The sequence below is a fragment of the Poromitra crassiceps genome (genome assembly GCF_964638095.1).
Source record: "Poromitra crassiceps genome assembly, chromosome: 17".
NCBI classification, from domain to species: domain Eukaryota; kingdom Metazoa; phylum Chordata; class Actinopteri; order Beryciformes; family Melamphaidae; genus Poromitra; species Poromitra crassiceps.
Window position 1 is genome coordinate 37,006,312 of NC_139635.1, and position 144,179 is coordinate 37,150,490.

A 144,179-nucleotide genomic window follows, 5' to 3' on the forward strand; every position below is an offset into this window, starting at 1 on the left:
AACATTTAAGTAAAAAGGAACAGGCGACAACTCTAAATCTCCTTTCAAATTTTAATTGGCATCTGGAACAGACAGCAGCGACACAATGGACGTTTCAGCACGGAGCCTTCACGCTGAAGAAGGCTTCATGCTGAAGAAGGCTTCATTAGCTTTGAGCCTGGCAAGATCGTGATGTCACAAATCCAGCTGCATCGCAAGGTCAAGACTTTCCCACCCTGCGTGTTCAAAATGTCCGCTGGGGGTCAAAGCATACCACGCGCACCTCAGGCCCAACGGCTCCACTCCTCTACAGGTCAAATGCATCTCATGTGACCCCAGGAAGAACAGTTGCTACGTAGTGGGGATCAAACTCAACAAATAAACAACAAATCACAAACTGTTGAAGTCTCACAGTCGTATGAATAGTATGAATAGTTTGACTCGTGGAACATCTGGGACAATCCATCCAGGGGCAGTGAATGAGAAACGCTCTCCCCAACAACTGTCACCCATTGAGATTGGTGCCCTAAAGCTGCTCAGTGACCATGGTGCCCTAAAGCTGCTCAGTGACCATGGTGCCCTAAAGCTGCTCAGTGGAGCAGTAGAGGACTGGTTGTCATGGGCAGCTCCCAGCCAGGTGTGAAGAATACATGTGTTAGGTTTGAGTGTATAGTTGGAAAAACAGCATGCAGGCTTGGACACAAAGAAAAACTCCATCTGTGCCAAGCAAACACAGTCAAGTTTAGCACTCTGACACAAGCTTGTTTTTTCAATTATTTTTTTGTAAAGCACCTTGAATTGCCTTTGTGTATGAAAGGTGCTATATAAATAAATTTGACTTGACTTGACTTGACAAGCTGACTTTTCTTTTCCGGCTGCTCCTACAGTGTTTTCACAGGCATTCCCAACAGTGACTTTAGGACAATGTACAGTAGGAATGGCAGATAACAAAGTTATTGTATCTTTTGTGGCAAAGCACAGAAGTCTTGGTCCACCGCATTCGTCACATTCCGGATCGACTGTAGTGCTGTTCTCTCTGGCCTCCCCACCAAACTGCTCAACAGACTCAAAATCAACCAGAACTTCCCTGCCCGGATCATTACCTGCACCTAATCATCTGACCACATCACCATCCCCATTCTCATCCAACTTCACTGGCTCCCTGTTCACTACCGGATTAACTATAAAAAAAAACTCCTGCTCACTCAAATCTCTCTGACCTCGTGACATCCCCCTCTCACTAAAAATAATAATGCACACCCAGGCTGAGGCTTTTGACACACACACACACGCACGCACGCACACGCGCACACACACACACACACACACACACACACACACACACACACACACACACACACACACACACACACACACACACACACACACACAGTTTTCAGTTACATGGCCTTCATCAGTAATGTACTTATTTATTTGTCATCCACTGTGACATTATGTGCTGAGTGTGTCAGTAAGGTTCTGTGTGTCTGCCAGCTGAACAGGTCTAAGAGCACATCCTCGCTCGCTCCCGATTTGAATTTCACAACATTCCACGAACCCTTCACCATCCAAGCGAACAAAAAGTTGAACCGGTCCAACCTCTCGGCAGCAGCATCTGAGTGCATTAAAAAGAATCAATGTTTTATAAAGTTGTTTTATGCTTTAGAACTTTTATAGCAGATGAGTGTGGAGTTTACAAGGTCACGCTGCCGGTCCAACCTCTCGGCAGCAGCATCTGAGTGCATTAAAAAGAATCAATGTTTTATAACGTTGTTTTATGCTTTAGAACTTTTACAGCAGATGAGTGTAGAGCTTGCAAGGTCACCCTGCCATAGCAACGTAAATCTAGAGCTTTCTACATGTTTTGTCTGAGTGAGGTCCTTTGTGTTGGCAGTCTCTCTCTCTCTCTGTCTCTCTCTATAGCTGGATCATTTCGTGTGGTTCCGTGACTGCGGAGAGCGGAGGTTCGTTTCTCACTGGATTTGTCATCTATGAAGGTTAAAAAACAAATTTAGCTCGGGCGCCTTTCGTGACAACTTTTTTGAGAGCTCTAAATCCAAAATGCCTGCCATATGTTGGAAATGAACTTTTCAATGGTTTGGTCTACAATGCTACAAAGTACATGATCTGTTGGACTTTTCCGGTCGAGTGATTAATAATTTATAAATGATTAAATTTTTACTTGTTTAACAAGGTAACAAGGAATTTACAGTAACATAGGATTTAAACTGAATTTGCAACTTTACATTGATTAGGGCCACTACTCTTCATCCAAATCTGTGGAATCTCCACACTCACTCCTCTCATCATCGCTACTAATCATCTGAACAGTCATGAAGTGTGAGCTGCTGGGGCAAAGGGGGAAGGGTGTGACGCACTGGTCAGCAGTTCCCAGCTATGACCAATGGGAGAGGGATGCTCTTCGTAATGGAGCTGGCAATACGCAATATCATGTCCTTTCCACATGAAGATCCAACGAGTCGTCATCAACTTGGAAGCTCTGGCCTGCCCGAAGGTAACATCTGCACTCTCACCATAGATAATGGAGAGGACAAATGTCTTCATGTCAGCTCCGACTCCTTCTTCTAACTCCAGATTCTCACACACTCGTGCCAGGAGCTCTCTTGCCTCAGGATGAGTCATCACCTTCTCCAACGCCCTCTGCTTCCCATGCCCATAGAGCCCTGAGGTGTGGTCACTGCCAGTGATGACATGGAGACATGATGGTTTCTGCTGCCTCTTCTGAGAGCATGGCACGTCAGTTAATGAAGGCATGCTTGTGTTTAATCAGCAGATCACCTTGGAGTTGTTGCAAGACATAAGCCGCTTGGACAAACATTTTAAATACATGTATTCCGTTATTCCCCAACCCTGGTTATCATTACCTGACATCTCTCATGAGGTATGTTGAAATGTTACACAGGTATTTGTCAGCTTGAATTAAACCCAGTGAGCAAACATTATACAAAATGCTTTCCTTGTATATATGTACATATTAGTCCACACAGAGTGAGGTGGATCAGGATGTTTTAGGAAGTATAGCCATAGTAGGATCTGTTTCAGCTACGGTCACTCAGTGATCAATTGTCCACTGTTTAGTAAAGTATTCAATCTAATTTGTCTTTATATTAGTTCCTCCCAAACACAAAGCTTCAGCAGTGGGACCTGCGGTGCAGCGAGAGACTAGGAATGCTGTTGTCCAAACCCCACAACACATCCTGAAACTGAAACCAGATCTGCGAGGTCAGGCAGCTAGTCAAAACCTACAGTACACTTTATCTAATTGACGACAGTCCAAATACGGTACACAAAATGGGAAATTCTGAATTGGGCATTTTCCCCCCTGTGTACAAATTAAATGGATATAACTTAAATAAGAGACGATTACAGACAACAGTTAAACTCACTGAAGAAGTAGAGGTATCTGCCTTTTATCATTACCCCATTGGTCACCATCTCCGACTGGTCTGTCCACAGGAGGCAGTCAGGACAGGTCTCCAGGAACTTCACAACATGGTCAGTGGAATGACTGGGGTCATTAACGTAGACTATTGGACATAAAGAGGTAGCTGGTTTAAATATAATATTAAGTACATAACTATACTAAACCAGTCTTATAGCTAATAATTGGGAGTTATCCTGTAAGTACAGTAGTAATCCGAGTAGTAATAATGTAGTATCTTAGCACATTTGACTTCTGTCATCTGATTGGGAGATTTCTGGCAAGGTGGAATTAACTTCTATACATTTTCCATATCTGGCAAAGAAAGGACAGAAGAACCTGAGTGAATTTCACCAACGTGCCAATGGCATGTGCGTTAGCCTATATACTGAGTAGCCTGCTGGTTTCTGCCAAGCTAGTAGGCTACTGATGATGTACTTGGCCAGAAAATAAAATTTCCAAACATCAGCATTTGTCCTACATTTAGCTAAAAACAGTGCAGGTTGACAGCGATACTAGCTGTGAGGTAAATCCAGGAGCTTTTGAAGTTTTTAAGGTCCTAAATTAATTCTTCATTGTCTGTCCTGGCCTGGAAAATCCATTTCCCATAAATCTAGACAAAGACAAGATTAAAACCAACATATCCAGGTAAATTTGTGTACAGATTTAGTGAGAACACAATAGCTCTACAGTAAGCTTTAATACTTTGAGTAATGGGATGTAATGTAACTTAAGATCTAATGAGGTCATGTTAGGATAGGTCAATTTGAAAAGAAAGACAGAACAAACCCCCTTTTATACTGAATGTAACTTTGGCTGAGGACAACATACCGGGCTTGGGTTCTGCAGTACCAGAGGTTTAATCTCTTCACAGGGTGCAGAGAGCCAGCAGAGCCAACACAAGCTTAATGCCATCATTACAGTCAGAGACCGCAAGCTGGACACCACCACAGCAAGCTCCTTAAGAACCCCATTGGCCTTCTACTCTACCCAATTGGCCTTTTTTACAGCAGCCGTTTTGTGTCTAAAAGGCAGGGTAAACACAGGTGCCGTGCAACTGAAACATTCCTGAGGGTTTCCAACTTCCAATCCATTGAGGTGTTCCAGTGCTGGGGCCCTCATTAATGTTTTGGTTGCACCTGGGTTTACCCTGCCGTTTAGACACAAAATGGCTGCTGTGAAAAGGGCCCATTGTTTAGGAGAATGCTGTACCTTTATTACCCTGGAAAACCCCAGGAATGTTTTGTCGACTAAAAAACTTCACCCAAGATGATTGATTTTTCATTTTTGGGTGAACTCATCCTTTAATCACTGAAGACTTAAGAGACACATTTTATAATTCTGTCAATTTTCTGAGGGATCAGTGTGTGTGTCCACAGCCGAAGTGAGTGACTGTCCTGACTTTTCCATCAAAACAAGACATACGAAAATCTGCCAGTGCAGATGATTTCACTAAAACATAAGCCCGATAAGCCTGAATACAAGATAAAAATGACTCTATGAGTTTGTCTCTGCCAGAAACTTTGCCAAAAAGAACTTTAAGTTGGCTGTGATATCAGAAAGAGAAAAAAATATTGTAGTCTGTTCTCTCTTTCCTATCTCTACGCTCCTAGTTCCCATGTTTACAGTGGGTGGAAGATAAATTGCTACAAAATTACATAAAGAACGTAGCATAGTGTATGTAGATAATGATGGCAGTTGACAAAGACTATTGTCCTTACTCTCCAGTTAGTGTTTTATCTGTGTTTCTGGGCTCCTGGCTGGGCGAGGAGCCTACTGGCAGATTTATTGCTTGCAGACTCTGACACGGGTACACTAGCCTCAGTGCCTGGAGATGCATACATTCCCAAGAAGTTGATATCAGTTTCTCTCACATCCCTAGAAACTTTTGGAGCAGTTTTACCCCCCTCCGGATTTCAACACCCCTTTCTTTCAGGACAAGCAATTACAGAGACAGATCCAAATATGATCACGTCAGAAGCAGAGCGCAGGCAATCTCCCTCTGTAGGTCAAACTCTGCTCTAGTCATTTATTTTTCCGGGCTCTTATCAACTTTCCTCTTTTGGCTGCGAATAAGTAAAATTTACATTTAAATGGTGTCCCCCTTATCCACCCCGCGTTGTATTTACTTGAGTGAATAAGAAGCACAGGTAAACATCTATTCTTGCCTGGCCTTTTCTCCGAGCCGGCGGTGGGAGATTGAAAAGAAACTGTGTGTTTGCAGAGGATAAAACGACCTATAGCGCAACGGCCATCTGTGGTCGAGTCAAGGTCATGTTGCAATACACAGCAAGCTGCTGTAAAAAGACAAGTTCCTCAGGTGCCATTGGCAGGTCCTTTTTCTCTAACGTCTGTCCCCATTGGACCACCTTGATCTCTGTGATGGGGAACTTGGGGATATGGGACAGATGAGTTATGAGGCCAATATGCAATATGACATCACATAATATGAAGGTAGCCCACTTTTGATAACGTATAGATTTTATGTAATTTCTATATATTGTTTTTTTTAGTACCTATTTACACTACCAGTCAAACTTTATTTTTTTTTTAAATATTTTCCACATTTTAGAATTAACAGTAAAGACATCAAACTATGAAATAACACAAATGGAATGATGCACTGACCAAAAAAAGTCAAAAATAACATATTGTATATTTGAGATGCTTTACTGTAGCCACCCTTTGCCTTGATGGCTTTCTGGGGGGTTAAATCATACATAGGATCGATTTCACTATTTATATTAAAAAACTAAATCCAAGAATTTAAGAAGAAGCCTTTACTGCTAAATGGCTTTAAGATAATGAAAAAGAGGAGGCTACTCAGTCAAGTGTGTCCAAACCAACAAATTTTAATTTTAATGTTGTAATTATGATTGTTTTATTACTTACTTTAGTTACTGTCTCTTTTGGGGACAAGTTAGCTATATATTATATTGTCTGGGTATTGATGTGGCTACACACTTTTTATGTAAAATTCTGTTTTAGTTGTAACTATTTTCTAGCTGTAATCTTTGTATGTCTTGTATTACTTTTTATTCAATTTATTTTTATTTCAAGTAGGCTATGCTACTTTCACATCACTGTCTGTTTAGGTATTTGTGTTCTACTGCATGTAAAGCATGTAACCATTGTTTTTAGAGAGGTGCTATACAAATAAAGTGATTAAAATGCCCCCATTCACATTGTAGTAACACCTCAAATGTTGATTTTTTTTTTAAACAGCTGTACAGGATAATATAAGCAATCTCTTATCTCTTCATGTAGACACTGGGCTTGGCTGGGAGAGGGAATTGGGGTTATTAGAGGTCAGGATGCCTCATCACAGATGCTTGATTGAGTCGGCCCACAACACTTCCAAAATGTTAAGATTTTTGTTTTGGTCTGAGTGAAATGTTACTTTGTCTCTCGTGATTCCAAATAAAGCTGAATCGGTTGGTTTGACCAAGCAAGCATTTTACGAAATGTAGACAGAAAAAAGAATGGCGGACGAATGGCTCTGGTGCGTATGCCTAAACCGGATGTGGGCGTATCTTTGGCTCTCCATTTGCCTGGGGTCCGCTGGTCATTTCCCTCCCTTTCCCTGGACACCTTCATGGACACATTAAAAGACGGAGACAACAAAAATGAGACATGCTGGTCAAAACACATAATGCCCTGGATTTTTATTTCATTTTGTGAGAATTCAAGAGGATTCTTTGTCTTTCCCATGTTTCATGTGAAGAGGGGGTGGGGGGGTGGTCTACAAAAACAAACAAAACTCATGAATCAACTCGGCCATTGGAATGGGCATTGGGATTGTGGTACAGACAAAGAGAAACTACAAGTAGCCTTGTTCAGTACCAATCTCTTCACAGAAGAGAGCTCATATTTTTTTTTTTATATATATATGGTTTTGTTTTTTTTCCAAAGGAAGGCACCCGATAACTTGTGGTTCATGGCCTCGCAGCCTTCTGGAGTATTCTAAAAGCAGAGAAAACCGATCCGTTTTTCACTTAATTCATTATTGTCCTTGTATTACGTAGAAACTGGAATGATAAAATGTTATGTCCAACAGTTACTGCATTTCTCTCCCTTATAGATTCGTTTCTTTTAGATCAACAAGTAACAAAAGAATGAAGTCTTTCGATGAGGAATACACACACACACAAAATAAGATACAAAAATAATTCTTTCACAAAAGTGAGGAAGAGTGGGAAATGTGTGTTGGGGAGGGGGATTATCTTTTAGAAAAAAAAAGTTAATTAGGCCCGCGGGCGCAAATCATACAAAAAGCAGCATCAATTAATGAAACAAAACAGTATAGTGCTTAGATAAGTCAGAAGCAGCAAGGTCTTCTGGGAAAGCCTTCATCCCCATTTTTTTTTGTTACTTGTCTCAGGAATAATTTATTAATGTCTGGAAGAAACCTTTGCAGAAACCGATTAACCCACTGACAAACTGATGCCTACAAACAAATTCACACCTTTCTTCTCGTCCTCCTCGTCCTGCACCTGAAGGCATGTCAGGAGGACGACGCCCCACCGCCATGTTCACAACATACAAAAAAATACAGAGAGAGAGACATTTATATCTAAGCTAAACATTGACTACGGCACGGGAACCAGTGAGGGGGGGTACAGTGTACAAAGAACCAAAAACGGAAAACGAACAGAAAACAGATGAACGGAACGAAACAAACCTTTGTAAACACGGCACAATAAATAGATCAAACAGCAGGTTCCGCACCATGCACGTGATGACAGACATTTTTCTGCGGTACAACTCGCACACCTCACGCTCGCACCAGTTGCAGTTTGTCGTTTTCTCTTTTTAAATCAGATTTTTTTTTTTATATCCCGAGTGCAAAACATCACAAATGAACAATTCTGTATTCAAGTAATGTTATATACAAGAAGGGTGGGGAGGGGGAGGAGTTTGCGGAGGGGGGGAGGGTAGTACTGTACATATAATTGCCATATTCATAATTTACAGAGTTGATCTCTTATTAACAGTAACAAATAGGGAAATCGGGGAGAAAAAATAAAAACATTGTACGAGACGAGCATTGCAATTAAGTCCCAAAACAGTTGCCATGGAAACACAGCGTTGCCGTGCGCATTCTGCCGCCGCTTGCATTAACGACTCTTACAGACGATGCATAGCACCTAAAAAGTAAAAAAAAAAAAAAAAAAAAAAAAAGGAGGTGGGCTTCCTCCATGCGGCATGCAGGAGGGCTACGTAACTTCCATGGCCACTGTGTTCTCTGATAGACTGTTCAGTGCTGGCTTGTCTTGATCATGATTCTCCCTGAGGACAAGAAGACAAGAGACAGTTAAGAGACATCAGCAGCCACAGCACTTTCACCAACCAACACGATCACTCGCCAACGCTTCCCTATGGAAGGGGATTAGGGAATGATTTATTTGAGGTCTGAGATTAATCTTGGAATTCTGAATTCCCAGAAGATTAATCTCAGAACTCAACGAATACTTTTCACGTGTGGTCCTAATCCTCCATGTATGTCTCTCTACACTACAGCATCTGCCAAGGTGTGTGTATATATATATATATATATATATATAAATACTAAATTCTTTCAGTCGAATCAGATTGTTGTTGTTCAATACGAATATTTAACTACCGTATATATATATATATACTTTTTTGTGACTTCGTTTTACGGTATTAATAGGCTGATACTTATGCCAAAATAGCCGATATATCAAGATCTATTGCGAGAAACCAAGCAATTATATATCAAATTAGCATTCAGCACCCCATATTGCCAGAATATTTTCATCCGTTATGTGTCTAAAAGTAAAACATGAGAAAAATGGCTTTAAACATTCCACAACGTTGTATTTCTATAGTGGCATTCCACCTACACCATAAAAAAAATAGTTCTACCCTTTGTTTTAAGAAAATAATTATTCACCATGATGTACTACGCAGAATACCTGCAAAACTCATTTTCAACCTTCTTTGGCTCATTACCAACAATGTGCAGCAGCGACGTGTGAAGGGTTTCTGCAGGCCACCGCACACAAAGATGTGAAACGCTAAAGAATCCCAACGTCACCACATAAATATACCTGTTGGGTACATTTGTTCAAATCTGAAAATCAGAGTCTGCAATACAGTAAGTGGATTTGGGCAGCAGTCTTCACCAGTTTTCACTGCCATTTTGTTAAGGGAATCCGGTACTGTGCGAGTAGTTTTAAAGTTTAATGTTAAACTTGCTCACTCACAGTAGATGTTTTGCTGTTGGTCTTCATTTTGTATTTTGTAGTGGCTTCGTGAGCCTGCCGTGTCACCACATGAGAATAATGTCAACTTTCTAACAACATGCGGCTAAGTTAACCATCTGGACAGTGGAGAAACTTTGGGGAGATATTCATCTACCGTAAATTCCGGACTATAAGCCGCGGCTTTTTTCCCGTTTTTTGGCCTTTTTTGGCCCCTGCGGCTTATATAACGGTGCGGCTTATCTATGGATTTTTTCAAAAAAAAAAAAAATCTCTCTTTTTTAGCACTCTTTCTAACTATAAATCCACTTCTGTTTTAATTTCCTCTCTTGCCCTCTTTTCACCACACCGCGGACACTGTGTGCACTGTAAAAAACAACACAGGTGGTGTTGTGTTATGTTGTTTTGTTGAAATGTTAATAAATGGGAGCTTCCTCAAACAGCCATCTCTTTCCCGACAATCCCCTCTGTGCATGAACCCTTACATATGGTAATTAAACATTAAAACACAAAAAAAAAAAAAAAAAAAAAAAAAAAAAAAAAACATTAAAACACCCGCGGCTTATAGTCCGGTGCGGCTTATATATGTAAAAAACAGTCAACTTTGCAGGTGCGGCTTATACACCGGTGCGCCTTATAGTCCGGAATTTACGGTATTTATTTATTCTTTGGAAACCACCAAGACCAGTGGACAAAAAGGTGAAGTTTCCTGTCGTGCACCAGAATCTGAACTGCTTTCATTCAAGCTTCGACGGGTACACAGGAAATGTTACTTGGTTAACTTAATAACGTAATTGGTTGACACATTACAAGCCAGTTTCACACTACAGGATTGATATACTGTGCACAGGATCGCACTGGGACTAATTAACCACTTCCCCCCTTCCCCCTCCACTCTCACCTGGGCACTATGTCGAGCGGTGATGCGGAGGCTGTGGTCTCACCTGGGCACTATGTCGAGCGGTGATGCGGAGGCCGCGGTGACCTTGGGTTTGTGACAGTTGGCGGTAGCGGCGGCGAGCTTTAAGGCGGACGTGGACACGGCGGTGCGGGGGGCGTGGGCTTGGCGCTTGGCGGGGGGAAGGCCCAGACGCAGGCTGCTGTTCCCCAGCAGGACCTGAGGGGGCGCTGTGTGAGGGGGGGCGCTGTGGGCGGGCCGGGCTGTGCCGTTGTTGGTACTGGTGCTGCCGGGGTGGCGGAAGGCGGGGCTAGGGGCGGGCGGGGCCGGGGACGCTGTGCTCGGGAGGTGACAGCTCTTGTAGACACCTGGAGGGAGAGGGGGGTGATGGGAAGGTTTGGTGACGGGGTTGAGATGTGGAGATGGAAGGTTATTATATATAGGTTATCAACCATTCTTTGAAGAAATATACCGCTTCAATTTGTAACTTAAAGGGATAGTTCAATTTTTTTTTAAGTCTAGCCCTATTAGCTACTTACCAATCATGATGTTGATTGGTAATAGTACAATAGCATAGTAGCTTTGGGAAGTTGGGCAAAAACGAACGCAAAGTCAATGGTGTCACGCTCTTGTATGTACAAGCTGACTGAAGCTCACTGAGTGTGTGTGTGCACTGTGTGTGTGTGTGTGTGTGTGTGTGTGTGTGTGTGCGTGTGCGTGTGCACACTGTGGATGACATTTTACTGAGCCTCAGTCTGCTTGTACATATACAGGAACGTGACCCCATTGACCTTGCATTTGTTTCTTCCCAACTTTCAAGAGCTACCAACTATGAGGAACAGCATGTATTGTGCGGAGAAAGAACTCTACATCATCATTGGTAATAGGGCTAGGGTTTAAAACATGTGGACTATCCCTTTAAGGCATACTATATGCAGCATTAATAATAATAATAATAATAATCCCTCTCAAATATCACTTATGACCCACTAGAAGTGTGTGGCGGTGTGTTTATCTGCACAGACCCTGCCCTCTGCCTGGATTCTCTTATAGTTTTGGTGGTCTAGGGACTGTCTAGGGGCAGCAGCCTTTAGGCAGTAGAAGCACATGGGGTGTGACGCCGCGTTAACAACAAAAGTCACTTCCGGGTAGACGCCTGCCCATTGATTGGAATTGTGGAGATATCACAAACTTGTTTGTTTATTTCAACCAAATCTCTTCAACGTGCCATCGCACCGCCAGTCGGGCTACCTGCTAGTTCTGGGTGAACTCAAGTTGTAATTGTTTTGATTCTGTGGCCCAACAGGTAAATTAGGTCTCTAAACTAACATTAGTGAACGTGTTGTTAATTAATGATATATGAAAGCATCAAACCTGCGTTTTAGACTGAACCATTTTCTCTTTATCTCAGTTGTTCCCTGCCCCCTTTTGCTCCGTTCCATTCAACTGTATGTACGTGAGGCAGGCGTTGTCGACCCGGATGTTACTGCAAACAACACTTATTCAGTCTATAGCGCGCTGCTGCCGGTGTGTCTGCACAGCAGACTACATTCAAAACAATGCAGGCCCCTCCTCCCCACTTGTGGAGCCGGGAAGGAGGGGCCAACTTTGACTGCAGCAACAGACAATTCCTGCATAGTATGCCTTTAAAGATAGGAGCAGTGATAGGATTATAATTAATATTCAAGTAGAAATGCAACTTTAATTTCATCTTTATTCTATCGTCAAAAGTAGTAGTAGTAGTAGTAGTAGTAGGTAACTTGCTGTTGCTTGTTTTGTACTGTGCCTGTATCTGTGCTCGCCGCTCCATCGTTGGTTTAGAACTGTAATCCTTTATGTTTGCTGTGATTGTGTGCATGGTCATATTTGTGTGTGAAATGCACTTTGAATTCAATGTGCTCTGAGTTGAAGTGATCTGCTTGCATGAAATATCTTTTTAAATAAATGATATGCACTAGTTAAGGCTGTGCTGTACAAGTAATGAATAACTTGTATATCGCAATTTTAGGTGCCACAATTGATGATTGTAGAATGGCATATTTAATTTAATTGTCAGTAACGAAAAATTTAATTTAGGATGCCGACTGTAGTTGACAATAGCTGAAACCAGATTTCAAAAGGACAGTAAAATAAAGTATGCCACTCGAAGTCGAGACTAGTAATTGTGACTAATCATGACCAAAATATTAAGCAAAATAATCTGCATTTCAGCCATAACTGTGCTGCCCAATTGCTCCTTCACAGTTGCAGACACGAAATGCAGGATGGTAGCGGAATGACACCCCTTACACCCCAGAGTATGGCTCTGCCTCTGATTGGCGTACCCCAGGGGTTAATTCATCAAGATTAAAAGAGACTCGCGACACTGATTTGCTCCCAATGTTTTGTTTAATTTTGCATTTTAAAAGACAACGTTTCGAGCCGTTGCAGGCTCTTCGTCAGGTCAGGCAGGTTTGCTGCCTGACCTAATTCGTTGATGAATTAACCACTTTGGACTCAGCACCTACAAGAAGAGATGTGCGTGTGTTTTCTCTAATTTTTCTGGTACCCCAGGGGTTCCCAACCTTTTTTGGCTTGTGACCCGACTTCGACGCCACAAAAATCTAGGGACCCCAGATATTCAAACTTCGGTACATCGGTAATATCATACATGTAACAGTAAGCTGACTTTATCCCCTCAGAATTCTGACATTAAAATCAGAATGCTGACTTCCCCCCCCTTCAGAATTCTGACTTTAATCTCAGAAGTCTATTTCAGCATTCTGACTATTCGCAGAATCCTGACAAACTCAGAATGAATGAATATATATTCATATATATATATATATATATATATGAATAAATAAAAAGGGGGAGGTGCGGGGGTGTCTGGTGTGGAGGGGTACCTGAGGAGGAGAGGAGACCGTTGATTCCTCCTCCCAGGAGCAGCTCATCCTTGGTCTTGAGGGCCAGCAGCTGGTCGCTGGTGACCAGGGCCGAGGCAGCAAACTGAGCGCTGGCCTGGTCCAACGTCTGAGACACCAGACCCTGGAGAGAGAGAGGGAGTGAGTATGAGACACCTGATCCTGATCCAAAATAAATAGGTGAATTCCTTTTGTTTTCCAAAACTTCCAAGTATTCCACTAATTCCATGACTTTTCCAGGCCTGGAAAACGAGATTTTGAAATACCATGACTTTTCCAGGTTTACCATGACTGTGGGAACCCTGCACAGTGGAGAGGGGAGTTGGAGCAAAAGAGAGACAAAAAAGCACAAGCCAGACTGGCCAGTTTTGACAGCAGGACTGACACCTGTCTGTCTGTCTGCCTGCCTATGTGTCTGTCTGTCTGACCGACCTGTGTGCTGTTGGCAGTGGCGGTGCGGTTGGCTTGCTGTTGGATCTGCTCCAGCTGCTGTTTCTGCATCAGGGCCAGCTGCTCCTGATGCTGCTGGTACTGTTCGGCCGTGAAAGCTGTGTGAGAGAGACACAGAGAGAGAGAGAGGGGGACATGACGGTTAGACATCTTTAGGTAGACAGACACTCACTCATCCATGTTTTTAATCACATGGATTGTGCATTTTACAACACTAAACACAAAGCAGGAAGAGAGTAGGCTCTCGCTGGAAATCAAGTCCAAATATACCTGAAATTAGGGATGCATGAGATTGGCTTTTTTGCCGATATCCGACGCCGGTACAGTCTCTACTGTAGTGGAATTAGCCATAGCACACTGGCACATGCAGACATCATTACAATGTAGGGCTGTCAAAGTTGGCGCAAAAATCATATTCGAATATTCCCTCTACAAAACATTAGTTCGAATATATTTGAATGCTTGTTTTCCCTTTTTTTGCGTTTGTGGCAAGGCAAACCAATACAACCAGAGAGCTTATATAACTACTTTATTCAGTCAGCATTAAAACAGTAGTAGCCTACAATTTTGTAATGTTTTTAAATAACCAAGCAAACGATGTATGTTTTTATGTTGCCCTCTTAACCAGGTCTTAAATGCAAAAAAAAAAAATACAATAAAATAATAAAATCGAACATTCATTTTCATATTAGAATATTCTTTTAGTTTTCGGCCGGTCACATGGGCAGAAATGTTAGTTTCGGGCCGATGCCGATAAAGCCATTATCGGCCAATCCCGACGTGCAGATATCATCGCACCCCTGAAACTGGGGCTAAACGATAAGTGACGCAAAAACCTCCAAAACAAACAATCCAGTGTTTTCGCTCAATATTGAGATTGCAGGGAGACGATGAGCCGAGATGCACAGAGACAGTTTTATCTAGCCAATATATTCCTGAGTTACAAAATGTAGAAAAAGTGTGTGTGTGCGTGTATGTGTGTTCTCTTGCCTAACACCTGCTCAGTTTGAAGAACACATTTCCCTGACATGCAGACTGATCATTCTTCAGTAGCAGAAGACTTTTAGGAAGCAGCCTGAAACACCGTTTTCTGTCCGTTTTGGAGCAGTTTAGTGAGTGAGAAAACATGAATTCCTCAGATTTACGCTCAAAGTCCAGGGTTTTCCATAAGCGTCGGCTGCCTTTTATTAAAACATTTCCAGCCGACTACTTTTTTGTTTAATTTAAAGTCACCGTCACTTTAAATCCTGAGAACCAAGCAGCAGCAGAGATTGTGCGACGTGCTGCTTGACGTGCTCGTGATATGTCGACTGGATATAGCCCTCATTTTTATGAATGCAACGAGGTAGGCTACAGTACTCCCAAGTTTCCAAATACATTTGATTGACAAAACAACCGTTATGTAACTGTGCAGGTTTGTGATTCAATAGTGTTAATTAGTAACGTAACCTTAAACGAGAAAATCACCTCGAGCCATTTGGAAAGAACTCGTGACTTAACGTTATCATCACCCGTCATGCTCTCAGTTATTTCCTCCTGCTTGTGATATTATAATTACTGAAAACGAGAGAGAGATCGAGGTACGCGAGTGTCGGTGGTGTAAAGCCCTCTCTAATATCAATATTGGGCTCTGTCTTTACACATCGCTGAACCACACATATCCAAAGGTTTCATTCACCATTGGGTTCACATTTTAGAGGAATATTTTCACATTAAAACGTTTGCCTATAACTATGCTAAAATCCCACTAGCCTCACCACACTTAAAAGTGAGGAGAAAGAGCTTGGTCTTGGTCTGCTCATTACTGAAGCATCCCACGGCTCTGACAAGACTTGGCCTCCCCTCCTGGCCTTCTCTCTGAGCATCCCTAATGCTCAATTTAGACTTAGAACTCAACGTTACAACTACCTGAATTTCATGACTAGTGCACCGTGTTGTCTTAAGCCCTGTGTGCGTTGCGTCTGGGTGTAACTTTGACAAGGCGTAACGCTACTCATACTGACAGCTGTCTCATCTTGATCTGCACTGGGAATGTCTTTCACTTCAGCTAGGACTGACAGCTCTGTGCCGTCAGTGCCGTTCAGTCCTGTGATGCGGGGGAATCTTCTACAAAAATATCGATCGATATGTGCTGTAAATGGACGTTTTGGGCGCAGGACCTCCGCCTGTCAGCGGGTTTTTAAAAGCTGATGCGTACGACAAGCTTTCCATTTCTTCCAGACTTCGTCAACTGCGCGCAGTCCGCCATCGCATTCATTATTGATTGCACTTGTGATCGAATTCCATGCGGTTCGTTTCCATTTGTTTGTGTTGGCGCTGTGAGAACGTTTCTATGCTTTGAATACAACTCTATAAGTTGGAGCCGTCTGTCAGCTGTCTCGAGTGTTACTTACTGCAGCGATCGCACCGACGGCAGCAAGTTCGTCTCCCCAATGCGAGACTCGCTCCTTTATAGCGTGAACTGTCGGGTGCACGGCGGGCGTGGATCTATAAATGGTAGGGAATCATTTGGATTTATGGCGGGCGGATGGTTCATACATACGTACGCGGGTTAGGATGGCAGAAAAGCTCATCCGTGCATCTCTAGTGTGTGTATCTGTGTCTGTTACTGGTTCGCGCAGTTAATGCCTCAACTGCCCAAAAATTCAATCTACTGTATAAAGCAGCCGGTAGAACAGACGCCACTAGGTGGAGAAATCTCCGGTGGCCGGTTGCTTAGGGAACTCCCTGCACACAGGGTCGCCACTCTTTTGTAATGATAGATTTCAAGCACTTTTCAAGGACAAATTATTTCAAAATTACAGGCCAATAAATCACAGAGATGTTCACATATACAACTCTCGTAAGTCCTCTAATGCAAATGTGTTTCCATTCATGTTTACACATCAGAATGAATCATTAACACTCAAGATAAACTCAAAGCAAGCTTGAAATCCTCAGCATTTCTTCAGTGCTAAGGTGACCAGCAATGACTCAGAGCAGCGCAGAGGGTGATACTGTAGATATGAAGAACGTGTATCAAGCTCGGCCCAGCAACTTTGAGATGACGTGCAGGAGGTTCAAACTCCAGAGATTCCAGTAGGCTAAATTCAAACACTTTTAAGGACCTCTCTAAATCCAAGAACTTTCAAGTTATTTTTTTCCCCTCCAAGCTCTTTCCAGAGCCGTGGAGACCCTGCACATGAACTCTAAGTCTGTCCTCCACTCTTACTTCTGCAGACTTTCCCGGCCGCTACTCTCATACAGAAGCAAGTTGTATCTCTGGGAAAAGGTGTTTATTTTGTCTCTTGTTTATTATACTGGTGGTTTTTGTGTCCTTTGGTTTCCATAAAGCAAAGGAAACTGCCTGCCGTGCTAATAAACTTGAGCAGATCAGCCGTTCCAGAGAAAATCTATTATCTGCTGTTTTGCATGCACATCAAAGTGAAAAAACATGTAAAGTGCTTAAAGGAACACTGTCGACTTTCAACCAGCTTTGTATCATCAAAATCTATTCACCTTATTCTTTGCCCATACAAGGACGCTTCTGCATGACGTCATTTTGTAATCGTCTTTCCGGTTTTAGACACGGAAGTCGATTACGCCTACCGTAGTCATTTTTAGACTTGCCAAAAAGCTGTTTTCAAGCACAAAAAAAAAAACTTTTTAAAGTTTTAATATTTGTCGGGTGAGAACGTAACATATGTGACAAGTTTATCAGAATAACGCCTATTTGGAAATATTTAACGAGCAGCGAGGACTGGGCTGTGCTGACCGGCGGTCGGACTAGCTATCTGTCAAACACTACTGTAGGCTTACTGGCAGTGAGAAAACACTGTCGACGTGCTTTTGTAACCAACATTAAATGTACAGCCATCGGCTCCTCGCAGCAGTAACGTTATGAACATGTAACTGAAGTTGGCCGCAGTGTAGCTTAATTCTGAATGTTGCTAAACTTCATTCATTATTATAATGACATTTTGTTTTGAAATTGGCCGCCAACTAGCACTGAACCGGAAGAACAAATACAATTGCGTGTAACGCGGAAGAGAGAAAAAGTGGCCGTGGTGAACAAGGTGAATAATACATCAGAAAACTCAACAGTTTTGCAGTCATTCCTTTAGTTTGTCAGTTATTGATGCAGTTTGTGCATGAGAATGACTGTTTGCAGTTTTCTGATATCCTACTGATTTTGTAATGACACAAAAGCTGGTTGAAAATCGGTGTGTTCCTTTAAGGGGACACCAAGACAACTGTTTGAGTGGAGTAGAGGTGGGACCTGTGGCATTGATTTTGCATTCAGCGCCTCATGCCTCTGTGTCCACACACCCTGACAGATCCTCTGCATCGCATGCATTTATTTATCAAAGCCTTTTTTCTTTTAATTGACTCCTTGCGGACTGGAGAGGGTGGGAGGCGACGCAGCGTGAATGCCAAACAACTGCTACACCTGACGAACAATACAGCCTTTCAAAATGCCCCCGGTGGACAGACATCGATCACGCTATTAAACCCTCCCTGCAAACAAAAGAGACAAGTCCATCTCCGCCGCAGTCCAGTGAAAACACCATCATTTCTTTATTTTTATGGAAGCGATCTGACTGGCATCCTGAATCATTTCATGGATGGGTATCTGGCAAGTACCTCAGTCTCTCAACTAGCTGCAGTCTGTTAACGCCAGCAAGTTGTGCTGCACGATTTGATGAAAAATTTATATTGCGATTATTGTGGACTAGAAATTGAGCACGCGCACGCTCCTTTCCAGCCTTCCGTGCATCGTCGTCTTCCTCTTTCCCCTCGCTCATTTCTGCCGTCCGTCATCATACGTCGTCCGAATAGTTCGGACATTTGAATATTCGTTCTTAATGCTGACATTCAAATGAAAAAACCTGCATTAAAATGCTCCGTTCAGTCCACTTTGCAGTATCCTTCTGTTAGCGTGTGGCTTGTGTATCTTTAATTGTTGCCATAGCCAGCATATTGTGAATGAAGACGCTACTTCGAGGTTTATGTAGGCTACATGACTGGTGAGAAAAAATGGTGAGAAAACCAGAGATCATCCTAGTACAAGATTTGAACTATGCATTTTTCACTGCAGTTATATTCATTAAAGACAGTTGATTTAACAAAAAGACTCATATTTATTCTGATGAATCACTTTATTCAAATTGAGTATTTTTTTTGTCATGATTATGTCACGGCAGACATTTGAATATCCGTAGGTAAAACCTCAATGAATGTGAAAAAATTATCTTCGTTACAACCCTAGCCAGTGAAAACAGTTAATTTGCAGCCTTTTGCGATTATATAATTGCACAGGCTCACATTGTGATTGCACTACCAGCAAGCCAAAAGGCAGGACAGATGTGATACTAGTGTGCTACTGTGCATGTTTAAAAAAATTCCAGTTAACTGGTGAAAGTGGTAAATGAGTTGTAAATTAGCCAACAACAATGAACTCAAAGGAACCATCAAGAACACAACCACTTCTGCCTGCTTGTATATGTTTATGTGTGTGGTCACAGTGTGTAGTGTGCGTAGTCGAATGCAGCCCGGCCACTCACCAGCGACGGGCGGGGGGGCCACCCTGCCCGGGGGGCGGGTGCCGCCGGGCGGGCCCCCAAACGTGGAGGCGGAGACTGGGCGCCTCAGGCCGCGGCTCAGCCTCCTGAACAGCGGGTGGGCGTTGTCCAGCTCGTGTAGTGGTAGTGTCCGCGGCCTAAAGTGCCTCCATCGGCACGCCTTTATATTCAACAGTATCTGACTGAGGTCCGTGGAGGCGGGAGAGGAACAGGGGGGCGAGGGGTTCACGGAGGAGCTTCTGTCCGAGGTATTGGTTTCTGAGGTACTGGCAGACTTGTCGGCGGCGGGCGAACGCAGAGCAGCTGTAGGTGTAGCAGAGGGAGGTAGAGGCAGGTCCAGCTGTTCTGGATCCAGGCGGTGGAAAACGTTGTCGTAGTCCGTGTGCGCCCTGTCCAGCAGCACCCTGGAGGAGGAGAGGACAGGGTGAGGGTTTGTCAGTCAAGAATTTGTCCTATATCCAAGGAACTTAATAAAAGCAACCACCCAGAAAACACTACAAGACAAAGACAATATTTTATTATTATTATGAGTATATCCTTGCATGCAGGGAGCAGGTTAGACAGCTTAATTTAGAAAAAGTGAAACTATCTGATGTTCGTTCGTTCGCTTGGCGTGTTAGGAATCTGTGTAAGCATAAGGGATATAACTGAGAATAGGCTATGTTCACACTGCAGACAAAAGTGGCCCAAATCAGATTTATGTGACTCAGGTCTGTTTTTTCATGACACTGAACAGTACAAATCCCATGGAATGTGACCTTTTCAATTCTGATTCGGGCCACTTTCATGGTCTCATTTCTTGGAAAGTGACCTCAGTGTGAACAGACATGTGACCCCTATCAGAATTCAAATGACTTTTACTCACTCTAGAGTTTAGATCAAACAATTCTGTGCTGGCGGGAGTCACTATGAATACAAACACATGGAGGACAGCTGCAATGGAGCTAGTCAGTGGAGGGACAGTGAGCTTTTAGACCTCATAAGCCTAGAGAGCCAAAGTCAACTTCCGGCTTCATCCGATTTCATCCGGCACTTATTTTCCCATAGGCATTTCGTAAAATGCTTACAAAAATAGTTTTACATGGTGAAACCCAGCGATTCAGCTATATATAGAAACAGGAGAGACCATAGAACATTTCACTCTCAAAAGCTCTCCATTTGGGGTGACATTTCTGCATAAGAAAAAACGTGAGGGGTCATATCGTAACCGGTCTACGTTTGAAAGCACATGGAAAGGAATGGTCAAATTGGGCCTCAAGAAGAACGTCGTTCCAGTGTCAGAGAAAAGTTGAGAGCCTTAAAGCTTAAAGCCAAGTTTAAAGAAGCTAGTAAAGGCTTAAACCAACGATGTGGTCATGGTCGGGTGAGCTTGATATGGTCGCGTGATACACCCCCGTGTGACGTCTTTGTTATTGTTCTTTTGCGCATGCGGCTCAGTTCAGGACCGTGACCAGTTGAGTTCACACTGGAATCTGATATCGACCACATAAAAAAAATAGTGCCAACAGCCAAACAAAAAAAACAGATCTGAACAATAAATCACAAATTGAGCACCAAAGTTTGCGGTGTGAACGTAGCCCAACTGAAAAACTTGGGTCATAATTAGTAACCAACAGGGGGGTAAAGAATGGAGCGACTGACCTGCCCCCTCGTCCCAGGCGTCGGCGGGCCAGGCCCAGGCAGCGTTGGGGCACGGTGAGCGTGGTCAGGCTGTAGCGGTAGCGGGCGTCGGCCAGACCTCCCTCCCATTGCCCGCACCACGGCCAGCTCCCCACACGCTCTGCATGCGTCTGCAAACACAAACAACAACTCTTAACTCACTCCATTCACTCATACTAGCTACTGGGTGGCTTGCTTCTGCCTCTTGCGCTCTTTACAATTGACAATTGCGAGGTAATTATATTTATGATAATTGCATTACTAAATGTGATGCTTACATGAACCATATTGTGATACACATGTATCGAATGTGACCCCTGTGATTATCGTGATATTGATTTCAACCGTATCGCCCAGCCCCAGTATACCCTGAACGATTCTTTTCATTATCGATTGTGTCAATTATTTTTCTCAAGTAATCGATTAGTCGTTTGGTTTATAAAATGCCCCAAATGGTGAAAAATAACAGAACATTTTCCCCAAAAGCCCAAGATGACATCCACAATGTCTTTTATCCTGACCAACAGTCCACAACCCAAAGATATAAAATATATAATAATAATATAGAAACCAGAACATATTCACCTTTAAGAAGCTAGAACGAGATCATTTCATTACCCTCTTTTTTATTAGTCTAAACAATTTAAATGATAAAAAATAGTCGGGTTAACTAATCGATTAATAAATTGATTAATTGCTGCAGCTCTAGTCTGGAGCCTTTCAGAGTGTGACACATCAGATATGGAGTTACTCACAGCGTAGTATTGGCAGCCTGCCTTCCTGCGGAAAGCGTAGGCACCGTCTGGCTCATTCTCCTCCTCTGCTTCAGACGAGCCTGAGTGCAGCTGGGGACACAGAGGTCAGACTGAGGTCAACAGCATGGCAGGATTTACTACACACAAGGCAGGAGTGCCGGTTTGAATACACATCCCACCCATCAGCCCATGTGCTTTTGCCATTTTGGGCGGGTTTATTAGGGCAAAGGGCAGAAAGCAGGACCGCTCATGGCCTACAAGCATCTAAAAAACACCTCAACAGCTGGAGCCTGGAGGTATGGAAAAGGCCTGGTGAGGCTTAAAGCATCTAAAAAAACACCTCAACAGCTGGAGCCTGGAGGTATGGAGGTATGGAGAAGACCCGGTGAAACTTAAAGCATCTAAAAAAACACCTCAACAGCTGGAGGTATGGAGAAGGCCCGGTGAGGTGAAGTGCAGCAAAGTGTTTAGAGAGACTGTTCCTGAGGAGAAGCAACAGGCAACGTGTGTGTTCTGTGTAATGTTTGATCTGCATGTCCCGAGGTGAATGGGTGAGAGTGCGTACCTGGGAGTAGGGCTCGTCGTCGGAGCTGGGGAAGTCGTACTGGTTGAGGTCCTTGGCGTTGAAGAGGGCGGGGCCCGGGTGGTGGGCGGGGCCCGACAGAGGAGGCATCTTCGGCTTCTTCTCATACTTCCTCTTCGGCCGCGGGACGTCCGTCTTCTCGGGCTGAGGAGGAGGAGGAGGAGGAGGAGGAGGAGGAGGAGGAGAGCAGTGAGTGGCATTTCATAACACTCCACAACACTTTAGTAGAAAGCCTTTAGATGATTAGATTAAACTTAAATGATCCCTGCGGGGGAATTGGGTAATGGCTTGTGATGCAAAGATAAACGTAATTATTATCGATCCCTGAAGGGAAATCAGGTCATAGCGGGAGCCAAGAATTGGATCATGATAAAAACACATTAAAATAAATTACAGATTCAAGATACCATGCCCTCATAGTACCAATCACTGTTTCCGTTGGTGCCGGTCAACGTGTCGAGAAGATTGAGCTTAAAAACAACAGATAGTAGCCTATTTGATCAGCATCATCAGAGTCGCAGACTCGCAGCATTCAACTTGTCATCTAACTTAATGACAGCCCAGTTTACAGCAGCACTAACAGGAAGCTAGCAGGCGTTAGCGTTGTCCATTAGCCTTTCTGTTGCATTAGGATCTATTACAAAATAGCGATGGTGGCCTACGTTATACACGGCTGCAGTAATGACAGCAATAAAAGCCCTGGGGGTTAGTCTGTATGTCTCGTGAAGGGAAAGTAGGATGAGAGAGATGTGTGGATAATAAGTGTTAGGAGAACCTTTCAGCCAGTTCCTCACAGCAACGTCTGTTCTCCTCACGTTACCACAGGTGAACACTGTGTTGTGTAACTTACTTGCTTCTGCAGGTTCTCCAGCTCTGACTTTTAGAAACGGTAATCCAGATAATGCTAATGTCTAACGGTGGCTAGCTTCCTAGTAGTGGCACTACCCAGGCTGTGACTGACAGCTGCAACGCTATGTCAACAATGTGACCACGCTAACCCTGGTACCAACACACGTTGACTATTGGGTACAAAGAACTTTAGCTCTGTACTATTGGAAGATTATCTACAGTTATTTGAAAGGTATAATGCATGAAATGCCCAAGTACTACAACCACAAAGTGAGAGGACACAATGCTGTTTGAACATTACACCTGGTCCCAACACTTTTTAATTCACTTTCCATACTTCCCCCTGACTTGTTGATGGGGTCTCACCTTGGACTTGTAGTCCTTGAGGTCCATGTGGTCCTGGTGTCGGTACTGGTTGGTGAGGGGGACCAGGGGGATGATCTGCGGCCTCACCAGCGCCCGCTGGGCCAGCACCTCCGCCATCACCTCCCCGCCAAAGTCTGACGAGTCTGGCATGATGTTTCTGCAGATAGGACGGGAAGAGCTTCAGACCAAACCTACCTCTGCCAAATACATGACCTCATCAGACTGGACTAAAGCACTGCTGGCAGTGATCAATCATGTGCAGGTTTCAAACCATTTAATTTGGCACAGTGGCGTGTTTCTCCCCTCAAGATAAATCAATGAAAATTAACATTGGAAATGCTGCCAACGAACATAGTACCCTACAAGGCAAAAAAGTTGCTTCAACTAGGGCTGGGCAATATATTGATATTATATCGATATTGTGATATGAGACTACATATCTTTATCATATGTTTAAAGGCTGCATTACAGTAAAGTGATGTCATTTTCTGAACTTACCAGACTGTTCTAGCTGTTCTATTATTTGCCTTTACCCACTTAGTCATTATATCCACATTACTGATGATTATTAATCAAAAGTCTCATTGTGTAATTATTTTGTGAAAGCACCGATAGTCACCCCTACAATGTCGCAATATCGATATTGAGGTATTTGGTCAAAGATATTGTGATATTTGACCATATCGCCCAGCCCTAGCTTCAACTGTTCCTTTTTCTCAGTTTCAAACTCGGAGCAGTAACTGTGTGGTTTATCAGGCAGCCTTGCTGAGACAGTTGGTTATCTTCTGTAGTACGCAGTGTGTGCAGGCAGAGGAGAGGCAAGCTCACCTCTTCTGGAAGACCTCCAGTGTGAGGTGCAGCAGCTCTCTCTCTCTTACCTCTTCTGGAAGACCTCCAGTGTGAGGTGCAGCAGCTCTCTCTCTCTTACCTCTTCTGGAAGACCTCCAGTGTGAGGTGCAGCAGCTCTCTCTCTCTTACCTCTTCTGGATGACCTCCAGCGTGAGGTGCAGCAGCTCTCTCTTACTCTTCTCCCTCCTCTTCACCATCTCCAGGATGGTGACGGCTCGGCTCAGGTCCCGCCGCAGCTTCAGCATCTTCTCATACGACGCCTCGTCATTCTTACGGTTCTGCTCGGGGAACAACGGAAGAGATATGATCAATACTCAAAAGCAACGCTGAAGAAAATATGACTATGATATACAGTACATGAGCAATAATAATTAAATGCTAACTATATTTAGCATTTCAACAATGTTAATGAGCTTTAATTACACTTACGACAATAAATAAAAGCCAGCTCCAGAAACAAATTGGCCAGGCATGAATTAAAATCAGAGTTGCACAATAAAAAGCAAATGTGAAAATAAAATACAGAATTATGTGACTTGCGCGTTCATTGAGTTATGTTAATTAAATGTCAATGTAAAATAACCGTCAGCCGACATTGTCATATTGACAAGGATTCATGACACGTTTGGGCCGCACTCAGACAGTGAACACAACCAAGGCCTAATTCCTTCTATGACCACTTGGTGGCACATGTGTCCTTTAGAATAGAGTTAAGAGAGAAGCACAAAGTCTTCCCACGGGGTCACACAGTGTTTCCACTGTATTCACTCAGCTGTGGCACACCACTACAGCAATTCAATGAGCCACCTGAGGAAACACAATTCACTTCAAATGATTTCCTCTAAAACACACAGAGGTGCAGTGATTCCTACAGCTTGACAGGTTAGTCCAGCCGCCTGGCATGTGTGTGTGTAAATTATTTCTCTCATCTGCATAATCTATTAAAATAATAACAGACTTGATATCCTCCACCCCCCCCAGCCACGATTCCATGAAATATCGTCCATGTTGTTCACTAACACATTATGTTATTTGATCCAAGGCACCCAATAATTGAGCCAAGATAGCCTGATATTGCTGTTTGACGTACTTCAGACGACACCAAATACCGTACATAAAAAGGGGTCTGTCTATAGGCATTTGTTTCTGAGTGTGGGTAAGTGGGGAAAAACTAAAATATTCACCAAAACTACTGTATCTCTGAAGCATCTTTAACCAAATCACACACATTTAGGCTATTTTGATAACTAATGTACCGGTAATAACTAATATAATATTTTTTCACCATTCACTGAGCCTCCCCTAAAACGGTTAGGAGCCTCCCTGGGAAGGCCCGCCCCCCACTTTGAAAACCTCTGGGGTAGAGGACACGGTAGGCTGTGTAGGAGCTACCGACCTTTCTGGTCTGCATCTTCTCAGTGCGTCTTCTGAAGGCCACGTAGGGGTCTGTGCTGGTGCTGGAGCCGTCCCTCCTCTCCTGCTTGACGCTGGGGATGAGCGAGGACGAGCAGCGGCTCCTCTGGAGGCTCCAGTAGTCAAACACCTCCTTGATCAGCTCGTCGTCCTCCTTCAGGAGCAGCTTGGCCTCCTGGAGGCTCACCAGCTGACAGGGAAGGACAGGGAGCACACCAAGATCAATAACATTACATGCTGAGAGTGAAGGAGAAAGCGCTTCTCAGGGCATTCACGCCTAGAGTTAAGTGCAGTCTGTGTCCGTCTATTTGATGGACTTACTTAATAGTCCATTTCCAAAATGCTGTATTTCCCCTTTGGACAAACAAGTCTACTATCTTGCCTACTATCCTTTACCAAATAACCATATTTTGTGTTACCGATCGTTCTGCAAATCTAGGCATTGCTTTTTTCAAATGGTGGATATTTTAAATCCAAGGATGTGTCGCTCCATGTAAAGATTTCTGCTTTTATCGTCATCATGAAAATAAAAAAAAAGATTAAAATGACAGGGCACACAGGGCACACACCTGCTGTCCGCTGCCTTTCTCCAGCCGGTCGATCATCTCCTCAAACTGCAGCAAGTTGATCTCCATCTTCTTCTTCAGCTTGACGACGAAGGCCTCGTCATCTGAGTCCAGGTCGTAGTCGGGCTGCTCTGTGTCCAGGCTGAAAGCTGCAGGGAGGCAGAAGAGAGAGGGACTTTAGACGTGGAGAGAGAGGAATCCATAGGCTGAGGTTCTTTTATGCTCCATTGCTCTGATAACACCTTCATTTGGTGTTCCATGCTCCGCCAACTTTTTCTCCTCCCTTTGTAATTATTCCCTTATTTTGCTAAACACTTTGGTGCAAAGTGTGTATGAAGACTCAAGTCACATGACTGACTCGAAGTCATACATTTGATGACTTTAGACTTGACAAAATCAAAAAAGACTTGCAACTTGACTTGGACTGCAATGACTCATCACTTCATTTGCACTTGAGCCTTTTGACTTGAGAAAGACTTGATACCTTCCCCCAAACCGAAAGATTGAAAAGTATAATACGTGTATTTAAAAAGTTCTGTGCCACGAATCAATTAATTTACCTTCAGTCAACATTTCCCAGATCCACTTTGTTTGAACCAATCATACAGCATTCAAACAAGTTGCAAGTTGCAGGAGAGAACCATGAAGAACTAATGTTATGTTACGGAGCACCAATTGGAACAAAATATATACCAAAGAGATAATTTTGTTTGCGCACAAAAAACTATGCAGTGGTCAACAAAAATACGACTTTCGCAGTATGCCAAAGATGCAGGTCGAAAATTATGGATGAATAGAACTTGTTTAGGACTCAAAACTCAAAGTTTAGGACTTTGTGACTTGTCAATCTCGACTTGGGACTTGCCTACCTTGACTTGGGACTTGAGTGCAAAGACTTGAGAGACTTACTTGTGACTTGCCTGAGTCACAGGTTAACTTAAATCAAAAACACACAAGAGGCTCTTGTGTGTTTCTGATTTAAGTTATGTTGTGTTTACTGTCGTTGATCTTGCTGCTGCTGTAATGGCAGAATTCCCCTCCGGGGATAAATAAAGTACTCTATCTAATTATCTATATCAGAAGCCATGAATGTACTGTATATAGCCACTTTGGCAGAAAATCAGTCCTCATTCTTTAGATTGCAAAGTTTACTAGCCACTTTCCAAACTGCTAAATTGATGGCAGACAAATAAGTGTGGTGGGTCGTGGGTGTGGCAGCTGTTGAGTTTTTTCTACACTGAAAGGCGTTAAGTCTGATAAGGACACAACTGTACTGCAGATGGATTCAGCATCAGGCCAGGAATAGACCTGCTGCTTCTAGAGACGTGGCTCTCCCCTGCACCTTGTCTGGGTTACTGGACTGACTCATCTCTGTGAAAGGGCCTTAGGCAGATTGCCATGAAGTGTAGGGACACAGGGAATGATCCTAACTTGTATGAATGGGCTGTTCTTCTAATTCAGCCTAATTTGCTTTCCTGACCACAACCCTGTGAATGGATCAATGAGTCCAAAAATGTAGACTCATACTTATATTTTCCCTTCATTTCACAATCAGTCACTTGTTCCAAGTCACTCTGGATAGGTTTGTCAGCTAAATGACATAGTCAAGTCAGTGCACTTCAGAGGTGGGACCAAGTCATTGTTTTGTCCACATGCATCTGATTGGATCAAAATTGGCGCCGACCTCAAACTATCCAATCAGAGAAAAGTTGCCATTTTCTGGGAAACCGAAGGTCAGATCACCTATAAAGATTATAGTTATTGTTTCACCCCGAATCCAACGCCGCCATCCATGAGTCTCTACGAGTTACGGTTGCGGAGATACATCCGCCCTGCATGCAGGACTACAGGAGAGAGAACAGGATACACATCCGCCCTGCATGCAGGACTACAGGAGAGAGAGAACAGGAGATACGTCCACCCTGCATGCAGGACTACAGGGGAGAGATAGAGGACAGGAGATACAGCCGCCCTGCATGCAGGACTACAGGAGAGAGAGAGAACAGGAGATACGTCCACCCTGCATGCAGGACTACAGGAGAGAGAGAGAACAGGAGATACGTCCACCCTGTATGCAGGACTACAGGAGAAAGAGAGAACAGGAGATACGTCCACCCTGCAAGCAGGACTACAGGAGAGAGATAGAGGACAGGAGATACGTCCACCCTGCAGGACTACAGGAGAGAGATAGAGGACAGGAGATACATCCACCATGCATGCAGGACTACAGGAGAGAGAACAGGAGATACATCCACCCTGCATGCAGGACTACAGGAGAGAGAGAGAACAGGAGATACGTCCACCCTGCATGCAGGACTACAGGAGAGAGAGAACAGGAGATACGTCCACCCTGCATGCAGGACTACAGGAGAGAGAGAACAGGAGATACGTCCACCCTGCATGCAGGACTACAGGAGAGAGAGAACAGGATATACATCCACCCTGCATGCAGGACTACAGGAGAGAGAGAACAGGAGATACGTCCACCCTGCATGCAGGACTACAGGAGAGAGAGAACAGGAGATACGTCCACCCTGCATGCAGGACTACAGGAGAGAGAGAACAGGATATACATCCACCCTGCATGCAGGACTACAGGAGAGAGAGAGAACAGGAGATACGTCCACCCTGCATGCAGGACTACAGGAGAGAGAGAGAACAGGAGATACGTCCACCCTGCATGCAGGACTACAGGAGAGAGAGAGAACAGGAGATACGTCCACCCTGTATGCAGGACTACAGGAGAAAGAGAGAACAGGAGATACGTCCACCCTGCAAGCAGGACTACAGGAGAGAGATAGAGGACAGGAGATACGTCCACCCTGCAGGACTACAGGAGAGATATAGAGGACAGGAGATACGTCCACCCTGCATGCAGGACTACAGGAGAGAGAACAGGATATACGTCCACCCTACATGCAGGACTACAGGAGAGAGAGAGAACAGGATATACATCCACCCTGCATGCAGGACTACAGGAGAGAGAGAACAGGAGATACGTCCACCCTGCATGCAGGACTACAGGAGAGAGAGAGAACAGGAGATACGTCCACCCTGCATGCAGGACTACAGGAGAGAGAGAGAACAGGAGATACGTCCACCCTGCATGCAGGACTACAGGAGAGAGAGAGAACAGGAGATATGTCCACCCTGCATGCAGGACTACAGGAGAGAGAACAGGATATACGTCCACCCTACATGCAGGACTACAGGAGAGAGAGACGCCCTGCATGCAGGACTACAGGAGAGATAGAGGACAGGAGATACGTCCACCCTGCATGCAGGACTACAGGAGAGAGATAGAGGACAGCGGGAGGTTGGGGGTTTCAAGTCAGTGACCAAACACTATTTCAGTGATTGCGGTCAGAATATAGAGCCATTTAACACTTATTTTAAGACAAAACCATCGCCGAATGCAGCTTTAAGGACATGGTTTGTCGCACTACTTTGTGTACTTGAAACACATAATTGGGACCAAAATGGGGACAGATGTGTGTGTGGCCATAATAAAATTATAATATTCCTGAGCAACACTGATCCTAAAATGACAACACTTACTCACACTGCTTATCCACCTTATTTTTGGTGGCCATTTTTGCCTGATCTGCTGATGGGTGCTTCTTCCGGTGTGATCCTCCCAGCCTTGTTGCTGACAGCTTGACACCCGTCTGGGCGAACGGAGCAAATCACTAATCAGGTCCAGCTTGGCAAAAATCTCGTCGATAAATATCCCTTTAAGAGCGCAGTGCATTCATGGGGAATCGCCTGGTGTGGCTAATCTTAGCCGCTAGTTAGTTATGTTACATGGCAGTAAAACGCCACTGAATGACCAAATTGATATAACTTTTAACCATTTCGAGTAACACTGTTTCCATACGGATCACCAGCGTTAGTTTGTTGTTTATAACGTGGCTATATTCATAACGTTTTCTATCTCGGATGCGTTATTTCGAATCGCACATAGGTTACGCCTGGCGCACCCTGAATCTGCTCTGTGTGAGCAGATTCCTGACACAAACTAGAACGACCGCAACACGGACTTATGCCTCCGCCATTAGTTCATTCTTGAGTCCAAATCGCCATTTCAGGCAAATTGGAAGAAATTCCGTCAAGGCGCTCCTGAGATGTTGCGTTACAGAGCTTGGAAATTGGGTGTGTGAGGTCACAGTGACCTTGAACTTTGACCACCAAAATGTAATCAGTTCATCCTTGAGTCCAAGTGGACGCTTGAGGCAAATTCGAAGAAATTCCATCAAGACATTCATGAGATTTCGCGTTAACAAGCTTGAAAATGGCATTCGAGAGGTCACAGTGACCTTGACCTTTGATAACCAAAATGGAATCAGTTCATCCTTGCATCCAAGTCGATGTTTGAGCCAAATCAGAAGAAATTCTATCAAGCCGTTCTTGAGATATTCCATTAACCAATTTGGGAATGGCGTTCGAGAGGTCACAGTAACCTTGAAGTTTGACCACCAAAATGTAATCAGTTCATCCTTGAGGCCAAGTTAATGTTTGAGGCAAATTTGATGAAATTCCGTCAAGGCATTCCTGAGATATGGCGTTAACAAGCTTGAAAATGGCGTTGGAGAGGTCACAGTGACCTTGACCTTTGATCACCAAAATGTAATCCTTTCATCCTTGCGCCCAAGTCGACGTTTGAGCCAAATTGGCAGAAATTCCATCAAGCCGTTCTTGAGATATCGCTTTAGCGAATTTGGGAATGGCATTCGTGAGGTCACAGTGACCTTGACCTTTGACCATGAAAATCTAATCAGTTCATCCTTGAGTCCAAGTCGATGTTTGAGGCAAATTTGATGAAACTCTGTCAAGGCATTCGTGAGATATCGCGTTAACAAGCTGGAAAATGGCGTTTGAGAGGTCACAGTGACCTTGACCTTTGACCACCAAAATCTAATCAGTTCATCCTTGAGTCCAAGTCGATGTTTGAGGCAAATTTGATGAAACTCTGTCAAGGCATTCGTGAGATATCGCGTTAACAAGCTGGAAAATGGCGTTTGAGAGGTCACAGTGACCTTGACCTTTGACCACCAAAATCTAATCAGTTCATCCTTGAGTCCAAGTCGGTGTTTGAGACAAGTTTGATTAAATTCCGTCAAGGCATTCCTGAGATATCGCGTTAACAAGCTGGAAAATGGCGTTTGAGAGGTCACAATGACCTTGACCTTTGACCACCAAAATCTAATCAGATCATCCTCGAGTCTAAGTCGATGTTTGAGGCAAATTTGATGAAATTCCGTCAAGGCGTTCCTCAGATATCGCGTTAACAAACATCGTACGGACGGACAACCCGGATCCATAATGCCTCCGGCCTGGCTATCGCCGGCGGAGGCATAAAAAGAAGAAGCAGCTTGAAACTAACCCACTGTTAAAGGAACACTCCGCCCATTTTCAACCAGCTTTGTATCATTAGAACATCAGTAGTATATCAGAAAACTGTAAACAGTTTTGAAGTCTGTCATTTAATTTGACAGTTATTGAGTGTTAAAGTGTGGACCAGTGACATCACTGGTCCACACTAACTCAAATTAATAACTCATTAACTCATTCAGGGCCAGTTTAGGACTGCCAATATTTAGCACAGGCCAAAGATTTTCATAATTGTTGGTCATCTTTCAAGACCCACAGTAAATTATCTATTAGCACCAGAGTGATTTGCAATACCTCAAAATGAAGATGTACGTCTCTGGGTTCACCAGGAAAAAAAAAGTTAGCTTTTAGCATGTTCTGTACTCTACTTATATCCATTTATATACACCCTGTTTTCACCCAAAATGTCTCTCTCTCAGATGACAAACAGGAGCAAATGCAATTTCTGTAAAATATACATTCTCAAGCAGAACTCGCTCTCAATTCTTTTATTTTGAACTGTATTGACATCAGACATGTAAATACTATTCGTTATGACACAAATGAAAAAAAAAATATATATATATATATATATATATACACATGAAGTGCTTTTTTTTTACATTCAACAATATAGCAGTGTGAGTGAGTGTGCAGACAGACACACAGACAGACAGACAGAGAGACAGACAGACAGACAGACACACCGACAGACAGACAGACAGACAGACAGACAGACAGACAGACAGACAGACACACACACACACACACACACACACACACACACACACACACACACACACACACACACACACACACACACACACACACACACACACACACAGACACACACACACACACACACGATCCCCCTTCGTTGCGTGATTTCTAACCCCACATAGGATAAGCAATAACCACGCCCTGTGGCGCCGGGATTGGCCAGGAGCAACACTGGAGCAGAGACACTACACTGGAGGGCACGCAGTCCAGCGATTTCATGAAGCTCTTGAGAACGGGCAGCGGACTTCTGCCTGCCTAGCTGTTCATGTGCTGCTCGTCCATGTGCCCTGTCATATTCTCCCTGCTATCGTTGCCGTTTTCCCCTCGGCTATTCAACACGTCCTCACCGCCCTCTGATCACTGCTGATCGATCATTTCCTCATTCCTCCGATGATCAAACGCATCTGTGGATTACTTTCTCCGGTTTTCTCCGGCTGGCACACAGGAAGGCTGGCACACAGCAAAGCGACCAGCTCCTGCAGCGCGCGAGGGGCGTTTCAATGGGGTTTCTCCTGTCAGCACAAGGCAAGCTCCTTATCGTTTTCTGATATTCCTCCTGCTCAATTTCAAAACAACAGCTGCGGTATGTGTTTGTTCACGTGTTGTCTTAGATGATAGGGACCTGATACCATGTGACAGGCTGGGGAAGTGTTTTAACTACGCCCTGCAGTAATAAAAACAAAAACACGTCAAACACGTCATTGGCCCTCTGGGCTATTCCTGATAAGACGTCAAAGACGTCATTGGCCCTGAATGAGTTAACTCAAATCAACTCTCAATAACTGTCAAACTATTCATCATTCATCTAGTTTGACAGTTATTGAGAGTTGATTTGAGTTAATGAGTTATTAATTTGAGTTAGTGTGGACCAGTGATGTCACTGATCCACACTTTAACACTCAATAACTGTCAAATTAAATGACAGACTTCCAAACAGTTTACAGTTTTCTGATATACTACTGATGTTCTAATGATACAAAGCTGGTTGAAAATGGGCGGAGTGTTCCTTTAATGCATGCAGCACGTGATACAAGTTTTTAATCTGGGGATTTGAAGTCTCGTAGTGTCCCCAGCCTAATCACCAATCTCTCCTTGTCCAACCAGGTGAGATGAATTCACATTCAATTTCACTTTCAATTAAACTTTAATTTCCGACCATTCAAACTCAGAATAACTGCATCAAAACTGACAGCAGATGAGAAAATGTGAAATTAAACTAGCTCTATGATACAGACCGCCACCAAGCACACACAGCTACCACAACCCACTTGCTGCTTCAGCTTTAAAATGATAATCAAATCTGAGATTTGGTGAAGGCAAAACACTTTCATGTCGAGCTGCAATCAAGGCATCAGACTACAACAGATAGAATATATATGGCTAGTGATGAGAGTAATACAGATCAGTCTCTTTGATATCACAGAAGTATGACATCAGTAATGCAGCTGGCCTGTGACATTTACAGACTTTCCAAATGTTTCCCCATAAAATAGCTTTATGCAGACATGCAGACAGACAGACAGACGGACGGACGTGTTTTCTTTGACTGGATTGAGTAGTGGGTAGTGGCTGAGCCACACCATACTACCAACTAATGTCAACCATCACCTGTAAAATGACACGGGGTTTACCTTCTACCTCAAATGATTATTCATACTGGGAACAGGGAACAATATATTTCTAGAATTGTTTTCAGACATTTTGGTGCAAAGTTGACCCCTAACTTATAGGAATTATCAGATAACATTGAATTTTCTCTACTTTACCAGACTTTCAAAGACCTCTGAAAAAAGGCTGACATTAGTCTCTCTGCACTGGCAGCAATTTGACAGGATAGAACATTGGTAACTGCAGCTTTCTACTGATAACAGCGTCTCAGTTTAAGGTACAGCAAATTGCTTTTATTTGAGAAACAATCATAGCAACTGGTTGTGACATGGATACCAAAGTCAGCAATCTAGCAAACTCGTTTTCTTTGATATGGTTACCGAACTAAGAAATCTAGCAAACTCATTCATTGCAGTTTTGAAACTGCAATGGTCCCGCACGTCATGAAACTCACCCAACAAATAAATAACCATAAAAAAACGTTCACTTCATGTTAACCTCAAAACTAGAATGACACTATTTAACATCCATCAGGACGCAAAGTGGGAAATTAACTCCAAGCTAATTCTGGTGACCTTTGGCTGCTGAACAAGCCCCTCCTGAGGTTGTTTTCTACTGTCAAAGCAAAGCAAACTAACTTGTATCTTTAGATAGCAATCCAGCAGCCAGTAAAGCTGGTATACAAAAGCAGTTGTTGGGAGATAAAAATATATATATATATTTGTTGATTCTGGAGCTACTGAAGCTAGTGTGGATATTTTCCTCATCTTAGTTAAAAACCTGTGCTGCGGCATTTTAAACAAAGTTCAAGGTGACTAATATTTCCTTCAGTAAGTCATGAGAAAGGTAAATTGATCTACAGATTGATCTGATCAGTGATATTGCAAAATAAATAAACAACAACCCGTCAGCACATCCACCACCTGAGTCACTAGGGCTGGCAGCGTTTCCCTGAGCTGACTGAACATTTTCTAACCAGAACAGCCAACTGAAGACAAAACTCACACCATGGCACATTATTTTAGTGATCAATGCTTTTTTTACTAGTGGAAAGGCACGGCAGAGTTGGTCTCACAGAAGAACTGAATAACGAATAGGGGTGGGGGAAAAAATCGATTCGCCTAAGTATCGCGATTTTTAATGTCACGATTTTTTGAATCGATCTTTTATTCCAGAATCGATAATCGCAAAAAATAAATAAAAAATGGGTGCTTGCAGTCAGGCCACTCACTGAACAGCCGGCCAGGCACCGCCTACTGGTTTACTAGTGGTTTTATTACTTTATTAGTTAGTCTGAAGTAATAATTACACTTCAGGGTTAAAGTGGGTGCATCTCATTGTAAAATTGGACTTCAAACGGCCCAAAACTGGCTTCAAACGGCCCAAATTGGGCTTCAAACGGCCCAAATTTCACACGCGTCGGCCCATATCGGCCTGGCCTGCTTGGTATCTAATGCCCGGCCTGAATTATGATCCCAGTCCGCCCCTGTTTTTAACTATATCGCCCAGCTCTACTCATGATATATAATATACAGTCTCTAGTGTATGATTCAACTTTTCCCATGTTCTAATCTAGTGTAAAAAAGCAAACGAACTGAAAAAAAAAAGAAAAAAAGAAAAGAAAAATCGCAATAAATCGTAATATCGAATCGCAATAATCGTAGAATCGCAATACTTAAGAATCGCAATATAATCGAATCGGCACCCAAGAATCGTGATAGTATCGAATCGGGAGATAAGTGAATCGCCACAGCCCTAATAACGAACAGTTTCTTTCTTCTCGTTTTCACCATCCCCCCCCAAAAAACAAAATAAATGTCCACAGATAATCAAAAACACAAAACAAAACGGAATAAAGTTTAAGTACACTTATCATATAGCATCTCCTTGTTTCTGATAGAATGAAGATTTGCACACTTGCATAAATAAATACAAATAAACAATTGGTGCACACAGCAGACTTTGAGCGCAGACATCGGCTGATGCAGATTATCTCAAAATGCCAATAATCGGCCCGATTAATCGGTTCCATCACTACATGTCGTGTAAAAGCTCAAAACTAGAACGATAGTATTATTGTCCCATCAACACACAACACAGGAAATCAACTGCCAAGCAAATTCAGGTGACCGTTGGTTGCTCTACAAACCACTCCTGAGGTTCTTTTCTGCTGGAAAAGTAAATATACACACAAATAAACACTCATATCTTGAGATAGGAAACCCTTATAACTCAGATTTGGTCAAATCGCAATCTTTTGATCCAAGGCGGAGGGCCCATGAAACCCTTTTCCTTTCAAAAAACTACTCTTGACACAGCTTTTTGTGAATCCCTGAAAAAGTTAACTCACAAATACAAAAACCTGACAAATAGCGTTCGAGAAGGTTTCCCATCCATCGCTGAGGGAAACGCTACATTTACTCCACAAACGGAGACCTAATGAAACGACTCAGGTCCTCAGGCAGGCAGATGCAGTGATGTGAGTGTGAGAGTCTGGTGTAGCAGAGACGAGCCCACTCACGCTGTATGTGAATTAGCTGCTTTGGCATCTTGAAGTCCCCGGGGTAGAGGGACTCGTAGTAGGCGATGTCGCTCTCCGCCTCGGGGACCGGGATGACCATGTTGTCCCGCTTCTCGCCGTACACCTGCTGCGCCGAGATGGCCCGCTGGAGATGGTGTTCCTGCAGAGACAGAGAGAGGAGATCTCAATCATTTGGCATTTCTATTCTATTCCTATGGTCAAATAAGAAGTATGCAACAGCAGAGTTTCTCGGCGGAAAAGACGTTTTGGCCATTCTGACTGTATCCTACGCTGATTGGCTTAAAAAGGACTGGATTTGGTGATGCTGATTGGCTAAAGGAGTTGTCTGTCAAGGCAAGTACTCCCCACCCACTGAAATCACTGTGCACAGCTTGGAGTCCAGACGGAACCACAGAACGAAACGGAGCCGGATGGTTTTTAACCAGGCTACAAGATAACAAAACAAGGACAGATTGTCTGCACAGTTTGTGTTATGGTTGTAGCAAAGTAGTGATCAAGGAGTAGGCTAATTATTTAAAATTTTATAAATAAGGACCACAATAAAACAATCCTAGTTTTCATCTTCCCACTAGGTGTGCTAAAATAACACGATTCATTTAAGAATCATGACTCATCTTCCACAATTCTCAATCGATTCACAACTCCCAAGAATCAATTCTTTTTATTTGATTTTTAGTATTACTTTAGCTTATTTACAAGTCACTGAGAAATACAAATTATTTGTGCAAGTCTAGCATGAATAAAAGTTACCCTTTGTCTTAAGTTTGCCTTTGTGTATAGTCTTTCTTTATATTATTGCAGTGCTTCTCAAACTTCTTCATGCCAAGGACCCCTAAATTGATAAAAAAAATTAAACCACGTTCAACTTTTTGCTACTCTACACTAGAACCAAAAAGTATTTGCCAAATTTTACATTTGACAAATACAAAGGAATCCTTGACATTGTCCTTTGGCTCTGCCGGTTAATCAGTCAGTTGGCCTTATCTTCCCCCCATGAGAGCCTGCCAAGCCAGTAGGGGGAATGTGCCGGTGACTAACTGGCTGGCTAACTGGCAGTAGGGATGGTGAAAATGATTTAACTGACAAAATGTACTACATATATATATATATATATATATCTATATATATATATAATTGGGGGGGAAGGGGGGGGCAGTCGTTAGTCGCTGCAGCCTCTCTCTGCTGTCTGTGTTGGGGCTATAGAGTACCGCAGGGACGACCACCAGTCCACTTTTACAACTTTTTTTTTTACGTTATCTGAAAATCGTGTTAAAAAGAAAAATGCATTTACGCTTCAAAAGTCATAAAAGTGGTCCACGTTTGTGAAGATTATCCTGCTGAACACAAGTTATCACTCCCATAAACTTGTTAACCACAGACCTTATTTCATGCGTTTAAGCGAAATCCCAATTCTAAAACCCCATAGCCTTTTCCCATGACAAACCAAAGTGCTACTTCCGGAGTCATTCCTGTGGTACTCCATTTCTCCACATAACGTAAACACACACACACTGATGCGCGCACACACACATTGAGAGAAACTAAACGCGTTTCAACAGACTACCAGACAGAGCCGTTGTTACCTCGCGATCATAACACATAGGAAGCCAAGACAGTGCTATTTTGTTTGGCTAGCAAAAGTTAACTAGTTTCCAGGTCAATAAACAGCCGTACCGCTATCACAAGAGCTCTTCCATCTTTTAAGGCGCTGTGCCGTGCTGCCAGATTGAGCGGTTTTCAGCTTAATTGGGCTGTTTTGGATTGCATTGTGCACAGGGAAATGGGCATGGGCGGGTTTTGAGACTCGCTTGTTTGGTTTTGGGGCTGGAATATGAATATGAAACCATCAGTTGTAGCTGGCAACACTGTACTTCTGTCAGCAGTTCCTGGGGGGGGGGGGGTAACTATTAATTGGTCAAGATGATTAATGTCAGTTAGACATTTAACTGTTGACATCCCTAACTGGCTGGCGTCTTGTCTGAACAGTCCCAGAGCCGGGCACTGTGCCACTGGCAGGCAGTCTGTCAACAAGGCAGCATGCTGCTGGACTCGTACCGCAGCTCTCTGGAGACAATGTGTGTGTTTATGCTTTTCCCTGTGGCGGGCGGAGAGTATCTCTGCCTGTGGGAGGTAGACAGCGTGCGAGTGAATGAGTCAGCGCGAGTGTACGTTTTGCGTGTGTCAGTCAGAGCGTGTGAAACGTCACGATCACAAACTAATGCATTTATGGTGCGGTTAACTCAATGATGTGCAGACATGTACACAAGGCTCCCATGGTAACTCAGTGTGCATGATTGGTTACAGATTTACTATAATAATCGTCAATTTCATTGCATCTTTGATTTGGGGCACAGTAGAAAAGACGGAGCACAATCAGTTTGACACAAGAAAAAACAGTAAAGACTGTATCTCTCCTTGCATTTTGTGTCCCACCTTTTCTAGTCCCAGCAAATGTTACAGCTTCCTTCTCATGGTGGAAGTGCAACCAACCGGTGTGTTGTGGCTGCAGGCTACACATTTACTTGTGAGAGGCTTATGATCTTGCGTGCTGCCAGAAATCGGTAATCCAACATGGCAGACAGTCACTGTTGTACATTATCAGGGTGTCAACCTGAACAAATCCCAAGAGGAAAATGTACAGTGAAGTTAGGTATTTCTAGGGATGCCACGGTGTGGACATTTTCTCACCGGGTAATAAACACGTGACAGGTTTTACCGGTGACATCAGGTGTGTTACTGCACTGGCTGTTACCGGTGACATCAGGTGTGTTACTGCACTGGCTGTTACCGGTGACATCAGGTGTGTTACTGCACTGGCTGGCGGAAGCCCTCACATGAGTTCGGACACCTTTTCAGACCCTCCTGGAGAAGAGAGACTAACGTCATTAGCGACAAGTCTGTGGATTCTTTCTGGCCATGGGGTTAACATTACCAGCAAGCAACAGTAAGCCAGGCAATGACGATAGCCGAGTAGCATGTGCTTTCATCACAGCTAAGTCCGATAGCATCAATGCTAACTGTAGTTATGCTAGCTGACTTTTAACTATGGTATTAGCATCGATGCTAGCAGACTTTTAGCTGTGGTAATAAAACCACATTTCCAGAGATGGCAGTGACAACAGAATACACACAGGCGTAGATAAAGGTCTTACCTACGTGTGTATGAGGGAGGATTGTGCTGTACAACTAACATTACTTGCTGGACTAACCAGAGAGAACAGTGCAGCCACACTCAAGACAGCCCAGATAGGAGGGAGCGCTTGTAATTTACACCGGCGCTCCCTGAAACTGGCATGAGCGGGTGGAGTTTTTTCTTTCATTTCTTCCTCCATAAAGTGAACGGTGTTACCAGTAGGCATGTTAGGTAGTCGGTGTATGCCACACGACCGTGCAACACCGATTACCAAGCCTAGGTACGGTACTTCATTATCGGACTGCTTTGTTTAGATCCAGCTTGTTGTGTGCATTTCCAGAGAGTGCCGTCTGAAATTTCACTCAATACTCTGGAGTTTGCTAGATTGACAACTGATGGCATTCTGTCAATCAATTCAAATAAGCAATTATCTGTAAAAATAAATCAAAGCAAGCACCCCCCCCCCTCACTTTATACCGAACAAAAATATAAACAACTTTTGTGGTTTTGCTCCCTTTTTTCGGGAGTAGAAATTAAAGATATACAGTAAGACTTTTTCGAAGCGCACAAAAAGGCTTTTCTCTCTGAAATGTTTGTCACATAGTTGTTTAAATCCATGTTAATGAGCACTTCTCCTTTGCTAAGAGAATCCATCCACCTGACAGGTGTGGCATGTCCACATGCTGATTAAACAGCAGGATTATTGCACAGGTGTGTCTTGGACTGCTCATAATAAAAGGCCAGTTTGATCACAGCAGCACAAAGCCACAGATGTTGCACATCTTGAGGGAGTGCACAATTGGCATGCTGACTGCAGGAATGTCCACCAGAGCGGTTTCCTGTCAATGTCACATAAGCTGTCTCCAATGTAGTTTCTGTACCCTGATATCCAGTGTGTGTGGTGCATGAACGTTGGGCTGGGCGATAAAACAAACGATAGCAATATATATATCGCCATAGAGATATGACCTGATCACTTGACTACACCACTGGGTTGGTGGATGCCAGAACTGAAGTCACTCCAGTCCTCTATTTCACCAGTAAAATAATAACACAGGTCAGGACTGGACCTAAAATTGATGGGATGTTACCCGTCAAGTGGCTGGAAAAGTAAAGTTCACAGCCATTAAAATGAACCAGCATTTGATGAGTGTTCCATGTAGGGATGCAGCGGTATGAGTTTTTGACGGTATGATAACCTAACCTTGGGCAGAAAAAAATAATCAGGGTATCGTATTCAGGGTATCGTCCACGTACCTGGACTGTCTGCAAGCGACGGGCACTTTCTTTCAGGGGGAAACGGCTGATACCGTGGGGAAGGTATGATGGCAAATCTCAGTGGTTTTGATACCGTCACTTTTTCAAACCGCGGTACCTTTAAACTGGAAACCGCTGAATCCCCAGTTCCATGTAGTCGGATGGTCTTCACTATTCAAAGTCTATGACCTGGGCCCTGGGATACTTCATTTTGTAAGTGGCCAGCCATATTTTATGCAGTGCATTGTTCCCAAGGCAGTGTCCAGTATTCAAAGTTGACAGTGAGAGTCATATTATGCTCCACTCTGTTCTGCACTGAACTGAGGATGCTGCTACTCCAGTAACACTGAAAATGCTGCTGCGGACACGCCTTTCAATTTCATTCTCAGAGAGCTGCCCTAAGATGTCCAAACCTCTTCTTCTGCATCAAACCTATCCGAGGTGTTGGGCCTTGACCTCCTCAGCTCATGTGCGGTTGCAGAACATTCCAAGTTGCTATCCAGCTCTCACTGAAACATTCCCCTGGCGAGCCCACGCCTAAAACCCCCCACGTCCACTTCCTGCGGCCTCTCCGCAACGAGGAAAGACTCATAAAAGTCAACAGCCTTGACGAAAAGGCTTCTGCTGCCAAACCTAATCAAGCGCTGCGTTTGTTTACTTCCCTGGCCATGGCGACTTGCCGGAGTTAGATTGAGGTGAATGGGCAGAATACAGACAATCAGCAGATGCCCTCATACACGCGCACGCTCTCTCTGTCGGCTGGTCTCGCTCGCCCCTCCCTCCCGCACGCCGTCCAGAAATAGCATTTTTGAATGACCGTATCGATCACTGTCAAGTGTGCCGAGGCAGCCAGAGCAGCTCGTCCTCCTGCAGTCTGGCCTGTGACAGCTACTGTCCCAGACACTGTAAATGCCACTTAACATGACGGACAGCCACAGGGGACGGCCGTAACATGAGGGGACAGCCAAGGCTGTCCAGGGATGCAGAGCTCAAGACAGTGACAGGCCCTGTGTGGGACAGCTTGATTCTGCTTCACAGAGTTTAAATGCCCTCAAATTAACAGCAGCCTGTGTTTTTGGCTGAGGCTGATTGGTTCACCAGGTAACCAACCATGGATTAGTTTCCTTCCTTTCCATAAAAAATATATTTAGGTGGTAATTAAAATAATTTGTGTGGCAATGTCTACTGGGCAAAAAAGCTTGTTTTCTCATTATGTACGCCTACTAAAATTGCATAAAACTAGAACGACCGCACCGCGGATTTATGCCTCCGCCATTAGTTCATTCTTGAGTCCAAATCGGCATTTGAGGCAAATTGGAAGAAATTCCGTCAAGGCACTCCTGAGATGTTGCGTTACAGAGCTTGGAAATTGGGTGTGTGAGGTCACAGTGACCTTGAACTTTGACCTTTGACCACCAAAATCTAATCAGTTCATCCTTGAGTCCAAGTCGATGTTTGAGGCAAATTTGATGAAACTCCGTCAAGGCATTCCTGAGATATCGCGTTAACAAGCTGGAAAATGGCGTTCGAGAGGTCACAGTGACCTTGACCACCAAAATCTAATCAGATCATCCTCGAGTCTGGATGTTTAAGGCAAATTTGATGAAATTCCGTCAAAGGGATTCCTCAGATATCGTGTTAACTAACATCGGACGGACGGACGGACAACCCGGATCCATAATGCCTCCGGCCTGGCTATCGCCGGCGGAGGCATAAAAAGGGAGTGAAACTGATTAAATACAAGCAGGCAAGTTTAAATTCCAAAGTCCATTCTCACTCTTTCTCCAGCTGATGCTCGCCCATCTGGCAGATATGACCTGATCACTTGATGGTGGCAAGTTCTCGCGCTGCTCGTGGAAAAGGCCAACAACAAGAAATATTAGGGAAAAGGGGAAGTCGATCCTAACGATTTCACCGTTTTGGAGCTGCAGAAACCGTGGACAGGTGACATGACCCACATTCCAACCCAGTGAGGTCACACAGTGAGAAACTGGTGGCCTGCCAAAAGTGTGCGTCTGTGTGTGTGCGCGTCTGTGTGTGTGTGTGTGCGCGTACAAGACGACTGTCTGGCACAGCAGCAAACACAACAGAACAGATGCCTGGTTCCCAGCGGGGCCGCTGACCTCGCTCTCACAAGACAAAGTGTCTGGCCCAACACAAACAAGCCGCACGTGCCCAGAGACTTCCAGCAACCACAGCTCTTCAGCGTGATGCGCGCGCACAGCCCGGAAATCACAAAACCAGATGCTGGACTAAACTAAAGCTATGATTTATGAAGGCCCAGTCCAGCAACAAACACAGTGAAGCCTGCAGTCTTGCGCTCGGGGACGTGCTAAAAGCGACTGCCGCTAAATGTAGCTTACAAAAAGGCCCAAACCTACACAGCTTTGCTCTGTGGTCTGAGTTTCGACAGCTCACTATTTAAAGCGCTCCATTACCAGAGAAGCAGGAAGTACGGTCGGGGGGACACCACACGTTCCCCTGCGGACCACTGAACACGCTGTGGGAAGGCTAATGTGGTTGAGGTGGATGAGCGTACGTGCAAGGCAGACTTGGCTTAGATGCTTTCTCAGAACTGCCAACAGTGCACGGCTGCTACTGAAACCACATTTAGTTTGAACTCGTCTGTGACGCTCCATAGACCCTTTTCACAGCAACCGCTTTGGGGTGGTAAAGCAGGAAGTACAGCAGGTGTGTAACCAATACCATTTAATGGCGGTTGCATTCCATGTAGGTATTCCAGCGCCAGGGCCCTCATTAATGCTATTGGTTACACTTGCTTTACTTCCTGCTTTACCCCCTCAAAATGGCTGTTGTGACAAGGGCCTCTATGGGTCGAGAAATTGGGGGTTTGATTCCCACTGGGGCCACACACACTAAAAACACAATACACATCATCACTACACTGGTAAGCACTGACAGCCTGCACATTTGTATTCCAACCAAACACTATTCAGCATTTCTTAACGGCGTACACTGCTCTATATAATATCCAACTACAATTAACCATTAAGAATATTCCCCATTGCAATCAGACATCTTCAACTGCGACGTAGAAATTCAAAACAGACTGCTCCAACCGCTCGGCAGGCATGCGGTGGACCTCTTATGATAATATAGCCGTTACATAACGAAGCATCCAGCTGAGACCAGCGGAGACTTTCTAGCGACAGCGCCCCCCCCCCCCCCTGCGAGCACTGCATGCCTCTGCCAGCCTGCTGTGCCATCTGACACACTGAACCTCTGACACCACACAGGCCTCCAGGAGAGCAGGCGGCCACACACTGCATAACAACAACAAAGCTATACTCCAAGGATCCCTGGAGGGAAACTCCCCCCAGTCACACAAAATGTCAGACTGCTGCTGGGTCAGCGGCAACACAGCACCCCTAAATATAGACCTGGGTCCTGCAGGTGACGGTAAGGCACCTCTTAAATATGGACCTGGGTCCTCCAGGTGAAGGTAAGGCACCCCTGGATATGGACCTGGGTCCTCCAGGTGAAGGCAGTCACTTTGCTACCCTGCTGTCAAATCAGTTAAATGTCAGAATGGAACAAACATGCACTTAAATCTTCCATGTGCGCACCTAGACTACAAGGCATTCTCTGCTTCCTATCCATAGTATTCCCATCATGATGTCACTAGCATTTTCCTACCAATATGGCGCTACAATACACAGCTCATTGACTGGTTGTGTCACTTGATTGTAATCACCTGTTAATTGATTACAATCACCTGCTATTTTCCTACCAAGATGGCTGTGTGGTGCTGTAACAGAATACTATCAATAGATTGTGGCTGTTGGGAGGCCAAATAATCCAGTACAGGAAAAGAAAAAAAAGGAACCAAAATAAAAAGTGTCCACCTGCCACAGCGGCTGGTGCATTCTCAAACAGTCACCCACACTCTGCCTGCCCTGTGAGGTCAAACCGTCCCCCGCACACTTCCACCCTGCCTCCACCCTGCCATATGAGCTCTTCTAGTAAATGGGACGTCCAAACAATGGCTGGTCACCTGCCAAAGTGGCTGGCAACAGAGTCGTCAAATCAGCCACTGCCAAAATCTACTGGCGCTGGAAAACTGGGCAGGTGGAAGAGGTTAACTTCCCTTCTTGGAAAAGAGAAGGGCGGCAGGTGACCACAGTTGTACTACAGGCAGACGTGCACGTCAACACTGGGTAGGCTAACTAGAAAGAGGCTAACTAGAAAGAGGCTAACACTCGCAGTCATCAGCACAGCTCTTCTGGTATACCACCATGTCCCCCGACTGACACAGCAGCATGGCTTTAATACAGCATTATATACATTTAGCTAGTGCTGTCATGCTGGAGGTGAGCTCATATCATTCATCATAATGTATATATATGCTATATATGATATCTATATCATATATATCTATATATGTCATATAGTTAGGCACGCAGAACGATGAATCCAGTGCTTTAACAGTGAAAATAGCTGCATTAAATATACAATGCAGGACGACAACCTCACTCCTCCATACAGGGAACTCGAGGACTCCAGTGTCGCAATATGGCAACAATAACATTTCATGACATGAGTGTTGACAGCCAAGTGTAGTTGACGCGTGGGAACCTTATTTTTACAGTCTATGGTGGGAACCTGCAATAGTACTGCAAGCTGCATCGTGTTACAATGTCAGCTCACACCCACCATCACCAAGAGTAAACACATACAGACACTACGTATCCTGTTCAACATTATGACTAACGTTAGATACAGTTGCCCAATGCATGGCAGCAGTGTTGACATTCCTGTCTAGCTGTGCCACCGATGCCACATGCTATTTGAAATCACGAGCTCCCCCTAGGCCTGGTCCTTCGCAATTACGCCAACACAAGGCCCCATCCTGACAGACGAGACAAAATGTCGGCGTCGCTAAAGTCACATGACTCCTTTGTACTCTGAAAACCGTCTCACGCATAAACAAACCGTCCAAACAGGACAATTTGATCCAATATTGACACAATGTATCCCCACTTCACCCAAACGGACATCAAAGTCCGCTCATATAGGCCGTTTGGGCCAGGATTCCGTCGTGTTTCTGATGAGAAAACTGACCGCCATTTTGTGAAAGCTTGCGCAGAAAAAAAAGAGAGGGACACCTCTTATAATGTAAAAAATAAGGCATTAAGAAAAGCGTTTATTTGCAGATTTCTTAACAATTAAAGCATACCGATTCCTCTTCTTTCTCCATCCCCGTCGGCATCTGCGGCACTGCCCGGTTAATGGACGCATACTCGTGTAGGTCGGGTAAATCCTCACAGCGGAAGACGGGGAGCGGCTTGGAAGCGTCCAGCGCCCGCGCCCGAAACGACAATTTACTCATTCTGTTTTTCACACTTCCAGATGCGATATAGACCCGTCCGCTCTCCTAATGTTCACCACGGTGCCGACTGGACCGAACATGGATGATTCTGTGCGGGTGTTCTCTGTTCTAACGTTCGACTGGCTGTCGCTTGGAATTGAGGGCGTCGCCAAAGGAGCCGGGGGAAGGCCCGGGTCTTGGTCGCTCTCTCTCGGACTCTTTTTTGCCGACGCTCCGCTGGCTCAGTGCGCCATGGACAACATGGCGGACATTTAAAAAAAGTCTCCGGCTCCGTGAGCGAGCTGGAGCTGGAGCGGTCCAACCCACCCAGAGACCACCGACCATTCACCCGCGCTCCCGAGCGCAAGCGCGTTCGCGACGGTGGGGGGAAGGGGGCGAACCACACACACATACACATACATTATGGAAATAATAAACATGAGGCGTGGGCGAAATATTAATTGATAAAATAAATATAGAAAGGTATGAATAAAAATAAACAATTTTAAATGGCCAAAAAATATTATAACCAATCATCTAAATTAATGTCAATTGAAATATAAAAAGATTATACAGTATTATAGTACAGTATCACATTAAGAAATATTAATTAAAATACATACAAATATGATTAATGAAAATATACAAATAAAAATATATAGAGCTACAGTTAAATAAGGTCACGAAAGTGTGTGCAAGTAATTAAATGTTCAAAAGCTTACTGCAATATTTTGAATGACTTAACAATAAAACAGCCAAAATCTACAGAATTTGACACACTTTAGTGTTGTCCAATGTAGATTATTATGTTTGGGGATGATTGACAGGACAACATAAATGTATTTTTTTAGGCACCCCTGAAATGAGCACCATGATGTTTTTAATTAAAGTTCACTCTTTGGTATAATGTCAATATGAGTGTCCCCTGGTTCAATAAACATCTACCCAAATACAAATGCCCTAAAATACCCCGGGGGAATACAAATAAAATGCCAATTTAGTAGAGCTGTAATGCATGTTCTATTAAGTTAGTTGGTTTAATTATTCAGTGTGTGTTAAAACTGGAGGAAGAAAACCCTGAACCTGACAGGGTTGCAAATAAAACATTTTCTGTTACAGGCCTTCAACTATCAAATAGTTAAATTGTTCCTGCCAATAGACTGAAAGAACAATTAAATATATTCAACTTAACTAAATCCCATTACTTTTGATCCATTATTCCAAGCAGCCAGGGGCTTAGTGGAGGGTAACACAGGGTAAACACAGTTTACCCACCTATTTGAAATGAGGCAGAGAGTTTACTCGCCTATGTTCAGATCAACTGTATCAATCAATGAGGGGAAACAAGGTGGGTAAACTACTCAGCCTGGATAGTTCACCCACCTCTGTATTTACCACTAACACCCCTGCCAGCAGCCCACAATAAACAATGCTTATTCCAGATGAAATGCTTCACGGGACCTGTTCAGCTTGTGAACAACGTCGCCCTCTTCTGGTGTGACAGGTGAAGAAGCATCACACAGAGTGACGGATGGGAGTTTAAGCACATGCTTCAACTTCAGCCTAGTCTCGGGGGCGTTGCAGACGGCAGCTAGACCTCGAACATCAGCTTAAAGAGGGGGTCGCAGGGGAGACCCCAGCAAAATTAGCATATTGTGATTTCACTAGGATTTCAATGACTAGAAGTTAGCCCAAGGAGAGAATGTAGTGCATAATCAGAATAACTATTAATCCCCAGGGGGAAATTATGTATAATAGTTGGTAATAGCTTTCACTCTCTCCTGTTATGTCCCCATCTACATTATATTATACTGCTGTTCAGGCCAGCTGCGTCGAGTCAGTGTTGTGGAGCGGCGCAGCCCTACAGCGAGGGTTTTGATGCCAGACTATGAATTCTGATTTAGACAGAACATCCTGCTGATGGCACATATTACAGCACCAAGCATACACTTTAATAGAATGTCAATGTTAGTACCATGCTTAACTCCCTGAACTGTAAGCTTAAAGCGGCAAGCCCCCCCTCCAGTCTATTGTCATTGTTAAAGATATTTCATGTTTCCTGCCCTGACCATGTTGATTAGCCACATGTTTTTTTTGACAAATAACTGATTTTGTGCTCAAAGTTAAGAAAAAAAATAGGCTGTTGCTAAAATGGAGACATGACGTAGGACTCAATGGAACGCTATAGTGATGCGTCATGTCAATTTGATTCTGACTGAGGGCGAGCTGGCATGTTAACTAGCTAGCTGTTAGCTACGTTAGCTAAGCCCGTTGCCTGCTGCTGTAACAATGTTCGCCGGCCTCAAAACGCCACTGAATGACCAATTCGAGTTAATTGTTGTTGATGATGAAGCAATATTGTGGCTTCTAAATTAACGTTTTACGGAGGGGATACCGTTTCCAGCGTAACTTCCACTGTAGGGCAGACAAAGAGTATACGCCTATTTCACATCCCACCCAAATCAGCCATTTTGTGTCGAAAAGGCAGGAAGTAAAACAGGTGCATGGAAACATTGATTAGAACCCTGGGACTGGACCAGGGCCGTTTCTCAATACCAAGAATGCATTCTTGTTCTTGTGTTCTTCGGGAGAACGTTCTTGCTAGTCGTTCTTGGAAGAATGAACTCGCTAGGTCACAAGCACACATATCGCTGTTGGCAGTTTGAGACGATGCGTTCTTGAGGGTATTGCGCAAGGCCACCTGCGGTACTACACACAAAGCTCAACTGATTTTATTGCTCCATTTTTCACCATACATGTTCGTAAAGTGGCACTTATTGAAACCTATTGCCCTGCTTGTAGGCATCAAAAGTGATCAGAAATTAATTTAGTGGTGAAATAAAACGTTAAATTGTAAAAAACCTCCCGGAGCTTATGGCGTCTTCTCTGCTGCATTCTGCATCCGCTTATGCCGGAATGAATGCTGGGGTACGTGCCTTGCCAAGTTGACACACGTCACCAACCAGAGCATCCTCGGTAAAGTGGGCATGTCAAGAACACATCCGGGAATTTTAAGCGTTCTTTGGCGAAATGTGAACTTTGCATTGGAACAGTACTTGGGCTGCGACTGATGACGTTTCACAGGGACACAAGAACACACAAGAACCCATATTGAGAAACGGCCCAGCTGTCCCTGCAGCAGAGGAACAGCAAACGGGACCTTCTTTGCACCTGTGTTTTACTTTCTGCCTTTTAGACACAAAATGGCTGATTTGGGTGGGATGTGAAATAGGCTAATATAAGTCTTATTTGACAACAGGCAGCGCTGCAGCCATGATGTTGCAGTGGAACAAGCCATTAGCTTTCGGTTCTTATCCATTTAAGTTCTTTGGCACAAATCAGATGATGTACAAATATGCAAACATATATTAGAACGTTTTCATAAAACACCAACGGTTATACAGGTAGCAAAACTGACTGGAGGGGCCTTTAATTTGTTCCAAGCTGATTTGGGATCAGTTTTTGCAATAGACCTCTTTTATGTTTGGAAACGGCAATTACGTATTTTGTGGGCGGAGCTGAACTGGTTGCAGAAAGTGACAGCTAGCGGTTCAGCTGTCATAGAAATATGAAAGATCCGGATGCCTCCTCCACATATTTTAAAGCTTTGCCAGCAACAGACAGGAGATCTTACACAAATAAGCTAACTCTTTCAATGGGGTGAGGTTTCCTGACCCGTACTCACTGTCAGGATGCGTCTAGGATCCAACTACATCGCCAAAGTTGCAGTGCCGGACATCGTCGTAATTCCTAGTGGGAAAGTCCAGCGTCTCTACGGCACAAGACGTCTTTTTCCCATATTCCGGGGATCTCTCTAGTTTCGGCTTCACTTGTTTCCTCAGAGTTTCTGCGACCACGCTGCGTGTGCAACTGCAGAGACGTAAGCCTGTGACGTCCACTCCAAATTGTTCTATAGCCCCATGGATAATTGGGGGCTGGAGGACTGTTCTAGGGTCAGGAGGACTTAGATGATGCTTTACCCCAGAGCCCAACAGAATGACACCTTGAACAATGTACAAGCTCAGAAGATCATTTGATAAAAACATGAAGGCATCTCACCTGGTGATGACACTGGGTTTAGCCAGGATCCTCCCAGAGGAACTGAGGCTTCTTTTCTTTGCTTTCCATCATAAAGTTCTGTGACCGTCTCATGACGACCTGAGGGCACATGGTACAAGGAAAGAGCACCAGGACATTTAGTCAAAATGCCATACTTTGTGATAGTCTAGTTCAGAGGTCAGCAACCTATGGCACGCGTGGCGACTCTGGCACGCGAAGTGTTAGCCATTGGCACGGCAGCGCACAGTGGGAATAAGAACATAGCTTCATAAAGCCACGGTTCTCAAACCTTTAGCTTGCGACCCCTTAAAAAACTATGCAATGCCTACTGAGTAGGTGTTCCCCACGCCCCCAGCAGGCTGCATAGGCTTAGGCCATTTCATTTGATTATTAGATCTCTAGAGGCTCAAATAAAAATCTGAAATATGATATAAGTGATAATGTGTATCGTAGAAATATGATTTTTTCCCCATCCCATAAATCCTTCCCGCCCCAAATAAAAATAAAACATCTTAAGACTCTGGAGAGTTTGAGAACCACTGGAACAAAGGATAGTTGAATGAATGTGGGAGCAGTGGAACAGGGATGCAAACTCATGAAGAGTGAAAAGGGTGACAGATATCAGGGCACGGCAGACTCAGAAACCATTCACTTAAATGCCCTATTTTGGGATCATCAAAGGGTGACTAGTTTGCAAAAAGTTTGTTGAAAAATGCAGCATTGAGGCCGGCAGCCGATGCCAATGTTAACGATGGTCTTGTTTGTATATCCCACTGACATACAGTCTTATGGTGTATACACTGTCACTTTACATGCGTCTCAAAATGAATATGGCCACGATTTATTCATGTTAAGATGATGCACTCACCACCTTTAATTGGACTGTCTCCACAAGAGAAGACAAGAGAACTAGAATGAATGAGTATAATACTGTAGATATATAATAATACCAGCTCACAGCTGGAATAAAACACTCTTGATCAAACATTTAACTCCCATTTTACATCTTAGGTGTTTATCTGATGCACTTATTACCTAAATTAAGAGCTGCCAAATCTAAAGATGTCAGCTGTCAGGGCCCCAGAGTCCACAGAAAGATCATGTCAAAGCGACAAGCTATAAAAAGCATAAGCTAACGGGCCCGGCTAACGACAGCGATTGAAGAATTTTCTCTCATTGTGAATGTGATCGATAGCGAACTTCACCTCTGCTCTGCTCAACATACTTATTAGAAAGTGTCAACCTCTTTTAGCCTGCATAAGTGTCAGAAGGGTGGGGTTTGTCCCACAGTATAACACGATTAGTGCCATACAGTGTACACAATCAAGGAAAAGTATTGGGACATTCAATTTAGTATATACGTTTCTGTGATTTTACAACTTACCTGAACGGACTTGATGTAGTCAACCCCACCCATCTGGACTGGCACGGCAAGCAGGTTTCAAACAAATGCCACGAATTGCCAATGCCTACTCATAGTATTACTACCACTACTAGTCAGAATGGCATCGAATAAATAAATAAATAAATGTAAATAATAAAGGAGGCTGTATCATCTCGACCAGTATTCACCCTCTGAGTCCATGTAGGGAGTGGATGGGTGCTATGGGGAGGCAGGCAGGTTAGATAATGCAGGGATCTGTGTGGGGATCAGAGCCCATGTAGGCAGGGCCAAGCAGTTCCCTGACACGCCACACCGCTGCCTGGCGCTGTTCAGCCGCCCAGCCTCTGCCTGTGTGTTCAAACAATGTTATCTTTCTGACTGAGATGGTGAACACGTCTAACGCTAAACTGTGTTAAAGGCTCGTGAAGCTTCCACTGTGCCACCCGCGCCTTCTATAGACAGGTTATTTCCCCCTGCTAGAATGAGGTTTCCGGTGTTGTATTTTTTTTTGCTGTTAATGTTAGCTGGAATAGTGAGCAAAAATCCCGTATTAAACACTAGTGAACATTCACTTTGACTAAACCAATCGATATAAACATGTGCTCGCTTTGGGAGCTGGGGCAGTGATTAGAAACTTGTGGGTTTAGTGCTGACTTACAGCCAGCTGACCAGCCAGGAATTTGATTGCGTGTATGAAATCATCTGATGCCAGAAACACACGATGGGCCTTTTTCATTTTTTCGGCCAACAATTCAAGTTAAAACATGACAAGAAATACTCACCAAGTCGGTCACTCGGCCCACGTCAGGGATTACAAAAAGATGGGACAACATTTCTCCAGGTCACAAGTGAGAGAGGAAAAAAACGCCAGGCAAAGGAGACACGACGTAGCTAGCCACAGAGGGAGAGCTAACTAACATTAAGGTTAGCCAGAGCTCGCTCTCCTACAGTTGTTTTCATAATGGTTGCAAAATACAAACGAGAAAGCGTTATCCAGCCCGTCTGCTTTTAATCCAGTTGGTCGAGAGGAGACAATTTAGTGTGGATGTTTTAGCAGCTGAAACTAGAGATGTGGACAGGACACACACCAAACTGCTCGTCTGTTGGGGGTTAACAACTTTGCTGTAAGAGACGGCCTGCGATTGGACGGCGGGGGCCACCAATCACCTGTGGGTTGGTAACGTCATGCGCCAAAGGGGATGGCTTCCGGGTTCGGCATCCGCCCCGAGAGATTTCACCCACCATTCATTTATCCATAGACATTTTGTAAAAAAAAAAAAAAAAAAAAAAAAATGTGTGTGTGTATATATATATATATACATTTTTTTTAAAATATAGTAGTATAGTATATATATATATATATATATATATACTATACTACTATATACAGTTATATACAGTTTGGTGTGTGTGTGTGTGTGTGTGACTGACGTGTGTATTTTTTATAAGCATTTTACAAAATGTCTATGGAAAAATGGATGGTGGATGAAATCTCTTGGATGCTGAGACTTTGGGGCCGGATCTACCATATGTGCAACCTGGGCAAGTGCCCAGGGGCCCTCAGCATGAAGGGACCCTCACTTTTTTGTGTGCATTTCATTTGTCAGGCTCCACAAAAGTATGACACAAAACGAAGACCAATCAGAATGAAATACTGTAAAGATAGTTGCCCATAAGATTAAGTCTCATGATTGATTGTCATTGGATGGTCAAGTCAAGTCAAGTCAAGTGGTGACTGGTGAGCCATTCATTTTTCCATAGACATTTTGTAAAGTGCCTCTAAAAATAGATGTACTTGGTCAAACAAAGTTATTATAGAATCAGAAGAGATCTTATAGCATTTCACTCGGAGCCCCCTCCCCCTTTTCTGTGCTAATCTGGCCTCTATTATACCTCCATGGTATATTTTATCTTATCTTATGCTTGGTTAAGATTAGGCATTTTGTTCTACTCACCTTTCATTGTTTTCATTTTTATCCAATCTTTAGTTTGAATTTGTATCTCACATTTGATCTCCTTTTTATTTATTTTACTATCAGTTGTTATGCCTTTTTGGTAAAGTTCTCTCCCTTTAGGTAAATGCTACACAAAGTTTATACGATTTTGATTCGGCCATTCTGACAGAAGGGGGGCGCTCGTTCCACCATTGTGGCGCCAGGGATGAGAAGAGTCGCGACTAGTCTCTCGTGGTCAGACCCAACGTCGTACGTCAGCAAGCTTCCAGCGACGGAGGGTCTGAATCACATGATTTGAGCAGATATAATTGTAAATTTTCGAAGCAATAATTCAAATGTAACCAGTTTCAGATGCTCCCGTTTGTCAGGATTATAGACAATGCAAGAAGCAATAACCAATTGTTTCAGCTGTGAACACATGAACTGATATGAACATAATCATTTAACCGCATGGAAGTTGAGGTGGGGGCATCTGTTTTCATGGGCAGAAGGGAGGAAAATAAGAGGAGGACTGAGGAGGATTTGTTCCTTTATCCAGAAACAGTGGGGCTCTCGGCTGGAGCAGTAGAGTTGTATGTTCTTCTGTTCTAGTCGTCTCATCGGCTCCATGCAGTGACTGTAAGATCTTCTGCTAACAGGTGCACTTCTCTAACTTTGAGGCTAGCTAGGCAGACACACCCTGAACATACCAACGCATGAACGACATCACCACACCACAATAATTACACAGCCATAATTGTAAAAATATTGGGGTAATTTGTTTTGGGTCTTTATTTCAATAAATAAATTCAGAAAAGCAAAAAATCGCAAATGTGAATGTGTTGACGAAATTAAAAAGGCACTTAAAAACAAGGGTGACAGGTGGGACCTTATTTTTTTCCCGTAGAAAACTGGTTGTTTGATCAAATAAAATAATAATACAAAGTTTGATCTAGGCACCAGATAAGAACTAAGTGGAAATTACTGACATTTAAAGAAGCTGGGAATATTCCCCATTCAGTTCCTGCATGTAAAACAAGGCATTTCAATACAAGCAATTTGAGTTAGCAGATAAGGCAGGCGTATGTGTATTTGGCATTGCTGTGAAGAATTAGGGACCTGAGTTGGCTTTTAAATTACGCAATTAAAACCCGGAGCCAAACAGTAATACTACTGTACACTGACGTCCTTTCATCTAGAAAGACGGAACGTCTTTTTTTTAGACAAAAATACATTTCATTTGATTGTTCGGATGGAATACATCACTTGAAAAAAAAACATACTATCGCCTTCAACCCTATTCTGTGATCACGTATAATATGGCTTTACACAGAACCCAAGACTAACTGTACACAATTCATTGCTGCCTCACATGGCCGGCTAGCGCTACATGTGAAGAGTCCATTCCAAAAAAGACAGATCGTCCAGCTACTCAAGACAAAATGATTGCGGATGTAACACCTTTGCTTACAAAGTTGCGACATTTTTCACAATAGAATCATTTGAGTTTTTTTAAAACACTGAAGAAGTTCACGCGGCAACTTCCCCCCTGAAAATTGGCTACATATTTGGAATGGAACCCTTCGTTTCTCGCTTCCGTCATCGACATCCAATTCAACCCCTCGACAAAACAGTACTGGCTCGACGACTCTGAAAGGCACAACCAGGCTTTCCGTTACCTTGCCAGTCCTCCGGCGGAAAAATTACAAATCAGTCCACGACATTCTCTCAAGTTCCGCAGAAGATAGAAAAATAAAAAATAAAAACAGACTGTACAATTTCCGAATGATGCATAGAAAAAAACAAAAAGAAAAAAAAACAAGTTAGTAAAACGTACTGAAATAGTGGGAAAATGCTAGCCTGGGTGAACACAGCCTTCAACGTGACGTCACGGACTCTGTCAGTAGCGTAAGTTTCTACGTGACTTTACCCCAGGCTAGGAAAATGCATTGCTATCATTTGGTGACTACAACAACAAAAACAACAACAACAACAGTGAGAGCTTTAAAAAACCCACCCTCCCCCTCCCCCGCTCCCCCCAGCCCAGATTCTTTTGCATACAGTGTTGTCATGACGAAGGGAACGCTCCATCATTTCCCCTCGTACTTTGGATTGACGACGGTCGTTACGGCGCTCTTGTAGATGGGATTCTCACCCTGAGGAAGAGAGAGAAACAACAAGAGTGAGTCAGCTCAAAGACGATGGGGATATCAAAGCAAGACACCCCAACTTCCAGTCACTTCCTGTATCTGTGCCACAGAGGTTTCGCCACTGCCACGCCCACTTAAAGCTAATTTATACTAACTGCGGAGTGTCCGGTTTTCGCGGAGCGGAGGCTCTGTGCGGCGCTCCGCACAGGCTCTGCGGAGGGACTGCACGGAGCTCCGCGCTCCTCTCAAAAAATGTAACTCCGCGGAGCCCGCCGCGAGCTCTTGCAGTCAATTCCGAGGCTATGATTGGCTAATGTTTGCTATGGTTTGTATAGGGAAGAAGCCTCCACAAACTGACCAAGTGACCGGCGAAATCAGTGCAAAATGAACGGGTTTGAGCATCGCCACATGAGTGAAGGAGCAACATGATCCTTTTCTCACAGTCATGAGGGAGCTCATTTTAGAGTGAATAGCCTACAATTTACTACGTCAATAAAAACGATTTGAGATCGAAAAAATGTAATGCAAAGCACAAAAACAAGAAGACAACAAACTTACTTGCTAAAAACAAACTGAAAATAGCCTACAATTGCACTAGGATTGATTATTCGCCGATATAAATCAGGATCACACACGGAAGAACTGATGTGACATTTGCATTCTCGCTAAAAACACAACGAGAGCCTGGAGGGGGATTCTCCGCTCTCTGCAGACACTGCACTGCTACCGTATTTACCATAAAAGGATGTGCCTCTGCGGAGAGAACACCGCGGACACCGGACACTCCGCAGTCAGTATAAATTTGCTTTTAGGAGACTGGTTAAGCCAATGAGGTTTCATACCATTGACAGACAGCCAATCACAAGCTGATGAGCGTGCCCATTTAGGAGACCGGAAGAGTACAATTTCTTATTATTGGCGGAACCTGGAGTGGGGTGTCTCTATCGATTAAAGGTCTCTGGTAAAACACCTCGGCAGGTCATCCAGGTTAAAAGCAACACATCACAGCACGTCAAACCACACTCTGTTCAACTTTGTGTTGTCAGTCACAATACCATCATTTTGACTTTGATGCCAATACTAAGTTCAATATGTAAACATCAATACAAGCACGGCAAACAAGAAAAAACATCAAGCCATGTGCTACCACCAGTGTTGTAGTCAAGTCACTGTATCTTGAGTCCAGTCTCCAGTGTTCGAGTCTGAGGCCAAATACGAGTCACCATCAAAGAGTCCGAGTCGAGTTCTCATTACCTCGAGTCTGATACCCCGTTCAAGACAACTCGGACCGCCGGAAAAAATGGGTTCCGACCTGTAAAAAGTGAATTGAACGGTCGTTCAGGCCGGAATTACAGCTCGGAAATTCGGGTATCATCCAGAGCTCCGGTTTCTCCGAGTTGACGTCACAGCCACATCAAAATGGCAACTTGCATCGTTAATGATAATCACAGAATTATTATAAAGACGTTTGTTGATGTTTTAACACACAATTTGAGGTCTTAATTATGTAATGATAACGTTTCATATGTGTTTGTGTCATCTGTGTTTCGCTCTGTGTGAAATTCAGCATTCAGCATGTTTGGTTAGCATTGTTCGCTAGTAGGTAGCTACCATGCTAACGCGGGTTGCTATAGCAACAATTTGGTTTTCCCCCCGAGCGGGAGGTGCAGCGTAAACGCAAATCTGTCCGGGCCGGAGGTTCCGTGTTGAAACTTACGGCGGTCCGAGTTGTCTTGAATGCGGTATGAGTCCGGAGTTACTGAACATGAGCGTGAAACCCCATGTAGGTGGTAGACATGCACCTGCCCTTGCATGAAATTGAATAACGTCACGGTATTATTAAATATAGCTATCAGTATCTTATACCAATTAGGGCCTATTACAAAAAAAGATAAAAACAAAACAAAAAACAGTCTTTATCAATTAACAAGTCCGAGTCCGAGTCTCCAACTTCCGAGGCCGAAGGCATGAATGCACAAGTCCAAGTCATCAGTGCTCAAGTCCAAGTCGAATGAAAATGAGTCCAGGACTCCTACAGGAGTGGTTACCACATTACAAGTGTTTTAATTATAGTCTATTTAATTATGTCTTAGTTGGCTATGTAGGCAAAATAGTTCCATATTTCACTCCTCCTGACACCAATTTATTCACCACTTCAAGAACTGGGATCAGTTTAAGATTGACTGAGCCAAAATCTATTCCAATCCTTCTTCTTTTAACTGCTCCAATCTGAACATTTTGCCATCTGGAGGTGATGCTGCGATTACATTTCACCTTGCAGAACACATTTGGTGAAAGTACTGAATGTTTATGAAGTTCAATATTCAATTCAATCTTTCGCAGTCGTATCGAAGCAGTGTTTTGGTCGACGTGACAACACTAGTCGAACTGCATGTCTTCCATTTGATCTGCCATTTTAATTTAAAAGTGTTTCGGTAAAGCAAGAGTCGGCACAAATTGGTTATATTCCTTTCACACGGAGTGAGAAAGCCATCCAGTCAGTAGGGGTTACCACTTACCAGTGATGTATTAGCAATAACACCTGAGAGCGGGTCTCTCGGCACCGACCGAGGTTCTATAATCACTGGATAAACAACATCCTTGAAGCTGTTCTGGCTTTTATACAACAGTTACCAATGCTTACTGTATGTACTGTCTGAAAGGGTTTCTTCAAAGCAGTATACAAACATAAGAATAGAAATATGAGAAAAAAGACAGATCACCAACTAGCTCGATATTTACTACAAGAGATGGAACAGCCAATACAGCATAGTTAGCTGTAAATGAGCTTGTAAATGAGAATTTCTTCTCAACTGATTTTACCTGGTTAAATAAAGGTAAAAACAAAAATAAAAATAAAAAAACTGTGAATTATGGGATTATTATTATTATTGGCATGGTTCAAATGAGTCTTTGACAAATCAGATCGATTGGCTGAAACTACCTGTGGTATAATGGATTTATCTTCATTTAAAAAATGTGATATAAATGGTGATGATATCAACTCAGGGTATAGTATGAAGGAGCGTTAGTGACCTAAATGACCTGGAAATGGGTAATAACTAAAATAATGTTCACATATAATTCCTCATTCATAAATTTGTTAATGGACTTCATTACGGGTATCATCAACTGGAGTTCATCGTTCATCCCCCCTTTTCCTTAACCATGACATCACTGCCAACTAGTATCCAGACAAATAAACTAAAATCTAGCCATTAACTTAGTCGTGAAAAAAAATACTTTCCAGCAATATAAGACACAATAACAACGTATAACTCTGTATCCTGTAGTTAAGCATGCTAATCTCACCACAACATGCAGTCACCAAACCTTCCACTTCCAACTGTTAAAAAAAACATCACTCCAAAATATTGGGATCTTCTTATCGATACAACAAAGTTGTTGTTTTTCCCCCAAAAGGAAATGTTAGTCATACAAGGTGTGAAGAAAGACCCTGCAGAAGAGGAAGCACATGCAACAGTAGGAAGCCAACAGGCGATACAGACTTTGACCTATAGGGCGGCGCCTTTATTCCCATAGCTGGGATTCTGGAACTGGTTAATGGGACTCTTGTAAATGGGGTTCCCTTGCTACGGTGGAGAACGACCAAGAAAAGGAGGAAAGACAGAGGGGAAAACAGGAGAAAGAAAAAGACTGTGAAGGGAAGCTTGTCAGGAAAATGCTGAGGAAATAACGGACACAAAAGTCTGAAGGAAAATGTTCCGAGCAGAAAGAGTCAAGGTATAATGTGCTCTTATTATTGCTTGGATCCAGACCTTGGGATCCACCCACTCCACGGAGTTGAGTTTGGCTGCTCTTGGTCTGGCAGCGTCATATGCCTTTTCTCCGGTTGACACGAAGGCCGAGCCAAATCAGCCAATGAGCACCGAGGGGGACTAACGCTTGGCCAATCAGTGTCAATAAACATCCCAACGGGCGGGAAGAAGCCATTGTCAAGCACGGCTGTCAAGACTGCGCCGAGGAGTAAACAACAATGGCTGTTTTAAATTTATTACAAGTACCAAATACTTTGAAATCCAAAAGGCACACTGCTTGGAGGGCATTTATTCAAAGAGATGTTTTTTTTTTTTTTTTTTTTTACGTTCGCCCGACTGGAGTACCGTAACTAACGTAAGATTCAGGCCGATATACATTGGACTTGGTCTCTAGTGATTGGTTGGAATTCCCCGTCATTAGTTACTTTTTTTAAACATCAGAATGTAGTTACTTTTTTTTTTCTCCCATACTGTCTAATGGAGCAAGAAAGCAATTCACGTTCATTTGATATAAATGACATGGGCGTATTGTTTAATTCCATTGTAAACCAATGATTGGCAGGACAAACCATATTGCTACAGCGTGTTTTGAAGTGGACAATGCAAAAGTACCTTAACGAGTTACTTTTAATATAGAGTAACACTGCAACGTCACCAGTTACCATGAATCAAAGTAACCATTTGCCGTCACAAGTGACTCCCCGCATCCTGTGGTGAATCTGTGCTTCCTCACATCGAGCCATGCTACTGCCAAACTGGAACAGTCTGTTGCTGTGTGACTAACCAGACAACAGGGAGCTTCTCTCCCTCTCTGTTTCATTGCCTTTTATGGTGGTGCAGTAGCGCCATGTGGACAGTGAGGGGCAGCAGTGACAGCGAGGGCAAGGCCACTCCCTCAGAGGATGGAGACTTTAAACAGAACAGCATGCAGAGCCAAGGTTGCAGAGCCAAGGACAGACTGAAGGAGAGCAAGCTCTGAACCAGTCACTCACATCAGGGATCCACATACTATTCATATTTAAATCTCTATTCCGTTTCCACACTTTAATGTTGGGATTTCTCCCCTGTTAATCATTTTACACTACTGTATTTTATTATTATTATTATTATTATTATTATTATTATTATTATTATAACAACAACAATAATAATAATAATATCAACAATGCTTCTTCTCTGTGACTTACTGGCAGTGTTGGGGAAAAGTTAAGTTTTGTATTTGATGTCTTAATAATGGAACAAGGTTGCCTGTTATCCATTGCAACGCTTGTTTGCAATAGTTTTGTTGCCTACTTTATATTCTATTTGCATGCATGTTGCATGTTTTCTTTTCCCTGCTGAATCTTGTTACCTTTGCTGCCATCAGTGACCCATTTCCCCCACCGAATACGTTTAATCTTATCTTCCCTCACCCCACGTTTCCCCCCACAGTGAAAAATATCTTCAAAAGGCTCTGTTGACGATTAACTGCAGACCCTGAGCCATTTATTTAATTTTTTTTACTATTAATTTAATCGTAATTGATATCAAATTAAAACACTGTAAAGAGTTTATTTATGAATGGAGTTTCACTTGACTGCTTGCTACTGTGACTGATGGTCTTGATGTGTGCATCACTCTCTTGTTGATCGGGTGGTTTTGGTGCGAGCGAGCGACTCACCGTGTCCCACTTGGCGTTCATCTTCTCCTTCTCAAACTTGGCGAACTCTCGGCGGTCGTGGATGATCATCAGCAGCTTCCAGATCAGCAGCAGCGCCAGGCCGATCAGCACGATGCCCGCCACCACGCCCGCCACGATGGGGATGATGTCGGGCCCCGCCGGACACTCTGAAACACAGACACGGGGGAAATGTCAATGTAAATGTCATCAAGAAAGGAAGAACTATGAATCTAAACATTCGTCAGTATTGTTAACAAACCAGCATTTGTCCAAAACAGACCATCAAAGTTGTCTCAGTTGGCCCAAATGCCCCAGAAGTATGGGCGATTTTTCAATAACTTCAATACGGGGGTACTTTCTCTCAAGTACCCCCTGTAGTACCTCCATGTATGCGTACCCAGGTTTGGGAACCACTGCCCTAGACGACGATAGCTTAAGTAGTGGTGTTGATAGACCCGAAGAGCATGCAAAGCCAACCGGGTCATGACATATAATGGGGGCTCATCCGGGATTTGAAGGGATTGGCTCACAAACAGGTTAGCTCTAGCAGCCTAAGCCTCAAGGAGTTAGACTGTTAGCTGTGATTAGCGTTAGTTAGGTTAGCTTCAGAAGGCCTCTGGTTTGAGGTGAAAAGCATTTGAGTCATATTGGGCTTGGTAAAGAGTTTACACTGCCAGCATGGAGGAGTGTAAAAATTTCAAGGCAGACCAGCTGCTATGTCAAGTAACCTCAACTTTCTATGAATGCACGGCTGCAAGTTAGTGGGTAACTTACTAGCAAACAGGGAGTGTTTGGCTAAGCTAGGCCAGGGTAGAGATTTGCAGGGAAGAAGCAAGTTGGCGGTTAGCTTGTGAGGAAATTGGGAGTGTTTGGTGTTTGCTGTGAAAGTGGGAGTCTAGCATTGTGTTAGCCGGATAGGTAACGTGTGGACTAGCTTTGCTGGGCGGAGTGGATGGCTTTGTGGTAGACTAGGCCGGTGTTTGTAGCTTTAGCCTACAGGATTATCAGTATGGTAGTGGAAAGGATTTCCACGTGTTAAGCCAGCAGTTGTTGTTTCAGGCTGCAGGAGAAGTAGTACTGCGTAGTGGAAAGGATTTTTCCAAGTGTGTTAAGGCCAGCGTAGATCCAAGTGAGATGGAGATGTCTGCTGGTGTGGCTGGTGTGTGGGTTTTGACTCTGGAACAGTTTCGGAGACTGACCAAGGATCAGAGGATTTATTTTGCTTTTCTTTTGGCTGAAGAGGTAGATCGAGACAGGGGCAAGGAGAGGTGAGGTTTTGGTGGGCCTGGAGGCCATGTGGCAGAGACAGGAGAGAGAGGTGAGGTTTTGGTGGGCCTGGAGGCCATGTGGCAGAGACAGGAGAGAGAGGTGAGGTTTTGGTGGGCCTGGAGGCCATGTGGCAGAGACAGGAGAGAGAGGTGAGGTTTTGGTGGGCCTGGAGGCCATGTGGCAGAGACAGGAGAGAGAGGTGAGGTTTTGGTGGGCCTGGAGGCCATGTGGCAGAGACAGGAGAGAGAGGTGAGGTTTTGGTGGGCCTGGAGGCCATGTGGCAGAGACAGGAGAGAGAGGTGAGGTTTTGGTGGGCCTGGAGGCCATGTGGCAGAGACAGGAGAGAGAGGTGAGGTTTTGGTGGGCCTGGAGGCCATGTGGCAGAGACAGGAGAGAGAGGTGAGGTTTTGGTGGGCCTGGAGGCCATGTGGCAGAGACAGGAGAGAGAGGTGAGGTTTTGGTGGGCCTGGAGGCCATGTGGCAGAGACAGGAGAGAGAGGTGAGGTTTTGGTGGGCCTGGAGGCCATGTGGCAGAGACAGGAGAGAGAGGTGAGGTTTTGGTGGGCCTGGAGGCCATGTGGCAGAGACAGGAGAGAGAGGTGAGGTTTTGGTGGGCCTGGAGGCCATGTGGCAGAGACAGGAGAGAGAGGTGAGGTTTTGGTGGGCCTGGAGGCCATGTGGCAGAGACAGGAGAGAGAGGTGAGGTTTTGGTGGGCCTGGAGGCCATGTGGCAGAGACAGGAGAGAGAGGTGAGGTTTTGGTGGGCCTGGAGGCCATGTGGCAGAGACAGGAGAGAGAGGTGAGGAACAGCAGAGAGGCTGAGAGACAAAGAGCTTTTGGGAGATGGAGAATCAGAGAAAGGAAAAGGAACATCAGGAGAAAATGAGGATGGAGTTTGAGATTCAGAGACAGCAACCGCTGCACTAGCGCCTCCTCTGGTCGGCCGGGGCGCCTGTCCGGGGCGGAAGGGAACTGGTGGGAATAGCATGATCCGCCCACGTGCTACGTCCTGCCAGTGAAGCTCCCCGCCGTCAGGTGAAAAGAAGCAGCTGGCAACTGCACATGTATGGAAGCATGCGTGTGTCTACGGCTCTTCCCCCAGATCGGCAGGGGGGGTAGTGACCGGGGCAGCAAGGGGGAATTGGCCAAGTGGGGAGAAAATGGGGAAAAATCAGGGAGGGAAAAAGAAAGAGAGACAGCAACATCAGGAGTGGATGAGGAAAATGGAGCGAGAGAGAGGACAAAAAGAGCACTAGAGTGGGAGAGAGAGAGGGGGGGAAAGAGTACTACAGGAGAGAGTAGCAGAGGGAGGAAAGAGCTGAGGAAATAGTGAAGCCTACATGGGCAAATGGAGAGATTGAAGATAGAGATCTACCTGAATAAAAAGGAAGTGCAAACAATAGAATGTGGGGAGGTGCAGGAATTAGAGGCAGAGATCCAGGAGTTGGTTAAGTAGGTGTGGTTACCCCAAGCTAGAGAGGATGCTGCTCAGAAGCAGAGTTGCTTAGCATAGGTGCGGTTACCCCAGGCTTTGGAGGATGCTGCTCAGAGTTGGTTAGCGTAGGTGCGGTTACCCCAGGCTTTGGAGGATGCTGCTCAGAAGCAGAGTTGCTTAGCGTAGGTGCGGTTACCCCAGGCTTTGGAGGATGCTGCTCAGAGTTGCTTAGCGTAGGTGCGGTTACCCCAGGCTTTGGAGGATGCTGCTCAGAAGCAGGACAAGGGCTGCTGACCCCCTCCTGCTTCTGACCAGTAAAACTCAGCCAGGACAGCAGGGCACAAATGCCGTGGTGGCCGTAGGGATTACAATGATTTTCGGGGCATCCCGGGCCTGAGCTTCCCAACATGTATATGAGGAACCTAATAAAAATATTGCATTAGAATCTAAAGAAACCGGTATATTTGTCTAACCGCAGCACTCACCCAGCATCTCCACCACATAGACCTCCTTGGTGTCGTTCCTGATGGCGTAGGTGTAGTAGAACCAGCAGTCGTTGGCGTCGCGCTCCTTGCAGTGAGTCAGCGGGAAGGTCTGGTCGGTGGGCTGGGGCAGCTTCTCGCGATCCTTCACCTTAATCAGCTGGAAGTAGCTGCAGTCCCGCTCGCACGTGTCCTTCTTCTCCCCGGCCTCGAACGCTCGGCACTGGACGCACTCCCTGTGGAGAGAGAAGCAGGGGTCAGTTCACTCTCATTGGTGGATTTTCTTAATTGGAGCCTATTCCAATAGGGGTGAAATTATTTTACACAATATTGCAACTGGGAAATTGTTTAAGTGATTTAGCAAAAGTAATAATAATAATAATAAGTTTATAAATGCTGCAATACTGAAAATGCAAAGGCTTCCACCAATGGGCCGTAATCACCATTGTGTTAACTCACTAGATTGATTTACATGAAAATCTTTAATGTAACAACATTAACATTTCATCACTGTGACCAGTGTTGGGAATAACGCTACTCATAACCTTTTTGTGGCAATTCTTGTAAACCAGGATTAGTTATTTTTTAACATCAGAATGTAGTTACTTTTATTTTTCTCCCATACTGTCTATTTTAGCAAGAAAGCAATTCGATATAAATGAGATGGGTGTATTGCTTAATTCCATTTTAAACCAATGATTGGCAGGACAAACCATATTGCTACAGCGTGTTTTGAAGTGGATAACGCAAAAGTACCTTAACAAGTTGACAAACAATAACAATGACAATAAAGAGTAGCACTGCAACGTCACCAGTTACCACAAACTAAAGTAGCTAATTGACTTCACAAGTAACGTCCCTCCATCCTGTGATGAATCTGTGCTTCCTCACATCGAGCCATGCTACTGCCAAACTGGAACAGTCTGTTGCTGTGTGACTACCAAACAGGGAGCTTCTCTCGCTCTCCGTTTCATTGACTTTCATGGTGGTGCAGTAGCGCCATGTGGACAGTGAGGGGCAGCAGTGACAGCGAGGGCAAGGCCACTCCCTCAGAGGATGGAGACTAAACAGAACAGCATGCAGAGCCCAGGTTGAGCCAGGTCAGACTGAAGGAGAGCAAGCTCTGAACCAGTCACTCACATCAGGGATCCACATATTCAGAATTAAAACTCTTTAGAACTTTTGGATTTCTCCCCTGTTAATCCCCTGTGCAGTATTTACGGTACTCAGTTTGAGTATGATGGAAGGTTTTCACCAATATTATACTTGATTCATAGTCCAAAGATTAGCAGCAGCAAAAAAAAAAAAAAAAAGTTTGACAGCACAACTCTAAGAAATTAATTGCAGCCTAGGAGATAGCAAAAGTTCATATTTTGATTTTGATTTTTTTTTTTTCAAATTAATTGTTCAGCGCACATAACCTGATTATTCAAGAGGAAACCTGATGGGAGAGAATCTAAAATACTCTATGGTCTGTTCACACGGGAAAAGGTACAACACAGTAGCTTGTGTTCTACTCAAATGCTCAGTAGTTTCACACTGGAACCCTGCATGCTATCTTTTGGTGGCACAGCGGCCTTGTGGTTAGAGAGACTGCCCTGTAACTACAAGGCCACATGATCAACCTCCACAAATGCCCATCTGCATATATCAAAAGCCATATTTGTTGCTGAGGGGTAAGTCATGCTGGATATTGAGATTGTTGGGTTTTTGTCATAGAAGCAATAGACTGGATTGGGGATTGTAGGCTTTTATACCTGGATTGCTGGAGTCATACATCAGTAACCGTCTGTTAATGAGGCCGTTTTACTAGTCTTCACATTCAAAACTCGCCCCATTTTAAATCAATCTCTAAAGATTAAACTCTCTGTGACAGCTTTATCAAGATTAACAGAATAAGTGGACATGTTACATTGTACCAGACCAGTTACAGAAACCTTGTTGCCAAAGGAGCAAAGGGGAAAAACAATTCTGACCACGGCAGTAATTGGAAGCTTAAGGCTTCCCAACTGTAGCATAGATGCAATATTCATTTTCCATGACTTCCCATAACTATGTTGGAGTGCTTTCATGACCGACATTTTTTTCCACAGAGGGAATATCCGTGCTTCAGCTGACGACTATGCCAGACATTTGTTTCCTTCTTTGTTCGTTGACGTTTTTTTTTTCCAGTTCTGAGAAGGTCTGAAGGGCTAAACTGTCTGGTTTGCTCTTCTGGCAACACCAGCTACTGTAATTATTCTCAACCTTTTAACATGGAGTCTCAAGTGTTTGCTGCTTTTCATCCCAAGAGAACACTATAGGCGGTTTTCACTTTACAACATAAATTGCGCCTAGCTTACTTCCTGTTGCAGTGTTTGCTAATACAATACATGTAGCCGACAGGAAATGAGCTAGGAGGCCTATTGGGACAACTGGCCTATTGGGAAACCCTGAAATGTTGACCTAAATCCCGCCTTTCCTGCACTGCCATCTCAGCAGCAGCGCTCCAGACTCACTTGTGCTCGGTGCAGACTCCGGGGCAAGTGGGGCAGATCTCGCAGGTCGGGCCCTGGAATTTGGGGTTGGTACATTTGCAGACGCCACACTCGCAGGTACCGCGGCCGTTGCAGCTCTGGCTGTTCTTGGCCATGCAGGTGGACGTGTCCAGGGAGCAGTCGCAGGCGCTGCCCGTGTAGTTGGCGTCGCAGACGCACGCCCTGCACACACATTGGCCGTGTCCTGGAAGAGCAGTGGAGAAGAAACGGGTTAATGAAGAGATATCACGGCAGCCAACTCCGGTTTTATTAAAACAGAAGTACCGGTACCTTAAGCAACTATAGCGTTACTTACTTTCAATAAAGTTTTTCTGGTTCTGATTATTAAAAGATCATTACATAAAGGCAAGTCTATAGAGAGCCAAAGTGAATGTCACTTCCTGCTTCAACAGACATTTCGTAAAATAGTTTTATTTGGTCAAACGTACCAAAATATAAATGTTCTATGACATAGAACATTTCACTCGGTCCAAAACTTAAAGAAAAAAATAAATAATAATATATACTGTATATATTTTAACACATTGGGTGCCAGCCATGTTTTCATTCCTGTAGGTAAGTTGTGCCAGGGGTGTTTTTGACGATTCTGGCTCATTTTAAAACAGCCGAGGATTCTTTTCTGTTATGACTTCGTGAACATCAATCATCTAAAAAGAACTAATAGAATGTGTGCTTTCTCTGTCTAAAAGAGTTAGTTTGTAGAGTTAGTAGTTATGTAGATATTAGCCGTTGAGTACAGCATGGTTTTGGCCTCTGAGAAGGAAAGCTGAGAAAAATGTAGTTTTGTGAAATTCAATCAAACAGGCAGAACAGTCACTTTTCACCATTTATTTTTGGCATCAGTGAGACATCAGACATCTGAACAATAGTTGTTTTCAATAATGGAGGAATAATACAAATAATAAAATAAATAAATGTCAAAATAAATACAAAACAAGAGCAGACTCAGCTTTTTTTTTTTTTTATATAGTTTTTTTTTTTTATAGTTTTTTTCGGTTAGTGATCAAACCGGTTTGGGCTCGTACACCGAATCCAGAACTGCTCCAAAATGTAATGGGTACTTCCTTGGCCCATGTTACACCCATCCACAAAGTTACATGAAAATCGGCAGGTACTTTTTTATGTATTCCTGCTAGCTAGCAAACAATCAAACAAAGAGCAAAAACAATCCCTGGCTGGTTTTATTTTTATTTTTATGACCCATACCTACTCAGCGCCAGCGCCGCTGAGGAAGGTTCTTGTCTGAGTGGTACTCCTCATAGCATCTACCCCTGTGTAATGAGACCCCACATTTGACACACATGTAGCGTGTCTCTTTTCTAACCTTTTTCTTTGCACACATGCTACACCTCCTCGTTGGGGTATCTTTTTTGGGTGTGGCTGGTATGAGGACCATTACATGGCCCGCTAGCTTGACCTCCAGCCTGCATTGAGGGTCCAGGTATGGTCGCCGGGGCATGGTTGCAGGTTGGTCACTGCCCCCCGCCCCCGCCCCCACCTCCTCCCCGCCACCCCCCACCTCCTCCTCGCCAGCCCCCACCTCCTCCCCGCCACCCCCCACCTCCTCCTCGCCAGCCCCCACCTCCTCCCCGCCAGCCCCCACCTCCTCCCCGCCACCCCCCACCACAGGTCTGGTCCATACACCGATAACACTCAGGATGAAATCCAGCAATGTTTCACACTTTCTCTGGCGTTTAGCTGGGTGTTTAGCTTTGTACAGAACAAAGGCGTTATAAAAAGAGATCTGAAACATGTACATGACAAATTTGAAGGGCCACCTGGATGTCTTCCTGGCAAACGGATAGTATGCAATGTTCTGATCCAATCTGTCGACCCCATTCATGTACTTGTTGTAGTCTGCCACACACTTGGGTTTTGTGTGTGCGACCCTCTCTGTGCTGCCTTTCTGCCTGACCTGCACCGTCTCCATCGTGTCGTCGTGCAGCGTGGAGACCATCTTCACGATTCTTTTATCTCGCCAGGCGAGAACCATGGTGCCACCGTTGTGGCGCATGACCGTTTCCCCCAGCTTCACGGTGTGGTTGGTGACTATGGTAGCAGGTGGCTCACCCCTGTTCTTCCTCAGAGTGCCACAGACATGTGTCTGACACTCCAGCAGCTGTGCACACATTCCAACAGAGTTGTAGTAATTGTCCATGTACAAATGGTACCCCTGCCCTGCCAAGTCCCCGAGGAGGAACTCCACCGTCTCGCCTAGGGTGGCCCGCTCACCACAGTACGGCTTCATGTTGTGGCAGTAACCTGTCTGGGAGTCACAGAGGATGTAGGACTTGATCCCATACTTTATGGGTTTTTGTGGGTTGTAGACTTTGAAGGCCAACCGCCCACGCCACAGGAGCATCCCCTCATCAATGCTAATGTTTTGACTCGGTGTGAACATGTCTCTGAACTTTGCTAACAGGTCGTTCAGAACTGGCCGGACCTTGAACAACTTGTCTGCACCATCAACATCAAAATTGTTACTGAAATGGAGGAATCTTGTGAGCAGTTGAAAGCGGTTGCGAGACATGGTTTTGTTGAAGTGGGGGGTAGCAGTCAGTTCATTTGTGGTCCAGTACATGGCCAGTTTAGGCTTCTGGACGATCCCAGTGAGGAAGTATAGTCCCAAGAAGCTCTTGAGTTCTGCCACATCAGTGTCCTTCCACCTCCCAAGCCTCGAATGTGGCAGAGCCTCGCTCACCTGACTGATGCACTGGTGTGCATACAGGTTAGTTTGGACAACAATAGCCTGCAGCAGCTCATCGTCCAGGAAGAGCTGGAAAAAGTCAACTGGTTCAGCAGCACCACCACTATGATGACCCGGTTCAGCTGTGAAGGGGATGTGGGTTGGCTCCCAGTCAACTCCACTCCAGCCTGGACCTGCAGGCCGTTTCCCTCTTCCAGCTCCACTGCCACAATCTGCAAATTATAGAAATACATAATTACCATAAAATAGTGTTTTTTATATGTGTGGTACTGAATGCTGGCTGGAACCTGTGATGTGAAAATAAACCTGATTCTGAGGTGTGCTCTTACCCATTTTCCTGGCACCAGAGGCTGCAGCACCAGAGCCGCTACAGCTGGCTGCCTCAGGCTCATCTTCAGACTGTTCAGAGTCTGAAATAAAAGTAAAATGAATTGACTGACTGCTGGCTTTTGTATAGTCATAGTAATTACATTTCCACAAGTTACACAAGTCATCTCAAACATCGTCTTACCACTGCTCTCTGGAGCTTCGCTCCTCGACGGGGCCCACTCCTCCTCAGAATCCTCCGCGTCTGGAGAAGACTGGAGGTCACTCGACTCGGACTCAGTCGTGAGCCCTGCAGCCGCAGCCGCGACATGCAGAGGCTCACCCCGTTCATCATCCGAGACCTCGGAATCGGTCTCCGGCACAAGCTCGTTTCGGACGGAAAAGAAATCAAGCAGTGATCTCTGATCGGCCGATCGCTTGCGTGCAGCCGCCGAAGACCGCTTGCGTTTGGCCGGCATGGCACAAACACGCCACCCGCTCCCAACTAAACTGAAATAAAACTACTGCTACGACTAACTCAAACTGAACTGAAATAAAACTACTGCTACCACTAGCTCAAACTGAACTGAAATAAGGCTAATCTACCGGCTACCAACTCGATCAAACTGAACTAGAATAAACTGAACTAGAATAAAGGCTAAATACTAAAATGAACTGACGCTAACGCTAAATGTGCTAAGCTAACTACAATGAACACTAACTGTAACTACCGCTAACTATCTATCTAAACAAAGTCTTTATAAAGACTATACTAAACACTACGACTGTACTAACAACTAAATCAACTACGCTAACCAACTCGCTCTAAATCTGACTCTAAATTGCTAAATTGCTGAAATTCTCTATATATAAATCGCTATGTAATTCTGTCTCTGTCTTACTCGCTCAATCTTACCTACACAACCCGCTGATCAAAGAGCCCGCCTTCCCTATATAGAAATCTTTGTTAGAGTACTTCCGGGGCAGCGGGAGAGGTCGGATCCACATTCACATATTGCCCAAGGGCGCCAGCTAGTGGAAACCACTGAAAACGATGTAAGACGAATTAGTCCGTCCTTGGCACTTAAGCGCTGGATTATGTAAGACGAATTAGTCCGTCTCTGGCACTTAATGTGTTAAATCAGATTTTTTTTTTACATTTTGGTCTGAGTGCAATGTTCTGCGGGCTTTCCTGTTTCTATGTATAGCTGAACCATTTGGTTTGAACAAGTACAACTATTTTTATAAGCATTTTACGAAATGTCTATGGGAAAATAAATAGCGGATGAAAATCTCTGGTACGCATGCTGAAGCAGGAATTCACATTCACTTTGGCTCTCTATTAAATAAAAGTTAAGCTTTTAACCAGCCACAGCTCTTTGTGCAGGTTGTGCCAAAGTCTAGGATTCTAATGGCAAAGGCCTGAGCGCCTGTAAAAATATGGTATAATAGAAAGCTCCTGCACTCTAGTGCCTTTCTCTTAATAATAAGAGCACACTAAAATGCCCAAAAACACTTTGGTAAAAGATTTGTCCCCTCAGCAATAGCCACCCTGAACAAAATGCCACCCAGACCTTACCTTACGTTTGTGTTATATGTACTGTGCTCATGTAACATGTACTGACTGAAAACAAATTTCCTATGTGACAAATAAACCTATCTATAATATAAGTCACTAATCCAAAGTCTCATTCTTAGTCAGAACTGCAGAAATTTAGAGATACAAGGATAAGATCAAGAACACAGAATGTAGGAAACATATTTTCTTAGTAGGATTTCCCATCAATGATCTTTTTGTATGAATGGGAGTATGGTAATCCTGAAAACTTCCTTGAAGATAAGACCCATGACAAATAGACTGTTACAGTAGCCCAGGGGTTCCCAACCTTTTTTGGCTCGTGACCCGATTTTGACGTCACAAAAATCTAGGGACTCTAGACATTCAAATTCCGGTACAACGTCGATTATATAATCAGTGACATCGTCAGTGATGTCACATGTATGCTTCTTTTTCCCCTCAGAATTCTGACTTTAATCTCAAAATTCTGACTTTATTTTCAGAATTCCGCCTTTATTCTCAGAATCCTGATTTAAAGTTAAACATTTTCATAAAAAAGTCCTGTCCGATAGTGAGCCCATTGACACTGTTTGGATCTCACCTGCAATTACCACTCATCGCCATAGATGTCACCCAAGAGAACAAAACTGAAATCTTATAAATGATCACTTTCACTTTAAACTCAGAACTAAAAACAAACTAAAAAACCACAAGTGACCCTAATCATCTTTGTTAGTTTAAATTGTGTGTGGTGTAATTTTTTTTTCTTTTCTTTTCCAGGCGACCCTATTTGAATTTCAGGCGACCCCACTTAGGGCCGCGACCCTTAAGGCTACGTTCACACAGGGCAACCAAGCCTTGCCTACGCCTTGCCTTTACCCACGCTTTTAAATAGGCGTCCTTTTGGCTGTGTACACTGGGCGCCTGAGCGTGAACCTTGCGTGTACCCACGCCTCGCCTGACCTGCGCCGATTTTATCGTTTAGGCGTGAGTTCTATTTTCAAGCCGACTAGGCGCGTGAAGGCAGGCTTCTTCTGTCAAGCCACGAAGGAAAAACACGACAATATCCGTGGGAAATGGCAAAGTCAACTGAATTTCAAAATAAAATGGAGTTACTACAACAGTGTTGAGCAGAGAGAGAGAGAGAGATTGACGGGTGGCTATCACGTGGGGCTTTCTCCCCGTCGGCAAACAAATCAATAGCGACCGTAGGAGCAAGATGGACAATGTTGTTGTGCCAGCACATATTCTTGCAAGATTACCTCTCTAAAAAGTCAGACTATAGTCAGACCTGGTTATACATATCCAGCATCAATAGAACATTAAATATATCAGATTTATTTTACCTACCCATGATAATTAGGGACCACACGTGAAAAAATACAGTCGGGAGAGAGGAGAGGCGCTTGTGACTCGGCTCCAGGTTCAGCATGTAATAGGCGTGCGGTGTGATCGCAAAAGCGTGTAACAGGTTCACGCCCAGCTCAAGGTCTGCAGGCGTAGGCGTGGGTTGAGGCAAGGCAAGGCGTAGGTGCCCTGTGTGAACGTAGCGTAAGGTTGGGAACCACTAGCCCAATAAAACCAGGAGGCCAGTGACGAGCCTCACCTCCACAGAGCTTGTTGTTGGAGCGGTCGCAGTTGAAGTTGTCACACTCGCAGTACTTCCCGCTGTAGATCTCTGCAGGATTCTCCCTCTTCTTGCACTCGCAGGCACCGCAGACGCAGTCCCCGTTGTTGCTGCAGATGTCCGTGCCGTTGTCTTTGCGGCAGTTGGCGTCCAGGTCCTCTGTCCGTACGTCATCCTTGCTGCACTCGCAAACACGCCCGATGCGGCCCTCGTTACACCTGACAGAGCAAAAAGGAGTTCAACCGTTAAAAGTCATAATTGTTGACTTTTCTAATACATGTAATGTTTCCAGGTTGTTTAGACCAGTGGTTCTCAACTGGTGGGCGGGTTGCAGGGCATTTTGAGTGGGGTGCGTATGTGTGCATGAAAAGAAAAGTGTCTACTCCTTGAGGACACCGCTCTTTCAGAGGCTGTAGCGGACTCATTCTTAAAGCCAGAGTGAAGAAGTTTCATGTCACTATGGATTAATATTTAATCTCGTAGTGAGTATCCAATATCCAGAATCCATCGTTACCTGAAACGTCATTTTCGGAGTAAATCCCCACACCGAGTTACTTCCTTGTTTGCCTGTAAAGAGCCCTTCCACTGTACACAGTGCATGCGCTGTATGTCGCGCATGCCTAGCGGCAATGTTTAGAAAGTAATTCCGGCTATGTATTTATCTTAAAAAAAGATAATTTCTCGGCATTTGGATGAATATTTCATCTCGTGGCGAGTACCCGAAGCACAACATGTATTTTGGCGCTATTAGATCTGTGTTTTTGGTTATTTTGAATGGGTGTACCATTGGCCTCCATTGTAAGGTGATACTTAGTAACTTCACGACTGTAGCTCACTGTAGACTGCTCGGACAGTGACGGTAAAGGCATGGTGTACCTTGGTTATGTGTGGGGGATATGGCAAATGAGCTAAAAAGTGGCGTATCCCTTTAATGACTAAGGGAAAATGTGGGTCGTGGGGCTAGACCAGTTGAGAACCACTGGTTTAGACTCAAAAGAAGAAGGAGTGGGAAGTTAGCATGAGGAGCGGTATTTACTTGCAGGCTCCGCACTCGAAGATCCCGTTGCCTTCGTGGCACTTGGTACTGTTGGGCTCGCCTCCCTTGGAGCATTCACACTCGCAGATGAAGTTCAGCACAATCTCCACCTCCTCGGTGAAGCCCAGCGGCTTGATCTTAATGACCTCAGGCTTCCCATGTGACGGACACTTCTTGGACTCTATAGAAATCTCAAAGGACACCTGGGGAGGAGGGATAGTTTATTACTGAAGAGTTCATACTGACTGTTTTCAGACATGACTCCTGTGATATGTTCATGATTTCTTTCTTTGTTCATTTTAAGTTGAGATGTTATATCCAAAATCAAAATTTTGTCTCACCTCTACAGTACAGACTTTTCATCTCCTATCTCTGTTTCGTCATGTTTACGTGCAAATCAATAAATCTGAGAGGGATCTTCTCTACCTCGTCTCCGATGGAGATGTTGGAGCACTTTCTGCCGTTCTCTCCTGTTCCCACCACACCGTTCTTACAGATGGACTTGTAGGTGATGGAGACTCCCTCTGGCAGCTTGCCGTTCTCCAGAATGACCTCAGATGACAGAGACTAGCCGACAGAAAAGACAAACAGAAATACAACACTGAATACGCTTCCAGGCTTGGTTTTACAAGGAAACATTGCATTCATTTTTCTCTCCATTTCCTTTGGTTATTTTCACAAGACACTTATGAGCAGTGGATTTGTTGTTGCTCTTTCAGCAGTGTTGGCATTCCTCACTAAAACGTGGACAGGAAGGACATGTTTATACCGCCATGTGTGCCGCCTCTTGGAAATGTGAACAATTCTAACAAGCCATAATCTCTACATTACAAACTCCACCACCCCACACTATGAATGTAAAAAGGTTTAACACAGAGAGCTGATCTCTGTCTCGAGAATGCTTCAACTGATTAAGGATCTTGATAGAATTTGATAAAATGCGGTCAATCTTTTATTTAGTTAAAGCCCCAATCAGTCACTTTTTCACCTTAATATAACAGCTTTTTAGTCATTGAAGATGGTAGAGTGACTTGTAACAGGGAGAATGTCACCTCTATTGGTCACACACGGCCCTCCAAAGGCCTCTCCTGCGACTAAGCATTTTTGTGCCTGCGTCCCGGAGGCAGCATGCACGCATGCGCTGTACAGAGGAAGCGCTGTCTTCAGGAAAACAAGGAAGTAACTCGGTGCGGATTTACTACGGGAATGACGTTTCACTTAACTATGGATTATTATTTCATCACGTGGTGAGTACCTGATGTCACAACATGTACATAGAGCTTTCTGCCGCTGTGTTTTTTTACTTTGAACGGTGATATCGATACCGATGCTAATGCACCCAGAGGGCACAGTTTCTCCAATAGCAAAACTTGGAAAAGCTGCTGAATGGGGCTTTAAGATTCAAATAAATTCAGCCCACGAGCCCTCTTCCCTTTTGAGAGCTTATTTGAAAATGTTTCCTCTCTCTTTCATGTGATCTTTACTGTATTTTGCTTTTGTACAATGTTGTTATCTACGCAAAGGAGGTGATGTAGGCCTTGGTGGAGGTGCACTTATAGTTTATGTTGCTCTTGTTGCTGGGCAGGTACCCCTTAACAGATTTGTTCATTTAAAGTGACTACCTAGTTATATCAAATAAAAAGTACACTGTGAAGAAAAATAACCAAATTCCAAATCTCAAGGTATCCCTTAAACATAGAGACAGCCAGACATGTACAGTTTGACTTAAACATAGAGACAGCCAGACATGTACAGTTTGACTTAAACATAGAGACAGCCAGACATGTACAGTTTGACTTAAACATAGAGACAGCCAGACATGTACAGTTTGACTTAAACATAGAGACAGCCAGACATGTACAGTTTGACTTAAACATAGAGACAGCCAGACATGTACAGTTTGACTTAAACATAGAGACAGCCAGACATGTACAGTTTGACTCACATTGTAAGCATCAATAATGAGCTTGATCACATTGCTGGAGTTGGCGGACAGCGTGCCGACGGCTGACTTAGGAATCAGGTTTTTCAACTCCTGTGAGAGACAAAGCACCAACATCGACCAGGTTAATATCGCAGACCAACAGCTCAAACACCTCAGACAACATGAAACTATGTGAAACTATGTGAAACTGTGTGTGTGTGTGTGTGTGAAACTGTGTGTGTGTGTGTGTGTGTGTGTGTGTGTGTGTGTGTGTGCGTATCCCTTTAAGACCGCGAACCGCGTTAACGCGGTTCGCGGTCTTAAAGGGATACACACACACACGCATGCACACGCACACACGCACACACACACACACACACACTGTATATACATATCCTTAAAAACAGAACTGCTTTGTGAGGAAAGGTACGAATATGGTCCATCCATTTAAGAGAAAACGATACTGTGCTTTACTATAACTATCAATTCAATCAATTTGATAAGAGTAGCCATCAATTTCAAATGTGGAATATTTTTGAAATATAACTCTTTATTCGTTTTTGTATACAAAATATTAAACTGATCTTTCATAATCCAAGGCATGGATCCCATAAACTAATTTTAAATGGATTTGTGGCCTATTTTTTTAAAGAATATGATGTGAATTAAAGATAAAGTCAGGGAACAATTTCATAAAACAGGCTACTGGAATCTTATAAGGACAATCTAGAGAAGGGAATGCAAAGTTTACCTTGTAAACAGGCTGGAACTCCTCAGTGACTGCAAAGATGGTCTGAATGTTGTGATCGCTCAGTTTCTGGACCAGATGGGCGATGGATGGGTAGTCCTATCAAAGGATGCATCAACACAGGCAATAAATAGACAATCAAACACAAATAATAAAGTCAAGGCTGATATATGCCATATGATTGTTTGTAACTGAACGTAACCGATGTGCGTTTGAGTAATCAATCAATCAATTGTATATTGTGACTGGAAGGTTGCCAGGTTGAAGCCGAGTCTCTCCTACCAATTCTTGATTTGATATATAAACATAACATTGATTGATTGAGTTTGAATCCAAGACCATGTAGATAAATCTGGGTGTGATGAGAGAATGGGAAATGCTCTCCTCTCCCTCATCAACTAGCATCAACCTTCCTTTCAACAAGGTGTATTTAACAGTGTTGGGCAAGTTACTTTCAAAATGTAATATGCTACATATTACTAGTTACTTTAATTTGAAAGTAATAAGTTACTTTACAATATCACTTTCTGTGTAGAGTAACTCGTTGCTTATTGCACTACTTTTGCATTACTTTCACCAAAATAACAGCAGTAGCAGAATGACATCACCGCCACTGAACCATCCCGAAAAATAATTCCAGCTGTCTTGAAGTCAGTGTATCCTTTTCCTTAGTTACTGTCATCTATAGTGGTTATTTGCTTAAAAATAAACAATTTGATTAGGAAATGATTGTATCTTTATTTAAATGTGCTTTGATAATAATAAAAAAACAAACTCAATTACTGAAATCCCATTGGTAATAAGTTAAATTACTGAGTTACTGCTAAAAGTAATATATTACATGTAATATGTTACTTTTGTAATGAGTTACCCCCAACACTGGTATTAAAAAAAAATGCCGCACTGAAGCGCCTTGGTGACCAACAGTATGCATGTCTTTTAGTGGGTCAAGCAAGATGTCGCTGAAATAGAGCAGTCAATAGACTGAGGCCGTTTCTCAATACCAAGAATGCATTCTTGTTCCTGGGTTCTTGGGGAGAATGTTCTTGCTAGTCGTTCTTGGAAGAATGAACTTGCTAGGTCACAAGCACACATGACGCTGTTGGCAGTTTGAGACGATGCGTTCTTGAGGGTATTGCGCAATCCCGGCGCAGAGGCCGCCTGCAGTATTACACAAATAAAAAGCTCAGCTGATGTAGATGCAGCCAATTGTGCTCTGGAGCTTTTTGCCATTTTTCGCCATAAATGTTCGTAAAGTGGCACTTATTGAAACCTACTACCCTGCTTGTAGGCATCAAAAGTCATCAGAAATTAATTTAGTGATGAAATAAAACTTTAAATTGTAAAAAACTTTCCGGAGCTTATGGCGTCTTCTCTGCTGCGTTCTGCCTCTGCTTATGCCGAAATGCATGCTGGGATATCTGCCTTGCCAAGTTGACACAAGTCACCAACCAGAGCATCCTCGGTAAAGTGGGCGTGTCGAGAACACATCCGGGAATTTTAAGCGTTCTTGGCGAAATGTGAACTTGTATTGGAACAGTACTTGGGCTGCGACTGATGACGTTTCACAGGGACACAAGAACGCAAGAACACACAAGAACGCTTATTGAGAAACGGCCTGAGTCTATTGACAATCAGTCAATGAGTAGGGCATCTTGGTTTCCTGTCCTACACTATTGGATGAACTGATTAATGTCAGGTGTGCCTGAGCACTGTTGCTGTGACTGCAGCAGTCAGGCACACCTGACATTAATCCGTTCATCCAATAGTGTAGGACAGGAAACCAAGATGCCCTACTCATTTCAGGAAGTAGTGGAGTTGTGCAAGTAGTGTATTCTGCATGGATATAAAAAGGGTAGAACTAACGTAGTAGTGGCTCATGGTGTACATGTTGTTCTCCAGATGGCACTTGCCATCGTTGGGCAGGACGATGCCGCCCAGCTTGCCGTCTCCAGCAAAGTGGAAGCCGGCATCGGTGGAGAACACCAGAACACGCGTCACGTTCCTCCAGCCTATCTGCTCCTGGGACACAGAGACGGAGAGAGACACATTTTAACATTTGAGCCATTTAGCCGACACTCTTTCCCGTCTATGCAGTGCAACAGCAGAACAAGCTTTGCGAGCCTTGCTGATTCTCACCTCGCAGACGGCCACCTGCATGATGGCGTCGAAGCCGCCCTCCGGAGAGTCCAGGTTGCCTGAGATCTGCTGCTGACTGACCAGCCGGTTGAAGTCGTCGCCCTTGTCGGTCAGCTTCAGGACGTTCTTGTAGCTGAAGGGGCTGGTGCAGTTCTGGTTTCCCGTGCAGGGGTTGATGAGCCTGGCCGGTGTGGTGCTGATGTAAGGCATGACCGTCTTCTCCACAAAGGAGCCGAAACCTGTAGAGAACGATGGATTCAAGGGTTTCGGTACGAGTTGTGGGTAAAGAGGTTCGGTAACACCTTACATTGCAACGTTTCAACGTGCTCGGCATCTTTCATAAGGAAGATGAATCTCTCCTACCAATTCTGAAGTCTGAGGTGATCTCCTGCATTTCTCTCATGAGGTCGGTGCCCAGGTTCTTGACGTTCTCCAGATCGTCCTTCATGGAGAAGGAGAGGTCCATAAGGTAGTACAGGTCGATGGGGTAGTCCTCAGCACGCTTGAACTTCAGAGGGAATGTCTGGGGCTCACCTGGTAGAGAATTATGCCACCGTTTTTAAATGGTACTATACATCAATTTAATGCAACTGCAGCCAATGCACATTTCAGCTTACCCACACTTGATCTATTGACTCTCTCTCTCTCTCATCTTTCCCAATGGAGACTTCATACAGGAATAGTTTCTTAGTTTTAAACATCACCATTGATTGTGATTGGCTACACAAATACAATACTGTCTGAAATGTTTTTTTTTCTGCTTCTCTTCCCACGTAACATATTTGACCAGCCGTTTCTCTCTAATGACGGCAAAGCGTTCAAACAAAGTGAGAGGAAAGGTCGGGCTGCGGGTGGCGGGTGTTTACCAGATCGGAGTGTGAGGGTGAGTTTCTGCGGCTGGATCTGGGTGATCTGCTCGGGCTTCAGTTTCTCCGCCACGTCCTTCTTGCGGTTGGTGACAGGTTTGTCCAGGTCCACTATCGTGCTGCCACGGGGATTCTCGATTGTGGCTACGTTGCAGCTTCTTTTTTGCAGGGAGACAAGATCATCGCAGCGGGCCGACTTGGACTCGCCCTCATTGAGGAATTTCTGTGTGGTGAATGAGAGGATAGTGTAAGCCTTTTTTCCCCCACATAACTGAAGTCGTTTTACTGAATATTGCTTAGACTCCTCGGCTGGATCAACCCTGTGAGATGCTGCTTACAAGACCGTCTTCTAACCAGCAGGCCACCACGCCACTTCATCAAGTCTTTTTATAATACTGTGGTAATACTAATTTATTTAAATAGCATGATTATATTGTTAAGAAAGGTGCTATATACAGCTCAACAGTGACCGCCACTTTTTCTCAGCTCCCGTTCCGGAAGAGAATTCCCCATATTTTCTCCATAGACATTTTGAAAAATGTACGTACTTAATCGTGAGTGACCATAAAACATTTCACTTGGAGCAAAAACAAAAAATAAAACCGAAAAAAATCGAAATGGTGGAATCTAGGATGAAGTCAGGGGACGTTCTGACAAAACGAGGCCTCTGGCTTCAATCCAGTTTACGTCAACTGGCCTCAAAGTGTCTGGTGCCTGGGCCATTGTTCTCAGACAGGAGGAGGAAAGCAGAAGCAGATGAGGAGCAGGCCTGGCTAACAGTATACCCTTGATGCACATGATATCATACAGACAGTGGTGGAGACTGCAGAGCTCGCTTGAGACAATGAGCCAAGTCAAAACAGAAATAGCGCTCTGGCCTGACTCTTCAAAATCTCGTGAGCCAGGTCTGAAGACCGTGCATCAATTCCTTACACACATTTGAAAATTAAAATACCGTACGAATATAAAACCATGTATTGTCCGGAGCAGGAAATTCAGTTTGCAGGGGCCGTGACAGAAAATTGTGCTCGTCGTACACAAGAACATACCAACAACACTGAATGCATACATTAGATCAGTGGTTCTCAACGTGGAGTCCGGGGACCACAGGCGTCCTTGAGGGGGTTCCAGGAGTTCCCCACAAATTGATGAATTATTAAACTTCAGCATTATTTCATTTACAAGAAGTGAACACAATTAGATAATGTAAAAGAATAACTGTTTTGATCACAGTTTCACTGATCTCTCTCTACCTACAATACAGATAGTCATGGAATTCTGGACAAAAATAACAATGAAAATATTCTGAGATTTGGGTCCAACAGACAAATTCAAGTGGGGGTCCATGGCACTAATGCGAACTAAATTAGGTGTCCTTGATATGAAAAAGGTTGAGGTTACAGTGACTGCACTAGATAAACTGCAGCGCACAGTGAAATAATCAGTTTGGTCACAAAAGGAGATACACAATGTATTCAGCAGTGGGCAGCACACACTACAACATTCAGTGTTTCCCCTACCATTCTACAGGCCTGGCAGGCCCGCCAGGCCAACGATGCTCCCGCCAGGCCAGCAAAAAATTGAAAAAAAAAAAAAAAATCCTGCTCTCCCCAAAATTTCAATAAACCTTTATGGCATATAATTACAATTTACAATACAACAATACTGGTGTTGACAGTAATAGAAGATGCCAAATCAATCAAAACAATAAGCATTTTGCTTTTTGTCAACGTGTGTCGTTGCCTGGGAAACGCACATCCCATAATACAACGGTTCACATCGCAATCCCATAATAGTATGATGATACATGGGATGCCATTGCGAACATAAATGCCAACAGGCTAGCTAAAAGTTTAGGGTCGCCAGCGAGCGCCCCCCACCGTTGTGGTCGGGGTATGTTTCGAAATCCCTCCAGGCCTGAAATTTTTTCTAGGGGAAACACTGAATTCATATAGTTTCCGCACTTTCTGCAAATACAAGCAAGAGCAGAAGCAGAGGATGAAACGAGCAGTACTTAATTAAAATGACTACAAAACCATGAGTGTACTAAACATATCACATGTCACATGATTTCACAAGCTTTTCTCCAAACTTTTTTTTTCAAGCCTGGATGATAAAAAGTTGGAGTTTCTTCTGCAGTCTGTCAGAGAAGTTCAGGCAAGATTTAACAAGAAGGCTGCTCAGTCTTGACACACCCCAAACCAGTCATATTTGGTTACTACTCACTCAGTACTGACTCACATAACCTCAACTGTGTAATACTGTATAAAATGTGATACTCCACTGCTACTATTCATTCAGCAGTTGAATGTAGTGATGTGTGTATGTGTATGAATATAGGCTATGTTAGTGTGTGTGAGGAGATGAATGTGTCATACATACACACACACACACACAATGAGTTTCCTTTTCTAGCTTGTCCCCATTTTCAAAATGATTAATGTACTTACCGTAAATTCCGGACTATAAGCCGCGGCTTTTTTCCCGTTTTTTGGCCTTTTTTGCCCCCTGCGGCTTATATAACGGTGCGTCTTATCTATGGATTTTTTCCAAAAAAAAAAAAAAAATCTCTCTTTTTTAGCACTCTTTCTAACTATAAATCCACTTCTGTTTTAATTTCCTCTCTTGCCCTCTTTTAACAACATAACATAACATAACATAACACAACACAGGTAAGCAGAAAGAAAAAGAGAAGCAATCACGCCATGAATGAGGAAATGACTCACCTGCTGGAGGCTGGAGATACACCGCTTGGGCTAAACTTTTACTCCGTGAAACACTATCGATTAAGTCCGACATCGCTCAGAGGTTTTGAGCAGCTTGAAAACAAGTTTGAAAACGTGCAGAAGTCCATCCACTCACTCACTAAAGAAAATAATGCAACCGTGAAGAGTTTCACTCGTGTCCAGCCATCTGGCCGAGTTAGAGCCGAAGTCCCGAACACAGTGAGAAAACCTCCCGAAGCTGCTGCTGCTGCAGCGGGGTGCATATTGTCCGGCCAGCCGACCGAGAGGCATGCGAGCCGGGCACTATTAAACAGTTGGGGTGTGTGAGGTGGCTGGCTGTGGAGGTGGCGGTTTCTCCTCCTCCTCCTTTCTCCCGCACACCGGGCGCCTCGGCCACGTCCAGACCCCGGCCTGCCACCGAGGGCCATCTTCATCTGCCTACTCCGCTGGCCCGACCGTCAACTCATCCTCCAGGCTGCGGGGAAGAAGCCCCTCACCGTCCGCGTTGGTGCAACAGAAACGCGCAACATACAACAGCATCATCGAGTCAATGGATATCGCTTTGGCGTACTGTACCCAGCGAGACTCGTCATAACCAGACCGGACTATCTTTAGCACTCTTTCTAACTATAAATCCACTTCTGTTTTAATTTCCTCTCTTGCCCTCTTTTCACCACACCGCGGACACTGTGTGCACTGTAAAAAAAACAAAAAATACCACAATGTGTGATTTTGTCTGGGGATTAGTGACCTGACTTTTGTTTTGTTGAAATGTTAATAAATGGGAGCTTCCCCAAACAGCCATCCATTCCCGACAATCCCCTCTGTGCACGAAGCCTTACATATGGTAATTAAACATCAAAACACCCGCGGCTTATAGACCGGTGCGGCTTATAGAAGAAAAAAATAGTCACCTTTGAAGGTGCGGCTTATAGACCGGTGCGTCTTATAGTCCGGAATTTACGGTAATTCATTATATTGCATTTAAAATGTCATTATTTGTTTGATAGTATTGATGTATTTACTTATTTTTGAATGCATCCCACTGTATTTCACCCCCACATGGACCTGTAAAATTGCATAGAAACTAGGGCTGGGTTCAAAAAATCGATTCTCCGATTTTTAATCGATTTTCATTTTAATCCTTGATTATCGATTCATATGTCCAGAGATCGATTTTTTTTTTTATATATATTTTTTTTTACTAAACAGGCTAAAATATTGTGCTGTGTGTGGTAGTTGAAACATAGTTTCAAGTTGACGTTTAATTATGTTTGTAGTTGAAACAAAAACATAAATACTGTAGGCTACATGAATGGAAATGTTTGATCATTATTAATATCTGATCATTATTAATATCTACTTTTAGAAATTATATAGGCTGAAATCAAATCACTGTGCATAATTGTGAAAGTGTCTTAAATTGACAGATGAAAAGGCTGTTATTTACCCTTTGTCACCACGTGGTGAGTAAATATATGTGTAACTAAAACCATTAAAATTGACAACAGGTCTGCAACTTTTTTTCCCCGTGTATTAGGGGTGTCACGATACACTCAGTTCACGATACGATACGTATCACGATACTGGGTTCACGATAACGATACGATACGATACGATACGATTTTAACAATATTTTTTTTAAATTGAATAATGACAATATATGACTGGAAAAGTAGTATTTTATTTGAAATGCACAAATACAAAACAACCTGGCTGTTGTGGGAAATTGTTATTACAATAACAACTAGAAAAAACATGAGATTGGAGATAAGGCTTATCTTGAAATAGAATGAGTTACACGTCACTTAGATTTACTTTGAACTAAAAGGTTTCTCAGCAGTATAAATTCTCATTATGCATCTTCAGTTTTTCTTCAAACTCAAACAACAAGACTTTTCTTAATCTATTTTTTATGCATCTTCAGTTTTTCCTGTCAAGTAAACAGTTTTGCCAGAAACTCAATTGAATGGTTTCTCTCCTGTATAACTTCTCATGTGTCTCTTCAGAGACTTGTTCAACTGAACTACTTTCCACACATTGAACTTCAACAAACAAAGACGTTTCTTAGTCTATTTTTTGAAAAAAAAAAAAAAAAAAAAAAAAAAAAAAAAAATTGCGATATGAGATTTCATCTCAACGATACATATCGTGACGTTTTACTATCGCGAAATTTCGTGGGACGATATATTGTGACACCCCTACCGTGTATCTACTTGGCTGGTTGGAAACCCCTGTGTTACATAACTGGACAGTCATGTAATTCAGGGTACAGCTCAAAAACCACGTTTTGGTATCACTAACCAAATCAATATTGAAAATTGATCGAATCGGAATCGAATCGAATCGAATCGAAATTAATCGATTCGCAACCTTGTGAATCGGAATCGAATCGATTCTTGAAATTTGAACCAATACCCAGCTCTAATAGAAACTTATCTTTTTTTATTTGAGATTTGATAATTTTATATACAAGATGATGACTGGCTTCTCTGCTCCTCAGGCCTTCTTTGTGTGAAAAAAACGGAGGCCAAAATGATGTGACAGACATGAAAGCAAACTGAAAAAGTGACTCAAGTATCCCTCCTCCACAGGAAACTCCCACAGTTTAGCGTCTTCTAGATAAGAAGCTCATTCATAAGATAAAATAGTTGGGCGGCGGCTTTAACGAGTGAACTTACTTCGTCTGTGCACCATCCACACGACTCGGAGACTTGGATGCATTCCCCACATGACTGTGCGTTTGCATTGAAGCACTCGCTCCCCTCTGAAACAGACAGCATATGTGCGTTTAGCCCTGGGAACCCCGTATTCCTGTCAACTCGCTAATTGAATGCAGCCTCCCGTTTCTGGCTGCAAAACACTATGTCATGCTGACAAAACCTCCAGGCAGTGCATCAAGTCATGACAACACCATATAAACCTCCAGGCAGTGCATCAAGTCATGACATCACCATATAAACCTCCAGGCAGTGCATAAAGTGATGACATCAGCTCATAAAATAGCCTCGCACAGTAGGCCAACAGAATCCAGCGTCGTAAAACTAAGAAGGAGAAACGCAGACTGGAAGAGTAGAGAATGACTGAAAGCAAGGGAGCTTCTAGTATGTGTCCTGTATTATGCGTTAAGGCTGGCTTTACACGGTGAAACTTTCACGCAACTAGTTGCAGGTTGCAAATTGCATGAAACATAATTTGCGTGCAACTTGACATTTACACAAAGCAATCGTTTGTTTCACTAAAACAATTAGTAGCTAGCTAGATTGGTAATGTTTCATCTGTCATATTGTTTTTCCTTTTCTCTCTCTTGCTACAGTAGATTACTGCATCAAGTGGGGAGTGTCATTCATTCATTGTAACTTGCATCTTTGTATCTTATTTTGTATCATTTTCTATCTGGACATAATATTAATTTGGACGTGTTATTGTATCAGGTTTTCTTCTGCCACTGGCTGGCTACTTTCTTTCATTATGGCTGTCCCAGAGAATAGGAAGAGAGTCATGAGTGCATTAATAGCCTACTTATCAGGGTTTTGATTGGCTGTTGCATGAAACTAGTTTCACAAAGTTGAGTTTTGCATCTGTTGCAGTTTCAGACAAGTTTCCAAAGTGCGTTGCAGAGGGCTTTAAACCATGCAAATCATTTGCAACTTAGTTTCACCTCAGTTTCAACCAACTAAAGTTGCGTGAAAGTTTCACCGTGTAAAGAAAACATAAAACTTAAGTTATGTTTATGTATTTCCCGTGTGCAACAATTGGGTGTCATACTTGGCCCAATGCAGAGAGAATGACAACTCCTAACTACTGAAAAGAAATAAATCTGAAGTTTAACAGTGAATACTGAGTGAGTGAACAGATATTTCATAGTTAAAAAATGCATGCATCCTGCATCTTACCTTTCTGTGCCCCGCTGTCACCAAGGACCGTTAATAACGTTGCTATCAAAAGTAGCCGTAAATCCATCTGTACCAAGACAAACACAGAAAGCAGAGAGGGCTTAGTCAAACAGAGGGGAACGTGCAGCAAATACAGCATATAGAAATACATTTAGATCAGACACTCTCATCCAAGAGTCACTTACAATGAGAGTGCAACAGCAAAAACAAAAGAAGAAGAAAAAGATAAAATAAAATATTAGATAAATAAATAAGTACATTACTGATGAAGGCCATGTAACTGAAAACTGTGTGTGTGTGTGTGTGTGTGTGTGTGTGCGTGTGCGTGTGCGTGCGCGTGAATATGTATTTGGTTGTGGTTACAAAAGTTAAAATGTGGTATAGTGAGTCTTAGCATTTCCAAAACAAACACAATGTTTGCCATGATGCCTCTTTCATGGCCTGGTCTCTTTAAAGTCGATTTCTAAACAAAATTTCAATGTCATTATCTGGGTAAATACAGGGGAATAAAATCTTCTCTTGTTTTATCTATCTTCCTGCTGCCTACCATGCCATATTTCATCGAGGATCTTTCAAGAAGTTGTGGCAAAATACTTCAGCTACTGTTAGACAGAGATGCTCACAAGTCATTCTTTTCAAGTCCAAGTCAAGTCTCAAGTCTTCTTTGAGCTAGAGTCCAAGTCAAGTCTTTTAGCTATAGTCTAAGCCAAGTCTCAAGTCTTTAGTCACAAGTCCAAGTCAAGTCTCAAGTCCCTATGGAACGGATAAGCATTCTATCATCTGCTGGATGCATCCGGTCTGCTTAGAACACTGTACAGCTAAAATAAACTAAGGAATTCAAAGCATGTCCTCAATCCTTTATTGATGAGCTGACATTAGTAGTAGCAGACATTTCCTTAATGTTAATGCACACACAAAAAAGTTAATTAAAATAAAGATTGTTCACAAATCTCAAGTCCAAGTCAAGTCTCAAGTCTTTGAGGGCAAGTCTCAAGTCAAGTCTCAAATCGCTGTGTGTCTGTGTGTGACTTAAGTGCGACTCTCAAGTCCCCATCTCTGCTGTTAGGTGGCAGAGAGGAGGAGCCATCCATTTAGCCGATTCCAAATATGGAGGAATTACTAGGCCATGTTCAGCTGGCATCAGTCCCTCAAAACGACCACAAACCACCATGCTACATTACTTTCTGACTGCCGTCGCAAGCTGAGTGTCTCTACAGGGCATCTTCAGCTAAGACTCCACACCAGAGAGGCAGTAGGTGAAGAGGCACACCTCAACGTATTTACACTTACTAAGCTGTTTAGTTTGATCCACATTTACTTCCAATGAGTCCAACAGCACAGCAGACAATGATTGATTGGAACAGAACAGCAGTCGTACAAAAATGGCCAACATTTCCAACAACAGCCGACAGTAGGGATGCTGCAAAGCAGAGAAGGAAGGTTGAGAAGTAGTGGTGGCTTTTTTAAGCGGTCCTCTGTTGCCTGCCCCTAACACACACAGCTGCCAACAAGCATGCATCACTCGTGCACAATGCCAAAAACACAACTAAATAAGGAGTCAAGACTGGAATCATCGATATGGCTGAAAATGGTCTATTTCAATACTGTCCAATATTGTGAATTTTGCATAACAACAACTTGGAAACAGCCTGTGCGGTGAGCCAACATTCCTATGAAGCTAGGTCTGTACTCTGTGCAGACAAACCTCCAGACAAGGCCACAACTCCATAACAGAAAACAGAGAGAAGAGGTACAGAGTGTTCACGTTTACGTACGTGTGTGTGTGTGTGTGTGTGTGTGTGTGTGTGTGTGTGTGTGTGTGTGTGTGTGTGTGTGTGTGTGTGTGCGTGTGTGTGTTCCCATATTTGGCCAGGTAGTTTCATGCCATTCCCCGCAAAACCCCAGTGACACACTTGTCCTGAATGCCTGCTCAATCCGAGCGACTCTCCCTCTCTGACACGGTGCCACAGTCAGAGCCACAAAGCAAGTAAGGCAATGTTGACAGAAGCTAAGTCAACAGCTGAGCGCTGACTCAAAATAGACCACCCTCCCTTGTTGGACATTCACATGTTTGAGCTATTCTATGGTATTTCAAAGCGTCAATGGGATAAAGAGATCATCTTAAGGAAAGGATCTAGTAGTTGTTTTATGGGTAAATCCATGGTGTTGATCACCAGTTTCTCTGGTGATCTCATGATCCTCTGAAGAAGCTGTGTGGGAGAGTTGCACATTTTGGCATAAATCTGCCGAGGCATAGCGCTGCAGTGCCGCAGGTCAGAGGCTACAGGCTTCCAGAAAACAAGCACTTCCTGTGAAGCCAGGCCTAATGAAGCACTTCCTGTGAAGCCAGGCCTAATGAAGCACATCCTGTGAAGCCAGGCCTAATGAAGCACTTCCTGTGAAGCCAGGTCTAATGAAGCACTTCCTGTGAAGCCAGGTCTAATGAAGCACATCCTGTGAAGCCAGGTCTAATGAAGTACATCCTGTGAAGCCAGGTCTAATGAAGCACATCCTGTGAAGCCAGGTCTAATGAAGTACATCCTGTGAAGCCAGGTCTAATGAAGTACATCCTGTGAAGCCAGGTCTAATGAAGCACATCCTGTGAAGCCAGGTCTAATGAAGTACATCCTGTGAAGCCAGGTCTAATGAAGCACTTCCTGTGAAGCCAGGCCTAATGAAGCACTTCCTGTGAAGCCAGGCCTAATGAAGCACATCCTGTGAAGCCAGGCCTAATGAAGCACTTCCTGTGAAGCCAGGTCTAATGAAGCACTTCCTGTGAAGCCAGGTCTAATGAAGCACATCCTGTGAAGCCAGGTCTAATGAAGCACATCCTGTGAAGCCAGGTCTAATGAAGTACATCCTGTGAAGCCAGGTCTAATGAAGTACATCCTGTGAAGCCAGGTCTAATGAAGCACATCCTGTGAAGCCAGGCCTAATGAAGTACATCCTGTGAAGCCAGGTCTAATGAAGCACATCCTGTGAAGCCAGGTCTAATGAAGCACATCCTGTGAAGCCAGGTCTAATGAAGTACATCCTGTGAAGCCAGGCCTAATGAAGTACATCCTGTGAAGCCAGGTCTAATGAAGCACATCCTGTGAAGCCAGGCCTAATGAAGTACATCCTGTGAAGCCAGGTCTAATGAAGCACATCCTGTGAAGCCAGGTCTAATGAAGTACATCCTGTGAAGCCAGGTCTAATGAAGCACATCCTGTGAAGCCAGGCCTAATGAAGCACTTCCTGTGAAGCCAGTAAGGCTGGCATGGATCACGGATAATCCGTGACCCGTACGGATCAGCCCCCACGGTTCGGAACGCGGTTCGGAAACATCCATGGTCCCCCCCCCCCCCCCTTCGTTTCATTTAACGTTTAACGTTAGTGTATGAGAACTAGGGATGTTCATTTTGAAAATTTTCCAAAATCGATAATCGGTGAGAATTAACGATCAATTATCGATTATCGATTTTATTAATACTTAGAAAATTTTCAATATTTTCAATTTTTTTTTTTTTTTTTTTTTTTTTTTTTAACAAAATGAATGCCTATGGCAGAAAATACGAAAGACAACGTGTTCTCCTCAATGAACTCTTTATTTCAATGTGTCTCCTCTCCAACACTGCTGTCCCCGGCGCATGCCGGTGTGAATTTCTCATGTTTAAAACAGTTTTGTTGGCACAAAGGCCCGTGCCCAGCCAGAAAACTAGAGACTATATGAAGCTCCACCTCACGTTAGTCGGCTGTGCAATGGAGTGGGGCGAGGAGGAACGAATTCCACCCAAACCTAGTCCAAAAAAAAAAAAAAATTTTTTTTTTTTTTTTTTTTTTTTTAATAATTAAAAAATCGATCCAAATGCCACAGGATCGATTCCAATCCTTAACGATCGATTATCGATTTTCGATAATTGATGAACATCCCTAATGAGAACGCCTGCAGCGCAGCCAGACACAGACAGGCATCATCATGGCAAGCACAAGTGAGCTTCCTCAACCCTTCTCCCCGCTGTAAAGTCTCTCTAAAGGCTGTGGCTAGTGGCTACTAAAGACAGCATCACAACAAACTTATTTCAACACCTCTGAAAAAGCACAGGAATGCGAGCAGCGTGTTGCGGGCTGCACAAGATAACGAGAGACACACACACACACACGTGCACACGTTTCACAAACACATTATCACCGGACGGTGAAATGTTGCCTTTAGGACACACAAAACAACATGTGGGGCCACCGAGTTGCTTAACGTAGCATCAACGTTATGTTTCCAGACTCACCCGGTCTGTACCACCCGTGTCAAGTGACTGCAGGTTAGCAAGTAATAGCAGCGCCACGCTGAAACAGGAAGTTGGGTTGTTCTGCCTTCAGAGTAAAAGCATAAATTGTGTCACTTATGAGAAAAAAAATATTTTTGAGCTGTGCAGGGCAACAAATGGTTAGATAAGTATAATAGTATTAAAAAATCTAATCGAAAATCTCATTTTGAGAGAAAAAATCAGAGATTTTTTTTTTTTTTCTGATCCGAAAAATCCGTGATCCGTGGCTCAAAATCCGTCACGTGATCCGATCCGTGGCTTTTCTGATCCGTGCCAGCCCTAGAAGCCAGGCCTAATGGGGCACATCCTGTGAAGCCAGGCCTAATGGAAAACTCTCCGAGAGCTACAGACTAGCCATACTAATCACACGGCCTATGAGGAGCCACTTACAAGACAAAGACAGATGTTCAAGTCAAAATTCATAGAAAGTGGGATGATTTGGAGTCAGTGCAGAGGGGAAAAACTCGGACCAATCTTGGAAGGTTAACGACAAAGATTTGACACGCAGCCAACAGCTTTAAGGAGAGACAACGCTCAGAAATGCTGTGAGACGCCTCATAGAATTCAACCCAACACCAACTGCAAAGACTCCACACACACCATCCAGGCCCCTCCCCAACAACCATTCAGGCTCCTCCCCAACAACCATCCAGGCAGCTCCTCCCCAACAACCATCCAGGCTCCGCCCCAACAACCATCCAGGCAGCTCCTCCCCAACAACCACCCAGGCAGCTCCTCCCCAACATTCCTGAACAACAGCTTTGTTTACGGCTCTGGGGTTCATCCCGACCTGCACAGGGCAGCAAATTGTGGAGAGTTGACAGATTGACGCCCCCCCCCCACACACACACACACACACACACACACACACAGGCAATTATAGTGATCGTTTGAGGTGTGAGAATTTTAAGAACAGGTTTGCTCTCAGACACTACAAATGTACAAATTAATTATAATTATTTTATATTATATGATATTAATATTTTTCCTGATATTGAGTTGTGGCCCCTTCTTCACAGTATCAAGGAGAAAACAGGCACATCCAGAACCCAGATTGGGCAGGTGCCGAGCTCAAAGGTGAACAAGCAGTGAAAATAGGAATAAAAAGCTTGCACACTGCATGGGCTCCAGTTTCAGTGTTTTTATTTTAACACCCCAAAAGAAGTGACGTTTCCTCAGACAGACCACATCTCAATTGTCTCAAAGTAGGGCTGGACAATATGGCCCAAAAATCATATCTCGGTATTTTAGGCTGAGTGGTGATAAACATTATATCTTGGTATTTGGTAAGGGTTAAAGGAACACTCCGCCCATTTTCAACCAGCTTTGTATCATTAGAACATCAGTAGTATATCAGAAAACTGTAAACGGTTTTGAAGTCTGTCATTTAATTTGACAGTTATTGAGTGTTAAAGTGTGGACCAGTGACATCACTGGTCCACACTAACTCAAATTAATAACTCATTAACTCAAATCAACTCTCAATAACTGTCAAACTATTCATCATTCATCTAGTTTGACAGTTATTGAGAGTTGATTTGAGTTAATGAGTTATTACCGTAATTTGAGTTAGTGTGGACCAGTGATGTCACTGGTCCACACTTTAACACTCAATAACTGTCAAATTAAATGACAGACTTCAAAACCGTTTACAGTTTTCTGATATACTACTGATGTTCTAATCATACAAAGCTGGTTGAAAATGGGCAGAGTGTTCCTTTAACGACTTTTAACTGGATTCATCTCATCAGTGGTACTGATATTTTGTACATTCAGTGCATTTCAGGTTAGAACATTGTATGCATGTTACAGTATTAAACTTTGGGATAACTGTACTGTAAGTTAACTGCCCAAGGTTTGCTAGTTTTGTGTGGAAAAGCCCAATTGAACAGATTTGTTTAAGCAGTGGGTGCAACTGGGGGCATTTGAGCAGTGATGGATGAATGCATGTAGGAGCACTGAAATGACTGTTGGAAGCACAGACATCACTGGTTTACAGAAATGAGGAACGCCAACATCTCTGCTTCCTTCTGCACTGATAGCAGCTGATAACAGCTGATAGCAGACACAGCACTGAGCCTGTAATGAGGTCAAATGCACAGCAGAATGTGTTCAAACTGTTCCCAGAACTGTGAAACTGGATTAAAAACAAGCGCGAATTCGCAATAGCTGCAACCACATTATGCACATGTCCAAAATGCAGGATGGCAGGGCCACCCCACCCTACCACCTTTTAGCCAACTGGCATAAACACAAACACCTTCACACATGCGCGCACAGGCACACACACACACACACACACACACACACACACACACACACACACACACACACACACACACACACACACACACACACACACACACACACACACACACACACACACACACACACACACACACCTAGGGCAAAAACTGCGCCTGCTAAAAGGCGATTAACTTTTTGTGGAGCGAGTGACCGACACAGTGACAGAGCAGCTGATGGCAGCTGAGCGACCGACACAGTGACAGAGCAGCTGATGGCAGCAGAGAGACCGACACAGTGACAGAGCAGCTGATGGCAGCTGAGCGACCGACACAGTGACAGAGCAGCTGATGGCAGCAGAGAGACCGACACAGTGACAAAGCAGCTGATGGCAGCAGAGCGACCGACACAGTGACAGAGCAGCTGATGGCAGCAGAGTGACCGACACAGTGACACAGCAGCTGATGGCAGCAGAGCGACCGACACAGTGACAGAGCAGCTGATGGCAGCAGAGCGACCGACACAGTGACAGAGCAGCTGATGGCAGCAGAGCGACCGACACAGTGACACAGCAGCTGATGGCAGCAGAGCGACCGACACAGTGACACAGCAGCTGATGGCAGCAGAGCGACCGACACAGTGACAGAGCAGCTGATGGCAGCAGAGCGACCGACACAGTGACACAGCAGCTGATGGCAGCAGAGCGACCGACACAGTGACAGAGCAGCTGATGGCAGCAGAGCGACCGACACAGTGACACAGCAGCTGATGGCAGCAGAGCGACCGACACAGTGACAGAGCAGCTGATGGCAGCTAAACAAGGCCAATTCACCCTGCGCTAAGTGAGCTGTTGCAAGGATAAACAAGAGAGCAGGCAGCCGGACTAACGTTAGTTATAGCCGGGCTGCGCAGTAAATGCTATGCTATGCTTCAGTTAGATTTCATCTGTTAAACCAGCATTTGTTCCGAAAGGAATTAAAGCATAACGTTAATCAAAATGCCACAGAAACATTAGCTAATCAACACAGAGCTGCAAAGATCAGTTCATCAAATAATTTCCCCCGTATGACACTTGACACACAACAATATGTCTGGCTACGGATAAATCACATGATGACGATGAGTCAATGATGATGATGCTGACGTCACAACAAACATCTTGTATAGCTATCTTGCATTGGGACCGGTGAGCTTTTCCTTCAAGTTGAATGATCTCTTCATTCACAGTACTGTCTAGCCAACAAATGCTATTGTGAATGTAGCTCTCACAAGCATATTGTACTCCTTTCCGTCTACTCGTGTCCGATATTTGGGAGCTGTTACTCCAGAAATTGGCCGTTATTTACTTGGGAATGTCTTGCACTCATATCATTGTGAACGGCCTTTTACGTGTGGCTTGCCTTCCATAGCAACAGTACCCAAGGGGGGCAGGACTTAGCGAAGGGTGAATTGGACACTGACTGAACGCTGCAAACTCAGCAGAAAGAGAAAAGTCAAAACAAGCGTCTCGGTCAGTTAGTTTCAATGAACAAAGACGCCTTCTAGTCTGTGTTTTAGACATATAACACTCATATAGCCTCTTTCACACACGTAACTGCTGGAGGCATTTTGCCAACAAAGGTTCTTCACACAACCAATGACTGCTCCTCAAAGGGACCAACAGATGAAAATAGATTTTTTTTTTATGTTTCTCAGTGGGTTTCTTAAGTTGTTAGTTGAAATAACCATTAATTCGTGGGATTTCACTTTTGCTAATTGTTGCCATGGGTTTAAGGAGGCTAGGGTTAGCGGTTAGGGTTATCTAAACTGCTACAATATTAAAGTGTTTGTTAGCAGATGGTGAAAGATGTGGTCAGGAGGAGTCAGGACAATATTTAACAGTAGACTCGCCTCCCAAGTTAGCCCATGGCAAAAATTAGCAAGCTAAAACTCCTTCCATTAAACGGGTATTTAAACTTAAATGTATAAACTGTAAAATGTCAACTTAAATTAAAAACACACGTTGAGAAACAGAATACAGGGTTTGCACAAAGTCTTGAAAGTTGGGAAAATGCTTAATTTGAACAGCTATGTTTTCATTTATCTGTCCCGCGTCATGAGGGCGACCATCTGCTGTCAGACTGAGCAAAGCATACCAACAGTCTGATTCATGAGCAACACCGTCCTTACTGACTGCTAGAAGCACTCATTATCAGGAGGGAAAACCCATATGCATATAGACCTACTTGTAGAAGACAATTTGTGCAGCAGAATAAGGCGACGAAAAAGGAGATGTGTGGAAATTTAATTTGAGCCTATTACAATTTAAGTTGTGTTTAGAGGGAGATCATTTCACCAGACTTGGTGTCTGGGAGATTTTAATTTGTCGGACTTTGATTCATTTTAACTGTAAAAGTCTGGAACGGAAAACACTGCATGACATCTATGGTACCACCCCCTAGCTTAGAAGCACTCTTATTTCAGCATTGGTCCATTTTGTGGACCCCAGGAAGAGTAGCTGCTACCATTGGATCTTAATAAACAATCAAATTAAACAAATTTAACACACTAAATGCTTAAGCCATTCCGGCACTGTCATTCGCACAACACCGAAACAGGAAGGTCCAGTAAAACGCGTCATCTTGTGTGAAAATGGCTTCATCGACATCTGACTAGTGGCTCTTATAATGATCTAATTCTGTATATATGAGCCATGCAGCTGGAGCTTCCACAGAACAGTTGGGAGAATCAGTAGACTCCACATGGGAAAGCATGACACAAGCTGGCTGGCAGCCAGCGTGTGACGGATGGAGGGGGGATATCACAAGTTAAAAAAAAAAAACCTCTGTGAATCAGTCACGGGAAACGAGCAGCGAGTTTAAGACCAAAGTAACTGATCCCCGCCCCCTCTGCAGTGTTATACGATGAAAACTGACAACTGCTCAGATGACTTATTCAAGTCTGATTTGTTGTGTGAAAGTCTGTCACAGGAATCCCACTGACTTCTCTCTTCAAAAGTCTGTCTCTTTAAAGGGCAAACACGTGAAATGACTAGTAGCAGCAACTAGATGCTGACTGAGATGAGAGATGCTCACCTCATGTCTCCTGTGTCGGGCCCAAAAAGTTGCACTTGAACACAGCGCGCAAACACGAGGGTCGACGGGCAGCTAGCTAGCACGTACTGTACGTTCTGCGCCTGCGTGAGACCTGATTCATCAAACAGTAAGTAGCGTCTGCCTAACATTTCACTCACTTAAACGGTTTCGTAATATCGCTACTTCTAATGGAGAATATGTCTGATGAAATGTTGCAAATAGCGCTGGCTTATGTCAGCCTGGTATTTTGCTTGTGGAAGAGGAAAGAAGAGGTGGAGGCGCGGGAAAAGGAGAAACCGTGAGAGACAGCCTCCTCAAAATGCTTTCGCCAAAGGGACATGGCTGTGAAAATGTGGATTGGGATAATCAGATGAGAGGAAGTTGGAAGATGATCATTTTTGTGTGTGCCCTCTCTTTTCCTGCTCTGCTTCGCTACCAGCTGACCTGACCAGCCAATCAGAGTGATTTCTCTCCCCGACGGCGATTCAACATGTCGAATCGGCCGGAGAAGCCGCCGCCGCCGACACGCCGACTAGAGCCAACGTGCGGGAACACACCGCGAATACTAGGGTGACAAGACGCCCAGCGCTGACTAACCTAATCTGCTGTATGTGTCTCGAGTTTAACGCCACCCACCCTCATTTCTGAACTGCGACTCATCTCTCACTATCTCTGAGTCTCTCTCTCTACACCTCTGACTAACTTTACGCCCCCCCCTCCCTCAACAGATTGCCTGTCCAGCAGAAGCTATGGGCTATGAGTTAGTCAAGATGGCAGACTGGTGAGCCTAATATTTAGAGTAGCAGGAATAAACTGCGTGCCGAGCCGTGACTTTGTATGGTCAGGTTGGACACGACAGAGACGCCACATGCTCTGCATCTGTGGCTCGGAACGTCTCCGCAACCATCTTTCATTGACACGGCTGCATCCATTAGAACGACTCCGCAGACGCTGGGAGCTGCTCAGCCTCTTTCCAATATGAGAACACGTGACTACATTAAGTAGAACACAGTGGTGTTGCCAGGTATCTCTCTCAAAAGAGATGTGCTAACGTTCAGCCAATTCTACATGGATAAATTAGCTTAAATGCTACAGTTGCCTTTTTTGTGTATAAATAAAAGACACCGTATTAGCAGCCTAAAACCATAAAGCAGGGCTGCCACAGACTATCCCATCTCCACTAATTGAGACACCATAGATTCACCCCCATTTCCCAAAATGAATGGCGTCTCCTTTTCGTATATAGCGGCTGTTGAGTGTTTTGGATACGGACACACAACACTACCTCCTTACTAGTCTCGCTGGCCAGCCTCACCTCCCTTCCGTGAGAGGAGTCTGGCCTCACGGAAACAGGCAACTGGGATAAGCCCTCCCCTGCTCTACAGCTGCTCCCCATCGGAGCGACTGTTTCAATCGCTGCCGGATGTCCGCTCCCGGCTTATTACAAACTCTGTCATTGGCTCCGACCATGTCAATCAGAGCGGCTTCCGCTCCCTCCTCCCTGTGTGTCGCTGTAAATAGTGCCCTGCCGTCTCTGTGAAAACAACAACGCTAACTAGCTAGCAAGCTAACGGCAGAAACCTACACGCTAGCTCATTGCTACATGCTGAAAATGGCAAGTTGGATTGTTGGAAACTATTTTCCAAGGGCACTGACGCCAAGCGCCGCCCATCGCAATCCCACTATGGAGACCTGCGCCGCCAGACTCCTCTCACGGAAGGGAGTGGAGTCTGGCCAGCGAGACTACCTCCTTACTAAAAATCTATTTCACAGCAAAGCTTTCAGCCGAGAGCAGCAGGGATAATTCACAGGCCCAGAGACAAATGTTTCATCAGGAATCTCTTCCAACAGCTGCTGGGGGAAGAACTGACTGTAACTCAATCCTGCAAAGCTCCTTCCTTGCTGCGGTGCGCTGCCTGCCATCAGCTGCAGACAGCTCAGAGCACAGGTCAGAGGTCAATAGTTTGATTCAATCTGCATTCCTCTGCTCACACATCCAGCTCCCCGTGTGACGTAATGTCCAACAAAATGTCCAGAGTGAGTGACATTGTTTTGGTCACGTTTCTGTGGTGTGGGGGAGGCAGAGCGGAGACGTTTCTGTGGTGTGGGGGAGGCAGAGCGGAGACGTTTCTGTGGTGTGGGGGAGGCAGAGCGGAGACGTTTCTGTGGTGTGGGGGAGGCAGAGCGGAGACGTTTCTGTGGTGTGGGGGAGGCAGAGCGGGAGACGTTTCTGTGGTGTGGGGGAGGCAGAGCGGAGACGTTTCTGTGGTGTGGGGGAGGCAGAGCGGGAGACGTTTCTGTGGTGTGGGGGAGGCAGAGCGGAGACGTTTCTGTGGTGTGGGGGAGGCAGAGCGGAGACGTTTCTGTGGTGTGGGGGAGGCAGAGCGGAGACGTTTCTGTGGTGTGGGGGAGGCAGAGCTGGGAGAACAGTGGAGCATGGTGTCCAACCAATCACTCAGGAATGGATGTTGATGAAAACTGAATGACTCAAAGTTAGGGGTGTCACAATATATCGTCCCACGAAATTTCGCGATAGTAAAACGTCACGATATGTATCGTTGAGATGAAATCTCATATCGCAAAAAAAAAAAAAAAAAAAAAAAAAATTTTTTTTTTTTTTTTTTTCAAAAAATAGACTAAGAAACGTCTTTGTTTGTTGAAGTTCAATGTGTGGAAAGTAGTTCAGTTGAACACGTCTCTGAAGAGACACATGAGAAGTTATACAGGAGAGAAACCATTCAATTTTCTGGCCAGTTTCTGGCAAAACTGTTTACTTGACACGAAAAACTGAAGATGCATAAAAAATAGATTAAGAAAAGTCTTGTTGTTTGAGTTTGAAGAAAAACTGAAGATGCATAATGAGAATTTATACTGCTGAGAAACCTTTTAGTTCAAAGTAAATCTAAGTGACGGTGTAACTCATTCTATTTCAAGATAAGCCTTATCTCCAATCTCATGTTTTTTCTAGTTGTTATTGTAATAACAATTTCCCACAACAGCATGTTTTGTATTTGTGCATTTCAAATAAAATACTACTTTTCCAGTCATATATTGTCATTATTCAAGTTTAAAAAAATATTGTTAAAATCGTATCGTATCGTATCGTTATCGTGAACCCAGTATCGTGATACGTATCGTATCGTGAACTGAGTGTATCGTGACACCCCTACTCAAAGTACATTGATTTGTCCTTTGTCCCGGATGTGTGTGGTGTCTTCGGTCATATTGGACCCCTAATTTAGTCCCCAAGGGCCACAGACCCCAATTTGATGAGATTGTGTCTCTCTCAGACCTACATCTAAAATGTTTGTATTGTTACCAGTTACCATGGAAACTATGATCAAAATAATCATTCTTCTACATTCTCCTCTAATTGTGTTAATCAGATAATGAGGAGGTTTAACAATAGCCTACATCAATTAGATAGGGACCCCTAGAACGCCCTCAAGGACACCTGGTGGTCCCTGGACTTCATGTTGAGAACCTGTCTTAGGTGACTTGCTGCTGTAACAATATGAGTGTCCCCATGTGTCTGTGGGATAATATGCATCTACATGGGGGTCCTTCAAGTGAAAAAGTTGAGGAACCCTCACATGACTTGATCAATAATCAATAGTATACTACTCAACATGTTTACAGGCTCTGCAGATTATCCGTTTCTTCTTAACCCCTCTATGACCTGTTGCTGCAAGCTATAAGGCTTGGGACAGACAAGCCCAATGCTCGCTAAAGGTGGACCTCTGTGGATGTTTAGTAGGCTAATGCTTAACAAAGTCCTAGTTTAGAGACTATGGAAGACCACACTCCAACAAATAATACATCTTCCACCAAATGTTTATGGTATAGCAGTGTTGTTGTGGACAACATCAAAACTAAAACAATAATAAATAAATAAATAAATAAATAAATAAATAAATAAATAAATAAATAAATAAATAAAACAAGAAAAGAAAATAACCCCAATAAACCCAACACCTACAGTTGTTAAATATGCAATAACTCTACATGTTAACTTCGTTTTACCCCCTCAGAACTTTTGCGGACAGACACTACAAAAACCATTTCCTGTGGGAAATACTTTGCTGATGCACAACTTCCCCTGCTCTTGAATGCTGGTAGCAAAATAGCACGCGAGCCCGTACAAATGCAGGAGTTGATCATCAGAGCTTGTCTGGTGTCTGATTTTCAGTTAAAGTTGGTACACTGCAACGGATCATAGTTGATCTGTGATCTGTAATTAGGGATGCACCGATCCACTTTTTTCACTTCCGATCCGATTCCGATACCTGAATTTGGATATCTGCCGATACCGATATTATGCCGATACCAATATTTTTCTTGAATATACAGTATAGGCAAAGATTTGGCCAATTAAAGTTTTTTTTTTTTATATACCTTGCAAAAAGCAGACAAAATTAAGAAAATATACAAGGCAAAGAAGGATACTATTATACCTTATTATACAAATTACGGCCAGCTGTGCGCTGGAATTGCAATTTTTTTTTTTTTTTTTTTTTTTTTTTCAATTCCGATCCGATCCGATCCGTGAATTAGTGCCATATCGGCACCCGTACCGATATTGGATCGGATCGGCCCCATCCCTATCTGTAATATTACTGGGTAATATTACTGCGTCTATAATATTACTGCGTAAGTGATGGTTAATTGCAAGTTTAACCATCAGTGTGAAATACAGTTTAACTGCTGCTGTTCCTTTTAAAGTAACAATTAATTAACGTTAGCTACACCTCAATGCAGAGTTGCAGTGAAAAGATACAGACCACACAGATGCCTGCTGAGGGAGGGAGGGAGGGAGGGAGGGAGGGAGAGAAAGAAAGAAAGCTCCCAGGCTGCATTCAAACTGTAAAACGGTGTGCACCACCGCTTTGCTACGGTTCCCAAGTTGAACGTCATGTGTCCTCCATGATTCAATGCACCACTGTTCCCGTTTGAATAGACATTTTGCTGTGTTGTCGGGGGTGAGGGCTGAACCCCTGTCTCTTTGCCTGTCTGTGGCATAGACGTGTAACCAATCAGATAGTGCTGTGGGCGGGACACTGAGCAAGACTACAGAGACAGACAGAGAGAGGCAGCTGCATCAGAGTCAAAGTAGCAAATAACTTTATATTAATGGAGTTTATTTATGCCAACTATTTTTGGGGGGTAAATGATAATAATTATTATATATTTTTTAAATTTGTTGATTTAGATTCATATTTCTTGTTTTCTGCACTCTTTGCATAGCCTATTTGAATGTGGGTTATTTTCCGATAAAGATTTAAAAAAGCAGCACATTTTTTAATGAATTCAATCTGTGACTCAAAACCGTGATACAATCCGAACCGTGAGTTTTGTGATCCGTTGCACTTGTCTTGCACCCCTTCTTAACACGTTGACTGCCACTGACGTATATATACGTCAAAAAAAATCCAGCGGTTCACTGCCATTGACGTATTAATACGTCAAAAAAATGCATTTTTTTTTTTTGACCGTGGGATGTGCATCTAACCCTTTTACATCTCTTATATAATTATTGGAGCCACCGAACGTTTACAACCCATTCCACCGACCCACTAAGTGGCAACAGTGCTCTCCTGACTAGAGGAAGGCAAGCATTTTTTTAACTTGTCACGCCATTCTCACCCCAGCCATTCTCATGAAAATGGATGGGGGAAAACGCTTTCGTTTTCGCGCTGATTGCTGGCGATGCGGGATTGCAAATTTGCATAATAGATTACAGGTGGAACACACTTTGAAACACGCAGCATAAATATGACCAGAATCGCAAAAGCTTCTCTCAACCAAAACTCCAAGAAGCGAGCGAGTCCATCCCGACTTCCTCAAACAGCGGCCGCGCAGACAGGCACAGGACAGCAGCAAAGCAGACAAGCTTGTGACGGCCGCTGCAGCCAAGAAGAACGCCCACGGAGGGAGGAGTTGAAGCAACTCTCCCTCTCGCTCTCTCCCTCTCTCTCTCTCTCTCTCGCTCTCTCTCTCTCTCCCTCCCTCTCTCTCTCTCTCTCTCTCTCCCTCTCCCCCTCTCACTAGGATTAAACCTAGTGCGTCTCCCTCCCGAGAGGGAGGGAGAGAGAGAGAGAGGGAGGGAGAGCGAGAGGGAGGGAGAGAGAGAGAGAGAGAGAGAGAGAGAGGGAGGGAGAGCGAGAGGGACGGAGAGAGAGAGAGAGAGAGAGCGAGAGGGGGAGAGAGAGAGAGAGAGAGCCAAAAATGAATGGTTAAAGTGACTGTTCTATCGAATTTCACAAAAAGCCGTTTATCTCTGAATATTTTTTGTGATGCTGAAACCATGCTGTATTCAACTGCTAATGCTTACATAACTACTAACTCTACAAACTAACTCTTTTAGACAGAGAAAGCACACATTCTATTAGTTCTTTTGAGATATTGTGTGTTCACAAAATCTTAGCAGAAAAGAATCCTCGGGTCTTGAAAGATGAGCCAGAATCCTCAAAAAAACCCTCTGGCAGAAGCTAACTACAGTAAAAAAAAAACGTCTGGCAGTGAATGTGTTAAAGTGGCAGACAAACATCGCCTGTGTGTAAACAAACAGATTTTTTACGAGTATTTACATTCCTTGAGGGTGAAGTTTGTGTAAGGTGGTGATGGTAAAAACAAACAAAATGGAGTATCAGTTCTGGAAAAACTCTAGGATAGTATTTTGTTTTATTCAGTACCACCATTACTCTGCATAAAACCTAAGTACAGAAACACAAAGAGGATACGCTCGCTGCCTCCTCGTCTTGCATGCATCAGAAAACTCGGGGGTTGAAAACAACCACCATGGTTTCTCTATGGCTGAGTTGGCTCTATCTTTCATGTGAACAGAGGTTAACCACAGAGGCTTCACCGACCACGTGGGGCGCCACCATCTCTCTGAAAGAGAGATGTGCACATTTGTCAACAACCACATGAATCTAATTATGTTGCAGGTTGTTGCTCAGGTTCCTTTGATAAATTAAGGTTAATGGATAAATAATATTACTGCGTCTGCAAGCTTGTTTTTTTTGTCCATCATGAAGAGTCTGTCAGGGAAGAGTCAAGTCTGTCGCTATTGGTTGCTCGTTATATCGCCCAGGTAAGAATCCAGCTCAAGACAGCTCGTTCTACTCTACTGTCAGTCAATGCAGGTTTCCCTGGATACAGAGTATGAGCTACATGGCTAAAACAACCTGGTATACTTATGTGTGGCAGGCGGTCCGCCACAATATCAAACAAGCTTAGCTCACCACAAACAAGACTTGTCTAAACTGCAACAACAAGCTCTCAGTCCGTTATCATTTCACTAATGTTACAATGCTGCAAATAGCTTTTGGTGTTGATTTATCATTCAACTGCGGGCCCGCTGCCCGTTTTTAAGTGGCCCGCCATGAATTTAGCACACACACACACACACATGACACAAAACGAAAACGGGGAAAAAAGGAAAAACAAAATTAAGAAACAGAAACGGAAAAACAAAAACAAAAAAACTGATTCCCCCCATTTCGTTTTTTCCAATTTAAAACCATTGAAAATGGGTTATACTTGAGTACCCTACATTTTTAATACTGAATGAATGTTTAATACTAATGTTATGTTAAATTGTCTCTGTCTTAACCTGTTGGCACAGGAAAAGAAAATTTGAAAACATACAGAAATACCCATTGTAATAGGTGAGCGCATCAATAAACTATGTGTCATATATTTATTTAGGTAGAAATTTAATTTTTGATGGCACAAGGGTTTTCTGGTCCAATTGTTTTGCCGCGAAAAATGCTGCACTTAATATTGTTTGGCCCACGACTCCTTATATTTTTCTGTATGCGGCCCACAACCAAAAAAGTTTGGCCACCCCTGTTTTAGGCTATCAGGTATAGTGCACTCATACACTGCAGACAGTGTGGCTTATTTAGCGTTTTCTTTTCTTTTACCGTTTCCTGTGTCTCTGCTTGACAGTTTCCTGTGTCAGCATCTCCATATCTTTACATTGCTGGTACGCACACTGCGCCTGGATTGTATCCAGACTGCACCAAATACAGATCACAATGTGAGTCCGTCATATCTGGTTTTGAATATCTGAACGCAGTGTGTGAGCAAAATCAAATTTTTTGTCACATGCCAGTAATCAGTCACATAATGCGTCCAGGCCTGATTGGATAAAACACTGAAATGGCAACTATAAGCCGTTTTCCCACATGCGTACCGGAAAATTACCTGTAAGTCAATATCGGACATTTCCCTTCACACTTCGGCTCTCACATGTGGAAGCAGCGAAATTGCCTGTATGTTGGGGGGCGGGGTGGCACTGCAGAGCGGGTGGGGAGTGACGTGTCGGCAAAACTGTTTCTATCTGACGAGAGTTCCTCCGTTCGCCCCGGTTAGCCGCGGTTTGTTTTGCTAGCTGCAGTCGTCAGGCAGTGCTTCCTTGTATTTTCCCCTGTCTTGGGCGTGGCTTCTGAATGATGACGCGTTTTTCAGTGTCTCTATAGCCAAAGAGTCTCCACGAGAAACATGTATCAAGAAGTAGACTATTTGTATTCAAAACAAGTTAATAGCATCAGACACACTATACGCAAAGCGATGGGTCTCACTTCCAACTACTGCCTTCACTGCCGTCTTTGGCTTGGAGTCAAATTCAGACCAAATAAAAAACTAGAACGACCGCAACGCGGACTTATGCCTCCGCATTAGTTCATTCTGGAGTCCAAATCGCCATTTGAGGCAAATTGGAAGAGATTCCGTCAAGGCGCTCCTGTGATGTTGCGTTACAGAGCTTGGAAATTGGGTGTGTGAGAGGTCACAGTGAGCTTGAACTTTGACCACCAAAATCTAATCAGTTCATCCTTGAGTCCAAGTCGATGTTTGAGACAAGTTTGATTAAATTCCGTCAAGGCATTCCTGAGATATCACGTTAACAAGCTTGAAAATGGCATTTGAGAGGTCACAGTGACCTTGACCTTTGACTTTTGACCACCAAAATGTAATCAGTTCATCCTTGAGTCTAAGTAGATGTTTGAGGCAAATTTGATGAAATTCCGTCAAGGTATTCATGAGATATCGCGTTAACAAGCTGGAAAATGGCGTTTGAGAGGTCACAGTGACCTTGACCTTTGACCTTTGACCACCAAAATGTAATCAGTTCATCCTTGAGTCCAAGTCGATGTTTGAGACAAGTTTGATTAAATTCCGTCAAGGCAGTCCTGAGATATCGCGTTAACAAGCTTGAAAATGGCGTTCGAGAGGTCACAGTGACCTTGACCTTTGACCTTTGACCACCAAAATCTAATCAGTTCATCCTTGAGTCCAAGTCGATGTTTGAGACAAGTTTGATTAAATTCCGTCAAGGCATTCCTGAGATATCGCGTTAACAAGCTTGAAAATGGCGTTCGAGAGGTCACAGTGACCTTGACCTTTGACCTTCAAAATCTAATCAGATCATCCTTGAGTCTAAGTCGATGTTTGAGGCAAATTTGATGAAATTCCGTCCAGGCGTTCCTCAGATATCGCGTTGGTTTGTATCTTCTCGCCTTGTACAGTATCTTTGTGAGCATTGTTTATACTGGGTGGGTCATCTGGTGGTCCATAAAATGAGATGGGGTCCCATCCCCCCACCTCTCTGTGCCACCCGGCCAGCCAGCCAGCCCCCACCTGCTGCTGGAAGTCACAGTCCACTCTCTGTCCATTAGGTCTCTGAACAGCTCAGGACCAAACATCCATTTACTTCATTAAACTGCCCCCGCTCTGAACGTCCGGCCCTCCGTTTGCCTTAACGGGCTGTGGATGGATCAGGAAGAACGCCTGGCTTTTAGCTGTTAATGCAGCGTGTTGAAAAGGAAACCCAACATAAACACGGAACGCCCTCTTCATCTTTCTCTTTAACTCTATCTTTGATGTGAGCCCAAGTCCTGTCCAGACCTTGTTTAGCATGTGAAGTCTGTCTCTGAACGCTTATTAGACCAAGGAACACAACAAGTGACGGACCTGACATTTACAAATAAACTTCCATTCCTACATCACCAACATGACAAGAAAACAAACATCAGGAGTGCTCAAATCAGAACTAATAGCGCCCAAACAAAATGTTCTTTATCATGCTGAAAGAGAAATAAGAGCCATGGAGAGAGGCATAAGGGATTTTTTTACGGATGCACAAATATGACATTTGGTCCGATAGCCGATATTTACTGATGTCGATATGGCCTGTATTAAAAACAAGTTTCTATGATAATCTAATTTTGGACGTACTGAAAAACGCATGTACACACTGTGAAGTTGAAAAAGGAGCCTTTCTTTATTTACAAAACATTTGGGAAAGCCCATAAATCATAGATTTACTGCATTTGTTTCCTCAGTCTCAATATTAAATGTTTTGTCCAATACTGACTTGTCCAAATTAACATTGCTTGCAGCTGTTATTTTGCTCATTGGACCGATACGAACATAAAAATGACTTAACAGCGGCCGATACAGATTATCGTCACAGATATATTGTGCATCCCTACTTATTGTAGATCAGTTTGACATGCATATAGACCTGGCCTACATTCTAACATAGCTTAACAAATCACCATATACACTAGGTTTTACCAATAACGTACGTGTTGTGCATGTACCACCAAGTCAATTCCTCCTGCCATACTTTTTTTTCTTTCATTTCCTGATGTTGTAAAAGACTTGTTTGGGGCTCGTCTGTCATATGGGGCCGGTGGAGATCCCAATCTAACAAGCCTCCTTCTCAGAGAGATGAGATAACGCATTCCGCCTTAACAAGTACCATACTATGTCGAGGAAAAACTATGTCACTGCAATTTGGGTGTTTTTCCACTTCTCAGAGTTTACACGGTCACTTAGGTGTTGAGTGAGTTCCGTGACCCCCCTGGCCCTGGAATCCTGTTAAGAATTACAGAAGATAGAAGATACCCAGGGGCCCTCTCACAGGACTGCTCAGTTTTAGATACTCTGCACATAAATACAGAACTTGGAAAGGCTGCATAGTAGACTCTTGTTCTCCTGAATGTTTTAAAGCATTAATTTCTGACATATTCTTTTATTCCTATCATTGTTATATATAGATAGCCTAGTTTGATTTTAAAGCATTCATCTCTAACATTTGCTTTTATTAATCCGATTTATTATTGTTGATGATTAATGTGATTGTTGATATTATAGTCTCATAATCTATCTCTGTTGTTCGAAAGTTTTTGGAATGTCTGAAAAGACAACATTTAAGCTAGCTCATGTCACAATATTACGATAATCAAAATCCCAGAGGATCTCTAGCCCGATATCGAATATCGATACTACATCCATATATTGTGGTGGCCATACATGAGCCCCTCCCTCCCCCCCTCCAACATCCAGAACCCCCCCTCCCCCCGCTACGCCTGTCATCCATGACTCATACCTGGCCTCTACAGGGGATAAACGCCTGGTGTTGAGAGCTGACATCAGCAAGGAGAATGACCACTCACTCACACACACACTCACTGCACCGGACACTCCTAGCCGACCCGGGCAGGCAGCATTGTGCTGAAACACCAAAACAATGTAACTAAGGGAAGTGACTCAGTGAGCTATGTGGGCTCTAGCAAAACGTCTCCCCTAAAGTCTACAATTACACAGCTGGGTGCTGCCTATATACCACATGTGTCCATGCCATCCGTACATTTTGTCCAACATCAAAGACACATGCGACTTCACACCTCGATACGGCGCTGTTGCTATGTGATTACCATGTTGTCTATAAGGCAAGACGGGCTAGTAATTAGACCGAGCCATCTTGCCCCCCCCCCCCCCCTCCGTCACTAAATTAGGCCTTGCGGCAAGAGCATGGCGAGCGCGGATTACGACTTTCACACAGTTCAACAAATCACGGCCCCAGCAGCAAGCTTCTTCTTACGAGAAGAGAGAGGAGGAAAATCACTCCCTCAAGCTATGAAGTTTTCTTACAGGAAGAGGAGGAGGAGGCAGACAAGAGCTATCTTGTCAGGCCTACATACTGCACAGTCTGACTCACAGCAGCGGGCCAGGATGAAAACAAGACTATGGTTCACCAACCTGGTCTTACTGTCCCCTGGGCCCTGACCCCAGTTTATTCAGTCCATAAGGAAGTGTTTGGTGTGTGTTTCAGGGTATCCTCCTGTCCTGTCCTGTGATTCTCAACAGGGATGCCACTTAAGTCTTCCACAGAGTGTGCATAGACTCTTTTGTTAAAAGAGAAACTGGAATAGGTCCTGGATGCGTGACCCAAAATGATTTAGGCTAATTGTGACTTCACAACAATACCAGACTGCTTTGAAAGATGATCTGCACTTTCCAGTGAGACAAACGCCCCATACACACCTGGTTTTTAAATGTGACTTGTATCCAGATAAGTTATCTGAATAATGGTCACATTTAGAAAGAAATCTGAACACATGTGAGCCCGACTACCTCCAGATGTGGTCAGGAAGGTCTGATCACATCCTGATTATGTGTTTACACCTTAACATACATTAACATACATGTGTCCATATCCAGATAACTTATCTGGATACAGGTCACATTTAAGGTGAAAATGGAGGAGACTGGTGCTTAAAGTCACTTTTTTCATTTCACTCTCTAACATGTCTTATTATGTAAAACATATGAAAAAGAACTAGAAAAATCCTACAATAGCTTATATAAAAGGGTGTTATACGAGTGTCACTCACAGCAGAGAAGAAGAAGCTAGTAGGCCTATGTCAACAAAATCATACCACAGAAAATCCTATAGTAAACAATAGGAGATTTTTTTTTAAACGCTTGTCACTATAAACTCAGCTGAGTGCCACAAACACAGTATAGGAACATGGTATGAATATTACAGTAACACTAATAAGATGCCAAATAAACCATGTTGAAATAGTCATCCTGATACATAATCCTACTCCCCTTCTCGGTCATACCAAGCCGCTCTGTGGCCTACTTTTCTGTACAAAGCCGAAACGCAGTCTTTCTTTAGGTTTGGGGAAAACACATTTACGACCTTCAGATACACATACACACACACACACACACACACAACACCACCACATCCCACATGCTTTTGTGTTAAAACATTACTGGACAGGCTATTGAGAAAAGTGAGTACAAAAAAGACTGTTTCGACCGTTAATCCACACCCAAACTTCCCCTGGCCTAAAGAGATGCATTCCGAATCCCTTCTCCCCAGCCTTGTGTCGGGTTTACATTGTGTTGCAGAGGTCCTAAAACATGGCAGACAGCTCAGCTCAAAGCGGGGCAGCAACTTTAAATCTGGGTTAAAACAACACACTCACCTTGTACTCTCCTGTGTTTTGTCCTCTTCTGGATTCAGAGCGACATTAGCGCCCACAGAGTATCCTCCTTTACCGAAATAAAACGCTGTTATTGAGGCGAAGACTACTTACTTATGAGGGGCCGTTTTCTACGCTAATTTCTCAGCAAACCGCACCGCTCCCAAATGTCAAATACGTAATGTTCCCAATTCAAATGAGGGTTATCTTACAAAAATGTCAACATTTGTACATAAATGTTTAAAAAATGAGGTAGGGGGCAAGGAGTCCAGCTCGCCCGAACACGTCTTCTTCTGGTTAGTCTTTTCTCTCTCTCTCTCACCCTCTCTCACCCCCTCCTCGCTTCAACAAACCTCTCCTTATCTAGCCCCGCCCACACAGGAAGTGCTGCGGCTCCGAGTGGGCCACGGAACCAGAGTCGTGAACTCGCCGTGGCCCCACACACTTCAGATACACACACGCACACGTGCTCAGTGCTACATACATGACACATATAATGAGAAATTAAACTGACCAGATTTGTACAATAGCCTATACGAGGGATCAGCCGAGCAGCATTTTGGTAAACAAACCGCGTCACTGGGTGGCAAGGGCAATGGAACCCTATGGAGCCCAAGTGGCGCGAGGCATTGTCTGACTCTAGCCAGCTAACTCTGTTTACATTTTAAAAACTGCAACAGTTCACACAACTTTAACACGACATGTGTATAATTATACATAAAACTCTTGAGCTACTTCTGCTCTCACTCAGAATGTCAAAGTATAAGCGATGTGATGTATAGTTTTTGAGATATTAATGTTTGCTTGGCACAACTCATAGGCTACTATTAACTGTCGCGGGGTTCCGCATTTCTGGGTGACAAGTGACGTCACGCTGATTCGGTAAAGAAAAGGTAAAGAAAACACAGAACATAATTTATTATTATTATGTGGACTTTGTTTCAAGTTCTGTGTTCGGCCACAGCTATGCCGTTTTACGTAGGATCGGATCGGGCTGAAACCTTCAGGGTGTGTAAAGGGCACCCAGTGCTGGATTTTCTAATTAGGCTAATTAGCTAATGATGTGATGTCATCAGGGATCTCATCAGTGATGATGTCATAAGTGATGATGTCAAAAGTGATGTCATAAGGGCGCGCACACACATGTGCGCGCACACACACATACACACACAAGGAGGCATTGTGACAAGACTGATCAGTGATGTCACACACATACAAGGAGGCATTGTGACAAGATTGATCAGTGATGTCATAGGGGGGTACACTGTACACACACGCGTGCACGTGCCAATAGGGCAGGCAAGGCTGAGCTACGCTGCACAGCCGAGCCTAGGCCTAGCAGAGCCTAGTAGTAGTAATAATAATAATAATAGTAGTAGTAGTAGTATAGTAGACGGTTTCAATTCGACAACATAAACATTCTGAATTGCCTCCAGCTTACCTCCTGTTGCAGAGTTTGCTGGTATAACTGACAGCAAATAAGCTAGGTTTCAAACGGTTCCCTAGCAACACAATTCTGTGAAACCGTCTATAATTCCATCCATAAGTATGACTGATTTGCTCATGGGTTTCATACACTTCTGTAATAAAAGCAAAAAAATCAAAAATCAAAAATCAGATGGAGGCCGGGGGACCCTGGGACAAAATCTTATCAAATGGGGGTCCATTGTCTAATTTGTGTCAGTTTAGGGGGGCCTTGACGTGAAAAAGTTTGAGACCCACTGCTCGACACACTGCAGCAGGTTTCAGCATGAATAGCATGGTTCTTCTTGAAATGAAGACCAGAGATGTCCAATACAGAGGGGAGGGCTGATGAATTGCTGATGGATCCCATTTTATTATATTACATGTCTCTGTTGTCCCAAACTATTATGTTGAAAATTGTAATTGAAAATTCATTTTTTTAAGAGTGATTCACTCTTAAAAAAAGAAATGTCACTGGTTCACTCTGAGTAAACCAGTGAGGGAACTCTGTATGCAGCGCTGTCCGCTGATGCCCCCCTCTGGCCGAATAGCACATGATGAAGTCATCCTCTCGATTTGACTGGTTTACATCACCACACACTCATCCCACCACATACCACTTTTAATCCATGCAGGAGGGCTTGCTGAATGGTTTACATGATGCTGTTTCTCAGCAATGCCCTACTTCACATTGACATGCATATCATTATACTGCATAACTTATACACATTCTCACCTGGGAGCCAGCAAGGAAAACCACAGTCTTCTACTATTTCTCATGGAACAGATCCACTGGAGCATTTTAAAGAATTAAGTGCCTTGCTTAAGGGCACCTTGTTGAGTGTCACTTATTGACTTTCCCCTTCAAGGTTTTCCCCACCAGCTCTGGGTGTTTTGAACTGATGACCTTCAGGTTACAGGGCCACTTCTCCAAACTTTAGGCTCCCAATAGCCCAACACCGTATAATTGATGTTTGCAGAACCTTTAAGGTGCCCTTAAAGGTTCTGCATACATCAATTATACTTGTGATAACCTATAATAAAGAAATGTCACAATTGACAGGCAGTGGTAGCCTACTATTAGCGCTAGTCAGTGTTGTAGTCAAGTGACTGTATCGCGAGTCCAAGTTGAGTGTCGAGTCCCCAGTGTTTGAGTCCCAGTCCAAGTCTGAGGCACCAAAGAAGAGTCCAACAAGTCGAGTCCGAGTCAAGTCCCCAGCCGAGACCGACTCCAGAGTTAGCCTACTGAACATGAGCGTGAATCCCCATGTAGACACGTGCCTGCCTTTGCATGAAATTGAATAATGTCACAGTACTATTAATATAGCTATAAATATATTATGGCAAATTATTAGGGCCTATTACAAAAAAAATAAAAATAATAATCTCTTGATCAAATAAGTCAGAGTCCTCATCTTCGAGTCGGAAAGCATGAATCATCAGTGCTCAAGTCCAAGTTGAGTCACGAATCCTGAAAACGTGTCCAGGACTCGGATTCAAGTCGACTACAACACTGGCGCTAGTCTTTCTCAATATTAGGACCACATTTCCCATAAACCCCTTTGCTTTCTGTCACAAACAGGTGAGTGCTACTTGACCCCTGTCGCCCCCCTGGTGTCCTTGTCTTACTGGAGAATATAAACATGTTTAAACCTGTCCCTCCCTGTATAAAGTGATTTTCTCCATCAGTCCATATAGTATATTACGGACTGATGCAAATGGTATACGGTGTGTACCATTTGCTGGCAGAAACTCTGAAAGCGTTAGCTCTGTTTGCTCTGGAAGAACAGCGCCCTCTTCCTGTTTTGTGCTGTAAAGTAACACAGCAGATTTCCTTGCTAAAATCCAACCTGGTGGCTCACAATGTAAAGTGCAGTATATATACTGTCAATCTTCTTGGTGATGGTAGTATGGTAGCTACCATATTAATACTAATGTATCAAAATTAAGATGCTAATGATTAATTAATGCTAAAATCTTATACTAAGCACCTTTAATAAGCTATAGGGATAGCTGGACTACTCCCAGTCCACATTATTACTCATTAGAAAAGATAATTAGCTAATTAATTATTGATGGATATGATGAATTAATTAACTGACCAGCTGTCAAGTGTTGTGTGCTTTTTAAATAACATATTCTGCTTTACTCGGCTGCGGTAACCAGTGTACCTGGCAATGCCAGAGAAAGACTTCCGAAATAAAGTTGATGAGCATTTTAAGACCACATGTTTTGTTATTAAAATATTGTTTCCTTGTATCTCTATGTTTTAGAGGCTCTTAAATTTAGATCAACTTTACTTTATTGAGGTACTCGTATTCTGATTATTTGGTGATGTAGTACAGCCACCTGGTCTTTCCCTCCCCAATTATGATGACCATCAGAGTGAGCATTCTTAATGTATAGGCTATTATGTCACCTATCCCCCATTTGAATGACCTAATTTGGTTGTTTCAGAGAAGGGGCTGTAGAGACCTCATTAATAAAACTGTATGAGATATCTCCATGCAACCACTGCTTATTGTTCAATAGCATCATAGGCAGCTCAGTAACAGTGTATTTGTCAGGAATTAATGTTTTTTGTTAAATGAGAGAATGAGCCCTCTTTTCCTATCACTACAAAACTACTGTTCCTGCTTACAGGAATATACAGTATTTCAATATATTCCTTAGGTAAATTACAATCTTTGGTGATACACCTGGTTCATACCTCTGCACATTTGATGAAGATAAGAGTGAGCATTTTCAAGTTGTGGGCTTTTTTGTCACCTGCCCCCTATTCGGACTGGCCTAATCTGGCTCTTTTTCAGAGATTGGGGTAGTTCTAAATAATAATAATAATAACAACAACAACAACAACAACAACAACAACAACAACAACAACAACAATAATAATAATAATAATAATAATAATAATACTTATTATTATTATTATTATTATTATTATTATTATTATTATTATTATAAGTTTACATAAAATACAATTTCCCACCAACTATTTCATTGATGGGAGAGATATGGGATATGAAAAAACATTGTGTTTTATTCTAACTCGGGAAGGGGTACCTCTAAATCGGAGGACATCTCTTGCTAGATATGTGGGGAAATTAGGGTGCCACAGCAGCAAATGGCAGAGCACTACCAGGGGAAATAAGAACAGAAGATAATAAGGAGAAGAGGTAGTAAGAAAAAGTACAATAGAATAGAATAAGATAGAATGGAGTAAGACACATCCAGGCGATAATAGAATATAATAGAATAAAACTGATAAAAGAAGAAAAGAAAAGAAAATGTCTTTAGTCAATTTTCCACTATATTTTTTATATTTCTGTATAACATAGGCTGCACTGCGCTCAGTTCTCCACTAGATGTCATTACAGGCAGCCTTGAGACTGCATGCAACACACACTACTGACTTCCAATGTGTGTGTGACCTCACTAGCGGACCAAAGTTGGGAACCGGTTTTATGTAATTTTACTGGACAAATTATGTTTGCTTATGTATATATATATATATATTTTTTTTGTGCATTGTGTATGTAATGTGCTATTGGCCTATCAGAGTCCAGTCTGCAGCATTTGAAATGAAAGCCTCCACTCAGGCTGTTTACCTCGTTTGAATTTTAGGTAGGCCAATCAGGAGCCAGGATTGTGATCACTCAGTCTTCACATTCGTTCAATAAAACACTTTAAACTAAACTATAGGGATGCACAATGATATTGGTGCACAATGATGGTATCGGCCGATGAAGGCGTTAAAATTAAATATCGGCATTGGCCGAAATGATATAATCCAAGCCTGTTTCCGTAGAATGAATCTTACAGTTTTGTCGTGCTCAGACATCTCCATCTTCTGTCTCAATCATCAGCTGCTGTGTGTCTGGGTGTGAGTGTGTGTGTGTGTGTGTGTGTGTGTGTGTGTTTGTTGCTGGACTTCAAAGAGATATGTGATACCCCACTTAAACCATCTCCATGAAACACATCACAGATGGACTCGCTCTTGACTGAAATCTCTCCAATCAGAGTCCAGTCTGCAGCACTTGAAATCTGTCCAATCAGAGTCCAGTCTGCAGCATTTGAAATCTGTCCAATCACAGTCCAGTCTGCAGCACTTGAAATCTGTCCAATCAGAGTGCAGTCTGCAGCATTTGAAATAGTTTTGTCCTGCTCAGACATCTCCATCTTCTGTCTCAATCATCAGCTGCTGTGTGTCTGGGTGTGAGTGTGTGTGTGTGTGTGTTTGTTGCTGGACTTCAAAGAGATATGTGATACCCCACTTAAACCATCTCCATGAAACACATCACAGATGGACTCGCTCTTGACTGAAATCTCTCCAATCAGAGTCCAGTCTGCAGCACTTGAAATCTGTCCAATCAGAGTCCAGTCTGCAGCATTTGAAATCTGTCCAATCACAGTCCAGTCTGCAGCACTTGAAATCTGTCCAATCAGAGTCCAGTCTGCAGCATTTGAAATCTGTCCAATCACAGTCCATTCTGCAGCACTTGAAATCTGTCCAATCAGATTCCAGTCTGCAGCACTTGAAATCTGTCCAATCAGAGTCCAGTCTGCAGCATTTGAAATCTGTCCAATCAGAGTCCAGTCTGCAGCATTTGAAATCTGTCCAATCAATCAGAGTCCAGTCTGCAGCATTTGAAATGAAAGCCTCCACTCAGGCTGTTTACCTCGTTTGAATTTGAGGTCGGCCAATCAGGAGCCAGGATTGTGATCACTCAGTCTTCACATTTGTTCAATAAAACACTTTAAACTAAACTATAGGGATGCACAATGATATTGGAACGTCATCGGTATCGGCCGATGAAGGCGTTAAAATTAAATATCGGCAATGGCCGAAATGATATAATCCAAGCCTGTTTCCGTAGAATGAATCTTACAGTTTTGTCCTGCTCAGACATCTCCATCTTCTGTCTCAATCATCAGCTGCTGTGTGTCTGGGTGTGAGTGTGTGTGTGTGTTTGTTGCTGGACTTCAAAGAGATATGTGATACCCCACTTAAACCATCTCCATGAAACACATCACAGATGGACTCGCTCTTGACTGAAATCTCTCCAATCAGAGTCCAGTCTGCAGCACTTGAAATCTGTCCAATCAGAGTCCAGTCTGCAGCATTTGAAATCTGTCCAATCACAGTCCAGTCTGCAGCACTTGAAATCTGTCCAATCAGAGTCCAGTCTGCAGCATTTGAAATCTGTCCAATCACAGTCCAGTCTGCAGCACTTGAAATCTGTCCAATCACAGTCCAGTCTGCAGCACTTGAAATCTGTCCAATCAGAGTCCAGTCTGCAGCATTTGAAATCTGTCCAATCACAGTCCAGTCTGCAGCACTTGAAATCTGTCCAATCAGAGTCCAGTCTGCAGCACTTGAAATCTGTCCAATCAGAGTCCAGTATGCAGCACTTGAAATCTGTCCAATCAGAGTCCACTCTGCAGCACTTGAAATCTGTCCAATCAGAGTCCAGTCTGCAGCACTTGAAATCTGTCCAATCAGAGTCCAGTCTGCAGCATTTGAAATCTGTCCAATCAGAGTCCAGTCTGCAGCATTTGAAATCTGTCCAATCACAGTCCAGTCTGCAGCACTTGAAATCTGTCCAATCAGAGTCCAGTCTGCAGCACTTGAAATCTGTCCAATCAGAGTCCAGTATGCAGCACTTGAAATCTGTCCAATCAGAGTCCAGTCTGCAGCACTTGAAATCTGTCCAATCAGAGTCCAGTCTGCAGCACTTGAAATCTGTCCAATCAGAGTCCAGTCTGCAGCATTTGAAATCTGTCCAATCAGAGTCCAGTCTGCAGCATTTGAAATCTGTCCAATCAATCAGAGTCCAGTCTGCAGCATTTGAAATGAAAGCCTCCACTCAGGCTGTTTACCTCGTTTGAATTTGAGGTCGGCCAATCAGGAGCCAGGATTGTGATCACTCAGTCTTCACATTTGTTCAATAAAACACTTTAAACTAAACTATAGGGATGCACAATGATATTGGAACGTCATCGGTATCGGCTGATGAAGGCGTTAAAATTAAATATCGGCATTGGCCGAAATGATATAATCCAAGCCTGTTTCCGTAGAATGAATCTTACAGTTTTGTCCTGCTCAGACATCTCCATCTTCTGTCTCAATCATCAGCTGCTGTGTGTCTGTGTGTGTGTGTGTGTGTGTGTGTTTGTTGCTGGACTTCAAAGAGATATGTGATACCCCACTTAAACCATCTCCATGAAACACATCACAGATGGACTCGCTCTTGACTGAAATCTCTCCAATCAGAGTCCAGTCTGCAGCACTTGAAATCTGTCCAATCAGAGTCCAGTCTGCAGCATTTGAAATCTGTCCAATCACAGTCCAGTCTGCAGCACTTGAAATCTGTCCAATCAGAGTCCAGTCTGCAGCATTTGAAATCTGTCCAATCACAGTCCAGTCTGCAGCACTTGAAATCTGTCCAATCAGAGTCCAGTCTGCAGCATTTGAAATCTGTCCAATCACAGTCCAGTCTGCAGCACTTGAAATCTGTCCAATCACAGTCCAGTCTGCAGCACTTGAAATCTGTCCAATCAGAGTCCAGTCTGCAGCATTTGAAATCTGTCCAATCACAGTCCAGTCTGCAGCACTTGAAATCTGTCCAATCAGAGTCCAGTCTGCAGCACTTGAAATCTGTCCAATCAGAGTCCAGTATGCAGCACTTGAAATCTGTCCAATCAGAGTCCAGTCTGCAGCACTTGAAATCTGTCCAATCAGAGTCCAGTATGCAGCACTTGAAATCTGTCCAATCACAGTCCAGTCTGCAGCACTTGAAATCTGTCCAATCAGAGTCCAGTATGCAGCACTTGAAATCTGTCCAATCAGAGTCCAGTCTGCAGCACTTGAAATCTGTCCAATCAGAGTCCAGTCTGCAGCACTTGAAATCTGTCCAATCAGAGTCCAGTCTGCAGCATTTGAAATCTGTCCAATCAGAGTCCAGTCTGCAGCATTTGAAATCTGTCCAATCAATCAGAGTCCAGTCTGCAGCATTTGAAATGAAAGCCTCCACTCAGGCTGTTTACCTCGTTTGAATTTTAGGTAGGCCAATCAGGAGCCAGGATTGTGATCACTCAGTCTTCACATTCGTTCAATAAAACACTTTAAACTAAACTATAGGGATGCACAATGATATTGGTGCACAATGATGGTATCGGCCGATGAAGGCGTTAAAATTAAATATCGGCATTGGCCGAAATGATATAATCCAAGCCTGTTTCCGTAGAATGAATCTTACAGTTTTGTCGTGCTCAGACATCTCCATCTTCTGTCTCAATCATCAGCTGCTGTGTGTCTGGGTGTGAGTGTGTGTGTGTGTGTGTGTGTGTGTGTGTGTGTGTGTGTGTGTGTTTGTTGCTGGACTTCAAAGAGATATGTGATACCCCACTTAAACCATCTCCATGAAACACATCACAGATGGACTCGCTCTTGACTGAAATCTCTCCAATCAGAGTCCAGTCTGCAGCACTTGAAATCTGTCCAATCAGAGTCCAGTCTGCAGCATTTGAAATCTGTCCAATCACAGTCCAGTCTGCAGCACTTGAAATCTGTCCAATCAGAGTCCAGTCTGCAGCATTTGAAATCTGTCCAATCACAGTCCAGTCTGCAGCACTTGAAATTTGTCCAATCACAGTCCAGTCTGCAGCACTTGAAATCTGTCCAATCAGAGTCCAGTCTGCAGCATTTGAAATCTGTCCAATCACAGTCCAGTCTGCAGCACTTGAAATCTGTCCAATCAGAGTCCAGTCTGCAGCACTTGAAATCTGTCCAATCAGAGTGCAGTATGCAGCACTTGAAATCTGTCCAATCAGAGTCCAGTCTGCAGCATTTGAAATCTGTCCAATCAGAGTCCAGTCTGCAGCATTTGAAATCTGTCCAATCAATCAGAGTCCAGTCTGCAGCATTTGAAATGAAAGCCTCCACTCAGGCTGTTTACCTCGTTTGAATTTGAGGTCGGCCAATCAGGAGCCAGGATTGTGATCACTCAGTCTTCACATTTGTTCAATAAAACACTTTAAACTAAACTATAGGGATGCACAATGATATTGGAACGTCATCGGTATCGGCCGATGAAGGCGTTAAAATTAAATATCGGCATTGGCCGAAATGATATAATCCAAGCCTGTTTCCGTAGAATGAATCTTACAGTTTTGTCCTGCTCAGACATCTCCATCTTCTGTCTCAATCATCAGCTGCTGTGTGTCTGGGTGTGAGTGTGTGTGTGTGTGTGTGTTTGTTGCTGGACTTCAAAGAGATAATTGATACCCCACTTAAACCATCTCCATGAAACACATCACAGATGGACTCGCTCTTGACTGAAATCTCTCCAATCAGAGTCCAGTCTGCAGCACTTGAAATCTGTCCAATCAGAGTCCAGTCTGCAGCATTTGAAATCTGTCCAATCACAGTCCAGTCTGCAGCACTTGAAATCTGTCCAATCACAGTCCAGTCTGCAGCACTTGAAATCTGTCCAATCAGAGTCCAGTCTGCAGCACTTGAAATCTGTCCAATCAGAGTCCAGTCTGCAGCACTCGAAATCTCTCCAATCAGAGTCCAGTCTGCAACACTTGAAATCTGTCGAATCAGAGTCCAGTCTGCAGCACTTGAGATATGTCCAATCAGAGTCCAGTCTGCAGCACTTGAAATCTGTCCAATCAGAGTCCAGTCTGCAGCACTTGAAATCTGTCCAATCAGAGTCCAGTCTGCAGCATTTGAAATCTGTCCAATCAGAGTCCAGTCTGCAGCATTTGAAATCTGTCCAATCAATCAGAGTCCAGTCTGCAGCATTTGAAATGAAAGCCTCCACTCAGGCTGTTTACCTCGTTTGAATTTGAGGTCGGCCAATCAGGAGCCAGGATTGTGATCACTCAGTCTTCACATTTGTTCAATAAAACACTTTAAACTAAACTATAGGGATGCACAATGATATTGGAACGTCATCGGTATCGGCCGATGAAGGCGTTAAAATTAAATATCGGCATTGGCCGAAATGATATAATCCAAGCCTGTTTCCGTAGAATGAATCTTACAGTTTTGTCCTGCTCAGACATCTCCATCTTCTGTCTCAATCATCAGCTGCTGTGTGTCTGGGTGTGAGTGTGTGTGTGTGTGTGTTTGTTGCTGGACTTCAAAGAGATATGTGATACCCCACTTAAACCATCTCCATGAAACACATCACAGATGGACTCGCTCTTGACTGAAATCTCTCCAATCAGAGTCCAGTCTGCAGCACTTGAAATCTGTCCAATCAGAGTCCAGTCTGCAGCATTTGAAATCTGTCCAATCACAGTCCAGTCTGCAGCACTTGAAATCTGTCCAATCAGAGTCCAGTCTGCAGCATTTGAAATCTGTCCAATCACAGTCCATTCTGCAGCACTTGAAATCTGTCCAATCAGAGTCCAGTCTGCAGCACTTGAAATCTGTCCAATCAGAGTCCAGTCTGCAGCATTTGAAATCTGTCCAATCAGAGTCCAGTCTGCAGCATTTGAAATCTGTCCAATCAATCAGAGTCCAGTCTGCAGCATTTGAAATGAAAGCCTCCACTCAGGCTGTTTACCTCGTTTGAATTTGAGGTCGGCCAATCAGGAGCCAGGATTGTGATCACTCAGTCTTCACATTTGTTCAATAAAACACTTTAAACTAAACTATAGGGATGCACAATGATATTGGAACGTCATCGGTATCGGCCGATGAAGGCGTTAAAATTAAATATCGGCAATGGCCGAAATGATATAATCCAAGCCTGTTTCCGTAGAATGAATCTTACAGTTTTGTCCTGCTCAGACATCTCCATCTTCTGTCTCAATCATCAGCTGCTGTGTGTCTGGGTGTGAGTGTGTGTGTGTGTTTGTTGCTGGACTTCAAAGAGATATGTAATACCCCACTTAAACCATCTCCATGAAACACATCACAGATGGACTCGCTCTTGACTGAAATCTCTCCAATCAGAGTCCAGTCTGCAGCACTTGAAATCTGTCCAATCAGAGTCCAGTCTGCAGCATTTGAAATCTGTCCAATCACAGTCCAGTCTGCAGCACTTGAAATCTGTCCAATCAGAGTCCAGTCTGCAGCATTTGAAATCTGTCCAATCACAGTCCAGTCTGCAGCACTTGAAATCTGTCCAATCACAGTCCAGTCTGCAGCACTTGAAATCTGTCCAATCAGAGTCCAGTCTGCAGCATTTGAAATCTGTCCAATCACAGTCCAGTCTGCAGCACTTGAAATCTGTCCAATCAGAGTCCAGTCTGCAGCATTTGAAATCTGTCCAATCACAGTCCAGTCTGCAGCACTTGAAATCTGTCCAATCACAGTCCAGTCTGCAGCACTTGAAATCTGTCCAATCAGAGTCCAGTCTGCAGCATTTGAAATCTGTCCAATCACAGTCCAGTCTGCAGCACTTGAAATCTGTCCAATCAGAGTCCAGTATGCAGCACTTGAAATCTGTCCAATCAGAGTCCACTCTGCAGCACTTGAAATCTGTCCAATCAGAGTCCAGTCTGCAGCACTTGAAATCTGTCCAATCAGAGTCCAGTCTGCAGCATTTGAAATCTGTCCAATCAGAGTCCAGTCTGCAGCATTTGAAATCTGTCCAATCACAGTCCAGTCTGCAGCACTTGAAATCTGTCCAATCAGAGTCAAGTCTGCAGCACTTGAAATCTGTCCAATCAGAGTCCAGTATGCAGCACTTGAAATCTGTCCAATCAGAGTCCAGTCTGCAGCACTTGAAATCTGTCCAATCAGAGTCCAGTCTGCAGCACTTGAAATCTGTCCAATCAGAGTCCAGTCTGCAGCATTTGAAATCTGTCCAATCAGAGTCCAGTCTGCAGCATTTGAAATCTGTCCAATCAATCAGAGTCCAGTCTGCAGCATTTGAAATGAAAGCCTCCACTCAGGCTGTTTACCTCGTTTGAATTTGAGGTCGGCCAATCAGGAGCCAGGATTGTGATCACTCAGTCTTCACATTTGTTCAATAAAACACTTTAAACTAAACTATAGGGATGCACAATGATATTGGAACGTCATCGGTATCGGCTGATGAAGGCGTTAAAATTAAATATCGGCATTGGCCGAAATGATATAATCCAAGCCTGTTTCCGTAGAATGAATCTTACAGTTTTGTCCTGCTCAGACATCTCCATCTTCTGTCTCAATCATCAGCTGCTGTGTGTCTGTGTGTGTGTGTGTGTGTGTGTGTGTTTGTTGCTGGACTTCAAAGAGATATGTGATACCCCACTTAAACCATCTCCATGAAACACATCACAGATGGACTCGCTCTTGACTGAAATCTCTCCAATCAGAGTCCAGTCTGCAGCACTTGAAATCTGTCCAATCAGAGTCCAGTCTGCAGCATTTGAAATCTGTCCAATCACAGTCCAGTCTGCAGCACTTGAAATCTGTCCAATCAGAGTCCAGTCTGCAGCATTTGAAATCTGTCCAATCACAGTCCAGTCTGCAGCACTTGAAATCTGTCCAATCAGAGTCCAGTCTGCAGCATTTGAAATCTGTCCAATCACAGTCCAGTCTGCAGCACTTGAAATCTGTCCAATCACAGTCCAGTCTGCAGCACTTGAAATCTGTCCAATCAGAGTCCAGTCTGCAGCATTTGAAATCTGTCCAATCACAGTCCAGTCTGCAGCACTTGAAATCTGTCCAATCAGAGTCCAGTCTGCAGCACTTGAAATCTGTCCAATCAGAGTCCAGTATGCAGCACTTGAAATCTGTCCAATCAGAGTCCAGTCTGCAGCACTTGAAATCTGTCCAATCAGAGTCCAGTCTGCAGCACTTGAAATCTGTCCAATCAGAGTCCAGTCTGCAGCACTTGAAATCTGTCCAATCAGAGTCCAGTCTGCAGCATTTGAAATCTGTCCAATCAGAGTCCAGTCTGCAGCATTTGAAATCTGTCCAATCAATCAGAGTCCAGTCTGCAGCATTTGAAATGAAAGCCTCCACTCAGGCTGTTTACCTCGTTTGAATTTGAGGTCGGCCAATCAGGAGCCAGGATTGTGATCACTCAGTCTTCACATTTGTTCAATAAAACACTTTAAACTAAACTATAGGGATGCACAATGATATTGGAACGTCATCGGTATCGGCTGATGAAGGCGTTAAAATTAAATATCGGCATTGGCCGAAATGATATAATCCAAGCCTGTTTCCGTAGAATGAATCTTACAGTTTTGTCCTGCTCAGACATCTCCATCTTCTGTCTCAATCATCAGCTGCTGTGTGTCTGTGTGTGTGTGTGTGTGTGTGTGTGTGTGTGTGTGTGTGTTTGTTGCTGGACTTCAAAGAGATATGTGATACCCCACTTAAACCATCTCCATGAAACACATCACAGATGGACTCGCTCTTGACTGAAATCTCTCCAATCAGAGTCCAGTCTGCAGCACTTGAAATCTGTCCAATCAGAGTCCAGTCTGCAGCATTTGAAATCGGTCCAATCACAGTCCAGTCTGCAGCACTTGAAATCTGTCCAATCAGAGTCCAGTCTGCAGCATTTGAAATCTGTCCAATCACAGTCCAGTCTGCAGCACTTGAAATCTGTCCAATCAGAGTCCAGTCTGCAGCATTTGAAATCTGTCCAATCACAGTCCAGTCTGCAGCACTTGAAATCTGTCCAATCACAGTCCAGTCTGCAGCACTTGAAATCTGTCCAATCAGAGTCCAGTCTGCAGCATTTGAAATCTGTCCAATCACAGTCCAGTCTGCAGCACTTGAAATCTGTCCAATCAGAGTCCAGTCTGCAGCACTTGAAATCTGTCCAATCAGAGTCCAGTATGCAGCACTTGAAATCTGTCCAATCAGAGTCCAGTCTGCAGCACTTGAAATCTGTCCAATCAGAGTCCAGTCTGCAGCACTTGAAATCTGTCCAATCAGAGTCCAGTCTGCAGCATTTGAAATCTGTCCAATCAGAGTCCAGTCTGCAGCATTTGAAATCTGTCCAATCAATCAGAGTCCAGTCTGCAGCATTTGAAATGAAAGCCTCCACTCAGGCTGTTTACCTCGTTTGAATTTGAGGTTGGCCAATCAGGAGCCAGGATTGTGATCACTCAGTCTTCACATTTGTTCAATAAAACACTTTAAACTAAACTATAGGGATGCACAATGATATTGGAACGTCATCGGTATCGGCCGATGAAGGCGTTAAAATTAAATATCGGCATTGGCCGAAATGATATAATCCAAGCCTGTTTCCGTAGAATGAATCTTACAGTTTTGTCCTGCTCAGACATCTCCATCTTCTGTCTCAATCATCAGCTGCTGTGTGTCTGGGTGTGAGTGTGTGTGGGTGTTTGTTGCTGGACTTCAAAGAGATAATTGATACCCCACTTAAACCATCTCCATGAAACACATCACAGATGGACTCGCTCTTGACTGAAATCTCTCCAATCAGAGTCCAGTCTGCAGCACTTGAAATCTGTCCAATCAGAGTCCAGTCTGCAGCATTTGAAATCTGTCCAATCACAGTCCAGTCTGCAGCACTTGAAATCTGTCCAATCAGAGTCCAGTCTGCAGCATTTGAAATCTGCCCAATCACAGTCCAGTCTGCAGCACTTGAAATCTGTGCAATCAGAGTCCAGTCTGCAGCACTTGAAATCTGTCCAATCAGAGTCCAGTATGCAGGACTTGAAATCTGTCCAATCAGAGTCCAGTCTGCAGCACTTGAAATCTGTCCAATCAGAGTCCAGTCTGCAGCACTTGAAATCTGTCCAATCAGAGTCCAGTCGGCAGCATTTGAAATCTGTCCAATCAGAGTCCAGTCTGCAGCATTTGAAATCTGTCCAATCAATCAGAGTCCAGTCTGCAGCATTTGAAATGAAAGCCTCCACTCAGGCTGTTTACCTCGTTTGAATTTGAGGTCGGCCAATCAGGAGCCAGGATTGTGATCACTCAGTCTTCACATTTGTTCAATAAAACACTTTAAACTAAACTATAGGGATGCACAATGATATTGGAACGTCATCGGTATCGGCCGATGAAGGCGTTAAAATTAAATATCGGCATTGGCCGAAATGATATAATCCAAGCCTGTTTCCGTAGAATGAATCTTACAGTTTTGTCCTGCTCAGACATCTCCATCTTCTGTCTCAATCATCAGCTGCTGTGTGTCTGGGTGTGAGTGTGTGTGTGTGTGTGTTTGTTGCTGGACTTCAAAGAGATATGTGTTACCCCACTTAAACCATCTCCATGAAACACATCACAGATGGACTCGCTCTTGACTGAAATCTCTCCAATCAGAGTCCAGTCTGCAGCACTTGAAATCTGTCCAATCAGAGTCCAGTCTGCAGCATTTGAAATCTGTCCAATCACAGTCCAGTCTGCAGCACTTGAAATCTGTCCAATCAGAGTCCAGTCTGCAGCATTTGAAATCTGTCCAATCACAGTCCAGTCTGCAGCACTTGAAATCTGTCCAATCACAGTCCAGTCTGCAGCACTTGAAATCTGTCCAATCAGAGTCCAGTCTGCAGCATTTGAAATCTGTCCAATCACAGTCCAGTCTGCAGCACTTGAAATCTGTCCAATCAGAGTCCAGTCTGCAGCACTTGAAATCTGTCCAATCAGAGTCCAGTATGCAGCACTTGAAATCTGTCCAATCACAGTCCAGTCTGCAGCACTTGAAATCTGTCCAATCAGAGTCCAGTATGCAGCACTTGAAATCTGTCCAATCACAGTCCAGTCTGCAGCACTTGAAATCTGTCCAATCAGAGTCCAGTAGGCAGCACTTGAAATCTGTCCAATCAGAGTCCAGTCTGCAGCACTTGAAATCTGTCCAATCAGAGTCCAGTCTGCAGCACTTGAAATCTGTCCAATCAGAGTCCAGTCTGCAGCATTTGAAATCTGTCCAATCAGAGTCCAGTCTGCAGCATTTGAAATCTGTCCAATCAATCAGAGTCCAGTCTGCAGCATTTGAAATGAAAGCCTCCACTCAGGCTGTTTACCTCGTTTGAATTTTAGGTAGGCCAATCAGGAGCCAGGATTGTGATCACTCAGTCTTCACATTCGTTCAATAAAACACTTTAAACTAAACTATAGGGATGCACAATGATATTGGTGCACAATGATGGTATCGGCCGATGAAGGCGTTAAAATTAAATATCGGCATTGGCCGAAATGATATAATCCAAGCATGTTTCCGTAGAATGAATCTTACAGTTTTGTCCTGCTCAGACATCTCCATCTTCTGTCTCAATCATCAGCTGCTGTGTGTGAGTGTGTGTGTGTGTGTGTTTGTTGCTGGACTTCAAAGAGATATGTGTTACCCCACTTAAACCATCTCCATGAAACACATCACAGATGGACTCGCTCTTGACTGAAATCTCTCCAATCAGAGTCCAGTCTGCAGCACTTGAAATCTGTCCAATCAGAGTCCAGTCTGCAGCATTTGAAATCTGTCCAATCACAGTCCAGTCTGCAGCACTTGAAATCTGTCCAATCAGAGTCCAGTCTGCAGCATTTGAAATCTGTCCAATCACAGTCCAGTCTGCAGCACTTGAAATCTGTCCAATCACAGTCCAGTCTGCAGCACTTGAAATCTGTCCAATCAGAGTCCAGTCTGCAGCATTTGAAATCTGTCCAATCACAGTCCAGTCTGCAGCACTTGAAATCTGTCCAATCAGAGTCCAGTCTGCAGCACTTGAAATCTGTCCAATCAGAGTCCAGTATGCAGCACTTGAAATCTGTCCAATCAGAGTCCAGTCTGCAGCACTTGAAATCTGTCCAATCAGAGTCCAGTATGCAGCACTTGAAATCTGTCCAATCACAGTCCAGTCTGCAGCACTTGAAATCTGTCCAATCAGAGTCCAGTATGCAGCACTTGAAATCTGTCCAATCAGAGTCCAGTCTGCAGCACTTGAAATCTGTCCAATCAGAGTCCAGTCTGCAGCACTTGAAATCTGTCCAATCAGAGTCCAGTCTGCAGCATTTGAAATCTGTCCAATCAGAGTCCAGTCTGCAGCATTTGAAATCTGTCCAATCAATCAGAGTCCAGTCTGCAGCATTTGAAATGAAAGCCTCCACTCAGGCTGTTTACCTCGTTTGAATTTTAGGTAGGCCAATCAGGAGCCAGGATTGTGATCACTCAGTCTTCACGTTCGTTCAATAAAACACTTTAAACTAAACTATAGGGATGCACAATGATATTGGTGCACAATGATGGTATCGGCCGATGAAGGCGTTAAAATTAAATATCGGCATTGGCCGAAATGATATAATCCAAGCCTGTTTCCGTAGAATGAATCTTACAGTTTTGTCGTGCTCAGACATCTCCATCTTCTGTCTCAATCATCAGCTGCTGTGTGTCTGGGTGTGAGTGTGTGTGTGTGTGTGTGTGTGTGTGTGTGTGTGTGTTTGTTGCTGGACTTCAAAGAGATATGTGATACCCCACTTAAACCATCTCCATGAAACACATCACAGATGGACTCGCTCTTGACTGAAATCTCTCCAATCAGAGTCCAGTCTGCAGCACTTGAAATCTGTCCAATCAGAGTCCAGTCTGCAGCATTTGAAATCTGTCCAATCACAGTCCAGTCTGCAGCACTTGAAATCTGTCCAATCAGAGTCCAGTCTGCAGCATTTGAAATCTGTCCAATCACAGTCCAGTCTGCAGCACTTGAAATCTGTCCAATCACAGTCCAGTCTGCAGCACTTGAAATCTGTCCAATCAGAGTCCAGTCTGCAGCATTTGAAATCTGTCCAATCACAGTCCAGTCTGCAGCACTTGAAATCTGTCCAATCAGAGTCCAGTCTGCAGCACTTGAAATCTGTCCAATCAGAGTGCAGTATGCAGCACTTGAAATCTGTCCAATCAGAGTCCAGTCTGCAGCACTTGAAATCTGTCCAATCAGAGTCCACTCTGCAGCATTTGAAATCTGTCCAATCAATCAGAGTCCAGTCTGCAGCATTTGAAATGAAAGCCTCCACTCAGGCTGTTTACCTCGTTTGAATTTGAGGTCGGCCAATCAGGAGCCAGGATTGTGATCACTCAGTCTTCACATTTGTTCAATAAAACACTTTAAACTAAACTATAGGGATGCACAATGATATTGGAACGTCATCGGTATCGGCCGATGAAGGCGTTAAAATTAAATATCGGCATTGGCCAAAATGATATAATCCAAGCCTGTTTCCGTAGAATGAATCTTACAGTTTTGTCCTGCTCAGACATCTCCATCTTCTGTCTCAATCATCAGCTGCTGTGTGTCTGGGTGTGAGTGTGTGTGTGTTTGTTGCTGGACTTCAAAGAGATATGTGATACCCCACTTAAACCATCTCCATGAAACACATCACAGATGGACTCGCTCTTGACTGAAATCTCTCCAATCAGAGTCCAGTCTGCAGCATTTGAAATCTGCCCAATCACAGTCCAGTCTGCAGCACTTGAAATCTGTGCAATCAGAGTCCAGTATGCAGCACTTGAAATCTGTCCAATCAGAGTCCAGTATGCAGCACTTGAAATCTGTCCAATCAGAGTCCAGTCTGCAGCACTTGAAATCTGTCCAATCAGAGTCCAGTCTGCAGCACTTGAAATCTGTCCAATCAGAGTCCAGTCTGCAGCATTTGAAATCTGTCCAATCAGAGTCCAGTCTGCAGCATTTGAAATCTGTCCAATCAATCAGAGTCCAGTCTGCAGCATTTGAAATGAAAGCCTCCACTCAGGCTGTTTACCTCGTTTGAATTTTAGGTAGGCCAATCAGGAGCCAGGATTGTGATCACTCAGTCTTCACATTCGTTCAATAAAACACTTTAAACTAAACTATAGGGATGCACAATGATATTGGTGCACAATGATGGTATCGGCCGATGAAGGCGTTAAAATTAAATATCGGCATTGGCCGAAATGATATAATCCAAGCCTGTTTCCGTAGAATGAATCTTACAGTTTTGTCGTGCTCAGACATCTCCATCTTCTGTCTCAATCATCAGCTGCTGTGTGTCTGGGTGTGAGTGTGTGTGTGTGTGTGTGTGTGTGTGTGTGTGTGTGTGTGTTTGTTGCTGGACTTCAAAGAGATATGTGATACCCCACTTAAACCATCTCCATGAAACACATCACAGATGGACTCGCTCTTGACTGAAATCTCTCCAATCAGAGTCCAGTCTGCAGCACTTGAAATCTGTCCAATCAGAGTCCAGTCTGCAGCATTTGAAATCTGTCCAATCACAGTCCAGTCTGCAGCACTTGAAATCTGTCCAATCAGAGTCCAGTCTGCAGCATTTGAAATCTGTCCAATCACAGTCCAGTCTGCAGCACTTGAAATCTGTCCAATCACAGTCCAGTCTGCAGCACTTGAAATCTGTCCAATCAGAGTCCAGTCTGCAGCATTTGAAATCTGTCCAATCACAGTCCAGTCTGCAGCACTTGAAATCTGTCCAATCAGAGTCCAGTCTGCAGCAATTGAAATCTGTCCAATCAGAGTGCAGTATGCAGCATTTGAAATCTGTCCAATCAATCAGAGTCCAGTCTGCAGCATTTGAAATGAAAGCCTCCACTCAGGCTGTTTACCTCGTTTGAATTTGAGGTCGGCCAATCAGGAGCCAGGATTGTGATCACTCAGTCTTCACATTTGTTCAATAAAACACTTTAAACTAAACTATAGGGATGCACAATGATTTTGGAACGTCCTCGGTATCGGCCGATGAAGGCGTTAAAATTAAATATCGGCATTGGCCAAAATGATATAATCCAAGCCTGTTTCCGTAGAATGAATCTTACAGTTTTGTCCTGCTCAGACATCTCCATCTTCTGTCTCAATCATCAGCTGCTGTGTGTCTGGGTGTGAGTGTGTGTGTGTTTGTTGCTGGACTTCAAAGAGATATGTGATACCCCACTTAAACCATCTCCATGAAACAAATCACAGATGGACTCGCTCTTCACTGAAATCTCTCCAATCAGAGTCCAGTCTGCAGCACTTGAAATCTGTCCAATCAGAGTCCAGTCTGCAGCATTTGAAATCTGCCCAATCACAGTCCAGTCTGCAGCACTTGAAATCTGTGCAATCAGAGTCCAGTCTGCAGCACTTGAAATCTGTCCAATCAGAGTCCAGTATGCAGCACTTGAAATCTGTCCAATCAGAGTCCAGTCTGCAGCACTTGAAATCTGTCCAATCACAGTCCAGTCTGCAGCACTTGAAATCTGTCCAATCAGAGTCCAGTCTGCAGCATTTGAAATCTGTCCAATCAGAGTCCAGTCTGCAGCATTTGAAATCTGTCCAATCAATCAGAGTCCAGTCTGCAGCATTTGAAATGAAAGCCTCCACTCAGGCTGTTTACCTCGTTTGAATTTTAGGTCGGCCAATCAGGAGCCAGGATTGTGATCACTCAGTCTTCACATTCGTTCAATAAAACACTTTAAACTAAACTATAGGGATGCACAATGATATTGGAACGTCATCGGTATCGGCCGATGAAGGCATTAAAATTAAATATCGGCATTGGCCGAAATGATATAATCCAAGCCTGTTTCCGTAGAATGAATCTTACAGTTTTGTCGTGCTCAGACATCTCCATCTTCTGTCTCAATCATCAGCTGCTGTGTGTCTGGGTGTGAGTGTGTGTGTGTTTGTTGCTGGACTTCAAAGAGATATGTGATACCCCACTTAAACCATCTCCATGAAACAAATCACAGATGGACTCGCTCTTGACTGAAATCTCTCCAATCAGAGTCCAGTCTGCAGCACTTGAAATCTGTCCAATCAGAGTCCAGTCTGCAGCATTTGAAATCTGCCCAATCACAGTCCAGTCTGCAGCACTTGAAATCTGTGCAATCAGAGTCCAGTCTGCAGCACTTGAAATCTGTCCAATCAGAGTCCAGTATGCAGCACTTGAAATCTGTCCAATCAGAGTCCAGTCTGCAGCACTTGAAATCTGTCCAATCAGAGTCCAGTCTGCAGCACTTGAAATCTGTCCAATCAGAGTCCAGTCTGCAGCATTTGAAATCTGTCCAATCAGAGTCCAGTCTGCAGCATTTGAAATCTGTCCAATCAATCAGAGTCCAGTCTGCAGCATTTGAAATGAAAGCCTCCACTCAGGCTGTTTACCTCGTTTGAATTTTAGGTCGGCCAATCAGGAGCCAGGATTGTGATCACTCAGTCTTCACATTCGTTCAATAAAACACTTTAAACTAAACTATAGGGATGCACAATGATATTGGAACGTCATCGGTATCGGCCGATGAAGGCATTAAAATTAAATATCGGCATTGGCCGAAATGATATAATCCAAGCCTGTTTCCGTAGAATGAATCTTACAGTTTTGTCGTGCTCAGACATCTCCATCTTCTGTCTCAATCATCAGCTGCTGTGTGTCTGGGTGTGAGTGTGTGTGTGTGTGTGTGTGTGTGTGTGTGTGTGTGTGTGTGTGTGTGTGTGTTTGTTGCTGGACTTCAAAGAGATATGTGATACCCCACTTAAACCATCTCCATGAAACACATCACAGATGGACTCGCTCTTGACTGAAATCTCTCCAATCAGAGTCCAGTCTGCAGCACTTGAAATCTGTCCAATCAGAGTCCAGTCTGCAGCATTAGAAATCTGTCTAATCACAGTCCAGTCTGCAGCACTTGAAATCTGTCCAATCAGAGTCCAGTCTGCAGCATTTGAAATCTGTCCAATCACAGTCCAGTCTGCAGCACTTGAAATCTGTCCAATCACAGTCCAGTCTGCAGCACTTGAAATCTGTCCAATCAGAGTCCAGTCTGCAGCATTTGAAATCTGTCCAATCACAGTCCAGTCTGCAGCACTTGAAATCTGTCCAATCAGAGTCCAGTCTGCAGCACTTGAAATCTGTCCAATCAGAGTGCAGTATGCAGCACTTGAAATCTGTCCAATCAGAGTCCAGTCTGCAGCACTTGAAATCTGTCCAATCAGAGTCCAGTCTGCAGCATTTGAAATCTGTCCAATCAATCAGAGTCCAGTCTGCAGCATTTGAAATGAAAGCCTCCACTCAGGCTGTTTACCTCGTTTGAATTTGAGTTCGGCCAATCAGGAGCCAGGATTGTGATCACTCAGTCTTCACATTTGTTCAATGAAACACTTTAAACTAAACTATAGGGATGCACAATGATACTGGAACGTCATCGGTATCGGCCGATGAAGGCGTTAAAATTAAATATCGGCATTGGCCGAAATGATATAATCCAAGCCTGTTTCCGTAGAATGAATCTTACAGTTTTGTCCTGCTCAGACATCTCCATCTTCTGTCTCAATCATCAGCTGCTGTGTGTCTGGGTGTGAGTGTGTGTGTGTGTGTGTTTGTTGCTGGACTTCAAAGAGATATGTGTTACCCCACTTAAACCATCTCCATGAAACACATCACAGATGGACTCGCTCTTGACTGAAATCTCTCCAATCAGAGTCCAGTCTGCAGCACTTGAAATCTGTCCAATCAGAGTCCAGTCTGCAGCATTTGAAATCTGTCCAATCACAGTCCAGTCTGCAGCACTTGAAATCTGTCCAATCAGAGTCCAGTCTGCAGCATTTGAAATCTGTCCAATCACAGTCCAGTCTGCAGCACTTGAAATCTGTCCAATCACAGTCCAGTCTGCAGCACTTGAAATCTGTCCAATCAGAGTCCAGTCTGCAGCATTTGAAATCTGTCCAATCACAGTCCAGTTTGCAGCACTTGAAATCTGTCCAATCAGAGTCCAGTCTGCAGCACTTGAAATCTGTCCAATCAGAGTCCAGTATGCAGCACTTGAAATCTGTCCAATCAGAGTCCAGTCTGCAGCACTTGAAATCTGTCCAATCAGAGTCCAGTATGCAGCACTTGAAATCTGTCCAATCACAGTCCAGTCTGCAGCACTTGAAATCTGTCCAATCAGAGTCCAGTATGCAGCACTTGAAATCTGTCCAATCAGAGTCCAGTCTGCAGCACTTGAAATCTGTCCAATCAGAGTCCAGTCTGCAGCACTTGAAATCTGTCCAATCAGAGTCCAGTCTGCAGCATTTGAAATCTGTCCAATCAGAGTCCAGTCTGCAGCATTTGAAATCATGTCAAAGTCAAAACCAAAGTGTCAAGTTACATCTGGGCCCCAGATGTAACTATCAGTCCTGTCACCTATTTCCCCCCGATTTTGTATAGCCTAATTGTAGGTTATTTAAAATTTGCATACCTCTGCCATGCAAACCGCCACGCCCCCTTTTGGCCAGTGGGGTGTGAATCAGTTCTTCGTTGACCCATGCATGACTAACCTTTCTACAAAGTTTTTGTGGTGTTTTATGTGAATCCGTTTGGAAGATAGGCGCCTTTTTGTGATTGAATACGCCGATTGCCGTACCCCCTTTTGGTCAACGGGCGTTGAAGGTTCATCATTTCGTTGGCTCATGATGACCTAGGCCTACTTTTCAACAAATTTTCGACTTTATTGAATTATTTTATACTGTATGCTTGTTGGTGGTGTATTGTATTTTTTTATTTGTCAAATAAATTCATTCATTCATTCATTCAACTTTTTGAGATATCCTGCAGACAAACAGACAGACAAACAAGGTTGAAAATAATAACTTCCCGGCCAATTCCACTGGCGGAGGTAAGGTAACAAACAAAGAAAAACCTGCACACATTTGACCTTTGCAGGAATAGTGACATGCAGGCCTGGGGAAAGCCGACAGGGGGGGGGCGAATATTTTTCCATCTTCCGAATCAGACTGCCAGAAAATGAACAATTCAGAACTCACATCTGTGATGGGTTCATCTTGATTTTACTGAATTTGATTCCTGCTCCTCAGACCTTCTGGTCAAACGGCAAAGGATTTTTAACTTGTCATAAACTTCATGCAAACAAAAACCATGACCAACTTTCTGATCTTATACCCTCACTCCTCCGTTACCAGCCGTTGCCAAACTCTAAACAGAGGAGAAAACCTTTTGGATTGCCAATATACAAACAGTGATTTGTGACTTTGTGATTTGAGATAGAAAAATCTTGGAGGCTTTCAGAGGCATTCATGATGGTGCTTTTCATAGTACTAAGCCAGAGTGCTCATCCAATACAGCTCTGAATATCACAACCTTGTAGCATGTTTTTGTTGCGTCACACTGGGCCAGTGAGTGGAAGGCCACAGTTTGTTTCTGCAGCAGCTATGTCCATAACAAGCCCTCCAGTTAAATGTGTGCATGTGCTGTATGTATCTGAGAGGAACATTGAGCATTGAAGGACTTCTCAGTGCATCTTTTTACACTTTACAAAGTCATCCTGGGGCCAGATTGGACCCTTTGGCCCGTCTGGCCCCCGGGCCGTATGTTTGACACGCCTGCTCTAAAACATGGAAACTTTGCCTTTGAGCTTGGAAAAAAGTATGTTCCACTAAATCCATTAAGTTATACTTTTGATATAACATATCAAAAGTATAACTTCATGGATCATATTATGATGTATCATGTAGGTGGGTATTAGGACCAATACAATCTATGGAACAGTATTGCAATTTCTCCTGGGTTGGGCCCTTTTTTGAGTTAGATTGACTGGACTATTAGGCCAATATTTTAAATACACACAAACTCAATTAACTTGTGTTAGTTATTTATCCCCTTCAGAATTGAAGGAAACACATCAGAGGTTGGGTGTAATTTCTTCTCTAATTTCCTCATGTCTATCTGCCAGCCCTGGGTAATCAGATTTGCTAAGCTAAATGTGTCCATCCTACCATTACAGTCGTATTTCAGCCATGTGAGAATAACATGACGGCCCTATAAGGGAACAATAGGGCCTAATTGCAACATTCCACAATTCACATCTTCCAATATTCAACATTCACTGACAATTTTATTCAATATGGAAATATGCAGACCTACACTCTCTGAAGTAGCACTTTCAATTTTGCAGACGTTTGAGCAAATGTAATTAGGCTGTATGTTTTGTGGCCTTGTCCTCTCGTTACCTACAACTAGAAGGACAGATGGATTCACTCCACTTAACAAGTTGGTACGAGTGGGCACAGAACAAACAATTCCCTTGTGATGAGTATGAGACTCCGAGGGGAGAGCAATCCTGAGGCTGGCTTCTCTACAAAACGTAGGAAGCCATAATTCAAAAGTTGTAAAGGTTGTCTGTTTAGATGCAGACTGTTTGCATCTGTTCAGTCATCAGGCTCCGCTCTTTAGATCAGTTATTCCCAAATACTGGACCCCGGTTGATTGATTGATTGATTTTATTCATGGGTATACTGTAGCAGACAAAATCCAAGGGATAAACATGAAACGTGCGAACACTTATTTCCAACATGGTCCCTGGTCTTATAAAAACAGGACATACACAACATCAAATAAACCATATAGTACAATCAACAAAAACACACAAGTTCAGATAACCATTACAATGGAAGGTTCGCATATTACTCTAGTTTACTCAGCAATAATTTTTTTCAGAAGGTTTTTAAAACCATTCAGATAATTTGCAGATTTAATTTCATTAGGTTTCGTGAGGTGGGTCGCAGGAGATTATTGTTTTACTGGTGAGAGGAAAATAATAACGACAGCATGTTACAATAACTCCATCTAAATGTACTTATTTGCAGAGGTGGAAAGAGTATTGACAAATCCTACTCAAGTACAAGTTTGGTTACTTGAGTGAAAATGAACACAAGTACAAGTACAAGTACTAGTCCAGGAAATGCCATCCGTCACTCATCACCTTGCAAAGCTGGGATACCTGGCGTCAGGACATGGCGAACAACAAGACGAGAGGAGGGGCCAAAATCAAAATAGACCAATTGAAGATGGAAATACAGCAAGGCAGCCAACCAAGCTGCAGCAGTGCCAGGGGAGGGCTTGACAGGGTGAAGGCGAGTCCATGTGAATGTATCGCTTTGGTGGGCAGGCACCCTGAGCCATGCCAGACTCTGAACTAGAAAGATGGAGGCTAGGATGGTGGAGGCAAAGCTTTGCAGAAGAAGGGTGCTATATTTAAAAGGGCCGCCTTGAAGTGAGAATGCCTGTGATAGGTGAATGATGAGAAATGCTGATCCAATCAGCTGTCAGCTGATTACAGCTGGGGCAGAGGCCTATGACTTCCATGTCCTGCATGAACTAACGCGTTGCTTACATTTTTTTTAACAATATATTTATTGATTTTCACATTCTTTTCCCCACAAAAGGATAGCCTAGATGACAATCATTATAAACAGCATCAGGTATCACCCCCCTCCCCCCATCCCGAAAGGCGAGCAAAAAGTAAGCTATATCATTAACAGAAGTTATGTTAAGCAGAATATAACAGCATTAATCATTCACAATTGCGACACATATACATGTTCAGCACATGTGGACAAGGGAGGAAAAAGGGAAAGAAAGAAAAAACATAAAGTAAAGTTAGCACAGTTTTAATACAATTATAGCCTACGTAAAAGCAACTTTAGGCCTAGCCCCATAAAGTGACCCTACTACTGTACTAGTGTATACTGTAGTATACACTCGTGCAGTATTAGGGTCACATAGCCTTCCATAAGGCAATAGGGGGGAACGGCTGTTCAAAACGCTCGCCTACCCGCAGGCCCGCCGCACCCCATTACGCAGAGTACGCAGACTGCGTAGGGCATCATGTGACTGAGGGCACCAAAAAAAAAAAAAAAAAAAAAATTTTTTTTTGGTGCCCTCAGTCAGGCCACTCACTGAACAGCAGGCCAGGCGCTGCCTACTGGTTTACTAGTGGTTTTATTACTTTATTCAGGGTTAAAGTGGGTGCATCTCATTGTAAAATTGGAGTCGGCCCAAATTGGGCTTCAAACGGCCCAAATCTGGCTTCAACTGGCCCAAATCGGGCTTCAAACGGCCCAAATCGGGCTTCAAACGGCCCAAATCTGGCTTCAAACAGCCCAAATCTGGCTTCAAATGGCCCAAATTGGGCTTCAAACAGCCCAAAAAATTTGCCGCCGCCCTTCGGACGCCGGCACACACGTCAGCCCGTATTGGCCTGGCCTGCTTGGTATCTAATGCCTGGCCTGAATTATGATCCCAGTCCGCCCCTGCTTGCATGTACAGTTTAACAATCGCTTGTTTGCTGACATGTACAGTAATTCTAACAATTGTTTGTTTGCCACATGTAATGTAATGTGAGATACACTAGTATCGTTCATAATTAATGATTTTGCAGTCTTTCGTTTGACAGTTATTGAAAGTTTTGCGGGGGGGGGGGGGGGGGGGGGGGGGGGGGGGCACCACAAAACAATTACACTTAGGGCACCCAAATGGCCAGCAGCGGCCCTGCCTACCCGTCTCCACAGCCTGTGCTGAATTTACAGCAGGGTGTGTTTGATCTCACTATCATGGTGCACCGCTTGCACGTGGCGAGCAAAACACATGCAGTCACACGGCACAGTGATCAACTCATCAAATCCAGCGCACCTGGGAAGCAAAACATGTCATGAAATACTCAAACTCCCAAGGTTCCTGTCGGCACTAGGAAGCTTCTCCTCTCCTAAATATGGCACAAGTTGTGGAAAGACTGCTTTTAAACGGTTGTTTCATGCAGCAGTATCATCTTAACCGCCCCGGCTAAATGACTGGCTTCCCTAGGAGGACTATCATATCTTCGGATCTGCAATCGGACGTCGGAGACGGGTAGGAGAGCGTTCTGAACAGCCGTTCCCCCCTATTGCATTATGGAAGGCTGACCGTAGTACTGCACAAGTGTTATATACACTAGTAGGCCTACAGTAATAGGGTCACTTTATGGTAAGATGACCAGATTTCTCAAATGAAAATCGGGGACATTTCCAGTCCGGCAATCAATATATCATTAAAATATCCAATGTTATTACCTATGAAACAATAAAGGGGGATGATTCCGGCTTCATTGGCCCCTGGTGACGCCCCCCCCCCCCCCCCCCCCCCCCCCCCCCCCCCCCCCCCCCCGCCCCACACACACACACACACACACACACACACAGACACACACACACACACTTCATTCACTGTGCCCCTTTACAAAATGTCAATGTGTTCTCCAGCAGCATTGGCCTGGCCTTCCGAACCTACAGCGCCGGATGTTTTATGAATAGCCTCAGATCTCAAAAAGTATTTTCGGTGGAGTCCTAATTGCTTTTCCAATGTTTCAGCAAAACATGAGATTTAAGAATGAGCCTGCTAGAGCTAGAGTCATATCGGCTGCAGACGCCAGTAGAAAATCGGGGACATTTTCAGGGACAGCTCCAGCCAGGGACAGGTCACGAAAAACGGGGACTGTCCCCGAAAATCGGGGACGTCTCGGCACCTTACTTTATGGGGCAACTTTAGGCCTGACCTTGGACATCATTAGAAGTTATATTTCCTAAAAAGGTTCCAAAGTCTCCCCAGCGTTGCTTCATTTTTGATATCAGTTGTAAAGTTGCAGATAAAGTGGCAAGTAGATCATGGACGCTTGCATAACAGAGAGACAGCAATTATGTCTGATTATTAAGAATGTTGCAAAAGTATGTGCGAGCAAGCCCTTGAACAAAAACAAGTGCATGAGTTACACAGACTACGGTTCTTTCTTTTTTTGTCCAGACAGCCCTTTCACTCTCCCAGTCTGCATGACAAAATTGGTCTGCAAACAGAGTGCAGAGGAAATCATTTCACTTGTCCAACTTTCAAGTGCTCTTCATTGTTGCCTTCAAGACAGCGAGGAACAGAGCGTGCCGCGAACAAAGCCGTCTCCGCTCGTTTGGTACAGGCTGTGTCACAGTGAATGGCGGGCTTTCTGCACATCACAGTGTCATCCAAGCTGCTGTGGTGGAGAAAAACAAGGGAACTTTTGTTGCAAAGAATCACATAACTTTATCTTAGTGGCAAATTGAACTTGATGCCTTGGGGTTTTTCTTTTTCTTTATATATTTTCTTTTTCATTTTTTATATGCAATAAAGACACACAACAAAAGAAAAAACAAAAACAAAGACACACAAGCTCAGTCACAGGAAAGGAAAAGAAAGAAAAGCATACACATATCAACATTACAACATCGTAGTGAGGTGCTACCATGATATATAGAATCCAGTGTGAGGAGTAAACAAGAGATCAGTTGGGTGAGTTACCCGTTGCCCCGAACCTCGTCCAAGTAGGCCATAAATGGGTCCCAGATGGTAGAAAACTTCCTAAGTGAATTGGTCCTCAGGAACCTGAGTCTCTCCATACGTATAACAGAAACCATGTCTGACAGCCATAGCTGAAAAGAAGGTGGGGAGCGGGACTTCCACTCCCTTAGGATGAGTCTCTTGGCGACGGTCGTCCCCTGCGTCAGAGACTGCTGCACAGCAGTAGGAAGGAGCAGAGAAGATTCAGAGCAGCCGAAGATGGCAAGTTCCGCCTCCGGCTGAAGGGTTACTTTATAGGCCTTGGAGTACCAAACAAATATTTTGGACCAAAATGTAGATAATAAAGGGCAAAACCAAAAGGCATGGGACAATGTACCCTCTAACACTTGACACCTATCACAAAGTGGTGAGACCGAGCGATAAATCTTGTGCAACTTAGACTTTGAATAATGAAGACGGTGAGTGACTTGCCTTGGGGTTTTGCTTAAGTTCATTTTCATTTGAGCAGCAAGTATAGACAGGAAAGGCAGGGGGAGAGAGAGGGGATGACATGTGGCAAAGGACCACAGGTCGGATTCGAACCTTAGGTCAGCCGCGTGAAGGGCTAAGCGTTAGTGGTACGCGTTCTACCAGGTGAGAAATGTTGGCATTGTACGTTTCTGGAATCCATGGATATGTAATATATGACATTTTTTTGCACCGAAATACGTTGCATATCATGTTTCTAGATACGTGAATATGAATGTTATACATGTCATAGCGTCTAGCGACTGTCTAATGTTGAAGTACGTCATGCCGCCTAATGGCACAAACACACTGGAAACGGAAGCTGCAGGCTGCAGGCTGCAGGCTGAGGCTGGTTGTTCACACCAGAAGTGGTGCGTTTTGCTCTACACCGGTCACAACTCGTACTGTACCACTGCAAGCTGTCGATGCTGCACCGCAGCCGGTGTGACCAGTCCAATCTGTTCATAAGGGGACTGAAATGAAACTGCCTGCGCCTCACTTCCTTGCCTGGAGCCCTAGACTAGCTTCCATAAAAAATAAGAAATAAATCAATCCATCCATCAATTACAAACGTTTTTCAAAATGATGCAGCTCGAATTCTTATCTGAACCAAGAACAGAAAACATTCCTGTAAGAGCCTCTCTAGTCTATTGGCTTCCTTTGAGCTTTAGGAACATTTTTCATTTTTTTTTATCTTTATTTTTAACTTTGGTGCTGATTATTTAGGGCTCGTTATGAGTCTGCCCCCCCCCCCCCTCACCTCTGTGATTTTACCAACCTCTACGATAGTGATTCTCAACCACAAGGACCTCTAATTTAGTCCATTAGGACCACAAATCCCCATTCAATGAGATTTGGTCTCTCTGACTCAAATCTGAGAACATTTTTCTTCTTAGATTTGATTTTGTATGTACTGTGGAAAACTAACAGTCATTCTTCTACATTCTCTCTAATTGTGTAATCATTCATCAATGTGCTGGGGACCCCCTGGAACGCCCTCAAGGACCCCATTGTGGTCCCCGGACCCCGGGTTTGAGAACCGCATTGCCCTGTGAGCCAGTGTGCAGCCTTTTTAAGCTTTGTTCAAAGCTTTGTTCAATTTCTGATTAATATTGTTTGTTTTCCTCATGTGAAGCACTTTGTGACTTCTCATCTGAAAAGTCTGATTTACTTACTCGACATTATTCCAAAGTCTAAGATGAGAACTGCGGCGGGGTCAGGACTTCACTGTATTAAATGGTGTTTTTAAAGTTTGATTTATATTCAGTTTTTATTCATTCATTTATTGATGCTCCAAATTGTTTGATCTCCTCCTGCTTGTTTTGATTCTCCTTTCCTTTCTCGCCAATTCCTGTAATGATTCCATTCATTTGTGATTCTTTTATCTTGAAAAATAAATATAAAAAATAAAATAAAGATTATAGCCTATAGCCTAAACTAGGTGATAATAATAACAAACAAAAGGGAGAGTTTTCACAGTGCTTTACAAATAGAAAGGATCAGGCTCATTTTAATGACATGAAAATAGGATCCTATATTGAAATACAAGGAAGACTTTGCTGAAAATGTAATTGCCCTGTGTTTATCTGTGGCTGATCACCGCCTGCAGTTCACAGTTTATCTATCCTTTTAATCAGCACCCAGCGACGGCGGTGTCCTTTTATCAGTCGACCCTGTGTGACCCAGGGCCGGTGTTGTGCCAAAAAGTGCGTCACTGCCACTTGAACGGGTAGAAAATAGACCGAAAGGTAAGCACCAAGGTCTCCGCTGTCCTCCGCCCGGTACGCCTGGTAGGCTATAGCCTACACACTCGGCCAGGTTAAAGACCACCTTGGTCCGCCCGGGAGAGGCGGAGATCAACAACGGGGCGGTCCTCATCAGGTCAGGTACTCTGTGAACCTGATGGACGGGCACCCTGACCGTCCCGGTGTTGATCTCCGCCTCTCCCGGGGCGAACCAAGGTGGTCTTTAACCTGATCGACTGTGTAGGGTGTACCGGTTACCCTGCTAGCCGGGCGCTTCTCACTCATACTGAGCGTTAGCGCCCGGGGACCCACGTAGCATTTCCCATCAGCCGCGCCGCTCTCGCGTCTAAGGTCTTAAAACGAGTCCTTACCTGAGACAGAAACTTGAAGTGAAGACGCTATCCGATGCTTAACATCCTCTTCTTCTAAATAACAGATGTTGCCGCTTCCAAATTGTTGCATAAAATCCACTTTTATGTCGTTGATATAAAAAAATCCTTGATGCAATACCATTCAGGAAGTGTGGGAGGCAGTAGTGTAAACACAGTGCGTCGCTGTCCGTACTGCCCCCCACACTTCCTGAATGGTATTGCATCAAGGATTGTTTTTTTTATATCAACGACATAAAAGTGGATTTTATTTAGCGATTATCTGATGGGAAATGCTACGTGGGTCTCCGGGCGCTAACGCTCAGTATGAGCGAGAAGCGCCCGGCTAGCAGGGTAAGGGTACTGGGCGGAGAACAGCGGGGACCTCCATCTACTTTTCCACCTATTTCTACCCGTTCAGTGAATCACTCTGTGGAGCGCCAGGTGACAGCAGGGCGAGTCTGTTGGCAGAAGAGGAGGGACTTTGGTTGTGTTCCGTTCCACAGAAACAGCACTCCCTACTACAACCTTCCCTGTTCAGGGAATGTCGGTTAAGGGAACTTCCCTCAACAAGATTCCTCCATTCTGAACACCCTGCAACGTCACCAATGCAGAGATTCTGGTAACATATAACTACAGCAGCTAACATTAGCACTGCTAGTTTGTTGTAATATTGAAGTTACATAATGCTATAGCAAACCAATGTTCGTTTAGCTTGCTCCTATTAGTTATATGGTCAACAATAGCTTGTTTCCTGGGCCTCTGGGTAGTGTAGCGGTAGATTCCCTGCCTACCAACATGAGGGTCGCAGGTTCGAGCCCCCATGTTACCTCCGGCTTGGTCGGGCGTCCATACAGGCACGATTGGCTGTGTCTGCAGGATGGGAAGCCAGATTAAGGGTAGGTGTCCTGGTCGCTGCACTAGCGCCTCCTCTGGTCAGTCTGTTCGGGGGGATAGCATGATACTCCCCCTGCCGGTGAAGCTCCCCGCTGTCAAGTGAAAAGAAGCGTTTTGGTCTAAAGTGAAATGTTCTATGCCACAGACCATTCCATAGAATCTATGGTCTCTCGTGATTACGAATATAGCTGAATCGCTTGGTTTGAGTAGTTAAGTATTTTTAATAAGCATTTTAAGAAATCTCTATAAAAAAAAAGAATGGCAAATTAAATATCTTGCTGCGTGTGCCTAAACCGGAAGTGGGTGTGACTTCCCTTAGCAAAAAGAAGTTTATACAAGTGTACAATTAGTATACTTTAGTATACTTCTTTTAAACTTAAAATGAGAGAGTATACTTTCAGTTTACTTTTTATATACTTATCAAATATATACTTATAAAAATGTTACTTAAGTATACTTACACTTGAGTATACTTATACTTAAGTATACTTACACTTAAGTATACCTATACTTAAGTATACTTACACAGTATACAGTATACTTACACTTAAGTATACTTATACTTAAGTATACTTACACAGTATACAGTATACTTACACTTAAGTATACTTATACTTAAGTATACTTACACAGTTTACAGTATACTTACACTTAAGTATACTTGTACTTACACAGTATACAGAAAAGTCTAAGTATACTTGGCTTGTACTTGTACTTAAACTTGTGATTGAGATACACACAAGAAAAGTATAAATAAGTATTCTTGCCTTATACAGAAAGTATAAGTATACTTGGCTTGTAATTGATTTGTTTTATTTGAAGTAGGCTACAGCAGTTCTGCATATAAAATGGAAAAATCAGGATATCACAATAAATCCCAGAGGCTTATTTCCATGTGGTCCCTTATAGTCGATGGATTATAGCCGATTAAATACTTTTTCAGACATATCGGTTTCTTTGAGGTAGTATACACCATACACATTTGGCTGATTTTATTGACAATTCTTCCATATATGAGAGTAGCAGACTTGATGTATACTGGCTGCTAAGGCTACCAGAATATATGGAGTGCTTGAGTGATGTCACTCAGCACACAATTGCTCAACTTCACATCACTGATGACATCACTCACTGATGACCACCACTGATGATGTGATAGATGTGATGATGTCATAGAAATTGTGACATCATCAGTGATGATGTCATAGACATTAATTCATGAATGAAATCATCAGAGGGACAATTGAAACAGAGAAACAAACAGACAAACAGAGCCCATGCTCCCTTTTATAGGCACAATTAAAGCAATACAACTGTGACTTTTGCTTTGCTGGAAATTATGGTGGTGTCCAGACATGGTTTCCAGAAGTACACAACCTGCCTATGACCATCCCCTGATCACAACCCACCGCCATGCAAGTATTCAGTACAATGCCACCTGGGGTGTGGGTGTCAGGTGTTTTCCAGGACTTTCCAAGTGGTTCCAGGACTTGATGAAGTGCCCATGACCTTCTCC

At 43.7% G+C, this 144,179-nt stretch overlaps 3 protein-coding genes across 7 annotated transcripts; all 3 read right to left on the minus strand.

Moving 5' to 3' along the window:
• Positions 1–7,080: 7,080 nt before the first annotated feature.
• Positions 7,081–50,678, minus strand: LOC310791807 (enhancer of polycomb homolog 1-like). 4 transcript variants are annotated; one of them, XM_083653480.1, is made up of 14 exons: positions 50,579–50,678; positions 36,780–36,939; positions 26,504–26,649; positions 25,918–26,124; positions 24,651–24,799; positions 23,673–23,829; positions 22,440–22,601; positions 21,875–21,964; positions 21,102–21,250; positions 19,443–19,864; positions 13,882–13,997; positions 13,432–13,573; positions 10,593–10,914; positions 7,081–8,710 (listed from the first exon to the last, which is right to left on the minus strand). In XM_083653480.1, the coding sequence occupies exons 2-14, from the start codon at positions 36,877–36,879 to the stop codon at positions 8,638–8,640; spliced, it is 2,235 nt and encodes a 744-aa protein (XP_083509606.1). In that variant the 5' UTR covers positions 36,880–36,939; positions 50,579–50,678; the 3' UTR covers positions 7,081–8,637. The 4 variants fall into 4 exon arrangements, with proteins under 4 accessions (XP_083509606.1, XP_083509604.1, XP_083509605.1 ...); XM_083653478.1 differs by lacking the exon at positions 50,579–50,678 and adding an exon at positions 46,388–46,843; XM_083653479.1 differs by lacking the exon at positions 50,579–50,678 and adding an exon at positions 46,388–46,843 and having other exon boundaries at positions 10,550–10,914.
• Positions 50,679–55,932: 5,254 nt separating this feature from the next.
• On the minus strand, positions 55,933–109,979 carry LOC310791813 (integrin beta-1-like). 2 transcript variants are annotated; one of them, XM_083653488.1, is made up of 16 exons: positions 109,770–109,979; positions 86,742–86,808; positions 85,527–85,612; positions 80,120–80,342; positions 79,617–79,787; positions 79,254–79,492; positions 78,981–79,136; positions 77,118–77,213; positions 76,388–76,477; positions 74,869–75,009; positions 74,443–74,645; positions 73,386–73,624; positions 67,170–67,392; positions 64,675–64,907; positions 61,486–61,652; positions 55,933–56,052 (listed from the first exon to the last, which is right to left on the minus strand). In XM_083653488.1, exons 2-16 carry the CDS (start codon positions 86,806–86,808, stop codon positions 55,987–55,989), a joined length of 2,400 nt encoding a protein of 799 aa, XP_083509614.1. In that variant the 5' UTR covers positions 109,770–109,979; the 3' UTR covers positions 55,933–55,986. The 2 variants fall into 2 exon arrangements, with proteins under 2 accessions (XP_083509614.1, XP_083509613.1); XM_083653487.1 differs by having other exon boundaries at positions 109,659–109,979.
• LOC310791986 (piggyBac transposable element-derived protein 4-like) lies at positions 67,544–70,290 on the minus strand (the record flags this gene model as incomplete). The annotated part of the gene is made up of 3 exons (XM_083653668.1): positions 70,245–70,290; positions 69,380–70,127; positions 67,544–67,559 (listed from the first exon to the last, which is right to left on the minus strand). Exons 1-3 carry the CDS (start codon positions 70,246–70,248, stop codon positions 67,544–67,546), a joined length of 768 nt encoding a protein of 255 aa, XP_083509794.1. The 5' UTR covers positions 70,249–70,290.
• Positions 109,980–144,179: the final 34,200 nt, after the last annotated feature.

Coding starts and splice junctions, on each gene's coding strand:
- LOC310791807 (XM_083653478.1), bottom strand. CDS start 46,540: ATGAGTAAATTGTCGTTTCGGGCGCGGGCGCTGGACGCTTCCAAGCCG. Junction 26,125..26,503: donor AGAAAGGCAGCGGACAGCAG/GTGTGTGCCCTG, acceptor CTTCCCTGTCAG/CTGGTGAGCCTCCAGGAGGC. Junction 22,602..23,672: donor TCAAGGACTACAAGTCCAAG/GTGAGACCCCAT, acceptor CCTCCTCCTCAG/CCCGAGAAGACGGACGTCCC.
- LOC310791813 (XM_083653488.1), bottom strand. CDS start 86,808: ATGGATTTACGGCTACTTTTGATAGCAACGTTATTAACGGTCCTTGGT. Junction 85,613..86,741: donor TGACAGCGGGGCACAGAAAG/GTAAGATGCAGG, acceptor TGTCTGTTTCAG/AGGGGAGCGAGTGCTTCAAT. Junction 76,478..77,117: donor AGTTCCAGCCTGTTTACAAG/GTAAACTTTGCA, acceptor TGTCTCTCACAG/GAGTTGAAAAACCTGATTCC.